We start from the raw sequence: 144,179 nt of genomic DNA on the forward strand, positions 1-144,179 counted from the left end.
ATGGTACTGTACTCATATGATGTGAGCACAGTCAAATAGAGCCAAAATCAGCCACATCAATATGATGCCATTAGTTCGGGTCAGGGGAACCATGGTCGGTGCAGGAAATTCAACCAAAACACAGACCATGTTTCCCAGAGCGAGCGTGGGCACGTGACTCAGCCCTTAGGGTGCCTTCACATGTGGCAGAATGCATTTGTGGAAATATCTGCCTATTACATGGCTCTCCATGTATTCCTATGGAGTTACATTTGTGCATCTGTGTTCTGCTGCAGAAAACATAATGGCTTGTGTTTTTTTTTTTTTCAAAACCAAGTTTCTCTACAGATTTCAATGTGAAATCATAATCAGCATGCACCTAAAAATATACACATGTGGATTTTAGTGTGTATTCTTCTGCCAAGTGTGTAGGCATGGTTAGGGTACATACACATTTTCATACAGAAAATCCACAGTGTAATACAGTACCAGCTAAGTATAGGAAATTTTCAAAATCAGGGCAGATTGGAAGCCACCATCAAACCTACACTAGATTTAATCATAGGAAAACTAAAAAGGGCTATAACGCCTCATGCAAATGTATTTTCGGTCTGTACCTGATCCACAAAATGTTTTTGGGTGGATCAAATACAGACCCATTCAATTTTATGGGGCAGTGAAAAATGCAAACTGCACACAGATGCACTGCACCGCAAATGATAGAGCATGTCCTAGTCTTCTCTGTTTTGTGGACAAGAATAGGCAATTCTACAATGGGGCAAGCAAAAAGTGCAGGATGCACACGGACCACATCTGTATTTTGCGGATCCGCAATTGCAGACTGCAAAACAGATCTAGTCGTGTGCAGGAGACCTAAGGCTGCTGCCACACTACATTCTTTTTCATGGCTTTTTCTGCCTGGTAAAAAACACAATGACATTTATTTATATATTTTACCAGTGTTGTTTTGGGTGCCATTTTTACGTCTATGGGAAAAGGTCTGAAAAAACACCACACCAAGAGCACCTTGCGATATATAAAAAATAAAAAAAAGGCACGGTCTTAAAATTCCACTACAAAAAAGCATTGTTTGTTGGGCCCTTTATGTTTAAACAAATTTTATTGAACTTTTTCATAAGTCATAAAAGAATAAATGTACATACAACAGATCTATGCAAGCATGTTGATTATGTAAACACAAATAGTCTTAACAAAGCATGTTAATAAAGTTAGCTGAGTGAGACACCCTGTCACTTTATCTGACGAGTATGTCATCTTGATAACGCAGATCTGTAAGTCACCGGCAGAGAGGAAAAGAGAATTAACCGGTGAATAAGAGTAGATAAGAAGAGGGTAGAGGGGGAGGGAAAAAGGAGAAGGGGCTCAAAAAATAAATAAATTAATAAATAATACAATTATAATTTTATACCCCTTGAAGTTGAATACTTGGTCTAATAGAGACTATCTGATCAAGCAGACAATAGAGAAAAACTCTGGGGAGTCCTGCGAATCTCTCCAGCACGCCCAGGTTTTTAGGTATTTTGATGTCTGCAGAGATTTCTTCCATTCTCGCTATACATTGCATTTCCTGAAACCATTCCCTCATAGTAGGGTGTTGGGCCCTTTATAATGTACTCCTGGCCAACTTGTAACATCAGACCACAATGGTTATTGGCTAAAAAAAAAAAAAAAAAAAAAGATAAACACAAAGAATCCGTGGTGTGAAACCACCCTAAGGCTAGAAACATGGCTATTCAATGCGAGGCACTCTCTGCGTGTCAGTGTGAGGTCCTGTTTTGACCTCTGCTCCTCTGACAGGATCGCACAGCATTAGGGCTCATGCACATGACTAAATGTATTTTGCAGTACGCAAAAACTGACCTGCAAAAAACACAGATGACATCAGTGTGCATTCCGTTTTTTGCGGAACGAAACAGTCTGGCCCTTAATAGAACAGTACTATCCTTCTCCATAATCTGGACAATAATAGGACATGTTCTATTCTTTTTGCGGAACGGACCTACGGAAACAGACTGCACATGTAACTTCCACCAAAAAGCGGAACGGACACAGAAAGAAAATACATTTGTGTGCATGAGCCCATATAATGATAGATAAGGCTGTGAGACCCAGAGAGTCCAGGAATCTACTGAATTGTTCTGACAAAAAGATACGTTTGTGTGCTTCAGCAGATTCCAGGACTCTCCTTATAAGGAAGGGCTCATGCACACGAATGTATTTTCTTTCAGTGTCCATTCCGTTTTTTGTGGACCGTATGCAGAACCATTCATTATAACGGCTCTGCAAAGAAAATACAGAAGTTACTCCGTGTGCATTCCGTTTCCGTATGTCCGTTCTGCAAAAAAAAAAAAATTCGAACATGTCCTATTATTGTCCGAATTACAGACAAGTATAGGACTGCTCTATCAGGGTCCAGCTGTTCGGTTTAAAATACGGAATGCATGCGGACGTCATCCGTATTTTGTCCGGATCCTTTCTTTGCAGACCGCAAAACACATACAGACGTGTGCATGAGCCCTAATGCTGTGCAATCCTGTCAGAGAGGCAGAGGTCAGAATGGGACCACACACTGAACTCGCTCGCCTGTGTCTGGCCTAAAGAGGTTGTCCTGGATTAGAAAAACATGGCTGCTTTCTTCCATCAATGGTGCCACATCTGTCCATGGGTTGTGTCTGGTCCTGCAGGCCAGCTGTAGACAGATGTTTTTTCTTTTACCTTACCTCGATTTACCAATATTGGACAATGCCTTCAGGGTGGATTAACACAGTTTTATTAGTTTTTCTCAGCACTGCATTTTTCGTGCAATTTTCTCCACATGCAGTTTTTTCCCCACAATAACTCCAGATTCAGATTTTAGGGGAAAAAACTTTGAGAAATATGAAATTGCAGGACAATCAAAAAAATTTGGTTTTGCTACAGTTTTTTTGTGTGACTTTTTTCCTTTTTTATTTCGAATGCAGCATGTTGAAGTAATGGGCATTCATGTGTTAATACAAAAACATGCTTTTTACATTTTTTTTGCAGTTAGAACAAATTTGTGTGTGAAAGATTCCTTAAAAGGGGTATTCAATTTTTGTCATATTGATAACATACCCTCAGATCAGCTGCCGTAATTACAGTTTCTTCTCCTATTCACGTGAATGGGACACACAGCAGTAATTTTACTGTATCCCCCGCCACAATGTAGAGAACATGCAGGTTATCAGCTGATCAGCATGGTGGCCGAGAGCTGGATCTCCACCAGTCTGAAATTGATGACCTATCCAGTTTTATAAAACCTTTAAGGGGGTTTCACATAAATTACTTATATGGCTTGGCAAAGAGACATTTAACGGGAGTCTGGCAGCTAGGACTCTCATCAGACGGGACCATATTGCACATGTGTGGCCACCAGGGACCAGGGTCCACTTGGGAAACTGTATCCTTGTCCCTGGTGGATCCCATCTGCTAATGTAATGGTCATTACTTGTGGACTAAACACTGACGACATAGCAAAGTACAGCGGCCATTCTTAGTACTGCAGCCCAGGCCCATTCACTTGCATGTGGCTGAGCTGCACACACACCATGTGACCGATGAATGTGATGTCGCTGGCACAATGGTGACCCAATACAGTATCTTCTAGATACTTTATATAGAGCCCTGGCAGAAGCCATTTAGGAGAGGTGTAATGCTGCAACAAAGGACGATGTATATCCCCCTATGAAATGCAGAAAGCATTCCACCCGATTAGATCCTCGTCTGATATTTCCCATACGATAAAGTACCTGTAGCAATCATGTTATTGTATAGTCCGACAGTAAAATGCAATCAGATATTATAGGACGCTTTCGTGCACCTCCAGGTTTTTTTTTTTTATTGTACAGCTGAAAAGTCAAGAAAACTAAAAAGGTCAACATGGAAATGACTGGACATAATCTTGCAATTTTTATACACAGGATCACATTCGCTCTTGCATCTGTACAAGTTTACCTCAATTTGTACATTCACATCTCACCGTGCGCGGGCACCGCTAGGTTGAAAATACCATTCATGAAGTCTAGGCTCTAGGTGAACTGATAGAATGATCATGTGCCAATGCAGGCAGGTGGCAGGTCCGCTATGCCTGCGATACTCATACAGGACTAAACGGCAATAATGCATTTTGTTTCATGTCTATCCTGGACGCTCTTTGTTCAAACCTATAGATTTCTACGTAGGGCGAAGCAAATGGCCAGCATAATGAAAAGGAACCCGTCCTCAGTTTCATGCTGCTGCACCATGGGCAGCATGACATCCCGACAGGCTCCCTCATGACTGGGGCTACATAGCAATCTTAGCTGCAACACCTGTGAAGCGTCCAAAGATCGCTGTGTAGCAGTGTAGCCAGAGAACTGAATGGGGCAACTGCACGACTCGCAGGTTGCTCCGATGGCGACCCCAGAATCGCAAAACATAAATAAAATCCAACCCTGCTGATTTCAATTGGAATAATAAAAAAAATGCTGCTGTGTCTAGATATTGCTGCAACATACTTGTAAGGAGCACCTCAGAGCGTCCACCAGTGGTCACACATGCTCATCAGATCAGGACCCCTTCCTGGATCCTGATATTGTACACACCGGCCGATAAGATGAGCACCAGAGGAGAGTCACCAGCACCGGACACATTATCGGGACTTTGAGAGGAAATCAAAAGAACACTAGGTGGCGCTATAACAAATGTGCAACAGCAATACTTAGCCAGAAATCGAATTATTAAAGATTTTTGGGGGATTGTAATATTAATGACCTATCTTTAGAATAGATCATCAATATCAGATCGGCAGGGATCAGACTTCGGCACCCCCTGTTTGAATGGGCTGCTGCATATCGGGCTCTGTATACTGGGTAGTGGCCGTGCCTGGAACTGCAGTGCTACTCTGATACACTAAAACGGGAGCGGCGCCATTCACGGACACTACCCAGTGTATGTCGCTGTGCATTTCCCAGCGCAGTAACCTGCTCAAACAGCCCCCCACTAATCTGTTATTAAAGACCTATATCAGCATCTGATCATCAGGGGTCTGACTGCTGGTCCCACGCTGAATGGGGGGGGGCCTGTGTTGCCCAGTTTGGATGGAGCGGTGGACACACATGCATGGTTCTGCTCAGCTATCTCTGGCAGACCCACAGGGGTGAATGGTGGGCATGCGTGTATGCTGCTCCCATCAAACAGGGGAACACAGGCTGCAGTTCTTGTTATTGGAAGGGGGGCCAAGCAGCTGGACCACCACTGATCAGGCATTTACCCCCTATACTACTGGACAGGGGGATAAGCCCTTGTAATGGGGCTAGCCCTTTACTCTGACCAGTGTCCTTGTCCAGCATGGATATCTACAAGTTTGAACAAGCAGTGTATTAGTGCCTATAGACTGGGGACTATGTAACGCTGCCATGTACAGTCCATGTGGTGCACAATGTCCTGTACAATCACCTCCATTTTTCATCAAACATAAATACATACTTACTGCCTGCGTGAAGCTAAAGGGCCTGACAGGTTAATGGATAAAAAATGGCTTTCATTTCTGGAATAACTATGCAGAAGAGACATTTAAAACTATATAAAAATATCAGGTGCAAATTCTTATTCAATTTATTTCGATATACATCCTAGAGCGGATTGTGTTGGCTGTGTGAAAATCATGATTATGTACAAACACGCACACACATGTATTATATATACACACACATACATATGTACAATATATATACAGGCACATGCATATATATACACACATATGTGTGAGTATATGGGAAAATTAATACACAAAATATATATCTAGATACAGAAGAATATATCAAGACATACGTATATACAAATGCATACATATACAATACAGTCTTTTTGATGACAGTCTGCTGTAGGAGGCCTTCAGCATAAGAACAGGAAATTATCCTATAAAATTGGGGAAAGTGCCACTGCGCTTATTTTTTGCTCTTCTTTTTAATTACTGGTCAGCATGCAAGTCGTGTGTTAAAGGACATCTGTCAGCAGTTTTGTACCTATGACACTGGCTGACCTGTTACATGTGCGCTTGACAGCTGAAGGCATCGGTGTTGGTCCCATGTTCATATGTGTCCGCATTGCTGAGAAAAATGATGTTTTAATATATGCAAATGAACCTCTAGGAGCAACAAGGGCGTTGCCATTACACCTAGAGGCTCAGCTTTCTTTGAAACTGCAGCGCCCTCTGCGCTTTAACTGACAGGGACAGGTGTGATCATGATTTCACTGCCTGGCCCGTCAATCAAAGTGGAGAGGGCGCAGCAGTTGCAGAGAGAGCAGAGCCTCTAAGTGTAAAGGCAACGCCCCAGTTGCTCCTAGAGGTTCATTTGCATATATTAAAACATATTTTTCTTAGCAATGCGGGCACATATGAACATGGGACCAACACAGATGTCTTCAGCTGCCAAATGCACATCTAACAGGTCAGCCAGTGTCACAGGTACAAAACTGCTGACAGATGCCCTTTAATATTCTGTTTTCACTGGTAAGTCCAAGGCTGGCCATACACATTAGCTATTTGTCAGCCAAATGCTCCCTTGGCCGACATGTACTCCTCCCTACCTCTTCACAGAGCATGTGTATGCTCAGTTATCCGTCGTTGAGGAATAGTCATAACTGCCCCATTCACATTAGATTGTCGTGCAGCTCTGCCAAAAGCTGCAGCTACAGCTGCCGTCCATTTGTTGTGTATGGCCACTTTAAATCTACCTTTGGCAGGAGCAGAAGGACCGAATGCTGGAAGAGTGATCATTGCACTAGCCAGCTTGTGCCTTTACCACGTACCCCTTGCATTGATCACACCTTTAAAATCTACATTTCAAAAGCACATTTTCAGGGGGCCTTCACACGTGGCCGATTTTGTTGGCGAAAATTTGTGCGACTGAAAAGGAGCTCTATTCACCTGAAGGGGGCTTGCAGAAATCCACGTACTTCTTGCCAAAACAACCCATTGAGATGAACGGAACTATGGTAATTTTCAGTTGCGGAAATTTTCTGCAACAAAATCGGCCATGTGTGAAAGCACCCTTAGGCTACATGCACACGACCGTATGTGTTTTGCTGTCTGCGAATTGTGGATCCGCAAAAAAAATAATGATATCCATTTGCTATCCGTTTTTTTGGGGGCGGACCCATTGTAATAATGCCTAAAACGGACAAGAATAGGACATGTTTTTTTTTTTGTGGGGCTACGTTCTGACATACTGATGCGGATAGCACACTGTGACGTCCACATTTTTTGCGGACCCATTAAAATTAAATCGGCCCGCATCCTATCCAAAAAAACAAAAAACAAAAACGGAACGGACACGGAAACAAAATACGTTCGTGTCCATGTAGCCTTAAAGTGGATCCATCAGTTCTCCTGACAAGTTTGTTTTTTACTTGCAATCACCATGAAATAATTCTGAAGCATCTTTTCTTATCTAACTCTGCGTTGTGCAGATCTTCTGTTATCCCTCCTGGAAACATATGGCTAAAATGGCAACGGGGTGTTCCCGTTCCTCTCGTCCATGTGGCATATCCGTACGCAATCTGACACTGTCAGCATTGATTGGACAGTGTCAGACGAAGTAGGGAACGGTATCAGAGTTATCAATTAATAGATATACTTCCAGGAGGAATAACAGAGGAACAGCAGAGTGCAGGCTTCCAAGGAAAGACACTCTAGATTTGTTGTTTCATGGGGAATACAATAATTAATTAATAATTAACACAGACATGTCAGGGGAGCGGACAGACCCTGGTTACCAGTTCCTCTAATTTATATTAACTTCTTCAAAATTATTAATATGCCTAAAAAAAGTCACCAAAAACGTTGTGTAGGAGGGGATGACAGCAATTAAATTAATGCATTAAATTCATTTTTCGGGTGAAAGTGCTATTTTTGGGGTGAGGATTTTTTTTCTTCCTTTCTTAAAGTCTAACAGTAACAGCAATTAATCAGTGCATGAAATGCGATAATCCAATCCCCGGGTGGGGAGAAAAATGAGGGGGGAATAAAAATAAACACTAAAGTTTTATGTTTGAAAAAAAAACAACAAAAATCTCTACTTTACAAGCTCACAAGTTCTTCCAAAACGATTTTCCATTAAAACAGCATGCCGGTAAAAGCGATGTGAAAGATGCTGTCATGCTGGCAGAGTGACATTGGCAAAATATTCTTGTCCTTTAGTAAGGTAAGGCAGGGGGACTGTAATATTTATGCGATATAGTCTGCAGCCGAGTCTGCTTTCAGCATAAATATTCGAGTTGGCCTGCTCCAGCACTCACGTCATCCAGATATGATACGCAGGCTTCACAGATTATGCCATGTATAGGAAGGTGTTGATATCAGACTCGTCTCTTCGGATGTATTTGTGTTCTATAAGCCACTCAATTTGTTCTTTTATCATTTTTTTCTGTGGCAAAAACATATTTTTTAAAATTTCTACAAGTTCTGTCTGGAGCTGGGCGTTTGTAATTTTCTTCCTCATCTTCATGATTTGAATAATCGCCTCCTGGAAAAATAAGTGCGGTTTAGGAATCACATGAAACTAAACTCACAGTACTACCCTCCTCATACTTAGTGATGGCTAGTCGCAGAGGGATGCCCTCGCTATCCGATTGGTGGGGGTCCTCAAACTCTGGGAACAGCAACACAGGCCAATGACGTATTGCCTAGGCCATGTGAATGTGACACATGGCCTAGGCCTGTGATGGCTAACTTCCGGCACTCCAGCTGTGGTAAAACTACAACTCCAAAAGATGCACACTTGCTTGGCTGTTCTCAGAACTACATAGAAATGAAAGGAGCATGCTGGGAGTCGTAGTTTCACCACAGCTGGAGTGCCGGAGGTTAGCCATCACTGCCCTAGGCTAAGCTGGGAGAAGGCTGTGGTGCTACTGCGAGCATCGATGCCTCCTCAAACAGCTGATAAGTGGGGTTCCTGGGGGTCCGACCTCTACTATTCAGATACTGATGACCTATCCAGAGAATAGGTCATCAGTTAAAAAAATCTTGGAAAGCCCCTTTAAGAATAGGAGAGATAGTGTCTACCCTTCGAGGACTGCCAACATCTGCAAAATGTTATTGGCAGTGATGAGGCTTTATTGGTTAGACCAGGGATCAGCAAACTCCGACACTCAAGTTGTTCAGAAACTACAACTCCCAGAATGCTTCATTTACTTCTATGGAAGTTAGAAGAAAAAACAAGCATGCTGGGAGTTGTAGTTTCCCAATAGCTGAGTGCTGATGGTTGCTGATCCCTAGACTAACCATCAATGAGAAAAAAAACCTCTTAGCAACAGGCAGAGCAGTAATGACGATGTACCAGCACGTACCTGTGTCCTCAGTATTCGCAGTTGCACAATGCCTTCATTTTCTTCCTCCCTCATCCTTTCGGTGGTCAGCTGTAAGCGGCCAATCAAATTAATCTTTCCTCGTTTCTGAACTTTTCCATTTTTTCTACGAGAAAACAAAGCCAAAATGGAAAACCAAATGTTTAGTTTAGAAAAAAAGGAATCCTAAAATAAAGATCCTGAACCATCTATTCTTGTCCACCTTGTATCTAAGGCATATCTGATGGGCCTTATTCCCGGACAGCTTGGGTGGGGGTGGGGGGGAACCTTGTTAAAACGTAGGCTGTCAGTATGAAACAGCACTGGCAACTGCAATGTAGGTGTGTGATGGGCAAATAACCAACGGAGCCCCCTCCCCGCCAATGTCATCAGCATAGAGGTTGATCCTGGAGCCTCTCTCCAAAAGGAGCATCACTGCCAACGATGGTCCACTGCTCCATTCACTCCATGGGACAGTGGTTTTAGGTCTATTGTATTTATTGTACAGTTCATGAAAAATTATTAATGGTTACCATTCACAGACATAGAAAATGATTAATTAGAGATATTATATTTACTTACATGGTATAGAACCACCTAGTATTCAAAGTTTATAGCAATGTGCAGTCCCGGTTAGCTGAGTGCTGGTGGACACACATGCTCAGAGCCAGAGGCTGTGCAATAGCACAGCAATATACAGCAGAGTAGAGAGGACTGCTTCCAAGGACTAGTTTTTCAGCAAGCAATACTATGTATTTTTTTTTTTTTTACTTTTTTATTGACATATATAAATCAACAACAAATACATACACTTCTGGTACATTTCAAGATATCAATAATAAACAATTCTCCTCGCTATTAATTCCTTCAATCAGTTAATTGCCCACTGCACTGCTGAAAATCTCCCTTTATGCTAGCTGAGGTGGTGTTATACAATACATTAGGTGACCCCACTACATAGATGGATCCATGGTTCCACGGGCCGTTGATGAGGCTTGCCGTAGTCTTGAAACGGAGTATAGAGTATGAGGTGAATTACACCAAACACCCCAGACCTTTTCAAATTTTTGAGGTTTATTACGATGTTTATATACTAACACCGTACACAGTATCTGGTTTATCTGCGTTTTCCACACGGATAGATTTGGTGTAATGGCGCTGTACCATCTCAGAGCGATACACTCACGTGCCATAAACAGCACTTTCCTTAAGAATGTTGACATGTAATGATCCCAACTATCCTCGCTTAATATTCCCAACAGGCAAATCTCAGGAATGCAAGCCACCTGAACCGGTAATAGATCAGATAAGAAAGGTCACCTCCTTCCAGAATGTGGCTATTGGGCTGCATCTCCACATCATGTGCCAAAAGTCCACCTGCAGTTCCCAGCACCGTGGACAGGTTATAGATGATGCCCTTCCCATTTTATATAGTCTAGTTGGGGTAAGATATGTCTGATGTATGATATACAGTTGAATTATTTTATTATTAATTGCTGGTGATACTTGTAAGTGTGATTCCAATAAAATCGTATCCGATTCTTCTGTAAGTGTGGGTATCAATCTTTTCCATTTGTCTAATACTGGGAGGGGATTGGCACTGACCTTTGCTTGAACAAAATGTGAGTAATTACCGATATTAGTCCTCTGGGTCCCTGGATTTTTTGACTACTCCTATGAGGGGGTACTTAGAGATTGTAGAGTTAATATTTGGGAATGTACTCTGTATAGCCGATCTGAGCTGTAAGTATGAGAAGAAATGAGTTCAGGGAATGTTGTATTTCTGTGAGATTGCCTCGAACGACATCAGAACCCCCCGATCATACATATGTCCAAGGGTTCTGACCCCTTCCGCTTGCCACCTCTCTGCCCCCATAACCCCCTGCACCTGCGGTAGCTATTGGTTGGCCCATAAAGGGATGTCCGAGATAATGTCTTTAAAATGTGACAGTGTCTTCGCCTCTTTCCATACCCTTTGAGCAGCGGTAGTAATTGTGTCTGGAACTTTGGGGGTAACTCCATAACTGACCAAAGAGTGTAGCATCCCAGGTAACACTAAGTATTCTGAAGTGGGTAGTTCCTCTGCTATATACCAGGATTTTAGCTGGCCTGCCAGGTAATATAAATAATAGTCCGGCAGGGCCATACCGCCCTCTGTTTTAAAGTGTCTAAGCTATGTTTGGCTCGGGATCTATCCCGAATAAAAGCCCTTGACTAGGAGTCGATTTCTTTAAACACCGATTTAGGTATATGTACCTCTGAATGTTGAAAAGCATAAAAGGGCCTTGGGAAGTATAATCATTTTAATTAAGTTGATACGTCCTGCCACCAAAATAATTCTTCCAGCTTTGAAACTTGTTCCCTATATAAATTGTTAGGGGTGAGATATTAAGTGACATGGCCCGAGTATGTATTTTAGTAATATTTACTCCCAGGTACTTAAATGTGTCTACCACTTTTAGCAGTTCTAAATGGGAAGGACCCGTCCAATCTGCCCTACCCAGAGGCATGTATACTGAATTCTCCCAGTTTATTCTTAGGCATGAGAACTCCCCAAACTCATCCATCAAAGCCATCGCGTTGCGAATAAGATGTGTCAGACGAGGACATATATAGAACCATATCGTCAGCATATAATCCTATACGGGCCTCTCTCTCTCTCCCAAGATCACCCCTGCTATGTTGTTACTGCTCCTCACCCTGATTGCCAGTGTCTCAACTGCCAAAGCTAATGGCGACAATGGGCAGCCCTGTCTTGTGCCTCTATGAAGGGTGAAGATGTCAGATAATTCCCCATTTATCAGTAGTCTTCTTACCGGTCTACTATATAACATGTTGATCCATCTGAGGAACTGTAGACCGAACCCAAACACCCGCAAGCAGCCATTTAGATAGGCTCATTCGATGGAATCGAATGCCTTGGCGGCATCTAGTGAGGCTAAGGCCTAATCTGCATTCAGGGAATAGCCCACTTGTGAAACCACTTGAAACCGTCTAATATTCTCTGTAGTGGACTTCCCGGGCATAAAACCTGTCTGGTCCTGGTGGATCAGAGATAGGTTTACCTAATTAAGACGAGTGGCCAAGATTCTGGTTAGGATTTTGTAGTCCACATTTAACAGGGCAACAGGCCTATAGTAGCTACAATGTAGGGGTTCTTTATCGGGTTTGAATAAAAGTATTATAGTAGCTTCCATAAATGAGTCTGGCAGATCCCCCTTCTCCAAGGCATCTCTGCATATTTGGCATATACTTCTTAGGGGAGCCCATCATGGCCAGTATACTTCCCATTATTAAGGTCTAATATGGCCTGTGTTATTTCCTCCAGGGAGATTGGCTTGGTTGATCTAACTGGGCACTTTGTAGTGTGGTAAGTTTAGTGAAAGTTATAGCATCTAGATATGTGGCTCTCTCAGTTTGAGAAACTGTTATGCTGGATCTATATACACTGCCTGTGCAAAAAAAAAAGAAAAGAAGAAGGTCACACGCCTTTAGCTTTGATTACGGCACGCATTCGCTGTGGCATTGTTTCGATAAGCTTCTGCAATGTGACAAGATTTATTTCCATCCAGTGTTGCATTCATTTTTCACCAAGATCTTGCATTGATGATGGTAGAGTCTGACTGGTGCGCAAAGCCTTCTCCAGCACATCCCAAAGATTCTCAATGGGGTTAAGATCTGGACTCTGTGGTGGCCAATCCATGTGTGAAAATGATCTCATGCTCCCTGAACCACTCTTTCACAATTTGAGCCTGATGAATCCTGGTATTGTCGTCTTGGAATATGCCCGTGCCATCAGGGAAGAAAAATCCATTGATGGAATAACCTGGTCATTCAGTATGTTCAGGTAGTCAGCTGACCTCATTCTTGGAGCACATACTGTTGCTGAACCTGGACCTGACCAACTGCAGCAACCCCAGATCATAGCACTGCCCCCACAGGCTTGTACAGTAGGCACTAGGCATGATGGGTGCATCACTTCATCTGCCTCTCTTCTTACCCTGAAGCGCCCATCACTCTGGAACAGGGTAAATCTGGACTCCTCAGACCACATGACCTTCTTCCATTGCTCCAGAGTCCAATCATTATGCTCCCTAGAAAATTAAAGCCTTTTTTCTGGTTTGCCTGACTGATTAGCGGTTTTCTTACGGCTACACAGCTGTTCAGTCCCAATCCCTTAAATTTCCTTCGCATTGTGCATGTGGAAATGCTCTTACTTTTCACTATTAAACATAGCCCTGAGTTCTACTGTTTCTCTTCAATTTGATTTCACCAAACGTTTAAGTGATTGCCGATCACGATCATTAGGGATTTTTTCCCGCCACATTTTTTCCTCGAATACGATGGGTCCCCACTATCCTTCCAGTTTTTAATAATGCGTTGGACAGTTCCTAACCCAATTTTAGTCGTTTCTGCAATCTCCTTAGAGGTTTTCTCTGCTTGATGCATGCCAACGATTTGACTCTTCTGAAAAAGACTAACATCTTTTCCACGACCACGAGATGTGTCTTTCGCCCCAGGCAGTAATTATCCAATAGGAGGCTCATAACTATTTGCTTAGTTAAATCCAGGCAGTGTAGATCTTGATAGAAATGTGCAAAAGTGCTAATGATGGATTCCTGTGTGCGAAGTTCCTGCCCTGCAGAGTTTCTAATTGCTAAAATTGCTGAAAAATTTGTTGAGCCAGTAGTTTGGCTAACTGGTTTCCTAACTCAAACACTGTCTGTTTCATAAATAACAGTTTCCTATCCACTTTATCTTTGAGGATAGCTAGGTAATGTCTACCCGCCTGGAGCCAAGCAATCCTGTTGGATTCAGTCGGGTGTCGGACATATTGCTGCTCCAGAAAGGTACACTGCAATTCAAGCTCCAGCTCCGAGCGTTTGGTATCTTTTTTTAATATAGGAGATGCTGGAATGTAGGGACCCGCAGAGGAACGCCTTCAAGGTGTCCCACGCTAGAGTCAGGTTAGATTCCTCCCTATGTATTTTCAGAAACTCAGTTAATTGATAGGGAGTCCTATTCACCGAGCCCAGAAGATTCAGCCAGAACGGGTGTATATTCATTCTATACATTACTGAGGGGGGCGCTACAAACCAAAGTGCCTAGTAACGGTGAGTGATCAGATATTCCCCTAGGAAAATATGCTATGGATCGCAGGTTTAACGTCACTAACCCACTGCCCAATAAGTAGTCAATCCGGGCTAGAGAATTGTGGCTACTACTATGGCAGGAGTACTCCCTGTCTCTGGGATGATTGATTCTCCAGGAGGTCAGCCCATCTAAATTCCGCCAGAAATTTACTAAGTCGTGAGGGGTCCCCAACACTCCTCTGGTCAGCTGCATCTGAAAATTGGTCCCAAAAAGGATCTAGCATCATATTTAAGTCTCCCATGCAAAGTACCCTAGCATATGGATACGTAGCTGCGAAGGTGGCTGTCAGGTGTAAGACCTGCATAGAGCTAGGGGGAGGATTATAAATGCCTAATAATGTGTATTGTACGTTGTCAATAAGAGAGTACAAAGATGTATCTGCCTTCTGAATCAATGACCAGGTTTTTTACCTCCCAGCGTAGTTGTTTGTGTACCAATAGGGACACTCCTCTAGAAGAAGAGGTGTGATGGGAATGTGCAGCCCATTGAACCAGGGCTTTTTTAGGACCTTAGAAGTGTTGGCTATAAGATGCGTTTCTTGGAGGCACAAAATTTGCGGACTATGATTCCTAATCAAAGCTAGTACAATGGATCTTTTTTGTGGAGTACCCAATCCCCTTCCATTCCATGATACATTTTTTTGTTCAGCCATGGAATCCAGGGCGGAAATGTAGAATCAGGAGTGAAGCCTAATGCAGTGGTTGTAGAAGTGTACAGTAACACAACAGAAAAAACTGTAACAGTTAATACAGGTATTTTCAAACTTGAAAATTTACAGAAGTTTCTTAACTTTGCGTTTTGGCAAATGTGAAAGTAAGTCTGAACCAGTGTCTTAATCCAGTCTGAAGGCCAGTTGAACCAGGATGCCTCTATCTTTGGTGATGGTTGGCAGAAGCATGCAGGCCGCAACTACAGTTGTGATGTAGACATTTTAGTACATACATACCATTATTAAAGCCCTATACCAACATCTGAATTGAATCTATGTATTATCAAGAAGCTGCTATTGAATGTTTCTAACATACAAACCGGATTCCAAAAAAGTTGGGCACACTGTACAAATCGTGAATAAAAACTGAATGCAATGATGTGGAGGTGCCAACTTCTAATATTTTATTCAGAATAGAACATAATCACGGAACAAAAGTTTAAACTGAGAAAATGTACCATTTTAAGGGAAAAATATGTTGAATCAGAATTTCATGGTGTCAACAAATCCCCAAAAAGTTGGGACAAGGCCATTTTCACCACTGTGTGGCATCTCCCCTTCTTCTTACAACACTCAACAGATGTCGAGGAGACCAGTTTCTCAAGTTTAGAAATAGGAATGCTCTCCCATTCTTGTCTAATACAGGCCTCTAACTGTTCAATCGTCTTGGGCCTTCTTTGTTGCACCTTCCTCTTTATGATGCGCCAAATGTTGTCTATAGGTGAAAGATCTGGACTGCAGACTGGCCATTTCAGTACCCGGATCCTTCTCCTACGCAGCCATGATGTTGTGATTGATGCAGAATGTGGTCTGTCATTATCTTGTTGAAAAATGCAGGGTCTTCCCTGAAAGAGATGACGTCTGGATGGGAGCATATGTTGTTCTGGAACCTGAATATATTTTTCTGCATTGATGGTGCCTTTCCAGACATGCAAGCTGCCCATGCCACACGCACTCATGCAACCCCATACCATCAGAGATGCAGGTATCTGAACTGAGCGTTGATAACCACTTGGGTTGTCCTTGTCCTCTTTGGTCCGGATGACATGGCGTCCCAGATTTCCAAAAAGAACTTTGAATCGTGACTCGTCTGACCACAGAACAGTCTTCCATTTTGCCACACTCCATTTTAAATGATCCCTGGCCCAGTGAAAACGCCTGAGCTTGTGGATCTTGCTTAGAAATGGCTTCTTCTTTGCACTGTAGAGTTTCAGCTGGCAACGGCGGATGGCACGGTGGATTGTGTTCACTGACAATGGTTTCTGGAAGTATTCCTGAGCCCATTCTGTGATTTCCTTTACAGTAGCATTCCTGTTTGTGGTGCAGTGTCGTTTAAGGGCCCGGAGATCACGGGCATCCAGTATGGTTTTACGGCCTTGACCCTTACGCACAGAGATTGTTCCAGATTCTCTGAATCTTCGGATGATGTTATGCACAGTTGATGATGATAGATGCAAAGTCTGCAATTTTCGGGGTAACACCTTTCTGATATTGCTCCACTATCTTTCTGCGCAACATTGTGGGAATTGGTGATCCTCTACCCATCTTGGCTTCTGAGAGACACTGCCACTCTGAGAAGCTCTTTTTATACCCAATCATGTTGCCAATTGATCTAATTAGTGTTAATTGGTCTTCCAGCTCTTAGTTATGCTCAAATTTACTTTTTCCAGCCTCTTATTGCTACTTGTCCCAACTTTTGGGGTATTTGTTGACACCGTGAAAATTTGAATCAACGTATTTTTCCTTTAAAATGATACATTTACTCGGATTAAACGTTTGATCTGTCATCTACGTTCTATTACAAATAAAATATTGACATTTGCCATCTCCACATCATTGCATTCAGTTTTTATTCACAATTTGTTTAGTGTCCCAACTTTTTTGGAATCCGGTTTGTATTTCAACTAAGCCAAACCAGACTGATAACGCTGTCAGATGAGCAGTCCCTGGAAGTTGTCAATGCTCTTAGCGTCTTGGAGATCTGCGTCGCAGGGCCAGCCATTTAGAGACTTCTCCAGGTGAGGTAAAGAAGACCGCTCTGTCGCCGTCCACCACTCTAAGGCCGTTCTCCTGCTCCGTTATAGGAGCAGGAGAACGGAAATGACGGATTGGGCACATAACTGAGGCGAGCGGAGCCTACGGACCCCATAGACTATAATGGGGTCCGTTAGGTTTATGCTCAGAAAATGATTTTGGAGCGGAGACAAAAGTCCTGCAGGGTAGCCCATGGAATAAGGGATGTTAGCCTCTTTCAGTCGTCTATTGACTTCCATAAAAGTGGTGCGTTGTTTCTGTAGTTTCATGGAGAAATCTGGAAATATGGAGACTCTAGTATTGTCTAATTTGATTTCTTGCCATCTTCTAGCTAGGGCAAATATCTTGTCCCTGTCTTTGCAGTTGAGAAATCTTGCCAGCATGGGCTGAGGTGGGACCCCAGGTGGGGGAGGTTTTTCTGGAACCCTGTGAGCCCTTTCCACCGCATATGCCTGAGAGAAATTTGCAACTGGGAAAAGTGCTTTCATCCATTTTAATAAAAATTCGTCCGGTGAGCGTCCCTCTGCTCTTTCAGGCAAGCCAATAATTCTGATGTTGCTCCTACGGAGTCTGTTTTCTAGGTCATCGGCTTTCTGCCTCCAGGTCTCCGCTTTGGCATTAAGATCTGAAATAGATCTAGGGACAGTGGCCGTAGTGTCCTCTATGCGTGATATACATTCCTCAGTGTGTTGAACTCGCTCTCGCAGATTATGCAGGTCTTGGCGCAGTGGTCCCAGACCAATCTTGACCTCATCTAATTTCCCTGTGAGGAAGGTCTTGCATGCGGTGATGGCTTCTAGGACTTGGGTGGATACTTGTTTAAGAGTGAGCACTTCATTGATTTCCTCAGAGGGTATTATAGAGGCTATTACATCTGATGCAGTGCTTGCTCTAGTATGAATGTTACGCTGCGGCAAAGGTGACCGCGTACCTTCCTGTGGGTACCTGGCAAACTCTGTCAATTTTTCTGCAGGCACTTTGTGTTTTTTGCGGCCCCACTGTTATATCAGGATATCAATCGGTATGCAGTATGTAGAGTTGAACCCAAGGCTCTGGGACACACAATATGATGTCTCTTATAGTGATACTGCTGCTAATGTGCTAGTATACAGTTCCATGTGTGTCTTGGTCATCCATATATGCCCCAACAGCCTGTATATATGTTAGGACAGTGTGCAATTGTAACTTCGGTGGCTTAATCCAGGACCTTATAGCTGTGTTGTGTGAGGTAGGGAGGTTTAGATAGTGGTGCAGACACAGGCACCATATGCTAGCGGAGCTCCCTCCTCCTCTCACTGCAGAGGAGCATCTAAAATGGCCGACTGGCAAGAAACTGCAGGGGCCAATGAGTGTGTTTGGACTGTTCTCTTCCCACAGGGTCTCTCACCCTTCACTACCAGTTTTTTCCCCTGTGCCTCACCAGATGTAATGCTAGTGGGTGTGCTGTCTTGGCTGCTGTTCGCACTTTTCTTGTTGCGCACGCGGTCCTCTCCCGTCCCGGCTCCCAGCGCGGCTCTCTCAGGGCTCCCTGTGACTTGCGATCGTTGAGTGCAGGCTTCTCATGTGCAGCCGGGCTGAACCAGGGATCTTTTAGGCGTCCAGTGGCTGTGTGAGGTCAGGATTTATCCTGTACTGTAGGGCTTGCTGCGGAGCTCCTTCAAAGTTGTCCAGCCATTACGGCTGCTGGCCACGCTCCCCCAATACTATGTATTTTTACTGCTCCAGAATCCATGGTACAATTATTATCCAATTAATACTAGGGATAAGATATTTATGGCTGCCAGAGGGTGAAGGAGACTAAGAACTTACTGTGGGACTATATTTACAGGTATCAGAGGGGAAAGTACACTGACTGACGGTTATGTGGGTTGTATGAAAGTGGGTACTGAAAGAAATATAGATTGCCTTAGGACTCATTCACACAGCTGTTTCACCTCCGTTGCCATATTGCGGCTCCGCAGTACACAGGGCACCGGCCGTGTGCATTCCGCATCATGGATGCGGACCCATTCACTTGAATGGGTCCGCAAATCCGGAGATGCGGTGTGGAACAGAACGGAATCCCCTGCGAAGTTCCTCCGCACAGCAAAAAGATAGAGCAAGTTCTATCTTTTTGCGCTCCGCATGTGTCTGGCACACGGTTGGTGCCTGTGCATTGCGGACAGCAAATTGCGGTTCTCAGCATGGGCACGGTGGGAAAACGGCCGTGTGAATGAGCCCTTAATCAGTTTTAGTATTTAGAGACCAAAAAAATTATAATAGGTCATATGACACTGCCAGCCCCCATAATAGCACAGCTTAGCAGTGGTGCTGAAAGGGAGACAGAGAAGGAAAAGGAGAAAATGTATATATTTTTGGCAAAAACTGTGCAAAATAGCAGATAAGAGTCGTCTACGGTTCTGTATGTGAACTTGGTTTTAGGGATAATCCCTTAAAGGGAATGTGTCCCCTATATATATATATTTTTTTGCTGTGAGTAAAATCTAGATAGTGTAAAATATCTTTTTTTTTCATATAAATGTGTACTGTAAAGCGGTTTACACATCTGCCCCTATGTACTGTAAAGCGGTTTACACATCTGCCCCTATGTACTGTAAAGCGGCTTACACATCTGCCCCTATGTACTGTAAAGCGGCTTACACATCTGCCCCTATGTACTGTAAAGCGGTTTACACATCTGCCCCTATGTACTGTAAAGCGGTTTACACATCTGCCCCTATGTACTGTAAAGCGGTTTACACATCTGCCCCCATGTACTGTAAAGCGGTTTACACATCTGCCCCTATGTACTGTAAAGCTGGCGCTGCGGGATTCGCGGGAGAAGGAAGGGAACTCTGAGGAGCGTGGGCACATAGTTCGCTGAGGTAGTTGTTTTGGGTTAAGTGGTAGCCTAGGCAGCTTTACGTCTCAGCCGTGTCTGGTCTGAAAGAAATTGAAAGACTGTGCTGGGCTGGCGGCGCTGCTGTGGGCTGTGGCAGGGTCGGGGTGAAAAGGGGAGAAAAATAAGTTATAAAAAAAGTCTGATAAATACCAGTGTGAATGAAGGACTGTTGAAAGGGGTCAATAACTACTGAAGGCCCTTCACAGTAGTTATTAACCCGTTTCAGCAGTCCCTCATTCACAGTATTAATTAACCCCTTTCACTAGTCCCCTCTTCAGTGAAGGGGGGACTGCTGAAGGGGTTAATAAATACTGTGAATGGGGGACTGCTAAAGTGGTTAATAAATACTGTGAATAGGGGACTGCTGAAAGGGGTAATAACTATTGAAGGCCCTTCACAGTAATTATTAACCCTTTTCAAATGTCCCCTGTTCACAGTATTTATTAACCCCTTCAGCAGTCCCCTCTTCACTGAAGAGGGGACTAGTGAAAGGGGTTAATAACTACTGTGAATGGGGGACTCAGGACTGCTGAACTGGGTTAATAATACAGCGCTTTTCCATCCCGCAGAGTCCATGTAAAGCAAAAGCGCTATAGTGACGTATTTTTTTTCTTTTGCCGGGCACTTACTGGGAGAGGGGCGTGGTTCATCTGGTTGAGGGTGTGGCCTAGAATGTCCTTTTTGGGGTGAAGCAAGTGGCCACCCTAGGCACAAATCGTAATACTTACCTGTATAGGATAGGAGGGGCCTGGTCCTGTGCACGTGGGTGGGGCTTGCGGCAGAACATGGGTGGGGCCTGTAAGTGGGCCCTTGATTTATTTTGCCCGGGGGGCCTGAGGCTTCTCAGTCCGCCCCTGCATCTGCCCCTATGTACTGTAAAGCGGTTTACACATTTGCCCCTATGTACTGTAAAGCGGTTTCTGCATATAGAGTGTTGCTAAAGGGACAAAGACACAGGTTTTTTAAACCCTTTAATGACCAGGCCTGAAAAGGCCTTAACGACCAGATACTTTTTTGATTTATTATATATTTTTAAATATATTTTCGCCACATAATATGTCCCTCAAGGGGGACAAAGTATCCTCAGCTACAGGGAAAAACAGCCCTTCACTGCATAGCGCTTATTGAACGCAATGTACAGAAGAAAGGAGAGGTAACAAAGTGGTAATAAACCAATTCTGTGCTCTCCTTGAGGTCCCCGACTATCACTGACTGCTGGGGACCTGAAACCTGCTTCTGCTAGAGTGAAGAAGTTTTAGTCCTGCGCAGTACATGTACGTCACTTCGGTTTAAACCTAGCACCAACAGCTGTACATGTGGTCATGATCAGGTTAATAAAAAGGTAACCACCGCTGGGACCCGCACCTATATCGGGAACGGAGCCCCGCAAGGTGGTAGCTGGAGGACTCCGGTCCGGCCACCACCAAGCCGGCTCCCCATAGAATTGATTGGGAGCGTACCGCGTATGACCGTCCATCACTCCCATTCACTTCTATGGGCTCGACGGAAATAGCCGAGACAGCTTTCGGGTCTCCGTTCTCTATATAGGTGCAGGACCCACACCTATAAGACAATGGGAGCATATCCTAGCGATATGCCCCCATTGTCTATGATGAGACAACCCCTTAAAAAGAAATTGAAAATCATAAAATACATCATTTTGAAGATACCAGCTCCCACTCAGACATCAAAGAGTAGGACTAACAATCTCAGTGTTTTCCTCCTGAAATACTAACAGCAGAACACAGAATCACATTTAACGATCAAACCTTTTATTAAAGTACTTACATTAAGCTGAAGTCCTGGTTCACAGAAAACAGAGTACCTTCAGTGAAGTCTTTTGGGGAGTTAACTTGCGGTTCATATGATAAAACTTGCCTTTTCAATTTAGGAAAAGCTACTAGAGACTAAATAAAGAGGAAAACAGAAACTTGAACGTTGCCAGGTAGCGCACAATGTACAGTATAAAGCGATTTCAGGAGACAGAAAGAAAGTAGAAAAAGAAAGGAGGGCGAATAAAAGACAAAGAGAAACAAGAACGTACCCACAGCGTCCTCCTTAGTTCTGCATCGGGTAATTCTGTGGCTAATTTAAGATTCTCAAAACTTATTTTTTCTTTAGGTCTTTGATTCCAGGCAAATAAAACCGCAAGCTGAAATGTGGTCACCTCCAGGTCGTACTGACCCACCTCGTTTTTAAATGTTATCTGCAAAGTTTAAAAACAGTTTTTATTGGTATCCCAACAAATCTTTAAAAGGGAACCCATCACCTTGAAAATGCAGTGTAAAGGCCTCATGCACACGACCGTTGTTCTGGTCCGCATCCGAGCCGCAGTTTTTGCGGCTCGGGTGCGGACCCATTCACTTCAATGGGGCCTCAAAAGATGCAGACAGGACTCCTGTGTGCTGTCCACATCCGTTGCTCCTATAACATGTCCTATTCTTGTCCATTTTTAGGCATTTCTACAATAGGCCGCCGGTTCCGTTCCGCAAATTGCGGAAGGCACACAGGCGGCTTCCGTGTTTGGCAGATCCGCAATTTGCGGATTGCAAAAAAACAGAACGGTCGTGTGCATGAGGCCTAAATCTACCAGCAGCATGATAGAGAGCAGGAGGAGAAGAGAAGACTGATCCATGGTTCTCTGGGAAAAGATTCAAGATTCAGTAAAACTTCTATTTCATTCATTTACATTCCTGCTTATTCTGGGCTTTGACGTCCAGGAGGCGGTCCTTTCAGTGATTGACAGCCTTCCCTCAATAGCTGTGTATACGAGAGAGCTGTCAATCACTGATAGGACCGCCCTACTGGACTTCACAGCCCAGAATGAGCAGGAATATAATGAATAAATTACAACTTATAGTCAATCTTTTCCCTCCAAACTATATATCAATCTGCTCAGCTCCTCCTGCTCTATATCAGGCTGTCTGCAGCTCAGACATCGTGTCCAACCTGACAGATTTCCTTTCATTACTTTGTAATAATTGTCAGATATGATGGGGGTTTGAATGTTAAAAGGGTTGTCTAAGGAGGAACCTATATTAAAAAAAAAATAAAATAAAATAAAATAAAACACACACACACAATGGTACATTAGAAGACTTGTGCCCCATCATTAAAACTCTCCTGCCACCCTGGACTCAGTGATGTGACCTCATCCAATTGCTTCAGGCCTCAGAATGCTAAAAATACTCAACTCCATCCACTGTATACTGCAGCTCTAATTCCATTACCATTCACCATTTTTTTTTAGCACAGGCGTCTTTGAAAGCCACAACTTTTTTCCTCCTATTGGTTATGTGAATACTTTTTGCACCTTTTTCGGTGATATCTAGGGCTTTATTTTTATTTTTATTTTATAACAAGGATAATGTAAAAAAAGGGTGACGTTTATTTCTTTTGTTAATAGCACAATTAGGTCAACTTACATTAACAGGATGCTTGGGTTATGTTATCTTGGGTGGAGCTAGCAACTGTGGTATGTTTTTTTTCTACTTTTTTGGTCTTTTTTCTCTCCACTTTGTGTCCCCATAAGGTCATACAAGACCTTTGGGGGGCATTTTACATTCCAATTATTTGATTGCTGATTTCTCCTGGAGCTGGGGCTGTCACAGCGGCCCCACAGAGGTTGTAAAGCGCTGTACAGCCTCTCTGCAGAGCTGACCTCGGTCTGCTAAGACCTAGCAGGTCATGCAGAGTCCCCGCCCTCAGCAATTACATGGTGACTGGGGCTGGAGCAGGAAGCCGCACCTCTATACACAGCGATGGGGGAAGGTGGGGACAGTGAAAAACTGTCCCTGCCTCCTCTAAGGGGAACATGGCCACCACTGACAGCCGGCTCCCCACTCCAGCAGCTGCACAATTAGCATGCAGCTTCGATTTTTGAAAAGACATTTAAAAAAGTCCTTTCAGAGATATATGTCGACCTCCTGGGCATATATAGTCAACGGGCAGTCAGCAACTGGTTAAAGGGGCTGGTAATTTTATACCTTTCAATCCGATTGTTCATTATATGGCATTTACTCAGATCTGCATTATGACATATAGGTTTGTTCCTAGATTACCAATTTCACACTCACAACCACCCCCGATTCCCTGTTCAGCCAGCCTACTATTCCATTTGGATAGCCCTCCTATAAATGGACGGGTATATGACTAAACACGTCATCAACAGAGGTCCAGCGCATGCGCAGATGGCAGGTTCACTGCGTTTCAATGGAGGAGGCATGATAAGTGCTCGGGCACATGTCCCTTCATCTGCAGTCACTTTTTAGACAATGAGGAAAACGACAACAACCTAGAAATGGGCCTAGATTTTTAAAAGGGTTGTGCAAGATTTTAATACTAATGACCTATACTCTGGATCAGCCATCAGTATTCGATCAGTGGGAGTCAACCTGGGGGGGGGTGGACACCCTGGACGCCCCGGTGATCAGCTGTTTGAGAAAAGCATCATCGGCGCTCCTCCGAGTGCCGTGGCCTTCTCTGTGCTTACCAAGGACAGCGCCGTACATTGTATAGTGGCTGTACTTGGTATTGCACTCACCCCAATTCACTTCTATGGGGCTGAGCTGCTCCTAGGCCACGTGACTGATGAACGTGTCATCACTGGCTGAGGAAAATCTGAGAGAAGGCCGCAGATGCTCAAAGAAGCATTGGTGCCTTCGCAAATAGCTGATCGAAGGGGGTCCTGGGTATCGGACTTCCACCGATCAGATACTGATGACCTATCCAGTGGATAGGTCATCGGTAAAAAAAAAATCCCACAAAAAACCTTTAAATAAAAGATGCAAGTGCCATTTAATTGGCACTTGGATTCAAAGGTAAAAAGTGAAAATTAAGTGGTCAACCCCTCTAAGTAAATTACACAGGGAGTTCCACACCAGACGACAGGTGCAGTCTTCTACCTCTACATACTTACAATGCCATTAGACATCAGATGGTGCCAGTGTAGTTTTCTACCACTGTGGTTTTTCTTGTAGAATTCCTCCACTTCAGGAATAAGGTCTTCAAGTTCAGTGGGTAAGGATACAAATACTTTTTCAGAGCTTCTTGACCAAGCACCAGCGTTTAAAATTTTTATATTCACAGAATCAGCTGCAACAACGAAGGACTGCATTAATTAAGATAACAAAACTGTGTCCAGTCGGTGAAATATACTGCCAAATATTGTAATGAGCGGGTCATTGGAAATACACAAGCAGCAAATAGGCTGCACCTAAATTACAGACAGTGCAGTCTTAGGCTACTTTCACACTGGCGTTTTGGCTTTCCGTTTAGGAGATCCGTTCAGGGATCTCACAAGCGGTCCAAAACGGATCAGTTTTGCCATAATGCATTCTGAATGGACAAGGATCCGCTCAGAATGCATCAGTTTGGCTCTATTCCGCTTTGGAGGCGGACACTACAACACTGCTTGCAGCGTTTTGCTGTCTGTCTGATGAAACTGAGCCAAATGTCCTGACACACAATGTAAGTCAATGAAGACGGATCCGTTTTGGCACAATAGAAAACGGATCCGTCCCCCATTGACTTTCAATGGTGTTCAAGACGGATCCGTTTTGGCTATGTTAAAGATAATACAAAAGGATCCGTTCTGAACGGATGCAGATGGGTGTATTATCTGAACAGATGTGTTTGTGCAGATCCATGACGGATCCGCACCAAACGCGAGTGTGAAAGTAGCCTAATCTTGTAAATGGTCTATATTGGATGTGAAGAAGGATCAGAAGGTCAATGGGATACAGTACCGAATAAGGACACCGGCATCTCTTCTAACAGGTATTACTTCAGCCTTTGTATAATCGCTCATTTGCTATTTATATACATCACACAGCCCCCATATTTACCTACAGAACTTAGCTCTAAGTATGGGTATAGGTACCAATGTCAGCAATCATAGGCCAGACTTATCTCATACATTTCCTACCTGGAAGTGCTAATTTATTGTTTTTATGCATTTCCTTAAAAGCCTGATTTAAATCTTCAGAAACTTTAATGTCTTGGAACATGCGGGCCAGCTTGTTGACATAATCGGCAGGCATACCCACTTCCTGCAGAGAAAACCAGAAAGAGCAATCATGGAGCAATGCCATCTTCACGTGTGACAGTACATTTACTATAGAATAATCTAATCTTCCATGGAGATGACATAGAGAATGCTTCCCCATCCCTCCATTTAGAAGCAGCAGTGTGTTCAAATGTCTATTTCTCACGCAGGTATGGTTTAGGCTACTTTCACACCTGAGCTTTCCCTTTCTGCTATTGGCATCCATCATAGAATCTCAATAGTGGGGAAAACGCTTCAGTTTTGTCCCCATTTATTGCCAATGGGGACAAAATTGAACTCAAGGGAACGGAGTCACCAGAATGCATTCTGTTCCATTTTACTGCGTTCCCATCGCGGACAGTATAACGCTGCAAGCAGCATTTTTGCGTGTGCCCTGGGATGCGGAGCAAGATGGATCCGTCATGACTCACAATGTAAGTCAATAGTGACGGATCAGTTTTCTCTGAGACACAATGGTTTTAGAGATGGATCCGTCATGGCTATTTTAGACATAATACTTCCGGATCCGTTCATAACGGATGCCGACGTTTGTATTATCAAGACGGAAGCGTTTTTGCTGATCCGTGACGGATCCAGCAAAAACTAAGATGTGAAAGTAGCCTTAGAAGCTATCAACATGTGAACTGCTTCTATAGTAATTTGCGTCTTTGTCTTTTTCCTTTGTTTAGGTGTGGGGCCATAGAGACACCAGGCATATGTCATGGTGTGGTGAAACCTTAGAAAACATAGTAAGTCGAGTCTGGACACAGTTTAAAGCAAATATGTGACATTTTATGCCGGAATGTAAGTTATATTTTATCTTACCCTGAGCCATTCAACCATATTCTCTTCAATTTCACTGTCCGCAGATATGTCCAGGATGAGGCGTCTGGTGAGGTGAGCTTTGTGGTATCTCATGAAGACATCTTTATTCTGAACATATTTCAGCACCAGCAGCTGTGAAAAGCAGAAACATGATTACACAACTCACATTTTTTGTGTGTGTATATACACCGGATTTTTCACTTTATAAGACACACTTTTTTACCCCCCCAAAAGCTTTTTGGGGGGGGGGGGGGGGAATAGCTGTGCGTCTTATAAAGCGAATACTAGTGAGCGCTTCCATTATGGTGTGCATTAGGAACTGTAATTACACCTGCTTGACACTGCAATGTCGACGGGGAGCAGGTAAACAATGAGAACAATGCACTTGTACAAGCACGGCCTTCCCTGGGGGGGGGGGGGGGGGGGGGGGGGGTGGTCACCAGCAGTCGGATCACTGCTAATTTTAGGATAGGTCATCTATATATATATATCTCTGGAAACCCCTTTAAACATTTTTAAACAGGTTATCTGGGATTTTCATATTGACATCAACATGAGATCGGCGGGGGCCCAACTCCCAGGACCGCTCTGCCAATCAGATGTTTAACCCCTTAAGGACACTGCCATTTTTCACCTTAAAAACCAGGCCATTTTTTGCAAGTCTGACATGTGTCACTTTACATGGTAATACCTTTAAAACTACATTCTGAGATTGTTTTCTCGTCACATATTGTACTTCATGACTGGTAAAATTGTGTAAAAAATTTCATTTTTATTAATAAAATACCAATTTACCCAAAATTTGGAAAAATTAGCCAATTTAAATTTCTCAACTTTTATAATAGATAGTAATAACTCCAAAAATAGTTATTACTTTACATTCCCCATATGTCTACTTATTGTTTGGATCATTTTGTAAATGCCATTTTATTTTTTGGGGACGTTACAAGGCTTAGAAGTTTAGAAGCAAATCTTGAAATTTTTCAGAAAATTTCCAAAACCCACTTTTTAAAAGGACCAGTTCAGGTCTGAAATCACTTTGTAAAGCTTACATAATAGAAACTACAACCCTCAAGGTATTCAAAACTGATTTTACAAACTTTGGAGATGAAGTTTCAGAATTTCACTTTTTGGGCAGATTTTCCATTTTTTTCCACTTCTTAACAGAAGAAAATAGTTACATAGACTTATTGTATTACGATGTATATTGGAATGTACATCGTAATACAATAAGGTTTAACAAATCGTACACTTGTCAAAGAACTTCAATAATTCACTAAATTTCCATCAACTCAAACTCAACCACCCATTGCACCGTTGCCGTCACCTTATTCCGTTGAGTATTCTTACATCATATATGTCTTTCAGGTATTCCCATTAAACCGATTGAACCATGGATCCTCGAGCTGTTGATATAGCTTGTTGCAGTCTCGAGGACGAGTACTATATATGTGGGATTCACACCACCGACCCCATACCTTATCAAATGTTTGTGGTTTATTGCTGTGTTTAAATACCAGTACTATATACGGTAAAATCTGATTTAGGCTACTTTAACACTCGCGTTTCGTGCGGATCCGTCATGGATCTGCACAGACGGATCCGTTTGTATTATCTTTAACATAGCCAAGACGGATCAGTCTTGAACACCATTGTAAGTCAATGAAGGACGGATCCGTTTTCTATTGTGCCAGATTGTGTCATAGAAAACGTCCCCATTGACTTACATTGTGTGTCAGAACAGATCTGTTTGGCTCCGTTTCGTCAGACGGAAACCAAAATGCTGCAAGCAGCCTCCAGAGCGCAATGGAGACAGAATGCATTAGGGCAAAACGGATCCGTTTTGGACTGCTTGTGTATTGGCAACAGCGGTTTCTAAAATCTAGGGGGCATTTCCAGAACTGACCAGTGTTTTACAGTTTAGGTACTGTTTTAAGAAGTATTCCGACGTGGGCAGTTCTTCGGAAGAATACCAAGTGCTGATGAGCCTCAACTGGCCTGCCAAGTAATATATGTGGTGATCTGGTAGTGCCATGCCGCCTTCTGTTTTAGGGCGTTTTAGTGTATCCAAACTTAATTTAGCTTGGGATCTGCCCCAGACAAAAACCCTAGTCAAATAGTCTATTTCCCTAAATACTAATTTTGGTACATGAACCTCCGAATTAGGGTTGTTGCGGGTATCGAAATTTCGATACCCAGTCGATACTTTTTTATTTAAATTTTTTCGATACTGGGCTGCGCAGTCTAGTATCTCTAAACATGAGCGCGCTGCTGTCGGCGCGCTCATGTTCTCTTAGCAGCACAGGGGAGAAGGAAGCTGTCCTCCCTCCCCCTGTGCTGCTGCCACCAATAAGAAGAGAGGGGCGGACGCACTGCGCCACCAATGATACGACTTCCTACACAGAGCGGCGCCCAGCGATTTGGGGGCTAGAATTCCAAATAAAGGCCAGTACCATAGATCTCTTTTGTGGTGTACCTAATCCTCTGACATTCCATGATAAGATTTTTAGCTCGGCCATGGATTCAATGGCAGACATGGGTTGTCAGATGTGAAGCTCGGCACAACGGGTGTAATTGTAGACACCATTACTACAAAAATAACTGCATCTAACCAATAAAACATTGTTGTTTTAAAAAAAAACTTAACAGTAACGGTATGCTAACTTCATTTAATGATCGCTCTGGAGTGACGTCTCACTCCAGAATACAGGCCAGTGAGACCGGGCTGCCTACGGTGACTATTGGCAGAAGCATGCGGGCTGTGGCTACAATAGTGGTATAACCATTTTAACGCCCTATAGCTCTGTCTAACATGGAACTAGATATAATCATATAACCATCTAGGACATAAGTAAACCAAACTAGCTCGTTGCGATCAGTTGGTGACTAGTCCCTAGGAATTGCGGGAGTCTCACCGTTTGGGGGATCTTCTCCTTAAGGCCATCCATTCCGTGACTTCTCCAGAAGATGCAAAGACGACAGCTCTGTCACCGTCCACCACTCTGAGCCTTGCTGGATAACCCATGGAATATGGGATGCTCCCTTCCATCAGGCACCTGTTTACATCCATAAATGTGGCACGTTGTGTCTGCAGTTCCATGGAAAAGTCTGGGAAAATAAATACTCTGGCACAGTCATACTTGATTTCTTGCCGTCTTCTAGCCAGAGCAAGTATCTTGTCCCTGTCTTTGCAATTGAGAAAACTGGCAAGCATGGGACGGGTGGGGCCCCGGGGGTTTCGCCGGTACTCTGTGTGCCTGTTGCACTGTGAAGGCTGAGGAGAACTCTGCATCCGGAAAGAGCTCTTTTATCAATTTTTCTATGAATTGGTCAGGTGTATGACCCTCAGCTCTTCCTGGCAATCCAATTATTCTGATGTTATTTCTGCAGAATCTGTTTTCTAGGTTGTCTGCTTTTGGTTTCCAAGTCTCTGCTTTGGTATTTAGATATGGACCGTGGCGGTAACATCTTCTATGCATGATATACGCTCTTCGGCGTGCTGAACTCTCTTCCGCAGGTTATGCAAGTCTTGGCATAGTAGCCCCAGGTCAATTTTGACTTCATCTAGTTTCCCTGTGAGAGATGTCTTACACACTGTTATGGCCTCCAAAACTTGGGCGTTACTTGTTTGAGCGTGGGTTCTTCTTGGTCCTCCTCAGTGGACGCTGCAGGCGTTGTTGAATCCGATGCTGTTCTTGCCCTAGTGCCCTAGCAATGGTGATCGCGATCCTTTCGTCAGGTTGTCTGGCAAATTCACGCAATTTCTCAGCAGCGCTCTGATTTTTGCGGCCCCATTGTTACATCAGAGTATCTGCGGACTTGCAATAGGAGATGCAGGATCGGGGAAGCACTGTATTACTTTGTACAGTCATTCTATTAACCAGTGGAAATATATTTGTCCCTTTGGATTAGTTTTGGCTTTCAGTATGCAGTACAGTGAGCTGTGTCAGTAATATGGCAGTCTGCAATGCTATTGAAAAGTGTCCACAGTTGTATGGAAGAGGGTTTATGTACCCTGTGCTGATATAAATGCCTGCAGTACAGTGATCTCCAGCCTCCACAGCGTGCTGCTGGCGCCGCCAAGATAGCTGACTGGCGGGAAAACGGAGGTGCCTGTAGTGGTGGCTGGCTCTTATTCCTTCGCCGACTTTGCTTCACCCACTGCCTCCCTACACTCATCCTCGCTTCTCACCAGCTCCTGATAGCTCCTGTGTTCCGCTGTGCAGGTGGATCGCGCTTGTCCTTCTCCAGGACTCCCGATGCGGCACAGCTTCAGTGTGCGCTCTGTCGGGTGGACTTCACCGACTCCCGGTATCAAGTTCTGCTAATGGGGCTTGTTTAGGAGACTGGGACCTGTTTAATGGTGTTGAGATCTGCAGGATTTGTCCTGAAATGTAGCTTTGGCCACTGAGCTCCCTTTAGCTGCGTCCAGCCATCTTGGTTGCTGGCCACACCCCCCCCCCCATTTTCCTTTTTTGGAAGATTTTCCATTTTAATTTAAAAAAAAATCCACTATCAAAGCAAGGGTTAACAGCCAAACAAAACTCAATAGTTATTGCCCTGATTCTGTATTTTTACAACGCCCCATATGTGGTCGTAAACTACTGTACAGCCATACGGCAGGGCGCAGAAGGAAAGGAACGCCATATGGTTTTTGGAAGGAAGATTTCACTGGGATAATTTTAAGCTGCCATGTCACATATAAAGCCCCCCTGATGCACCCTTAGAGTAGAAACTCCAAAAAAAGACCCCATTTTGGAAACTACGCGATTAGGTGGCAGTTTTGTTGGTAGTATTTTAGGGTACATATGATTTTTGGTTGCTCTATATTACACTTCTTGTGAGGCAAGGTAACAAAAAATAGCTGTTTTGGCACTGCTTTTATTTTTTTTTGTTATTTACAGTTCATCTGACAGGTTAGATCATGTGGTATTTTTATAAAGCAGGTTGTTACGGACGCAACAATACCAAATGCAAAAAAGTTTCACACATGTGGTATCGCCATACTCATGAGAGTATGTGTTTTGGGGTGTATTTTTACATATACCCATGCTGGGTGAGAGAAATATCTCTGTAAAATGACAACTTTGTATGAAAAAAAATGGGAAATGTTGTCTTTTACATAGATATTTATCTCACACAGTATGGGTATACGTAAAAATACACCCCAAAACACATTGCCCTACTTCTCCTGAGTACAGCAATACCACGTGTGACACTTTTCTGCAGCCTAGGTGGGCAAAGGGGCCCAAATTCCAATGAGTATCTTTACGATTTCACAGGGCATTTTTTACGCATTTGGATTCCAAACTACTTCTCACACTTTAGGGCCCCTAAAATACCAGGGCAGTATAAATACCCCACAAGTGACCCCATTTTGGAAAGAAGACACCACAAGGTATTCCGTGAGGGGTATGGTGAGTTCATGTAAAAAAAAAAAAAAAATTGTCACAAGTTAGTGGAATATGAGACTTTGTTAGAGAGAAAAAACAAAACAAAACATTTTCCGCTAACTTGTGACAAAAAATAAAAAGGTCTATGAACTCACTATGCCCATCAGCGAATACCTTAGGGTGTCTACTTTCCGAAATGGGGTCATTTGTGGGGTGTTTCTACTGTCTGGGCATTGTAGAACCTCAGGAAACATGACAGGTGCTCAGAAAGTCAGAGCTGCTTCAAAATGCGGAAATTCTCATTTTTGTACCATAGTTTGTAAACGCTATAACTTTTACCCAAACCAATAAATATACACTTATTGCATTTTTTTTTATCAAAGACATGTAGAACAATACATTTAGAGAAAAATGTATATAGAAATGTAGTTTTATTTGAAAAAATTTAAAACAGAAAGTGAAAAATTTCATTTTTTTGCATACATTTTTGTAAATTTCGATTAATACCAAAAAAAGTAAAAATGTCAGCAGCACTGAAATACCACCAAATGAAAGCTCTATTAGTGAGAAGAAAAGGAGGCAAAATTCATTTGGGTGGTAAGTTGTATGACCGAGCAATAAACGGTGAAAGTAGTGTAGTGCAGAAGTGTAAAAAGTGGTCTGGTCATTAAGGGGGTTTAAGCTAGGGGAGCTGAGGTGGTTAAAGGGGTTGTGTCACTTCAGAAAATAGCATTTATCATGTTGAGAAAGTTAACACCTGGCACTTACTAATGTATTGTGATTGTCCATATTGCTTCCTTTGCTGGCTGGATTCATTTTTCCATCACATTATACCAGGCATTCTCAAACTGCGGCCCTCCAGCTGTTGTGAAAACTACAACTCCCACAATGCCCTGCTGTAGGGTGATACCTGTAGGCTGTTTGGGCATGCTGGGAGTTGTAGTTTTTCAACAGCTGGAGGGCCGCAGTTTGAGGGTGCCTCTATTATATATACACTGCTCGTTTCCATGATTACGACCAGCCTGCAATCCATCAGCGCTGCTGTGCTTGCACAATATAAAAAAGCAGCAGCCTATGTGCACTCTCACGGTCCCGCTCACCATAGAGGCTGGCAATTTTTCCTATAGTGTGCAAACACGAGCACCACTGATGGATTGCGGAGTGGTCGTAACCATGGAAACAGCAAAGGAGACAATATGAACAGTCACAATACATTAGAAAGTGCCTAGTATTAACTTTCTCCACATGATAAATGCCATTTGCTGACGTGAGACGACCCTTTTAAAACCTCCCACTAACTTCCCAACCCCCACCCTAATCCTAGGCGAGTTGGTTACCTGCCGGTTTAGCACAATCACTTGTTTTAGGATTGGTTTGTTTTGTGGTTGTTACCTATGTGAAAGAGTTAGGCCTCTTTCACACGGGCGTCATGTTTTTTGCCCAGAGAAGAGCCGGGTGCATTGCGGGAAAATGCGCAATTTTCCCGCGCGAGTGCAAAACATTGTCATGCGTTTTGCACTCGCGTGAGAAAAATCGCACATGTTTGGTACCCAAACCCGAACTTCTTCACAGAAGTTCGGGCTTGGGATTGATGTTCTGAAGATTGTATTATTTTCCCTTATAACATGGTTATAAGGGAAAATAATAGCATTCTGACTACAGAATGCATAGTATAATAGTGCTGGAAGGGTTAAAAAAAATAAAAAAGTTAACTCACCTTATCCTCTTGTTCGCGTAGTTCGTTCCCGGTCTGCTAGCTGTGTGCTTGGGCTGAATGACCTGTGGTGACGTCAGATCACATGCTCCAATCACATGGTCCATCACCATGGTGAATGAGCATGTGATCTGACGTCATCAAAGGTCCTTTAGCCCAAGCACACAGCTAGCAGAACGGGAACGAACTACGCGAACAAGAGGATAAGGTGAGTTAACTTTTTTATTTTTTTAACCCTTCCAGCACTATTATACTAAGCATTCTGTATTCAGAATGCTATTATTTTCCCTTATAACCATGTTATAAGGGAAAATAATACAGTGAATAGACTGTCACCTAGAACCCATGCGTGAAAATCGCACCGCATTCGCACTTGCTTGCGGATGCTTGCGATTTTCACGCAACCCCATTCACTTCTATGGGGCCTGCGTTGCGTGGATTATCGCACCGCAACGCACAAAGAGGAGCATGCTGCGATTTTCACGCAACGCATAAGTGATGCGTGAAAATCACCGCTCATGTGAACAGCCCCATAGAAATGAATGGGTCAGGATTCAGTGCGGGTGCAATGCGTTCAACTCACGCATCGCACCCGCGCGGAATACTCGCCCGTGTGAAAGGGGCCTTAACTGCAAAGAAATTATTATTATTATTTTTTGACAAGAAGAAAAATTGAAAATTTGATGCTTACTACTTCCTTAAGCTTTGCTTCAATTTCTTCAGAAGTCAGTTTCTTACTCAGAGGTGTTTTTCGTAACAACATATCACAATAATTAGCAAGTAATTCGGGACATTTTGATTCCGGCTGTGTTTTCAATCCCACCCTAAAATGTAAGAGAAAAAATTAATTTGATAAAATGAATTATTAATTTTAGAAAAAAAAGTTGAATGTTTCTGTAGCTTGCATCGTGACTGTGCACAATGATTACCTCAATGCTGAGAGCAAAAGCTTTTCATTTCTAGTAAGAGATGACATGTCATGGAAGTCTAAAACCTATTAAGCTCTTTTAGGCCTCATGCACACGGCCGTTGTTTCGGTCCGCATCCGAGCCGCAGTTTCACTTTAATGGGGCCGCAAAAGATGCGGACAGCAAAACACACAACGGTCGTGTGCATGTAGCCTTATACTGTAATGTATGATTTAATGTACCGCCTACTAGTATTCTTAGGTGTGTGTGGCTGTTTTTTTTTTAATACCTGAGCCAGACACCTCTCTGACATTCACGAGTTACCAAACTGACCCTCATAAGAAACAATAGTATCAGTTTTGTCATGCCTTTTCCTATGGTGGTTTTATACTATGCTGGATGGTTGACCATATGTATAGAAAGCCTTAAAGGGGTTCTCCGAGCCTGGAAATTCCCCCCAATATGCCTGGGCTGCTCACATTGATTCTACTTACTTAGCTCCCTGCGCGGCTCCTGGTCCCCGCACTGCCGCTGCTGCTTCTCCCCGTGTGCGGATTGAAAACATCCGGTGTCGGGGGGGCGAGCCAATGGCAGGCAGTGATGGGACGAGCCTCACCTGAGCTTCGTCATCTGTCACTGTGAGGGGCCCGGGCATATGGGAGGGCATTTCCAGGCTTGAATAACTCCTTTAATAAAGCAACAAAGTCTTTCTGAAGCATCTTGCAGGCGGTTGTATCTTATTTTAAGTCTGCAAAAAACGAATCTTCGAAAAATAGACGGCTTCTGTGTGTATTCCATTTTTTTTTCTTACTCCCATCAATAAAAATGGTTACTCTGACCCACAAAATAGACAAGAATAGTAGTGTTGAGCAAACTTGTGTTTTAAGTTCGGCGTCTAAAGTTCGGGTTATCGAAGTATCCCGTTATGGATTCCGCTACCGTGGACCCTAACGGGATACCTCGATAACCTGAACTCGAACTTTAGACGCCGAACTTAAAGGGAACCTGTCACCAGGATTTTGTGTATCGAGCTGAGGACATGGGTTGCTAGATGGCCGCTAGCACATCCGCAATACCCAGTCCCCATAGCTCTGTGTGCTTTTATTGTGTAAAAAGACCGCAATTAGACTTACCGGTAAATCAGTTTCCTTGAATCCACCATGACGGCCCACATTGAGATTGACCCTTGACCTCTGTAGGGGCAGGAACACATAGAGAGTTTAAGAATATATATATATATATATATATATATATTTATATTAGGGCTGCACGATATGGGAATTTTGTGCGATTGCGATTAGGGCCCTAAAAATTGCGATAACGATATGCGATGCGATATTTTAAAGGAATTGTGCTAGAGATCTATTTGCTTGGATTTTCCCATATGAGCCGCTGACGCGGCTGGGTATGACATAGTTATGGGGGATCAGTGGAGGGCGCTGTTATATGGGGGATCAGTGGAGGACGCTGTTATATGGGGGATCAGTGGAGGACGCTGTTATATGGGGGATCAGTGGAGGACGCTGTTATATGGGGGATCAGTGGAGGACGCTGTTATATGGGGGATCAGTGGAGGACGCTGTTATATGGGGGATCAGTGGAGGACGCTGTTATATGGGGGATCAGTGGAGGACGCTGTTATATGGGGGATCAGTGGAGGACGCTGTTATATGGGGGATCAGTGGAGGACGCTGTTATATGGGGGATCAGTGGAGGACGCTGTTATATGGGGGATCAGTGGAGGACGCTGTTATATGGGGGATCAGTGGAGGACGCTGTTATATGGGGGATCAGTGGAGGACGCTGTTATATGGGGGATCAGTGGAGGACGCTGTTATATGGGGGATCAGTGGAGGACACATAGGGCCATGAGGGGGGCCAGCTTAAGACATAGCATCTTATGCTGGTCCCCTTCATGTGTCCTAAACTGGGCACATAACTGCCTTTTGCGTGTAAAGTGTTTTACTAGTGTGTGTGTGTGTGTGTGGGTGAAACAATCTCTCTCCTAACAGGTCCGGCCTCTGTACTCACTATGAATGCAATGCACTGCAGCGAGCTGGCCGGCCGGCGCGTGACCCGACGTCACTTAGTAACGCTCCTGCTTCCTGAAGTGGGAGGAGCGTTACTAAGTGACGTCAGTCACGCGCCGGCCGGCCACCTCGCTGCGGCTTGCTGCAGAGCATTGCATTCATAGTGAGTACAGAGGCCGGACCTGTTAGGAGAGAGATTGTTTCACCCACACACACACTAGTAAAACACTTTACACGCAAAAGGCAGTTATGTGCGCGGGGCCCCTTTTATATATAATCGCGGCATTTTCCGGTCGGCCAAATCGCCATATCGCATTTCGATAATTTTTTCGATTTATCGTGCAGCCCATATATATATAATTTTTTTTTTTTATTAATATATATATATATATATATATATTTTTTTTTTTTTTTTTTTTTTTTGGGGGAAGGGGAATAGTATGGGCCGTCATGGTGGATTCAAGGAAACGGAATTAACGGTAAGTCTAATTGCGTTCTTTCCATTTCATCCACCATGACGGTCCACATTGAGATATATCAGATAACTAAGAGGGTGGGGATATCGCCTGTAAAACCCTCCGGCCGAAAAGAGCTTCATTCGAATCCGGAAGATTAAGACGATAATGTTTTACAAAGGTATTAGCGCTTGACCAGGTTGCGGCTTTACAGATCTGGTCCAGCGAGACTACTCCTTTCTCAGCCCAAGAGGAGGCAGTGGCCCTAGTAGAGTGGGCCTTAACATTATCAGGACTGGGCTTGTTCTGAATCCTGTAACAGCATTCAATGGTGGATTTGATCCATCTGGCTATGGAAGACCTAGCAATTTCTTTCCCTTATTTTTCCCTGAAAACTGAATAAGGAGATTGTTATCGATCCTAAAATCTTTGGTAGAATCCAGGTAATGGATAACTGTATCCCTGACATCTAAGAGATGTAAATTATCACGAGACCCTGAATACTCGGATTTAGGGATAGAGGGTAGGAAGATCTCCTGTTCTCGATGAAAAGAGGAGACTACCTGGATCGAGAGTTAGACGGATGTGATCTTTGCTGATCTGGAGGTAGGGTTCTCTACAAGAAAGGGCCTGGATCTCTCCAATACATCTGGCTGAGGTGATTGCAATTAGAAAGGCAGTCTTCAGGGAAAGGTGTTTTAAAGAGATTTCTGACAATGGTACAAAGGGAGGTTTTGTTAGGCCCTCTAGGACGATGTTAAGGTCCCAAGTAGGAGCTCTGGATCTCAGAGAGGGTCTCAATCTTGAAACTGCTCTAAAGAACCTCCTGATCCATCTGTGATTAGCTAGGCTGCAGTCGTAGAAAGAGCTGAGAGCAGAAACCTGGACTTTCAGAGTACTAGGTCTTAGGCCTAATTCCAAGCCGCACTGTAGAAAGTCCAAGATCCTATTGATGGGAGGAGAGGAGGTGTCTGGGCGCTCAACTCCTAACCAAGAACAGTATCTCTTCCAGATCTTTAGGTAGATGGAGGAAGTCACCTTTTTCCTACTAGCCCTTAGGGTAAGTATCACCTTTTCCGAAAGACCCCTGCTTCTCAACGTCTCGCTCTCAGGATCCAGGCTGACAGCTTGAATATCCCAGGGTCTGGATGAAGAAGAGGGCCCTGGACTAGAATGTCCCTCTGGAAAGGGATCTCCCACGGATCTTCCAGCGATAGCTGTTTTAGAGTGGAGAACCAACTCCTCTTTGGCCATAGAGGGGCTATTAGCATAAGAGTAGTTGGTTCCCCTAGGAGCTTCTGGATAACCCGGGGTAAAAGAGGTATTGGGGGAAAGGCGTAGGCCAGTTTCCAATTCCAATGTATTGCCAGGGCATCGATTGCCCAGGGTCTGTCCTCTAGGTTTAGGGAGCAGAAGCATTCCACCTGCGTATTTTTTCTGGAGGCGAATAAGTCTACCTCCGGACGGCCCCATCTTTCTGAGATCTTCTGGAAGATATTCCTGTTCAGAGACCATTCTCCTGGATCTATTGTCTCTCTGCTCAGGAAGTCTGCTATCGTGTTCTCGCAGCCCCTTAGGTGGATGGCGGAGAGAGATAAAGCGTTCTCTTCTGCCCAGAAGATTCTTCTTGCTATTGCACCCAGAGGCCGTGACCTTGTCCCTCCTTGGTGTCGCAGATAAGCCACCGTTGTGGTATTGTCGGACATTATTCTTAGGTGTCGCCCTTTTAAAAGACACTCTCCCCTTAATAACGCCTCCAGGACCGCGTACAGCTCTCTGTAGTTTGAGGATCTGACTCTTATCTCGGCTGGCCAGGTACCCTGCAGAAGATGATCTGCTATCTTTGCTCCCCAGCCTCCGAGGCTTGCGTCTGTGATTATCTGAACGGCCGGATGGTTCTGCCACTGTAGGCCTCCGAGCAGTCGTCTTTTTTCTTTCCACCAATCTAGATCTGTTTTTACGGCCTGCGGAATCCGGAAAGTCCTGTCTAGACTTACTTGCTTCCCGTCCCAAATACTTAAGATCCAACTCTGGATCACCCTTGTGTGGCTTTGGCACCATGCAACCGAGGGAATGCAGGCGGTTAGGCTTCCCAGGAGACTCATGGCCTTTCGGATGGAGCAACTGCGAGTCCTCGGATCTTTTCTGTCAGCGCAGTAGCCTTGTCCTGAGGGAGGAAAGTTTTCAACAGGGATGAGTCCAGTTCCACACCCAGGAACCTTATTCTCCTGGATGGGATTAGGGTGGATTTTTTTAGATTTATGATCCAGCCGAGATTTTTTAAGAATTCCGAGAATCTTTGGGTTGCCAGAAGGTTTTCGGATTCTGTCTTGCCCAGAATTAAGAAGTCGTCGAGATATGGGATGATTGTAACTCCTTCCTGACGAAGGTAGGCCACCATCTCTACTACGACTTTTGTGAAGACCCTGGGAGCCGAGGAGATACCGAAGGGAAGGGCCACATATTGAAAGTGATGGATCGATCTGTCCGGACCCCTTAGAGCGAATCTTAGATATTTCTGGGAGAGATGATGAATAGCGACATGGTAGTAAGCGTCCTTTAGAATCGATTGACGACATGAACGCCCCTTTCTGGATCAGGGGGGATTGTGGATGGGATGGTTTCCATCCTGAACCTCCTGTATAGAATAGACTTGTTTAGGGGTTTTAGGTTTATTATAGTGCGAAAGCATTGGTCTGTTTTTTTTTACTAAAAAGAGGCAGGAATAAAACCCTCTACTTTCCTCTGGGATAGGGACCTTTTGAATCACCCCTAGATCTAAGAGGTCCTGGACGCCCTGCCAAATTTTCGGAAGTTCTGATTTGCGCTGGGGTGAGATGCAGAATCTTCTTGGGGGGACTGATGTGAATTCTATCTTGTAGCCCTGAGAGATTACATTTAGAACCCAGGGATTTGAGGTTACCTGTTTCCAGGAAGATAGAAAACCCATCAGTCGCCCCCCTACTCTGGCGTCACTGCTGTTTATTTTGTCTATTCTGAGGATTGAGGATGAAGCCTCTTCCTCTCCCCCCTTTTGGATAGCTCCATCGGCCGGTTTTCCCTTTCCCCCTGTAGGATCTCTGCTGAGGCTGGAATTGACGAAAGGGCTTCTTTTTTGATTCTTTGTCCTCTGGGAACCCCTTCTTCTTGTCTGCTGCCCCTTCTAGGATCTTATCCAGAGTGGGACCGAAGACAAATTCCCCCGAAAAGGGGATGGAACAAAGTTTGGCCTTGGATGCCTTGTCCCCAGACCAGGCCTTCATCCATAACGCCCGTCGGGCTGCGTTAGAAAGAGCAGCATCTTTGGCTGAGAAACGAATGGACTCTGCTGAAGCATCGGCCAAAAATGCTGTGGCGGAGCGGAGAAGAGGGAGCGAATCCCTGATCTCCTCTCTTGGAGTCTTATTTTTTAGATGTTCGTCCAACTCTCCTAGCCATATATACATCGCTCTGGCAACGGAGGTAGCAGCAATGTTAGTTTGGACCCCGAACATAGCCGATTCCCAGGATTTTTTTAGGAGCCCATCTGCCTTTCTATCCATAGGATCGCCCAACTGTGAGGAGTCTTCAAAGGGTAGGGCGGTCTTCTTTACTACCTTGGCCACCTGTAAATCGACTTTAGGGGTCTGATTGTATAGTTTGCTTTCAGCCGGGTCAAAGCAGAGTCTGTTTCTGAACTCTTTTGGAACGCCTAATCTTTTCTCCGGGTCTGACCACTCTTCCATTATCATCTCTTTTATATTCTCATTGATGGGAAAAACTATAGAAGATTTAGATATAAGACCCCCAAACATTTCATCCTGTACCGTACGGGGTTTAAGGGTATCCTCGATTCCCATTGTGGATCTGACTGCTCTCAGCAGCTCCTCCATTTCGTCAGCGGAGAAAAAAATATTTTTTATCCTCGTCCAGAATTTCCCCGTCAGACAAGGGTTCCTCATTAGGAAATTGTCTGGATGAGGCAGAGGCCACTTCAACGTCTTCACCATCAGAAGAGGAGATAGCGGACAATTTGCGTTTCTTAGAGGGGTTGGGGTTACTAGCGGGGGCAGACAGGGTGGCTAAAGAATACTTAATTTCGTCCGCAATAAAGGACTTCATCTCAGAGAGTATATCTGGTTGTTCTTCCTTCCATATTTCCGTTGTGCAAGATTTGCACAACCTTTTTTTGTAGTTCTCAGGGAGACGCTTGGAACAAGCGCAGCATTTTAAGAGCTTAGTTTTTGACTTCGACTCCTTACTGCCCTGGAGTGAGGAAGCAACCAGATATGCCACAATTAGTATTTCAAGACAAGAATCTGAAATATACACCCCCCAGAAGGGGACTCACGGTACTGGCGGCAGTAGGATCAGGGCCTTCCTGGCGGGGAGCAGGTGTCTCAGACATCGCGGTGCAGCAGGCGAGGGGCCGGAGGGAACCGCGGTCTTTTAATTTTTTAAAGATCCCGGCGTCTGACGTCATCTAACTGCGCCCTGGTGACGGCAAGAGCCGGCGCCGCACCAGCCTATTAGAGGATACGTGCGACGCCCGGCCTGCCTCCTGAAGAGCTCCATGCGCAGCACCCGCTCCCCCTGCCGGTCACAAGCGCTCGGCCCGCCTCCAGAAGGAAGGGACGCCGAGCGCAGTGCGCTCCAGTGAAGCCGGCACCCCCGACTGCTTCCCCAAGGAGGGAAGGAAGTACAAGAGGTATGGGGAGGACCGCAGGCCTCGGCATAGGCCAAGACGAGGGTCCTTGATGCTCCAAGCTGGCCAGCCTTAGCCCATGCCGCGGGAGGCCAGCTGGAGAAACCTGCAAAGAAATAAAGATGTGATCCTCCTTAAGGAGGATCCTCTCCACGTGTTGGCCCCTGTAGGGGCAGGAAAGCACTGAGGAGGTGGAGGGGTTCTGAAACTCTCTATGTGTTCCTGCCCCTACAGAGGTCAAGGGTCAATCTCAATGTGGGCAGTCATGGTGGATGAAATGGAAAAACCCGATTTGCTACATATGCAAATTAACCTGTGATTAGTCCTGTCCCTGACTCATCTCACATACAGGACTCATCTCAGGTTAATTTGCATATGTATCAAATCGTTTTTTTTACACAATAAAAGCACACAGAGCTATGAGAACTGGGTATTGCGGATCTGCTAGCGGCCATCTAGCAACCCATGTCCTCAGCTCTATTCCCAAAATACCGGTGACAGGTTCCCTTTAAAACACAAGTTCGCTCAACACTAAAGAATAGCACCTGCAATGAGTTTTGTGAATCACGCATACATTTCTGGGAATAAAAACGGATGTCTGCATGGCCCCCTTGACTTGTATGGGTCAGTGTGCCATCTGTTTCAAAAAAATGCATAGCACACTGATGAAAACCGTGTGTAGGGAATAAGCAGATGTGGTGGAATAACCCCTTTAATAAGGATTTACCACATTGAACATGGTGTCTGACCTGCACACAGCACGCTATAGAGCAGGAGGATCTGAGGAGATTGATATATAGTTTATGGGAAAAGATTTAGTATAGGTTGTAAATCATCTATTTTATCTGTGCTCATTCCGGACTGTGAAGTCCAGGAGGCGGTCCTATCAGTGATTGACAGGTCTCCCTCTGACTGTGTATACAGAGAGCTGTCAATCACTGATAGGACCGCCTCCTGGACTTCACAGCCAAAATGAGCACAGATAAAATAAATGATTTACAACCTATACTAAATCTTTTACCATAAATCTGTATATCCATCTGCTCAGCTCCTTCTGCTCTATAACAAGCAACATTGCATTTTCATGGTCACAGAACCATTAAGAAAATAACATACTTTGCTCAGAACGACGTTTTCTTTAAAAAAAAAAAATTGGCTGCAAATGTAACAAATTAACTTTAAAACGTTACCCTTTCTGCTTTAGCGGCAGCTCCAGCTTAAAGATGGTAGCATCATTGACAACAGCCTTATATGCCTGAAATGAATGAAGTAAAATCAAATCAATAAAACAAGAGAAACTAAGATGGGTTCATTTTGTTAAGCGAATTGAACCGATTGTTATGTAGTGAGTTTTGTCCAGTGCCACTAGAGGGTGCCGTTTGTAGATTGCGGATCCGCAAAACACTTACGGACGTTTGAATGGAACCTTACAGGTATGTGCTTGGTCACATTCATACTTGTTGGTTTTATGCCAAAATGTTTCCATTTTGATCACCATTAAAAATCAGATAAACAGTTTTTGTCCCGTTTCAACATAGAATATATATACATTTAGAACACATTAATATTTTAATGCATTTTTCTTGACATCGTATGTGTAAAAAAAAAAATACATAAATCTGAATTGACACCTGGAAATGGTGCTACCAGATTGCAAGCAGTTATGCTCAATCGATTACCGCTGCAGGTTATTAGCTTTATTATGTACAGAGTGCTTAACCCCCCATTATACTTTCATACTATACTATTGATGGCCCATCCTCAGGATAGGCCATCAGCATCTGATTGCGGGGGTCCGACTTCCTGCACTCCGGCTGTCAAGCTGTAATGAAGTAGCTCTGGCAACTATTCAGCTCCATCCATTGCACAGTGGACAGATCTGGTTACTGCAGCGCTGCTCTTATTCATAGAATACCCCTTTAACTACAGAATAGTATCTCATCTATAAATAATATAAAAAAGGACAGGGATAAAAAAAACTTGCCTTGTCCCGAGCCGTAAGAAACCTTGGATCATCTTGAAAAGCTTCTTTAACCAACTTGCTAAATCTATTAAACAAGGTCAGTAACTGTTCTACATATTTCTCTGAATCCTTGTACAGAAAAGACAAAAAAGAAAACAAATTGTATTAACCAAAACCATGGCAAGCAATGCTGCGTTAAGCGGTCAATCATTTATGGTGCTCAGCAACTATATAATCAAACTACAAACACAGAAACATGGCTTAGACTAGTTTCCGATCTGCAGCACATCATTCCAGCAGAGAATAGCCTCTGCCGGGGTCCTCCAAGTCCAGCACTGCCGGATGCTACCAGAATGCCAGCCGGCTCCATTAACTATAATGGGGTTCAGCGGAGATGTCTGGTCAATTCCAGGCATTCCAAGCTGGAACAGCCTGCACATGTGTAGCCTTACTCTATCTCCACATTGATTATAGCCCTGACATTACAGGAACTGGCACAGTGTAAATGAAGGCTACTTACAGTAGTAATAGTTTCTGCAGCTGCCACCATATCAGCGAGTCCAGCACTCACAATGTGTTCTTCCAAGTCTTTTAACATTGGCTCAATCCCATTAGGAACTTTATCCATCAGGGAAAACATTAAATGCAATTCTAAGAAAAACAAACAGAGAAACCTCAGCATTAAATTGCCAGAGCCTTTTGAGTTCACAGCGACATTGAACGTGATGAAAGAACGTGATGAAAAAAAATTAACTAAAAGGAGACTTTACAGATTGGAGAAATCCCTTTTAGGATGTAGCTGCTTGGAAATTGCTGGGTGACCAAGTCCGAGTGCCGAGACCCCCAGTGATCAGTCTCGGGGGAAGGTACAGGCAACCACACATTTCCCCTGCAGAAACTAAACATTGTATGCGCCTATTGGAATGAACAGATGACCGTACAATAGATGGCTGCTCAAAGTCCGCCAGTACTGCGGCTCTAAGCTCCGGTTAAAGTGGATCTGTCAGCTTAATGAGCTGCCCTATAGAAGCAGCGCTGAAAGAACACAATGGACTCATAGTTGAGAGTCTAGTGGACTCATGAGGAGAGTGCTTCCGACAACTCCCCAACCCCTCTAAGTGGTGATAAACTAGCTGCTGTGCATATATGCATGAACAGAGGATGGAGCGCTCTCCTCATGGATACATTGGACTCACAACTACGAGCCAGCTTTATTATTTCAGTGCTCCTGTCAGGCCGATGGCACTGTGTGGACCTGCAGCTGGAATATGTTGCCCTTACATAAGGCAGCATATTAAGCTGACAGATCTGTTTTAATGGAGTAACCGAGCAGGAAACTCATCCTTTAATGTCCCTGGACAAGCTTTTAAAGTCCCTTTTGTTAAAAGAGTTTGACTGGCAAAGACAATTCCTGTGCATGCACGCTATTAGAGTACAAGGATGCCATGGCGGGTGTCACCCACTCTATAAGCCAAAACAGAGGGTCCCTCTGGACAAAAGGCTGTGGTGCAATTTTACTTTTGCCCTTCAACTGACCATGGCTGATTTTCAAAGGGTTGCTGGGATCAAAGAGTCGTTTGCTTTATTTATATTGGTGACCTATCATCAGGATAGGTCATCAATATCAGATCGCTGGGAGTCCAACTCCCCGCACCCCCACCGGTCAGCTTTTTGAAGTGAAAGCAGTGGTTGTACGAGCGCTGCCTTTTCTTTCACTGTTTACAGCTATAGTGGTCCCCATTCACTTCAATGAGATAGCGCCTTCCTATTCGATTGTATCGGAAGGACCCATCCCATTGAAGTGAATGGGATTGCTTAGTTGTAATTGCACTGCTCACCAATGCGGATGGAACAGCGAGCAGGTAAACAGGATCACTGCGTTCTCTTCAAACAGCTGATTGGTGGAGGTGCTGGGAGTCAGACCCCCACTGATCTGATATTGATGACCTATTCTGAGGATAGGTCATTAAATGTAGGAAACCAGACAAGCCCTTTAAGTGTGTAATTATGGTTTTAACTGTATAATGTTCTGGTGGCAGATATCCATCTCTGCCTAGATGACTCCCTCTCCTGCGACATGGAAAGAGGCCGCCATGACACCAGACACACATGGAAAGCTCCACTTACTTTCTGTTTCATTGCGCTTGATCATTCCTTGGCACTCCGCTAAAATGGTCTCTTTGAAGGACGTTACGAGGGCGTTCACACAACACTCCATCAGCTGTAAAGCCAAACATACAAGTCATTATGCTGGAAGTATACATTAATACGATATATTGTACTACAGTAATAAAGGTAATAATGTCATTTCATAAAAATAATACATTGACATTTAACCCAGTTCGGGCAAGTGCTGGACGGTCATCCTCACCACGTTACATATCACATCTAAAGTTGGCTACGGATCTTTTCTGCACGACATGATAAGCTTATGAGCTTTCTAGTTGTTTTTTTTTTGTAAATGGAACACTCGTTGGAAATGGGGGGAGAAAAGGAAATGTTTCCTGCACTATTAACGTTTTCCCAACTGTGTGTGTTCTGGAAAATACAGTGAAATTGCTTCATACATTCCAAGACCTTCATTAAGTAAATGCTGAGGACACAACAAAACAACTGCCAAACCTATTGAAGCATGAACGATAAGTGTACTGGATGATGAAGCAATCATTTTATTAAAGGGGTTATTTGAGTTTAGTAAAAATCCGGGCAGCCCCAAGGACAGCGTCGTACAAAGTATAGTCGCAGTGCTTGGGGCTGAGCTGCCAACTAGGCCATGTTACAGATGTACGGTGATGTCACATGGCCTAAGAAGCAGTTGTGGCGCTCAAAACCTCTTCTAACAGCTAATTGTTGGGGGCCCCGGGTGTCGTACCCCCGCAGATCTGATATTGATGACCTATCCTGAGGATAAGTCATAAATATCTTTTCCTGGAAATCCCCTTTAGGCCTCATGCACACGACCCTTGTTTTGGTCCGCATCCGAGCCGCAGTATTTGCAGCTTGGTTGCGGACCTATTCACGTGGTCCGCAAAAAAAATAAAAAATATAACCTGTCCTATTCTTGTCTGTTTTGCGGACAAGAATAGGCAGTTATATTAATGGCTGTCCGGAACGCAAAACCCATACAACGGTCGTATGCATGAGGCCTTAACCTGCAATAAAGCGGCTGCTAATGTGATTCACTGCAGTAACTTGCCCCTCGTGAAGTTTAAAAAAAAAGGGGACCTCCATTAAAAAAAATATAGTAAAAAATGAAATCCTGGAATGCTTCTTGAAGTCACTGAATGTTAACTGTCAGCCGTTATACCAATACCCTGCAAGTGAAGGACTGAATAGTTTTTGAAATGTACATTTATTTCACAACTCACGATGAGGAACACTTCACCTGCACCTTGAAACAATAAGTTGACTATAATTTCTATAAAACGTAGTTACGGTATAACTTTTTGTCAATACCTCCCATGCTTTTCATGAAAGCAGAATTTATTAGAGATCTACAGTATGCCTATACTCACCGCCTGCACAGAGTTGCACTCTCGCCTGGTCTCCAAGTAGCGCACTGCTCTTTTTTCTTCTTCCTTTAGTTTAGCATCTGCCTGTTCAGGGTGAAACAACCATTAGAAACTAGAGAATCTGCTGGTTCATACACACATGGATTTGTAACCACTGCCATCTTACATATTTCATGTAGTTCTGTACACCGTTTTGCTGCAGGTAGGAGGGGGCTTGGGTCCGGTAAAACCTCTCTGTCGAATCTAAGTAGGCCTTTTCAAAATTATCTCGATAGATCTGGAGTTTGTCTTCTGGATTTGAGCAGAGGTTAACTGCAAAAACAAATAAGGTAAAGTACAAAGTGAGATGTAAAGGGGATGAAACAAAGTCAGTCAATGGTATTCAACACTGTTTCCATATTCACTTCAAGCACAAGAGAATGAATGGGCCCCATGCTCTCGGGAGTCAGTGGGGGTCCGACTGCTGGGACGCCCTCTGATGAGTGAGTCAGCCCCCTATCCAGTGGATAACTTGGAGCAACCAGAATACAATGTAAATATGCAGCAGCTAGCAGTGTGTCGGCCTGCAGATATGCCTCATATTTACGGCCCCACTTGCTCAATGGTCACAGCATTACTTCTGCATTGAGTGTCCACATCTGGTTATAGAAGTCTCTGGTCCAGGTACCTCCATGAATATGTAAGTTACCGTCTGACCTGCATATTCCTGGAACATGGCAATTGCCATTTTGCGTCCCAAAGGTTATTTGTGCAGCAATCTGTGACTTCTTCCGCTCACGGCAGGTCTAAAAAAGTGAGCTTGGGAAGGCCGGTCTAATTTATCATATTCTACACCTGTTTTCACCGTAGAAAATGTTCTAAATATACGCCAGCAAGGGATCTGGCGTAGATTTAGACAAGTGTAAAGTCCGCCTAAGTTATGCAGAGGCTGGCGCCTCTACATAATTTAGGCTGATGAACCGCCAGTGCAGGAGGGCCGAGGACCGCCATCTAAATCGCCGGTCTTCATTAATGTCCCCCTTATTCTGTGAACAGGTTAGAAGTTCTTCAACAGCTGTAAATATCCTGCATAACACGAAAGTGTTTTGCATGGGTGTCATGTAGGTGCTTCTGGGGCAGAGGTGACTATAGCTTAAAAAACCTGTAACCAAGACGAATTTGGATAAAGTTTTGAGACTTACCATAGGATTCTCGAACGCCAATGACTAGCTGGGAATCAAATGCTTCCCCTAATCGCTCAGCATGGACCAGCTTCATGGCACTATCCTGAAGCCGATTTTTAATATTTGAAAATATAGATTCATTCCAGGTATCCAGCATTAACTGAAAAAGGAAGTAAAGGCACACGCAGATTAACAGGCAACCTACACTAAAAAGCAGAATCACATTCAAGCAAAAGCTAAACTCTCAGTCACTTTAGACCTTCTGAATCCGGCACCACACAGACAGGTAACACGCAGCTGGGCCTACCTTCCTAACAATACTGTCTTCTACATTGGATTTCTTGTTGCTTCCTTGTTTACCCATTAAAGTAATTTCTAGTTGACAAAAAGGCTTGGGTAAGATGTCGCACTGGGTGAAGAACTTGCGCCATTCTACAATGTAAGCTTTAAGTAAAGCGGTGTCATCCTGATGACTCAATACTCTCTTCAAAGACAGAAAAAAAAAATGTAAAATTAATATTATTCACAAAACTCAGCAGAACCTTATCCTACGATTAACCAGTATATGTGCGAAGCTGCAGGTAAATCTCCATCATGTTTACTAAGACTGACAGAACAGAAAAATTAAAATCAGAGATTATATTTCCACCTACATCAGCACGAATTATGTCAACCAAGAGTCATGGGGGCATTTTTTCTTAAAAGAGCTCTGAACCCGGAAATACCCCCATCTTCACCCAGGAAGCCCCTCTGACATGAGTATCGGAGCATTTCATACTCCAATGCTCTCCCTTGCCCTGCACTGTCTCACGCAGGGAAGGTGCTTTTTTGTTTACAAACTTACACTGCTAGGCGGAAGCAGTGTCCCCAGTGACGTCACCGACACTAATGGGTGGGCTTTACTGGCTGAAGAAGTGGAGATGTCCAATTCTGGCTAAATAGAGGGGGACGCTCATCTTTTTGGGGACTCAACTATTAGCCAGAAAAGAGAAAGGCTACAAAAAGTACATTCACACAACCGTATGTGTTTTGCAGTCCGCAAATTGGGTATCCGCAAAACACGGATACTGGCTGTTTGCATTATGCATTTTGCGAAACGGAAGGGCTGGCCCCTAAGAGAACAGTCCTGTCCTTGTCCGTAATGCGGACAATAATAGGACATGCTCTATATTTTGGCGGAACGGCCATACAGACACGGAATGCACACGGAGTCAGTTCCGTTTCTTTTGCAGCCCCATTTGAAGTGAATAGTTCTGCATACGGGCCTAAAAAAACAAACAAAAAAAACAAAACAAAAAAAAAAAAAAAAAAAACACTAACGGAACGCACATGGGGAAAAAAATAAGTTGGAGGGCATGAGCCCCTTAGTCTAGAGCAGTGTTTCCCAACCAGTGTGCCTCCAGCTGTTGCAAAACTACAACTCCCAGCATGCCCGCACAGCCAAAGGCTGTCCAGGCATGCTGGGAGTTGTAGTTTTGCAACAGCTGGAGGCACACTGGTTGGGAAACACTGGTCTAGAGGACTCAATATGTCTATGTAATGCCAAATTGTGCAATGCTTCATTCCCACTTAAGGGGGCGCAGCGCAGAGATTAAACACCTGCTGACGAGTTCCCCAGATTACAGCTGATCACTTGTTGGTGTAGCACAGCAATGGAAGCAGGTTTGCTAGAAGCGATCAGCTGTACTTAAAGGGCTTGTCTTATCACAGACAATGGGGGCATATCTCTAGGATATGCTCCAAGCCTCCCATTGTTTTTTTAGGTGCGGGTCCCACCGCTGGGATCCGCACCTGTATCGGGAACGGAGCCCTGCAAGGTGGTGGCTGGAGGACTTTGATCCGGCCACCAACAAGTGAGCTCCCCATAGAAGTGAATAAAAGCGCACCACGCATGACCGGCCGCCGCTCCCATTAACTTCTATGGGCCCGACCGAAATAGACGAGCCAGCGCTCAGCTATTTTAGGCGGCTCCATAGAAAATGAATGGAAGGCGGCTGCGTATGCGCAGTGCGCCCTCCAACACTTTTGTGGCTCAGATCTCAATATAGGTGCGGTCTAACCTGCTCCCATCAGACAATAGGGGCATATCCTAGCAATATGTCCCCATTGTCTGTGATGAGACAACCCCTTTAAGGTTTTTTTCTGGGAGTTTTAACACTGATGACCTAGCCTGCACTGGAACATAATTCTGGCTCGTCTTTTCTGGGACAAATTGCAGATTTTATTCTCATGATTTTGGGAAACATATGACTTATTGTTTCACTTCAATTCCCTTTTTGGGATGGTGGGAGATCAAGTCATGTACATTTACAGCGTATGGCGCTAATTGCACCGTACATCGTGTTATTCCAGTTCTATTTAAAATGAACGCTAGAACTTTAATTTACTACACTTCTCTTGAGTAATCCTAGAATTCAATTTCAAAAGGACAATAAGTGAGAAAAATAAATTAAAGCACTCACCGCCTGAGCTTGCTTGATAAAATCTAGAATATCTTCCTTTAGAGCCTGATGAATTTTTGCTGGACCTTTATCATCCCATAGGCATACGGCATGCACATCCCTGCAAGACAAAAAATAGTCAACGTTCCCTAAAACAGATTGAGATTAGAGAAATAGCCAAGCGAGCTGTGCCATCCCAGAAAAGGCTTTCCACCAATATAGTAAGAAGACCGAGCACAACTTCTAGAGATTAGAACATTCCTTCAGAATCAAGATTATCCTGCTGAAGAAAGTGGCCCCTTAGTTAAATCCTTATTAAGCGTGGACGCCAGGACCTAGAGGTAAATATAATTTGTATTAAAATAAAAATAATACACTTATGGCCACTGTTCAGCTTCATGTCAGTCCCAGTACACAGGTCGTGGCTGCTGCTCGTAACAGAAGTCACCAAGTATCACTGGATCCATACAGCAGGGCCCGGCAAACCCCCACTGACAGAGGCTGTGTTCACACCTGAGTTGGAGTGTCCACTGACGGTGAAAACTGAGCCTTCTGCACTCAATGACAAACTGCCAACAGACCTACATTAACTATTTACTGCCAAGGACGTAATATGCAATGAAATGAAAGGGGTTGTCCGGGTTCAGGGCTGAACATGAATATAAGCTATTCTTTATTATTTTACTACATGTGAGTGGAGCATCAGAACATTTCCTGGCTCTGAGGCTTCCCCTTGCCTTGCGACTATGCACAGTACCCGCCACCGGCAGCGCTATAGACCGCCCGTCTGCGATATCACCGGGCTCACTGCTAGGCGGAAGCCTCTGCCTAGCATAGTAAAGAGAAGCCCGATACCTCACCGGCAGTAAACAAACAAATCTTGCCGTGTGCGATGCAAGGAAATGTTCCGATGCTCCAATCAGACATGGCAAATGGGTAAAAAAAGAGGTTATATCCAGGTTCAGCGCTGAACCCAGACAACCCCTTTAAAAGGTGTGCCGTGGTTCGGATGTATGGGTAGAGCTTGGTATCAAATTAAAGGGGTTGTCTGAGTTCAACAAAAACTCGGGCTGTGCCTGTAGATCTTATAAATAATGATACGGCCCCCTTCTCCCTCTGCTGCTTCCACAGCTGTGCTCTGGTCATCATTCTCCTGGCAGCAGCAGTGATGTTCTATGCACACAGGTCATCGAGCAGCCAATCACTGGCCTCAGTGGTGACGTTCCGTACACTGCTGTGACCTGTGTGCACAGAACATCACTGCTGCAGCCAGGAAGATGACATCTTTGGCAGGGAGGAACGTAAAACCATGCTAGGGGGGGGGGGAGAAGGGTAAGATATAGCTTTTTTTAATTTATTTTAGCACACATGCAGGGCCTACCCGAGTTTTTATAGAAGGCTACTTTCACACTCGCGTTTGGTGCAGATCCGTCATGGATCTGCACAGACGGATCAGTTCAGATAATACAACCGCCTGCATCCGTTCAGAACGGATCCATTGGTATTATCTTTAACATAGCCAAGACTGATCCGTCTTGAACACCACTGAAAGTCAACGGGGGACGGATCCATTTTCTATTGTGCCAGATTGTGTCAGTGAAAATGGATCCATCCCCATTGACTTACATTGTGTCCCAGGACGGATCCATTTGGCTCAGTTTCATCAGACGGACACCAAAACGCTGCAGGCAGCCTCCAAAGCGGAATAGAGACAGAACGGAGCCAAACTGATGCATTCTGAGCGGATCCTTTTCCATTCAGAATCCATTAGGGCAAAACTGATCCGTTTTGGACCGCTTGTGAGAGGCCTGAACGGATCTCACAAACGGAAAGCCAAAAACGCTAGTGTGAAAGTAGCCTTACTCGAACGACTCCTTTACAGCCCTACATTTTTGCTTTAGGCTCCATTCAGACATCCATAAGTGTTTTGCGGATGCGCAAAAAACTGACACCGGCCATGTGTACGTGGCCGGCACTATAATAGAAAATGCCTATTCTTGTCCGCTATTGCAGACAAGAATAGGATATGTTCTATTTTTTTGTGGAGCCGCGGACCGGAAGTTCGGGGCTTCGGAACGGAAGTGCGGATGCGGACAGCACACTGTGTGCTGCCCGCATCGTTTCTGGCCTCATTGAAAATTAATGGGTCCGCACCCGTTACGCATAATTGCGGAACAGATCCGGACCATTCATACGGAATTTTCCAGGAGTTTGCAATTGGTAGCTTATCCTCAGGACATAATGTCAATACCTGATCTGTGGGGGTCCGACTTCTGCCACCCCTTGCCAATCAACTGCTTGAAGAGGCCACGGTGCTCCGGTGAATGCTGTGGCCTCCTCACCGCTTAACAAGCACAGCGCTGTACATTGTATAGTAGGGTTGTTTCGATACCAAATCGATACTTTTAGCCCAGTATAGATATGATACAGGGATTTGTCTTTTAATCGATACTAGGATGTGCGCCATGTTCCCTCAGCAGCACAGGGAGGAAGGAAGCAGTCTCTCCCTCCCCCCGGGCTGCTGCCATCGCCTCCTCCAATGAGAGCACAGAGGGGCGGAGGAAGGGAGGGGCTGTGGACACTGCGCCACGAATGATAACTAACGTTTAATATACAAATGCAGGCGGCGGCAGAAACACATTGCGGCATCTTAGGGGTTAATTGCCGCGCAGCGCCATGTCAGAGGCAGGGTGCCAGCAATGCGTTTCTGCCGCCTGCATTTGTATATTAAACGTTAATTATCATTGGTGGTTACCATGGCAGCCATGACGCTATTGAAGCCCTGGCTGCCATGGTAACCTCCCTGCTGCTGTGTGTACTATGCACAGGGCAGCAGGGAGAGTGTGAAGTCCTATTCACCTGAGAAAAACTGTGCGATTCGCCATTTCTATTTTTTTAGTCACCTTGTCTCCACAAAAAAATAGGATAGGACTGTTCGATTATAGGCCAAACGTTCCATAAAATGCAGAATGCACAAGGCTTTTTTTGGCATTTTATTTTATACTTTTTTATGGTATCGAAACTGAATCTAAATTTTGGTATCGAAACAACCCTATTGTATAGTGCAGGGATGGCCAACCTATGGCTCTCCAGCTATTGCAAAACTTCACCTCCCAGCATGCAAAGACTGCAGCTATCAGCCTACAGCAGGGCATGGTGGGAGTTGTAGTTTTACAACAGCTGAAGAGCTGCAGGTTGGCCATCCCTGGTATAGTGCTTGTACATGGTATTGCAGGCCTATTCACTGGAACGAGACGGAGCTGAAAATAGGCCACGTGACTGATGAATGTGACGTTTTTGGCCTAGAAAGGTGAGCACTGTGGCCTCTTCAGACAGCTTGTTGGTAGGGGTGCCAGGAGTCAGACCGCCATCAATCTGATATCGAGATCTCGAGGATAGGCCATTAACATTGAACTTCCAGAAAACAGCTTTAAAGGGAGTCTGTCACCACATTTTAGCATGTTAGACCGTTAAAATAGGGTTATGTGATCCAGCCAGAACATAAAAACGGTACCTTTGTGGTAGAAAACGGACTTTTCAATTTGCAGAAAACGAACTTATAAGATTATCTTCTGAGCCCTCTCAAGTGCCCAGGGCGGTCTCTCAATCCTCGGAGCCCCAGGCAGGCACCTCCTAAACGGCTGATAACTCCGCCCTCCGTGCGCATCTGCCCGCCCGTTTACTCCCCTCCCCTGTCCCTTTCCACTGCGGCTGTGCGGTCCAAATCGTAGCGGGCGCATGCGCAATGCGATGCCCGCTCCTGGCAGGGCATCGCAATACCTATTGCGCATGCGCCCGCTACGATTTGGACCGCACAGCCGCAGTGGAAAGGGACAGGGGAGGGGAGTAAACGGGCGGGCAGAGGCGCACTGAGGGCGGAGTTATCAGCCGTTTAGGAGGTGCCTGCCTGGGGCTCCGAGGATTGAGAGACCGCCCTGGGCACTTGAGAGGGCTCAGAAGATAATCTTATAAGTTCGTTTTCTGCAAATTGAAAAGTCCGTTTTCTACCACAAAGGTACCGTGTTTATGTTCTGGCTGGATCACATAACCCTATTTTAACGGTCTAACATGCTAAAATGTGGTGACAGACTCCCTTTAAGTTCTATATTCTAGGTGCAATACTTGGACGCAACACAAATTATTATTATTATTTTAAACCTTCATTAACCCCAGGGAACGGTACATATAAAACAGGGTATATATGTATAATAAAACAAAAAAAAGAAGATAAGCAAGGACTAACTTTAACCACCTCAGCTCCCCTAGCTTAAACCCCCTTAATGACCAGACCACTTTTTACACTTCTGCACTACACTACTTTCACCGTTTATTGCTCGGTCATACAACTTACCACCCAAATGAATTTTACCTCCTTTTCTTCTCACTAATAGAGCTTTCATTTGGTGGTATTTCATTGCTGCTGACATTTTTACTTTTTTTTGTTATTAATCGAAACTGACCGAAATTTTTGCTAAAAAAATGAAATTTTTCACTTTCTATTGTAACATTTTTCAAATAAAACTACATTTCTATATAAAATTTTCTCTAAATTTATTGTTCTACATGTCTTTGATAAAAAAAAAAATGCAATAAGTGTATATTTATTGGTTTGCCTTTGCGCAAAAGTTATAGCGTTTACAAACTATGGTATGTGAATTTCCGCATTTTGAAGCAGCTCTGACTTTCTGAGCACCTGTCATGTTTCCTGAGGTTCTACAATGCCCAGACAGTAGAAACACCCCACTTCAGAAAGTAGACACAAGGTATTCGCTGATGGGCATAGTGAGTTCATCAAAGTTTTTATTTTTTTGTCACAAGTTAGCGGAAAATTATTATTTTTATTTTTTTCTTACAAAGTCTCATATTCCACTAACTTGGGACAAAAAATACAATTTTACATGAACTCGCCATACCCCTCACTAAATACCTTGGGGTGTCTTCTTTCCAAAATGGGGTCACTTGTGGGGTATTTATACTGCCCTGGCATTTTAGGGGCCCATATGCGTGAGAAGTAGTCTGGAATATAAAGATCTAAAAAAATTTATGCATTTGGATTCCGTGAGGGGTATGGTGAGTTCATGTGAGATTTTATTTTTTGTCACAAGTTAGTGGAATATGAGACTTTGTAAGAAAAAAAAAAGAAAAAAAATCAATTTCCGCTAACTTGTGCCCAAAAAAATAAAAATCTATGAACTCGCCATGCCCCTCAAAAGTGATCTTTATAGCGCTGCAGCGATTTTACAGTGTTTTTGCAGTCATCAGAAGAAAAAAAAATTCTGTCACTGCGGTGGGGCGGACTGAACGCAAGTGTGCGCACAAGATCAGGCCTGATCGGGCGAACACTGTGTTTTTTGTAGAGCCTATAGAACATGTCCTATTCTTGTCAGCAATTGCGGACAAGAAAAGGCATTTTCTATATAGTTCTGGCAATGTGCGGCTCCACAAAATGCGGAAAGCACATTGCCGGTGTACGTGTTTTGCAGATCTGCGGTGTCCGTGTTTTGCAGATCCGCGGATCCACAAAATACATATGGACGTCTGAATGGAGCCTTACAGGGGGGTGATCATGGGTTAATAAGTGACGGGGGGGTCGGGGGGGGGGGGGAATAGTGTGGTGCTACTTACAGAGCTGCCTTTGTCCTCTGGTGGTCGATCCAAGCAAAAGGGACCACCAGCCAGAGGACCAGGTATATCAGACGCTGTTAACAAAACAGCGTCTGATATACCTTTCAAGGGTTTAAAAAAATATATAAAAAAATCGCATCTACAGCCTGCCAGCAAATGATCGCCGCTGGCAGGCTGTAGATCCACTCGTTTACCTTCCAATCATGTGAACTGTTGTGCCTTTTCATACGTAAATGCATTGATATCCAATTATTTTAGTCAAGATGAATGTTCATTCCCTTTAAGAGCCATGCTCGACTATAGTTACAATTTTGTATGTCTTGAGAAGGCCACCATAAAGGTCACACGAAGGTTTCTACTTTTTAGTGTTATTCTTCTCATGAATGTACCAGTCTGAGAAGAGGCCTCTTTGTCTACTTATAAATTTATGATGGAAGATAAAGATAAGCTCTATGCAGCTGGTGATAATTACCTATACAATTAGGCATTTATCAATGAAGCAAATATATAATATTCATGTATTCATTTAATGAGCCTTAGTCCTTAGCATAAGACAATCAGTAGGACATATATATACTTTATATTATACTGTTATATGTCATGAAGACATGTATCCAGTATATTATATATATTTCTCATTAGGAGAATCTTTGTCTCTAAAAGAGTGTCTGTGAAGATGTATGTTTTGTAACAATTATTCACCTCTTTGGTATGAGAGGAGGTACTGATATCTCTGAGAAAACAAAGCCATTGAAGTTATTTACGATGTACAAATAGAGGTCTGTCTCTAATTGCTACAAGTGTCAAAATTAATCCCTATAGCTTTGAATTAAAGCTTTTAAGGTCAAAATGTATATTATACCTTTATTCAGACTTACAGAAGTTAACCCTTTATACTATGATGCAAATAGCTTACACAGCAGTGCCACCTAGGTATGAGTAGGTGACATTACAACAGTAGCAAAAGTGCATTCTGGGTAAGGTTATGATGTCATTTCTTATCAATAGTCACGCCCATCCGACTATGATTGGAAACTTCCAAATTAGGAAGGTGTGTCTAACTGATAAGTTTGTGATCATAAACCATACACAGGGGGGAGAACACACACACAAGAAAGAGAGGAAAGAGAAGTTAAGCTCTTTAGAGGGGTCTATCAAGATGAAAACCATGGTGAGATGCGCTATGATTAGTGATGAGCGAACTTCTGTTTTAAGTTCGGCGTCTAAAGTTCGGCTTCCGGTTAGCGGAGAATCCCGATATGGATCCGGATATGGATTCCGACTTCCGTTGTGGTCCGTGGTAGCGGAATCAATAATGGCCGATTATTGATTCCGCTACCACGGACCACAACGGAAGTCGGAATCCATATCCGGATCCATATCGGGATTCTCCGCTAACCGGAAGCCGAACTTTAGACGCCGAACTTAAAACAGAAGTTCGCTCATCACTAGCTATGATGGACCACCCAGCTTTCCTAAGAGGAGAAGTGAGATTTCTACTAGGACTTGGTAAGAGACACAGAAAATGATATTTCATTTTATTAAGACTAATTTGATAGTGTGGGTGAAATTATACCATCTAGATTGGCGAATAAATAAATAATTAATTTAATTGATCATCTCCATATTGAGATGTAGTTTTATATATATATATATATGATAGAACATTCTTCGCCAAGCTAAGTGATGGATTCCCACAGGAAAGACTTATTTCAAGTCCTTCCCATTTAAGATATGATCTAGCAAAGATCCTATATCCCTTTTATTGGTCTTAATAGTCTTACCAAAGTTATATGTGTGAAAATAGTCCAGGTTGGGGCGGAAGGATACAGTTATCTCTTCTAAGCTATATCCTTGAATGGATTTGCCCATGCCTGAAGTCATGTGATGTGTAGTTGGTTAGAGGTGGGCGGAATGTATTTAGCATTCCATATTGATGTCTAGGATTAGACATGCCCGTCCTGATATCATGAGGTTTTCTCTGAACAGAAGTAATGTATATAAATGATGTTCCTATTTGATATCCTAACCTGATAATAGCTTGGTTATAATGTGACAAGTTATTTCCACTCAAATGTATTGTTAAGCTTGTAATGCTATATATATTCATTTGCATGTATCATTGTGTTTATTTACTTATATATGTTTATAATCTTGTAACCAATAAATCTGCATATTTTTATAATATCTTTGTATTATTGTGTAATGTAGAACTACATGTTTTATCATTAACGTCGTCTCACGTCAAAAAGAACTTATTTATCTGAGGAAATAGTCGGACTCAGATGTGAATTGTATCAATTAGGTTGTCTACAATTCACCAGGTCATGATTTTAAGAATTTATGAGCAATTATATAAAAAACATTTTTTTATGGTTAATTATTTTTATGACCATAATTAATAATTCTTAATTGAATTATTACCACCCGACAGAACGCGCGCTCCTGTGTGCGCGCGTTCACAGGAAATCTTGCCTCTCGCGAGAGGACGCCTGCAGGACGCATTCCTGCGTTAGGCGGTCGGGAGGTGGTTAAGACAGACTAACAATCGTAAAGACTTACAATCTACGAGGGAAGCAGCATGAGAAGATTTACTTCCTGGTAAATGTATGTGTAATTTGGGGTTGGGGTTTGGAGGGTTAACGGACATCCCTCCCCTTGTACAGCCTCCAGTGATCCCACAGGGAAGAAGACAGGGACTTTTCTTCATGTTATCACCCCCTTTACCTACCAGGGAGCATATATGCCATTATTTCTACTAAGCAGTTACCATATAAGCAATTCACCCCCTGCACATTAACAGAACTTTTGTGATGTGACTATGTCATTTGGGTTGCAGCGATTTTTGGTCTATTCAAAGGGAATGTGTCACCAAAGATTTTATCTGCCAATTAAAGCCAGATAGCGTATCTTTTTTTTCTCATCTGATTTTATTTTCTGATTGTAGATTTATTTATTCTATTTCCTGAACATGACATGGGGCGGCCATCTTGCCCGAGCTGTTCTTAACAGCATTTAGAAAGCATTAAGAAAACTGGTTTACGGCAGCCCCATGGTCCAGATACACAATAATCAGGAGGGGACCTCACTGACTTCTATGGTAGAGTTTTCTGGGCATGCTCTGTGCCCTGTGCAGAGGTCAGGAGGGAGCTGATAAGCTGTGATATATCACCTGCTGTGAATCCTGGATCCTGTGTTATCTATACACAGAGGTGTATAATGAGGTCGCAATGATAAGGAGAGAACAGTAAAGTGAACTGTATATGGAAAATTTAAAATATCAAAAATTATTTAAAAATGTGTTTTAAACAATAGGTCATTTTCTGATGACAAATCCCCTTTAATGATTCTAGATAAATGTAGACGTAGATATAAGAGGGAGGCAGAGGTCGCATTAAATTTTTTTCCGATTTTGAGGCGTTGTTTCAGCCGAACAGGCGTATCATAGTTGAAGTAATCAATATATATATAATACATAGGCCTAAATAATGTTAAGAGGTTGCTATTTATGCAGAAAACTGTTACCAGTCTACTCTAGAATTGTCTTTTTGGCAAATTTTACATTTCTGACTTTTGTGCAATTTAAAAACTTGGGTTTTCTCCATCATATTTAAAATATAACGCAGCCAAAATGTCAAGTTATCAGTGCTCTGCATCTCCAGTATTTCATTGGCCCATCAGCACCATGATTATGCCCACAATGTTCTGTTGTGTAGATCCAGTGCCCACACATGTGATGACCGAGCAGCGCAGAAATATCATTGCTGGGATAATGCCGATGGAGCAAAAAATAAAAAATACAGGCTACACAGAGCACTGCATAAACATGATATAGACTGATAGGAGGCAAGCACACTGATCACTGCTCCAGCAGGCCCTTGCAATCAGCCAGATCATGCTGATGCAGTGATCAGGTAATCCACAGGCGCTTGCTGAGCACCTGAGCTGGAGTCTGCTGGTGCAGTGATCAGCGAGTCCTCTGACTCAGGTGCTCAGCCTCTGGACTTACTGATCACTGCACCAGCAGGCTCTGGAACACAGTCAGAGAGTTTACTGGTGCAGTGATCAGCGAGTTCGCTTGCTCTGGCACCTAACAGAGGAGAGTTTAGCATCGTACTTCACATTCTGGTGTCAAGACTCAGAGAGGTATGATGACCTCTTGTCACCTCTGATGTCAGCAGCTGGCTCCGCAGTCAGAAGAATGCAGGCACCATACACTCTCAGTGATCCCATTACCCTGGTACAGAGCACAAATCAGTGCTCTGCTGTCCGTCCACAGCTCCTTATCAGCTTGTCCCCAGAGATCAGCTGGCCTCCTCACCGGCTGCTCTCCAGTCTTCATGGATCTTTCCTCGGCCAGCCACCAGTAAGCCTACACAGTCAGGGATTCTGCAGCAGCATGGAGAAGCAGCGTGCCGAAATTGGCCAATGAGCAGCCTCCCTCCCTAATAACAAGCTCCTTACTCGCTGCCTACCCTACACCTGCAAGCAAGGAGCTTTGCTATTGGACGTTTTGGGCAACAGCAGTATTACTTCATTCTCAGCGTGCAGTGCGCTGGATAACTGCATGAAAAGCCTTAAAGTATAACTGTCATATTTTTTTTGGAGTATTGGATTGTGGTGATTAATATCTCCTTGGTGGCCTTATTTCAACTTTTCACTGTGTATTCAATTACCCCTTAATTCCACAGTTTTGTTCCCTGTACTGCCTACTTACTTACCTGTGCTTAAAATAGGGTTGCTAGGCAGGGTCCGTCTATGTGTTGCTAGGCAGGGTCCGTCTATGTGTTGCTAGGCAGGGTCCGTCTATGTGTTGCTAGGCAGGGTCCGTCTATGTGTTGAAGGACGGAGGACGCAGAAGCACGCAGCGTGCAAGGTCAGATTACAGACAGCCAGGGACTGTAAGTAAATGATTAGAGCCAGGTCCTCCCCAGCAGCTGATAACAGTGCCTGGGCTGTGTGCACTTCTCCCTGTCCCTGCGCTTGGCAGACGCTCCCTCACTCAGCAGACTGGGACAATGCAGAGCTGAAGCAGCGCAGACCAGGGAAGGAAGATCTGCCGTCTGCTCAGTGTATAAATGAAAGCAACATGTGGTAAGAGGACCCCTTTGTGCTGCAGGAGATTAACCCTTTAGGGGGAGGGCTCTGGTTACTGACACTTTTGGGGGGGCTATTGTTACTGGCTAGTGAGGGCAGGCGGGATTAGCCTCAGGGGGAGGGCAGTGGCGGCCATCTTAACTGAATAGTGAAAATTGCAGTTTTATGCAGACTGGTTGCTAAGGGCTGAATCTTATTAAATATGGGGTAAGTCAGTCTAATAGTAACTGATTCTGGAATATCATGTTATTAGTAACTACATATATGAAAATTGAAATTAGGGTCTAAGTGTTATCCTTTAATGCTTAATTAGGAAACTTGATACCTTTATTAATAAGTGGGTATGAGCAAGAGTGATCGATACACTCAGATGCTCTGATATAAAAATGCAAACAAAAAAACCTCCTATTATAGATAGGTGGTACAATAATAAATCACTATAGTAACGGGGATAATAATGGGTAAGTCTGTGGGAAAATTCTCTCCCTAGACGACCCTACGGAACTATGTCCTGCAGCACAGGGATGTCCCCTAGTGGTGGAGACACCCTGCCCCCGTACCTAAGCCTAGATGTGGCCCTAGTGATGCCCTACTTAGCAAAGCTGGATCGGGAAATATTAATCCAGTGAAACAAAACAAAAAGAATAAGTCTAATGTAAAGACTTATACAGATAATGTACAGACTTATCCAGCCTCCCAGCATACCAGCTGTGCTTTCTACAGGGCCCCCCTCTGTCCGAAGTCATCATACACACGGACAAGAGATACATATCTGTATACACAGCACCATCAAGTATGCCAAGGAGCTAAGTACCATCTTATTCTTCTAAGCACAACAATTTTTTATAAAAATTATTTTTTTGCTTACTTTATTCCCTACGTTGACTACACTGTCATCACCTCCTGATGAGCTGCTGTATGCAGCCGAAACGCGTTGGGGTTGTGTCTTTTTATCATTTACATTAGACTTATTCTTTTTGTTTTGTTTCACTGGATTAATATTTCCCGATCCAGCTTTGCTAAGTAGGGCATCACTAGGGCCACATCTAGGCTTAGGTACGGGGGCAGGGTGTCTCCACCACTAGGGGACATCCCTGTGCTGCAGGACATAGTTCCGTAGGGTCGTCTAGGGAGAGAATTTTCCCACAGACTTACCCATTATTATCCCCGTTACTATAGTGATTTATTATTGTACCACCTATCTATAATAGGAGTTTTTTTGTTTGCATTTTTATATCAGAGCATCGGAGTGTATCGATCACTCTTGCTCATACCCACTTATTAATAAAGGTATCAAGTTTCCTAATTAAGCACGTCAATTCTCAATTTTCTTCTGACTCATTTCCTACGTGTAACCTATCAATAGATATCTTGTTAAGTGTCTTTAAATTATCCTTTAATGCGTATTCATACGCATTAGCCTTTTTTCAAAGCGTAAAATTGCCTGAACAGTTGCACAGGTGTTATTGCGACCTCTGGTGGCAGGTACGAACTTTGCGCACCTTGGACCTTTATTTTCAGGATGATCTGAGGCAAAATAAGGGGCATAAAAGTGGCCAAGACTGAAGTGCCGGAAGTGGTCAATTGTCAGAAAGTGTGAAAATTGATCTTGCAGTTGAAGAATTAAAAAGGGTCTGACGGGTGCTGCTGTTATTCGTCATGGCACACATCCAGCACTGAGCGCAGTTGGTTGATAATCACAAGGGATCACGCAGGCACAGGATAAATGTGTATAGGGAATTACTCCCCATCCTTGAAATATATTTCCTTCAAGGAGTGCCGATGGGTTAAAGTTTTTGTTTTGGGGAGTTTGCATATTGATCACCAATCCCCCACCTTGGATTAAGGCCTCTTCATACAATACCAAGCATGGCCTCATACACTATGTTTGCAACTTTAGCTCAGTCCTGTCCACTTGAATGGGACTAAGCTGCTCATGGGGCCATGTGACCAATGTACATGACATCACAGGCTGAAAGTGACATCACAGTGCTGTAGCCCCTTCCACTACCTTATAAAGGGGTGTCGAGAGTCAGATACCCCCCCCTCCTCCTCAAACCGTTAAGATCTATCCTGAAGAAAGTTACTTCAGATTCGTGAGTGTTCACTATGCACTGAACTTTGGGACTCGGGATGAGAGGAGGAAGAGCGAGGTAACCTTCCACCCACCATGGGGACAATGAGACCACCTTTCTTTATACATAAATTAGAGGATTTATTGCAGCGTCACCCCTTTTTGCCTTCTTATTTTTTTTCCTTGCTACCATAGAAAAACGTAAACTGCATTGCAATACTTACGAGAACAGATCAAACCACTGCTGCTTTGTGACAGACTCCTGACGTAAAAGCTTCAGAACTATAGGTCTCATGAAATCCCATTTGTCCTCAAACTGAAGGGAACCTTTATTCTGGAAAAAAAAAAAAAAAAAGTGTATAAATAAAATGTGTTCATATTGCCAGGTCTTTAAATGGATTTTAATATTGATGAGCCATCCTCAGGATTGGTCATCAATATCAGACGGCGGGGGTCTGACACCCAGCACCCCCCGATCAGCTGCACGAGTAGACAGCTGCCCGCAGTGCCCAAGTGCTGTCTCCCTTCCTGCTCACCGCTGTATGTCTATAGCAAAGCAGCGGTTAACAGGAAGAGAGACGGAAGGTGCGCACGCCGTCTCCTTGTACAGCTGAGGATAAGTAATCAATATTAAAAGTCCGGACAACCCCTTTAAGGGTCTATTCACACTGTAATTGCAGTGTGTGGTGCCAGATGTACACCTGACCTATACCTCTAGGAATTCCCCATAGGCCATCATGTAAAAAAAAACAAACAAAATCATTGGATACGGTTTCTTTACGTGCCGGAGGCTTTTGGTAAATGAACACGGCATACCTACAATAAATTGAGACCAGCAAATGTATTTTTGAAAAGCATATTTTTAAATAATTTTTTCTTCCACTAAGAAGGAAACTGATAAAACGGCTGGACAGAATTGTTTTAAATGCTCAAAAATGTTCCCACCATTACAGAGGACCTGACAGCTCTCTGTCTATATATTAAAGGGGTATTCACAGCAGCGACATTGATGGCATATTGCTAGGATGCCATCAATGTCAGATAGGAATGGGTCCCAAAAGGTGGGACCCACTCCTATCTAGAGAACGGGGCCCCTGAAGTGAAGGTCAGTAGCTGCGCATGCACAACTTGCTCTACATGCACCGCAATGCGGCTTCTGAAAATGGCTGAACGAGCGCACTCTGCCATTTTTTGTTAGTCCCACAGCATTAAATGGAGAGCAAGTGCGGCCACCTCTCCATTCACCACTATGGGACTGCCAGAAATAGCCGAGCCAGTGGAGGGTGCGTGGCTGCGCTCCCTTCTGGAGATGGGAGCAGGTTCTGCCACTGCCGCGCCCTCTGCACTTTGACTGATAGGGCCAAGCATTGTCATATATCTTCCATATGAAAGAATCTTCATATAAAAGAGAGGATAAAAAAAAATATAAAAATTATATTATCCTCAAGGCGGACATAAAAACGCCTCTAAGTTCTTTTTATCAAGTATCTTAATTTGATTTGTGCAAGCAGTGAAACAAAGGGACAATTGTATGTGCAAAAATATATAATCGTTTATTATAAAAACCAAGAATATAAAACAATACAACTGCAAAACAAATGATGAAGTTACAAAGCAACACCCAAAATGTACCACACGGTCGTGTTGACACACCCCTATCTGGTCAGCACAGTATGATTTAATGATTTATGACAACCAGTGTCATACTTGTAACAAACGGACTCATACCAAGAGAAACTTAGGATATTCTGTTATCAAACAGGCTATAACAATAAAACACGGATTTACAGGAAAATACCGTAACTGTTATCCCTTGACTCTGTTTTCCTATGACCAATCAAAAATATATGATATTAATATGATAAAATATTCAGCTCGGCAATCAGACTAAGGAAAAATAACTTTCCAAGGGTTTAGTCCTCTTTTCAAATAATGCCAGATCTTCCATTAACAATATGCATCTTTGCTAAGAGAATAATCAGCATTATGGAGGCGCCTAAGACTATATATTCCCACAGTATGGGAACTATTGGCTATATACCGAGAGAAATATCCTATTAATATCACGAGTAGTAAACAAAATATACGTTACCGGGTCAAAGGTAGACAGAGTTCAGATGGGACCAGTTCTGAAGAACTTTCCTAGTAATCCAAAAAGAATAATCCAAGTTTCTTCTGATAAAGTTTTTCTTTTTGATTGAATGAATGGATCCACGGATATATGGATCTTTTTCCTCTTTCTCTAGTTTTCCCTTGCTACCCCGCACACGAGTAATTATTCCCCCCCCTTATCTAAGAATCATCCCCTTTAGATTAGGGATTCCCAATCAGGTAAGGTGGGTGTACTTGCATGCTAATAATACCATGATGTCATATTAGGGCTGCAGCTAACGATTATTTGAATAATCGATTAGTTGCCGATTAATTTCTACGATTAATCGATTAATCGGGAAAAACGACAAAATTACAAAACAGAGGTTTATATGATCTTACTTGAAAAATTATGTTCAAAGGCCATATTAAAACAAATTGTGGACGACACTTATGGGGGATCTGTGGACGACACTTATGGGGGATCTGTGGACGACACTTATGGGGGATCTGTGGACGACACTTATGGGGGATCTGTGGACGACACTTATGGGGGATCTGTGGACGACACTTATGGGGGATCTGTGGACGACACTTATGGGGGATCTGTGGACGACACTTATGGGGGGATCTGTGGACGACACTTATGGGGGGATCTGTGGACGACACTTATGGGGGATCTGTGGACGACACTATTATGGGGGATCTGTGGACGACACTTATGGGGGATCTGTGGACGACACTTATGGGGGATCTGTGGACGACATTTATGGGGGGATCTGTGGACGACACTTATGGGGGGATCTGTGGACGACACTTATGGGGGGGGATCTGTGGACGACACTTATGGGGGGATCTGTGGACGACACTTATGGGGGGATCTGTGGACGACACTTATGGGGGGATCTGTGGACGACACTTATGGGGGGATCTGTGGACGACACTTATGGGGGATCTGTGGACGACACTTATGGGGGATCTGTGGACGACACTTATGGGGGATCTGTGGACGACACTTATGGGGGGATCTGTGGACGACACTTATGGGGGGATCTGTGGACGACACTTATGGGGGGATCTGTGGACGGCGTTTATGGGGGATCTGTGGACGACACTATTATGGGGGATCTGTGGACGGCGTTTATGGGGGATCTGTGGACGGCGTTTATGGGGGATCTGTGGACGGCGTTTATGGGGGATCTGTGGACGGCGTTTATGGGGGATCTGTGGACGGCGTTTATGGGGGATCTGTGGACGGCGTTTATGGGGGATCTGTGGACGACACTTATGGGGGATCTGTGGACGACACTATTATGGGGGATCTGTGGACGGCGTAGTTATGGAGAGGGGGATATGTGCACTGTTATGGGCATAACAGTGCACAGATCCCTTTCCTCATAACAGTGCACAGACCCCCCTTCCCATAGCAGTGCCATACACAGACCCCCCCTCCTCCCCATAGCAGTGCTATACACAGATCCTCCCCCCTCCCCATAGCAGTGCTATACACAGACCCCCCTTCCCCCTAACAGCCCCGGCGCTTGCATCTTTATTTTACCTTTTTACAATGACGCTCCCGCTCCTGTAACAGCCAGGCAGAGCGGACGGCGGCGTAACGTCACTCAATCACGTGACGCGCCTGCTCCGCCCACTTCATGAATGAAGGAGGCGGAGCAGGCGCGTCACGTGATTGAGTGACGTTACGCCGCCGTCCGCTCTGCCTGGCTGTTACAGGAGCGGGAGCGTCATTGTAAAAAGGTAAAATAAAGATGCAGCGCCCGCCCGCCCGCCCGCCCGCCCGAATAGCAACGAATCGGCGATTATTCGATAACTGGATTCGTCGACAACGAATCCAGTTATCGAATATAATCGATTACATCGATTAATCGTTGCAGCCCTATGTCATATCAACTCCTAATATGGTCAAGAACAAATAATGAAATAATATAATATTGTCCATCTGCCTCCAGATGGCACTGCGGTATTGCAGATGAACATCACAACTTTTAAGCATTTAAAATTAAATATCTAATATGTTTTCAGGACCTTGTTGACCTTTCTTAATAAATCATTGAGGAAGGTCTTTCCCTGACACTTTTAATTACCTATATCCTGGACATCTCTCGATACATTGTTACACATAGATAATACATTATATGAATTATTGATTAACATATGTTGTAAACTAAATATACCATGCAGAGATATCTATAATATAATTATGAATATATAAATTGAACTTCATATAGCAGGTGTGCCTCAAGGACATGAAACCTTATCAAGTAACCTTGTTCCCTCCAGACATATATGTCCTAGGGAGTTGACTTACTCCTTACAGATGGTCCCATATCTTTAGCAATAACTTTTAAACACAATGTCCGTAGGGGTGCACCGAAATTCCGGCGGCCGAAAATGGGCCTAATCCATTTCGGCCGATATTGGTACATATCGGCAGAAAATAGCGGGGAGGGACTGGGAGGAGGAGCTGGGGGCCGGTGCGTTCACTGTGCTCCGGCCCCCAGCTCCAGTAGTTATAAAATGTGTACAATTAAGGATTCTATTCATGAGGCCCCCTCTGCAGTAGAACATTCAATATAGCCACATCCTACTCACAGGGCTGTTATCTTAATGCTGGCCGGCCGGGCAGACGAGCGGCAGCGTCACAACTGACGTCATGTGCCCGGCCTACTTTCTGAATGAAGGAGGCGGCGCAGGCATGTGACGTCAGTCGTGACGCTGCCGCTCGTCTGCCCGGCCGGCCAGCATTAAGATAACAGCCCTGTGAGTAGGATGTGGCTATATTGAATGTTCTACTGCAGAGGGGGCCTCATGAATAGAATCCTTATTAATTGTACACATTTTATAACTAGTCTGTACTATAGCGGCAATGGGGGGGGGGGGGGTCTGTGAATGGCACTGTTATGGGGTGGGTGGGGGTCTGTGGATGGCACTGTTATGGGGTGGGTGGGTCTGTGGATGGCACTGTTATGAGGTGGGGGGGTCTGTGGATGGCACTGTTATGGGGTGGGGGGGGGTCTGTGGATGGCACTGTTATGGGGTGGGGGGGTCTGTGGATGGCACTGTTATGGGGTGGGGGGGTCTGTGGATGGCACTGTTATGGGGTGGGGGGTCTGTGGATGGCACTGTTATGGGGTGGGGGGTCTGTGGATGGCACTGTTATGAGGTGGGTGGGGGTCTGTGGATGGCACTGTTATGAGGTGGGGGGGGGGTCTGTGGATGGCACTGTTATGGGGTGGGGGGGTCTGTGGATGGCACTGTTATGGGGTGGGGGGGTCTGTGGATGGCACTGTTATGGGGTGGGGGGGTCTGTGGATGGCACTGTTATGGGGTGGGGGGGTCTGTGGATGGCACTGTTATGGGGTGGGTGGCGGGCTGTGGATGGCACTGTTATGAGGTGGGGGGGTCTGTGGATGGCACGGTTATGGGGTGGGGGGGTCTGTGGATGGCACGGTTATGGGGTGGGGGGGTCTGTGGATGGCACTGTTATGGGGTGGGGGGTCTGTGGATGGCACTGTTATGGGGTGGGGGGTCTGTGGATGGCACTGTTATGAGGTGGGTGGGGGTCTGTGGATGGCACTGTTATGAGGTGGGTGGGGGTCTGTGGATGGCACTGTTATGAGGTGGGTGGGGGTCTGTGGATGGCACTGTTATGAGGTGGGTGGGGGTCTGTGGATGGCACTGTTATGAGGTGGGGGGGGTCTGTGGATGGCACTGTTATAAATATCATTAAAAAAAAAAGTATTTTAAAAGTATTTGGGCAAAAAGGCAGTTTCGGTTTTCGGTCAAGGGCATCCTGAATTTTCGGTTTCGGTCCAGAATTTTCATTTCGGTGCACCCCTAAATGTCCGTTTACGTTCATAATGAATTTTTTTATAAATTGAACTTGCCATGAACTCATCTTGGCTTCCTCAGCCACATAATAGAACTTTGGTTCAGGCTAATTTTATTCTTAAAGGCAATGAGATGAGCATACATTTTGATCATAATGTCATTAGATAATATTGTATACGTATGAAAATGCACAACAGCATGCGTGATCACACCTGGCCCTGTCCATGAAAGCGCAGAGGGCACGGCAGTTGCAGAGAGAGCAGAGCCTCTAGGTGTAACGGTAACGCCCCCGTTGCTCCTAGAGGCTCATTTGCATATATTAAATCATCATTTTTCTCAGCAATGTGGGCACATATGAACATGGGACAACACAGATGTCTTCAGCTGCCAAGCACACATGTAACAGGTCAGCCAATGTCATAGGGACAAAACTGCTGACAGATGGGCTTTAACAAGAAAAACAAAACTAAAAACACACATCATCAATAACTTGTCCCGTTAGGAAAATATTCAAAACTGTCAAACGGCTGTGACATGAAATGCCTGAAACAGAAACCAGACAGCAATGCAGACAGCTCAGCAATGCGCCCCTGTGCTCCTCTATAAATAAATATGCCAGGTGCTCGCCATGGGGGGGGGTAACTCACTTATGTGACCCACCAGACGTTTGGTTTATCTGATCTTTGGGGATATCAAGAACAAAACCCATGAAACCCTAGCAAATGACTGGCATAAATGAACATAATAATAATAGTAGTGTTATATATGTGCCAGGGAGGGTGCTGCCACACATTCAGGTTTTTTTATGTAGTTTTTGAAGCCAAAACAGGAGTGGATTACAAAAAGTGGTGAAATCTATCTGCCCATAATATTTTCTCTCCAGTTATGATCCACTCCTTATGATTTTCATGTGGCAGCACCCTTAGGCCCCTTTCACACGGGCGAGTTTTCCGTGCGGGTGCGATCCGTGCGGCGAACGTATGGCACCCGCACTAAATCCTGACCCATTCATTTCTATGGGGCTGTGCACATGAGCGATGTTTTTAACGCATCACTTGTGCGTTCAGTTGAAATCGCAGCATGCTCTATATTGTCCGATTCTGACGTGACGCAGGCCCCATAGAAGTGAATGGGGTGTGTGAAAATCGGATGGCATCCGCAAGCAAGTACGGATGCCGTGCGATTTGCACGCACGGTTGCTAGGAGACGATCGGGATGGAGACCCGATCATTATTATTTTCCCTTATAACATGGTTATAAGGGAAAATAATAGCATTCTGAATACAGAATGCATAGTAAACCAGCGCTAGAGGGGTTAAAAAAAATAAAAATAATTTAACTCACCTTAGTCCACTTGCTCGCGAAGCCCGGCATCTCCTTCTGTATCCTCTGCGCTGAAGTTGAACAGGACCTGGGGTGAGCTGCTGCATTAAATATCGGTTAAGGACCTTCGATGACGTCACTCCGGTCATCACATGGTCTTTTACCATGGTGAATCACCATGGTAAAAGATCATGTGACGTACCATGTGATGACCGGAGTGACGTCATCGAAGGTCCTTAACCGATATTTAATGGAGCAGCTCACCCCAGGTCCTGTTCAACTTCAGCGCAGAGGATACACAAGGAGATGCCGGGCTTCGCAAGCAAGTGGACTAAGGTGAGTTAAATTATTATTATTATTTTTTAACCCCTCTAGCGCTGGTTTACTATGCATTCTGTATTCAGAATGCTATTATTTTCCCTTATAACCATGTTATAAGGGAAAATAATACAATCTTCAGAACATCAATCCCAAGCCCGAACTTCTGTGAAGAAGTTCGGGTACCAAACATGCGCGATTTTTCTCACGCGAGTGCAACGCATGACAATGTTTTGCACTTGCGCAGAAAAAAATTGCGCATTTTCCCGCAACGCACCCGGCTCTTATCCGGGCAAAAAAACTGACGCCCGTGTGAAAGAGGCCTTAGGGTACTTTCACACTTGCGTTTTTCTTTTCTGGCATAGAGTTCCGTCACAGGGGCTCTATACCGGAAAAGAACTGATCAGTTATATCCCCATGCATTCTGAATGGAGAGTAAGGCCCCTTTCACACTTGCGTTGTCCGGATCTGGCGTGTACTCCACTGGTCGGAATTACACGCCGGATCCGGAAAAACGCAAGTGAACTGAAAGCAGTTGAAGACGGATCTGTCTTCAAAATGCGTTCAGTGTTACTATGGCAGCCAGGACGCTATTAAAGTCCTGGTTGCCATAGTAGTAGTGGGGAGCGGTATACTTACCATCCGTGCGGCTCCCGGGGTGCTCCAGAGTGACGTCAGAGCGCCCCATGCGCATGGATGATGTGCCATGCGATCACGTGATCCATGCGCGTGGGGCGCCCTGACGTCACTCTGGAGCGCCCCGGAAGCCGCACGGACGGTAAGTATACTGCTCCCCCGCTCCCCACTACACTTTACCCTGGCTCCCAGGACTTTAGCGTCCCTGCAGCAATGGCAACCATTCAGAAAAAGCTAAACGTCGGATCCGGCAATGCGCCGAAACGACGTTTAGCTTAAGGCCGGATCCGGATCAATGTCTTTCAATGGGCATTAATTCCGGATCCGGCCTTGCGGCAAGTGTTCAGGATTTTTGGCCGGAGCAAAAAGCGCAGCATGCTGCGGTATTTTCTCCGGCCAAAAAACGTTCCGGTCCTGAACTGAAGACATCCTGAACAGATTTCTCTCCATTCAGAATGCATTAGGATAAAACTGATCAGGATTCTTCCGGCATAGAGCCCCGACGACGGAACTCTATGCCGGAAGAAAAGAACGCAGGTGTGAAAGAGCCCTAATCCGTTCAGGATGTCTTCAGTTCAGTCGTTTTGACTGATCAGGCAAAAGAGAAAACCGCAGCATGCTACGGTTTTATCTCCGGAGAAGAAAACTGAAGACTTGCCTTTTTTCCCATAGGAATGTATTAGTGCCGTATCCGGCATTCAGAATACCGGAATGCCGGACCAGTCCTTCTGTTCTGCGCATGCGCAGACAAAAAAAAAGGTGAAAAAAATAAATGCTGAATTCGTTTTTCCGGATGACACCGGAAAGACGGATCCGGCATTTCAATGCATTTTTTCGACTGATCAGGATCTTGATCAGTCTTACTAATGCCATCAGTTAGCATACATTTTGCTGGATCCAGCAGGCAGTTCCGGCGACAGAACTGCTTGCCGGATCTTTCTGCCGCAAGTGTGAAAGTAGCCTTACGGTGCTATTAAACGGCCACCAGTGGCAGTGGGTAACGTCTCAATGCTGTCAGACAACAATATGCAACCTCATGGCAAGAGCAGCCTGAGCTGCAAGTGCTACCTGCCGTCGATAACGTGCCCGAGTAATAGCATCCAATTCCCATTATCCCTCTGCTGACCACATGGCTGGAATTGATCCCGCGGTACTACCTTCATATTTGTATGTTGCTGGGGGGTGAGGTTGCAGTTACTGCATTGTAGTCTCCCTGTGGAAATCCTGCCTTAGGCCTCATGCACACGGCCATTGTTTTGGTCCGCATTCGAGCCGCCGTTTTAGTGGCTCGGATGCGGACCCATTCACTTCAATGGGGCCGCAAAAGATGCGGACAGCAACTCCGTGTGCTGTCCGCATCCGTTGCTCCGTTGTTCCAGTGTCCCAGCTAAAAAAAAAAAAAAATGACGTCTTATTCTTGTCCGCGCTTTGTGGACAAGAATAGCCATTTATATTGAAAGCTGTCCGTGCAGTTCCGAAAAATTGCAGAACGCACACGGACGCCATCCGTGTTTTGCGGATCCGAGATTTGCATACCGCAAAACGTACCACGGTCGTGTGCATGCGGCCTTAGAATAAGGGCTCATGTAGAAGAAGAAGAAAATCCCTTTATTGTCCCTCAGTTGGGAAATTTTGGCATAACAGCAGCAATCACATTCACAACAGGAGCAAAATAAGAGAAATTAGAAATTAAAGAGTAAAGTACAAGAAAAACATAACACAGAATTTACTTAAAAATTTCACTACTGGGTTTCTGGGAACAGTGGTGGTTATAAATCCTAACCGCTGCTGGGAGGAAGGACCTCCGATAACGTTCCTTCGTGCACCTAGGATGCAGCAGTCTGTCACTGAAGGGGCTCCAGCTACACAACAGCTTCGTGCATGGGGTGGGAGACATTGTCCAACAATGATGGTAATTTTGCTAGAAGTTCTTCTGTCACCCACCTCCTGCACTGGATCAAGGGGACAACCTAGGACAGAGCTGGCCTGCTTAATGAGCTTATCTAATCTCTGTCTCTCAGCCACAGATAAGCTGCTCCCCCAACAAACCACACCATAGAATATGGCTGATGCCACCACTGAATCAAAGAAGGTCTTTAGGAGTGTCCCCTGCACTCCAAAGGACCTCAGTCTCCTCAACAGGTAGAGTCTGCTCTGACCCTTTTTGAAAAGGAGCATCAGTGTTATGGCTCCAGTCCAGTTTGATGTTCAGGTAAACACCCAGGTACTTATAAGAGTCCACCACCTCAATGTCCTCAATGTCCGTTCCCTGTATGTTCACCGGAACCAAAGCAGAAGGCCTGTGTCTGCGGAAATCCACCACCAGCTCCTTGGTTTTGCCCGTGTTGATCTGGAGCTGGTTCCGCTGACACCATTCCACAAAATCCTGTGTCCCCTGTCTGTACTCTCAGTCGTCCTCACCTGTGAAAAGGTTGACTATGGCAGAGTCATCAGAGAACTTCTGTAGGGGGCAGCCTGGGGAGTTGATGGAGAAGTCTGCAGCGTAGAGGGTGAAGAGGAACGGTGCCAGTACAGTTCCCTGTGGTGCTGCCGTACTGCAGATCAGCAGTTGGGCTGCCACAAGGAGACGTTACACTGTACGGGGGCAGCCACAAGGAGACGTTATACTGTATGGGGGCAGCCACAAGGAGACGTTACACTGTACGGGGGGCAGCCACAAGGAGACGTTATACTGTACGGGGGCAGCCACAAGGAGACGTTATACTGTACGGGGGCAGCCACAAGGAGACGTTATACTGTACGGGGGCAGCCACAAGGAGACGTTACACTGTACGGGGGCAGCCACAAGGAGACGTTATACTGTACGGGGGCAGCCACAAGGAGACGTTATACTGTACGGGGGCAGCCACAAGGAGACGTTACACTGTACGGGGGCAGCAAGTGTGAAAGTAGCCTAAACAATAGGTTCTATATCTATAGAAGAGTTTTACCTCTGCGCTGACAGCTACAGAAAGACACTGGGGAAGATTTAGAACTGGCTTAGTTGCCCATAGCAACCAATTAGATTCCACCTTTCTTTTTTCAGAGCTCCTTTGGTAAATGAAAGGTGGAATCTGATTAGATGCACATGGCAACCAAACCAGTTCTACTTTACACCAGTTTGATAAATCTCCCCCACTATCTTGTATTTCATTGGCCTAGCACTGCCGAAATGAAAGAAAAAAAAAGAAAAGAAAAAGTGAATATGACAAGGGTTCTAGCCCTAAAGGGGGCTAATAGTTATTAAATAAAAAGTAAAAAAAAAAAAAAGTTTAACCCCCCCCCCCCAAATATAGAAAACAATGTATTGCGATATATATCGCATATCGCACATGCTTAAAATTATATTGCAATATAGATTTTAGGCCATATCGCCCACCCCTATGTCAATGTAAACAGATCCGTCCCCATTGACTTACATTTTAAGTCAGAACGGATCCGTTTGGCTCCGCATCGCCAGGCAGACACCAAAACGCTGCAAGCAGGCTCCAGAGCGGAACGGAGGCAAACTGATGCATTCTGAACGGATCCTTATCCATTCAGAATGCATTGGGGCTGAAATTATCAGTTTGGGGCCGCTTGTGATAGCCCTGAAACGGATCTCACAGGCGGACCCAGAAACGCCAGTGTTAAAGGAGCCCAAGTCACTTTCTGATTACACTTTCCCCTTAAGGCTACATGCACACGAACGTTGTTTGTTTCTGTGTCCGTTCCGTTTTTTTTTGCGGATAGTATGCGGACTCATTCATTTTAATGGGTCCGCAAAAAAAATGTGGACAGCACACAGTGTGCTGCCCGCATCAGTATGTCCGTTCTGTAGCCCTGCCAAAAATAAATAAATAGAACATGTCCTATTCTTGTCCGTTTTAGGCATTGTTACAATGGATCCGCAATTTGTGGACCACAAAACACATGCGGTCGCGTGCATGTAGCCTAAAACTCTGAATAATGGAGGTGGTGCGCAATGATTCTGAGTTTTCAGTACAGTTCTGCTGTCCGTCACTTGGTTACCTTCAGAATGCATCAATTTGGCTGCGTTTGGTCTCCGTTGCGTTTTTTAGACTGTCACTAAAACGCAGCATGCAGCGTTTTGGTGACCGTCTGACTATGCAGATACAGGCGTTTGCATTATTGGTGAAGATCCGTCTGAGCCTTACTCGCTCATGTGAAAGGGGCCTTAGGCTACTTTCACACTAGCGTTTTTACTGGATCTGGCAGGGTTCAGCAAAAACACTTCCGTTACTGATAATACAACCGCCTGCATCCGTTATGAACGGATCCGGTAATATTATCTTTAACATAGTCAAGACGGATCAGTCATGATTTCCTTCTTTTGTGGCAGACTGTCAGAGAAAACGTACCCATTGACTTGCATTGGGGGTCATGACGGATCAGCCTTGCTCCGCATCCCAGGACGGAAAGCAAAATACATGTTGCGGTTTGCTCTCCGGTCTGGGAACACAACTAAACGGAACAGAATGCATTTTGGAGCGCTCCGTTCTGTCCCCATTGACAATAAATGGGGACAAAACTGAAGCGTTTTTTTTCCTGTATTGAGCCCCTATGACGGATCTCAATACCGGAAAACTAAAACGCTAGTGTGAAAGTAGCCTTAGATGCCGTTCTCAAATGTGACAGCATGCTCCTGCGCTGTTAATAGCTTCCCCTGGCTGAGACTGCGGAAGCTGTTACCTTGTAGATAGACTAGAGCAGGGCTGGCCAACCTGCGGCTCTCCAGCTGTTGCAAAACTACAACTCCCAGCATGCCCAGACAGCCTACAGCTATCAGCCTACAGCAGGGCATGGTGGGAATTGTAGTTTTACAACAGCTGGAGAGCCACAGGTTGGCCAGCCCTGGACTAGAGCCTTGTAGGTGGCAGCACTGCATTGGAATATACTGAACTGTGAATTTGGTAACTGGTAAAAATCCATTAAAAAATACAAACGGGAATCTAATGATTGCTTGTTATAGTCACCTAGGGCGACAAAATATAGTAAAGAAATTTTTAAAAAGTATAATAAAAAAAAAATATTTCGGTAAAAGTTCAAAACGTACCCTTGCCCCAAAATTTAAAATAAATAAAAAAAACATAGGAATCGCTTTGTATGAAAACCTGTCCTAGAAAAATATATTTATCCTGTACTGCAAATGGCGTAACGGAAGGAGGGGGGAACAAAATGACTAACTCAACCCCCCCCCCAAAAAAAAACGGAATAAAAAGGAATGAAAAAGTCATACATACCCCAAATGATATCACTGAAAAGTAAAGATTGCTCCACCACAAGGCCATAAAAACAAAACCCATAAAATTGTGGTGGGTTTGCAGTTTTTTCCAACTTCCCACTACATTGTATGCAGTATTAAATAGTGGCATTATAGAAAGTACAAAAAAAGCCCTCAAACAGCTATTTTAATGGAAAAATGAAGAGAAAAAAAAAAGTTTGGGCCCTGGGAAGGCAGGGAGAGTAAAAAATGAAAATGCAAAAATGGAAAATCCCAGGGTCTTGAGAGGGTTAAAGAAATTAACTAAGTGACCCAGAATTTTGCTAAGGGGGCTCTGTCACTAACGTACGCTGCTCTTACTTAGGGCCTCAATATGGACAACAATGGGACAATGTTCTATAATTTGCGGAATGGACACCTAGGGACGACATCTGTGTGCTGTCCATTATTATTTATTTTTTTGTGGGCCCATAGAAATCAATGGGTCCACGTCCTATCTGCAAAAAATGCGGATCAGACACGGATACAAAATACGGTCGTGTGCATGAGGCCTAAAGGAGAGACCCTGTCCATGTGGTGACTGGTGGGTGATTGAGAAATAACATGTGAATGCTGTCACTATGACTGGTGATATGCTCATACTCTTCCGAAGGAATGCATTAGGTAGGCGTCCGTGTCCATCTGACCCCGGCACTTTCCCAGTCAGCACTGGTGCTGGATTTGTCATACGTACTCCTGCTCCTCGATCCGTGCCAATATGGGAAAACACAGATAAAAAGCAACATAGATTAGAGACTACAGCATTTCACGGATCCTGTGACTCCATCATGACCGCTATTACAAGGGGGTTTCCAGTGAAAATGTTATACTCCAAAAATCCTGTTCCAAGGAATGTCGAGCCCCCTGCCTGTGACCACGGGGCAGAGCATCAGTCACTGTGTCCTGTGCGAGGACGCCATCAGTGCATCCAGAACTAGAGAACAGGCAGGGAGCAGAGCATCTCTGAGGCGAGCACACCTTTTGGCCCAAGAGTTTCTTTGTTCCTGCTGAGATGTCTGCGCTTTTTCTTCCTCACTGGAAAGCTCCTCTCAAAGACTATAGACACCTCCAAGGGCAAATTTTATTAAAAAAAATTTACTATTGGATTTTGCTTATTTTGGGCTAAAAATATATATTTTTTTAACCGGTCTTCATTAAACATTTTCAACAGTTGTCTTCCACAGCCGTCCACTGCAGGCTGTTCCTTCTCAGTGAATGAGGGCTTGTTTTTTGCCATTGGCAAAACTTATGGGCCGTGGTAGCTGAATCCAAGACGGAATTCTTAGATAACGAGAACCCGAACCTTGAACTGTACGCCGAACTTGAAAACAGAAGTTTGCTCAACACTAATTGTAAGCTGTGGCACTCCAGCGAGTCGTGCACTCCTGATTAGCCTATCTGCCCCATAGGTTGATTTTAATTAGTTTCAGTATAAGGCCTCATGCACACGACCGTTGTGTGCACCCGTGGCCGTTGTTCCGTTTTCCGTGATTTTCTGCGGATCCATTGACTTTCAATGGGTCAGTTGAAAACTCGGAAAATGCACCGTTTGTCATCCGCCTCCATGATCCGTGTATCCTGTCCGTCAAAAAAATATGACCTGTCCTATTTTTTTGACGGACAACGGTTCACGGACCCATTCAAGTCAATGGGTCTGTGAAAAAACACGGATGCACACAAGATTGGCATCCGTAGGTTACTTTCATACAGACGGATCCGAAGATCCGTCTGCATAAAAGCTTTTTCAGAGCAGAGTTCTCACTTCGTGAAAACTCATATCCGACAGTATATTCTAACAGAGGCGTTCCCATAGTGATGGGGACGCTTCTAGTTAGAATATACTACGAACTGTGTACATGACTGCCCCCTGCTGCCTGGCAGCACCCGATCTCTTACAGGGGGCTGTGATCCGCACAATTAACCCCTCAGGTGCCACACCTGAAGGTGTTAATTGTGCATATTATAGCCCCCTGTAAGAGATCCGAGGCTGCCAGGCAGCAGACCCCCCTCCCTCCCCAGTTTCAATTTCATTGGTGGCCAGTGCGGCCCCCCCCTCCCTCCCCCTATTGTATTAATATCACTGGTGGCCCAGTGTGCGCCCCCCCTTCCTCCCTCTATTGTGTTTATATCATTGGTGGCAAGTGTGCGGCCTCCCCTCTTCCCCCCCCCCCCCCGATCATTGGTGGCAGCGGAGAGTTCTGATCGGAGTCCCAGTTTAATCGCTGGGGCTCCGATCAGTAACCATGGCAACCAGGACACTACTGCATTCCTGGTTGCCATCGTTACTTAGCAATATTAGAAGCATCATACTTACCTGCTGCGCTGTCTGTGACCGGCCGGGAGCTCCTCCTACTGGTAAGTGACAGATCATTAAGCAATGCGCCGCACAGAGCTGTCACCAGTAGGAGGAGCTCCCGGCCGGTCACAGACAGCGCAGCAGCCAGCAGGTAAGTATGATGCTTCTAATATTGCTAAGTAACCATGGCAACCAGGACTGCAGTAGCGTCCTGGTTGCCATGGTTACCGATCAGAGCCCCAGCGATTAAACTGGGACTCTGATCGGAACTCTCCGCTGCCACCAATGATCGGGGGGGACGGGGGGGGGGGGGGCGCCACTGTGCCACCAATGATATAAATACAATAGAGGGAGGGGGGCCGCACACTGTGCCACCAGTGATATAAGTACAATAGAAGAAGGGGGGGGCCGCACACTGTGCCACTAATGATATAAATACAATAGCGGGAGGGGGGGGGGGGGGGCGGGCGCACACTGTGCCACCAGTGATATAAGTACAATAGAGGAAGGGGGGGGCGCACACTGTGCCACCAATGATATAAATACAATAGAGGGGGGGGGGGGGGCGCACACTGTGCCACCAGTTATATAAATACAATAGAGGGAGGGGGGGCCGCACACTGTGCCACCAATGATAATACTATAGGGGGGGGGGGACCGCACTGGCCACCAATGATATTCAAACTGGGGAGGGAGGGGGGGGGGGTCTGCCCCTGATCTCTTACAGGGGGATATGATACGCACAATTAACCCCTTCAGGTGCGGCACCTGAGGGGTTAATTGTACGGATCACAGCCCCCTGTAAGAGATCGGGTGCTGCCAGGGGGCAGTCATGTACACAGTTCGTAGTATATTCTAACTAGAAGCGTCCCCATCACCATGGGAACGCCTCTGTGTTAGAATATACTGTCGGATATGAGTTTTCACGAGGTAACTCAAATCCGATGGTATATTCTAACAGAGGCATTCCCATGGTGATGGGGACGCTTCAAGTTAAAATATACCATCGGATTGGAGAAAACTCTGATCTGATGGTATAAAAAGGACTCCTGACTTTACATTAAAAGTCAATGGGGACGGATCAGTTTGCAATTGCACCATATTGTGTCAACGTCAAACGGATCCGTCCCCATTGACTTGCATTGTAATTCAGGACGGATCCGTTTGGCTCCGCACGGCCAGGCGGACACCAAAACAACTTTTTTTTCATGTCCGTGGATCCTCCAAAAATCAAGGAAGACCCACGGACAAAAAAAACGGTCAAGGATCACGGACCCCGTTTTTGCGGACTTAAAAAAAAACAAAAAAAAAACGGTCGTGTGCATGAGGCCTAAAGCTGTTGCCTGCTCTCACTACATTCATTGGAAACTGTCTGGCACAAGGAAAGGTATGGAGTGGGCTCGGCATGCATGTTGGTACCTGCATCCCTTGTAAATGGAGGCCGTTATGGCACCAAAAATGGTAAAAGGCAGAGTGGACCCTGCATGCATGTAGATCCAACACTCCCTGAACTTTATGGCGGCCATTATGGCGCATAACAGGTAGTATTTAGTGTTAGGACCCGTCTAACAGAGATCGCCTTGACGTTCGGCAGACGGGCTCAGATGGTTTTGTACAAAATGCATTGACCAAGCATCTCACTTTATAAATAAGCGTAGCATTATTTAGCACTATAATTTTTGGCATTATTGTACTTTATCTGATTTGCAGGGTGCTGCTGCATTGTCTCTTTTTCCTCTAGAGATGAGGGCTACAGATCAGGCCTTCAGAGCAGCACCCTGACGGCTTCACCGAGAAGGAACAGTCTGCAGAGACAGTGAAACTGAAAGATGTAGAGGAAAAACTGTTGAAAATTTTTATTAAACACCAATTGAAAATAAAAAGTAGATTTTTTTTTGCACAAAATAGGTAGAAATAAAAATAAAAAAAATGCTCCCAAGGTGTCCATAGCCTTTTAAGGGGTTTTCTGGGGGTTTGACATTAATGTCGTATCCTCAGGATAGGTCATCAATAGCAGCTTGGTGAGGGTCTGTCGTCTGACAGCCAGCACCTCAGCCAATGAGCTGTTGGAAGAAGATGTGCTCTGGCGAGACCCGTCATAGGAGCTCAATAACGGAGGAAAACGCTTCCGTTCTGTCCCCTTTTATTGTCAATGGGGACAAAACTGAACGAAACAGAATGCACGCCGTTCCGTTTGGTTGCGCTCCCATCGCGGACAGAATATTGCTGCAAGGAGCGTTTTTCTGTCCGCTATGTGGTGCGGAGCAAGACCGATCCGTCCTGACACGCAATGTAAGTCAACAGGGACGGATACGTTTTCTCTGACAATAGAAAAACGGATCCATCCCCCATTGACTTTCAATGGTGTTCAAGAAGGATCCGTCATGGCTATAGAAGACATAACAGAACCGGATCAGTTCATGACGGATCCGCAAAAAACGCTAATGTGAAAGTAGCCTTACCAAGAACAGCACCATCCATTCAATAGTGACTGTACTTGGTATTGCACCTCAACCCCATTCACCTGACTGCGACCAAGCTGCGTCTGGGCCACGTGACGTCACTGGTCCATGAAGAAGCCGCGGTGCTCACCAGAGTGCCTTGGCCTCTTCAAACCGCTGATCTCATATTGATGACCTATCCTGAAGACAGGCCACCAACATTAAAGAGGACCTTTCACCGGTCCTGACATTACAAGTACCTGGCACTGTAGCGCATGTTGACGAGATGTCCTCACGCTTATTTTTTTTTCCTCGATGGGCAGCTCCATTCCCCCGCTGTGCCCCTCCGTTCTTTTTTTCCCGCCCTGTATGCTTCATTCCTACCACAGGGAGGAGGAGACGGCCTTGTTTCTCAGGATCCTCGGTTATTAGACAGCTCACAGCCAGGGAGAAGGACACATCCCCTGAGAAACATGGTGGTCTCCTCCTCACTGTACATACAGAGGTCAGGCCTGACGCCATCATAATGTGATGTCCTATCCTAGCAATATGCCATATCCCCTTCACACAGGGCACGGGCACTTATCCTACACAAACAACCAATGTGGCCACCATTAAAATTACCTGGACTACACGGTCTTGACCGCTACACCTGCCTAGTTACGACGCCATTCATACCCGCTGCACATGACAAGATGGATTCTGCATTTATCTGGGAAACCTCTCTGACAACCACTGTTAGCGGCCATAATGGTTGTCACCCAATGATGAACCAAAGAGAAAAATTCCAGAAATCCATAACTAGTACTGTAACTATGACACGCAGTCACATGACTACGTCAACCAATGGCGGCACCGAATTCAAGCACAGAGCGATGATGTCACTCAACCGTGTTGTCTAATTGATATATTACCTCACAGGATTGACCTATACAACACAAAACTAAACAGATTCCAATTTATATTTTCTGCAGTTCTCAGTGAGAAATCTGGACAAGCCCTTTAAATGTCCTCCTCACTGTGATTACTATAGAGAAGCCGGCAGCCATCACTATGGACAGCGACAGGCAGGAGGACATGGCCTTCCCTGGTCACACACACAGGGGCAGCTCCAGTGACAGGCACCAGTGCGGACCCCTCAGGCCGGTGCTCCTGTCAGTGACAGCAACGGGAGACTGACGTGACAGCGCAGCTCTGCACCGCCTGGGCCTCGTCACTAGAGCCCGCGCTCCACACCGGAGACCACGTCCACACTTCAGCCGCAGGAGAGCGGCAAAGCAAGGCAAGGGGGAGGGCTCCTTACCTTTAACAGATGAGACGTCGCCATGTTCCCTGAACTTGTCCTCCCGCCGGATCCCGCGAGATCTCCCACCGCTGACGCCACATCCCGCGGGATCTGCGGGAGGTTTCGAAGTTTGTTGATCACATGACTTCCGCATAAGGGAACGGGAAGGCTGAGAACTGTCAATCAGGTTAGGTCGCCTCGCCATTGGTCAGGGGTTGGCTTCGGGGCGGGGACAGAGCATATAAGTATGTCAGACTGTCATTTCTTGGCGGCATTTTGCAGGGTAGAGGGGTGGAATGTTGTTCGCTGTTAGCGCGGAGCGGGGTTTATGACGGACTTCTAGTTATCGAGGTTTATGAAGATAAATAATTTATCTATAGTTAGGGTAGCTGCTATGGTGTTTTATATGAACGTGCGGCCCCCTACCGCATTTCTAATCTGTATGTGAAAACTCCATGCAAGCCCTCAACTAGATAACACGGGCTGACAAGGTGGAGGCTTCTCTGCTAGGTGTGGGTGCTAAAGACAAGCTCCCTGGCCATGAGGTGTACAGAGGTGTGGGCCTGACAGGAAGGGGCAGCCATTTTAACAAATTCTGTGCGTTAGTTTCTGTGCTCTAGATGCCTCTGACGTTACTCGGGGTAACGTCAAAAATTGTGAAATAAAAATTTCCAGAATTATCTAAAATTGATTACAAAATTCCAGTGGCGGCTGCATGCTGCGTTGCTCCTATTGTGAGGCAGCGCTGCGGTAAATCGTCTGGCGCTTAAAGGGTAAACGCCCACGTTCAGGATTTATGTGTGGAGAATTCACACCGAAATTTACTGCAAAATCCGTGCAGACCGTCCGAATCAGTTTGTGTGGATTTAACTCTTCCTATTAAAGTGAATGGAGAAAATTCGGTCAGAAAAATACAATAAGATAGTGCAGATTTCAAAATCCGCACTGTAGGTCAAAATCTTGCACTGAAAAAAAAAATCTGCATGATGTACATGAGAATTTCAATTTCTCAAATATAATATACATGACCTACAGTGCAGATTATCCACATGCCAATCCGTACGCACTACGCAGTCCTGATAGTGTGCATTTAGCCTCAAGCTGAGAAGAGACGTGCCCACATCAAATCCGCTTGGCGCTAAGCTGTGAGCAACCGCGGTGGTTTGTGCCACAGACTATGCCATGTGAATTGGCCCTTGAAAAAAGTGGAGAATATTTAAAAACTACCATTAACCTCATTTATTAATATGCAAACCTACTGAAATTACCAGACCACATGCAGTTACAATAGTTCATATACTTCATTGGTTCATAAGATAAAAACAGTTAAAAAGGTTTGAAAAATGGGACCTCATTGGAGGAAAAGGGACACGACAGGAAGGGGAATATTAGCTATTTGTATATATGTAAAAAGATTTGACTATGCGGATAAAAGCCTAATAAAGTGCAAATAAAACCACAAGCCTAATACAATGATCTTCAAATATAGTTAAAAAGAGCCATTACCCTGACACAAGTTTTGGCGCTCCTTCATCCGTGGCAGTTTTTCTTTTATGTAGCAATCACATTTACTAATATGGTTCCCCTTAGAATTAAATATGAAAAGCAGCCGAATTTGTAGATTTTGGTTTTAGACATATTTATGAATTAAACGCACCTAAATTAAAATTATCCAGCGAGCTTAGCTCATAAAAATAAGCGTTAATTTGCGAAGAAGGGATTGTAGCTTAAAATGCAGCTATGAGGTAAAATGTTGCCGCAAAGTCAGCCAAGCGCAAGTCGCTTTACAGTTACCACATGATCCAAATTTATCATCCAGTGTGAGCAACTGTGATAAATTTGACCTGTCTTAGTTTACACCATCTGCATTTTACATTTTTTTTCGGGTAGAGAAATGGATCTGTACCTTGGTTTCCCTTCACAACCAAGTTATAATGGATAGGTTTTTGACTAGATTTTTACAAATCACAGATCCATTTGGCTTATAAAGTCCTTCAGGGTTCCTGTCAATCAAATATGCTAAAATCCCAGAGTGTAAAGAGTAATGGTAGAATGGACAGCGTCTAAGCCTTGTATACGTGGTGGTGTGGTTACTTATAAATGTGCTCCATTTTTTTTTTTGTATCCATGATTCCTCACTAATTTATCAAATGTTTACATTTTTTAATAAAACTAGTACACTTGAATGCTCAACATTTGCTTCATTGTACAAGCCAAAAACATTAGGTAAACAGGTGGGGAAATAGATCATGCCCTGCGCTCCAGAATTCAGGCTTCAAAAAGTCACAAAATAAGGCTTTGTGCCATTTTGGTTTCATTTGTGTTGTGTTGCTTTATACACCTCTCATTCCAACCTTGAGCATGGTTGGCCTGTTTAGTTTAATTAAGCCAGATTTGTCAACTGCAACTTTTCAAGAAATCACAAAAAATGTTTGCGTCTTACTCCAGTAAAGGGGTGGTGTGGAAGTGGAGTCACATCTCATCACAGACGTGATAGACTTTAGCAACATTTAATAAATTTGGCCCAAATTACTGCAACACAGACTCCTGCAAAACTGTCTTTATAACCTCCTCTTAAAACGAATACCCACTCTCCCCCCAAATAGTACTGTAATGCAATATATATACACACATGCAATTGCAAGTGACAAAATACAGACATACCTTCTCCTCCCCTTCCAGTGTAACCAGCGATCTCCCTGAAGAGAACAATAAATAGAAAAAAGCCATTTAATATATGAAACATTAATTTAACATCTCATTATAAGAATGTTTTTTTTTTTAAATATATATATACATAAAACTAAATAAAGACAATACAGCCTACTGTAAGTTTCAGTTTTTACCACTGTGAGGGAGGATTTTCACTTCAGTTTTAATAGCTTTTTTGGGGGGCACCTGTGGTTTTCAGTGTTTTTTTGTGGTAAAAATGCCAGCTCCAGATGAGTCTATAAAAAATATGAAACGCAGGACACACAATCATTTTATTATTATTTTTTGCTACTGGTGGTTTAGTTCATAGTTTTTTTTTAGTTTTTCTTTTGGGGGGGGGGGGGGGGGGAAGTCTATGAAGACACCCAAATTGTGACCCCATTCCGGAAACTACATCCCTCAAGGAATATTTCAAGGTGTGTAGTGAGCACTTTATCCCATCAGGCGTTTCACAGAATTGGGAAACACTTGGCAGTGAAAATGAAAAATTGCTTTTTTTTTTTCATAAAAAAGTTGCTTTACACCCACATTTTTCACTTTCTCAAAGGGTAACAAGACAAAATGCACCCCACATTTTGTTCCCCATTTCCCCCCGAATAAGGCACCATCCCATATGTGCTTAAAAAATGATGTATAGGTGCACAACAGGGCTCTAGAGTCAAACAGCAAAATATTGATTTTGCTGACCTGAATTGGCAGACATTGATTTTAGGGGCCATGTTGCATTTAAAAGATTCGTGAAGTCCCCAGAAATAAAAAAAACCTCAAGAGTGGAAAGAGCATCCCCGTATGAACATTTTAAGTGGTAGAAAGGGTATTTTTCAGCAAACAGGTGTCTCACAGAAGGCAGAAACACTTGTTAAAGGATTTTAAAGCACACATTTCTGAAAATAAAAAATTTCTAGCAGACCCCAATTTATTACTTTCACAAAGGGTTAAAAGTGAAAATGCACCCCAGTATATGTTCCCCATTTTCTCCCCATTCAGGAAACACTCCATTTGTGCTTGTAGCCTGCTGTATGGGCACACAGCAGGGCTCTAGAGGCAAAGTGCAAAATATGGTTTTTGTAGGCCTTAATTGGCAGACATGGATTTTAGGTGCCATATCGCCTAAAAAAAAAAAATTCTGAGGTCCCCAGAAATTGAAAACCCCAAGAAGTGACCCCATTTTGGAAAGAGCACCCCTGTCCGAACATTTTAAGTGGTAGAAAGGGTACTTTTCAGCAAACAGGTGTCTCAAAGAAGGCAGAAAGACTTGTTAAAGGATTTCAAAGCACACATTTGTGAAAAAATAATTAGTAATAGACCCCAATTTTTTTTTCCAAAAGGGGTTAAAGGAGAAAATGCACCCCAGTATGTGTTCCCCATGTTCTCCTTATTCAGGAAACACCCCATATGTGCTTGTAGCCTGCTGTATGGGCGCACAGCAGGCAAACAGCAAAAATATGGATTTAGCTGACAGGCCTGAATTGGCAGACATGGATTTTAGGTGCCATGTCGCATTTAAAAGATTCCTGAGGTCCCCAGAAATTAAAAACCCCAATAAGTGACCCCATTTTGGAAAGAGCACCCCCGTACGAACATTTTAAGGAGTGGAAACGGCACTTTTGACCTAACAGTTGTCTCACAGAAAATAATATGTAGTAGTTGTTGGAAGGTGGATATGCAAGCGAGGTGGACTAAATCAGAGATGTAAAGTGGAAATATTGCAGGGAGCATAAAGGATGAAATTAAATGAATACTTTATGGATGAGTGGTAGATTTTAAAACACTCCTGCATGCACAGCCCTGTTTTTTCAGGGCAGGTTTCGCAGTGGTAAATGGTGTCTTTCCTTTTCCCCCTTTTGGAACACACCCTGCATCTTTTTTGGGTCCTTCCCTTCCTTGCTGTCTGGGTGACTTGACCTGAAAAATGTTGCCCTGGTACGACACGGGCACCATGGCTTCCAGAAGTACTGGGAACCTCCCTGGCCTGGGTTTGAAAAATTAGGGCCTTGATAACCACCTCTTGGAACAAGGAAAGTTTCTGTGAGGCCTGCAGACTGAAATAGTACTTACGTATTGCACATTGCCATCTGCACAATGTGTACGGCCAGCTTTTTGTACCACACTTTCTTTTTTGTGTGGCACTGTAGGGCTTCAGAAGTTGATCTGAAAGATCCACCCCTCCCATGTGCCTGTTGTAGTCCTGGATAAAAACTAGTTTGGCGGTAGTGGTTGTGGTACCACATTCAAAAGCAGGGGAGCTGGTAGTGGTCAGTACAAGGACATCCCTCTTGTACTTAACCACCAGTATGTTCTCACGGAGGAGAGCCCTACTTTTACCCTTTCATAGTGGTTGCCCTTCCAGGGATCTAGGGAGGCCTCTCTGATTTTTGTGCACTGTGCCGCAAGCCACATAGGGGTATGCTGGTATAATAGTTATCCACATAGAGGTGGTAACCCTTATCCAGCAGTGGGTGCAGTAAGTCCCACACAATCTTCCTACTAACTCCTAGGTTGGGGGTTCTATCCGGGATTCTTTCTCTTCGTGAATGCGGAACATGTGGGTGTACCCGGAGTTACTCTCACAAAGTTTGTATAACTTTATGCCATACCTTGCCCGTTTGCTAGGCAGGTACTGGCAGAATCTAATCCTCCCTTTGAAGAGTTATAGGGACTCATCTACACAGACATTTTTATCGGGGTTGTACACCTCAGCAAACTTGGTGTTAAATTGGTCAATGACAGGCCTAACTTTGAAGAGACGGTCAAATGTCGGGTCGTTTTGGGGGTGGGCACTGTGAATTGTCGTTGTAGTGTAGGAATTTCCTAATTGACTCAAATCGCTTCCGGGTCATGGTGTTAATGTAAATTGGAGTCTGGTAGAAAATGTCAGAACTCCAATATGGTCTAACATTAGTTGTTTTTTTTTACAATGCCCATATGCAGCACGAGTCCCCAAAACGTCATCATCTCTGCTGCACTTACTGTGGTCCAACCTAGGGGTCTAGCTTATGGCGATGTAAGGTTCGGATCAATGAATTGTTAAGCGTATAAATTGCTTTGGGCCACCATTAAATTTACAAAATCTACAGAGAAAAAGATTTAGAAAAAATCTGGTTCAGTGAAGCCCACACAGTCTTTCTGTATTCCGACGCTGTCCACATAATCTGGAATTTGGGGCTGATAATCGTCAGTAGGTGGGGTCCATAAGAGTTCACTCTGCGGGGCCGCCTCCGCTGCTACCCTGGGGCGCATTGTAGAGGGTCCCTCATCAGCGAATGATTATGATGGGGGTAGAGGAGTAGAGGAAAGTGGCATCCTCTTCTCCCCCACTGGCAGACTCAGTATCGGAGGCAAGGATGGCGTATGCCTCTTCAGCTGAGTATACTCGTTGAATGAATTTTAATTTTATTATGGTGTGACGTGTGAAATGTGTAAACCTTTATTTAGTGTGAGGGGTGTGTATGTTGTGTTTTCACACGTGAAGGGGCTTGTAATAAATTTGAAATTAAATTTAGAAGAAAAAAATGTGAAAAAAAAAGTATTTGCTGCACAAAAACAAAACATACAGTGCAAACTGAGCAGACGCGATCAGTAATGGACAGTACTGATCGGTGCTTATTGGGTGAAAAATGCACGTACGCAGATAGTGCATTCGTGCAAAATTCTAAACTGACACTAACTGAAATATATATATATTTATATATATATATATAAAAAACTACCCCTAACTGCAGTTTTTTTTCTCACCCAAAAAACAAATGTGCAGATGTCAACTAGCACACTACTGATCGGTGGTCTGCAGCACACACGCCCACACACAGATCGTGTGTGCGTGCAAAAACTGCAGTATAAAAATTCACTAGTGTTAAAAAAGTGAACACTTGCTAAAAATTAACTGATATCTTTATATATATATATATATATACAGTCATGTGAAAAAATTAGGACACCCTTTGAAAGCATGTGGTTTTTTGTAACATTTTTAATAAAAGGTTATTTCATCTCTGTTTCAACAATACAGAGAGATTAAAGTAATCCAACTAAACAAAGAAAACTGAAGAAAAGTCTTTTCAAGATCTTCTGTAAATGTCATTCTACAAAAATGCCTATTCTAACTGAGGAAAAAGATAGGACACCCTTGCCCCTAATAGCGAGTGTTACCTCCTTTGGCTGAAATAACTGCAGTGAGACGGTTCTTGTAGCCATCTACCAGTCTTCGACATCGGTCTGAGGAAATTTTACCCCACTCCTCAATGCAGAACTTTTTCAGCTGTGAGATGTTTGAGGGGTTTCTTGCACGTACAGCCCTTTTCAAGTCACCCCACAGCATCTCAATGGGATTCAAATCTGGACTTTGACTTGGCCATTCCAGGACTCTCCATTTCTTCTTTTTCAGCCAATCTTTGGTTGATTTACTAGTATGTTTTGGGTCATTGTCATGTTGCATGGTCCAGTTCCGCTTCAGCTTTAATTTTCTAACTGATGGTCTCACATGTTCTTCAAGCACCTTCTGATACACAGTAGAATTCATCGTGGATTCTATGATGGTGAGCTGACCAGGTCCTGCTGCAGCAAAGCAGCCCCAAACCATGACACTTCCACCTCCATGCTTCACAGTTGGTATGAGGTTCTTTTCTTGGAATGCTGTGTTTGGTTTACGCCAAACATGTCCTCTGCTGTTGTGTCCAAATAATTCAATTTTGGACTCATCTGTCCAAAGAACATTATTCCAGAAGTCCTGGTCTTTGTCAACTTTATCTCTGGCAAATGTCAGTCTGGCCTCGATGTTTCTCTTGGAAAGCAAAGGTTTCCTCCTTGCACACCTCCCATGCAAGTTAAACTTGTACAGTCTCTTTCTGATTGTAGAGGCATGTACTTCTACATCAACAGTAGCCAGAGCCTGCTGTAGTTCTCGAGATGACACTTTAGGGTTTTTGGAGACCTCTTTTAGCATCTTGCGGTCTGCTCTTGGGGTGAACTTGCTGGGGCGACCAGTCCTGGGCATGTTGGCAGTTGTTTTGAAAGCCCTCCACTTGTAGACTATCTTCCGGACAGTGGAATGGCTGATTTCAAAATCTTTTGAGATCTTTTTAAATCCCTTCCCAGACTCATAGGCTGCTACAATCTTTTTTCTGAAGTCCTCTGACAGCTCTTTTGCTCTCACCATGGTGCTCACTCTCACTTCAACAGTCAGGAGCACACCAAACTAAATGTCTGAGGTTTAAATAGGGCAAGCCTCATTCAACATGCAGAGTAACGATCTACTAATTATGTGCACCTGGTGTGATATACCTGTGTGAGATCTGAGCCAATTTAAGAGGGAATACATGTGAGGGTGTCCTATCTTTTTCCTCAGTTAGAATAGGCATTTTTGTAGAATGACATTTACAGAAGATCTTGAAAAGACTTTTCTTCAGTTTTCTTTGTTTAGTTGGATTACTTTAATCTCTCTGTATTGTTGAAACGGAGATGAAATAACCTTTTATTAAAAATGTTACAAAAAACCACATGCTTTCAAAGGGTGTCCTAATTTTTTCACATGACTGTATATATATATATAAGGGCTCATGCACACGAACATATTTTCTTTCCGTGTCCCTTCTGTTTTTTTGCGGACCGTATACGGAACCATTCATTTCAATGGGTCAGCAAAAAAAACCGGAAGGTACTCCCTGTGCATTTTGTTTCCGTATGTCCGTATTTCCGTTCCGCAAAAAAATAGAACATGTCCTATTATTGTCCACAGTACGGACAAGGATAGTACTGTTCTATGAAGAGCCAGCTATTCCGTTCCGCAAAATACGGAATGCGAACAGAGGTCATCCGTATTTTTACGGACCACAAAATACATACGGTCGTGTGCATGAGGCCTAACTTTATTTATATAAGGCCCTAACTACATTTTCTTCTTCTTGGAGCTTCAGGGAGGCGGTTCAGCACCATTGTGCCCTTACCTGGCATGGCTGCCTCCTGGTAAGAGCAGCCATGGTGCCCTGATTCTGCCCCGATCGTTCCCCAGAGCCCCGCGGACCTTGCACCGTACAGGTACGGCGCGGGTCCTTAAGGGGTTGAATCTCCCTTTCCCAATTTTAAATTTTTTTTTTTTTTAAATATATAAACAAAAAAAAGCATGTTAGAAGTATTAAAATATTTTTAAAAAAATTCCTGTTCAGTGAACGCTGTAACGGATAAAAATGAAAAATAGTATTCCCCATTTTTTAGTCATCTTGTCCCCCCAAAAAATTGAATAACAGTGATCAAAAAGTCGTACATGCCGCAAAAATTGTACCAATAAAAACTACAGTTCATTATGCAAAAAACAAGCCATCATAAAGCTCTGTAAACTGAAATATAAAAAAGTTATGGCGATGCAAAGATATGTCATAATATGGCGATGCAAAGATAATTTTGATTTATTTTTTAAAGGTTTTTATTTTTTTAAAGTAATTAAAATTAAAACTAGAATTTGGTATTGCCAATATTAGTTTTAATTTCTTAAAAGTAATTAAAATTAAAACAAGTTTGATATCGCCTCAATCGTATTGAGCCACAGATCAAGGACGTCATGTCATTTTTAGCGCACAGTGAATGCCGTGATAGTATTAAAAATGCATCTTGATCCGCAAAAAATAAGCCCTCATATGGCTATGTGAACAGAAAAATAAAAAAGTCTAAACTATTTGAACGTGGGGAGGAAAAACCAACAATGAAAATAGGCCCAGTCTTTAAGGGGTTAACTAAAAGGTTTGTCATCTCAAAATATATCCAATACTAGAGCAAAAGGATTTTTTTTCTTAAATTAACCTTAATGTTTTTATAATAAGTTGCCAATATCTCTGCACGTTTAGACATATCCATAATAAATATATCATCGTGTCAGTGTGCCTGGAGAGAAATGAAATCTAGAGTTCATAAATCAACAGTGCAGGGTATAATGAGACTTCTTAAAGTGGTTCTGCAGTTTGTTTAAACTAAGACGTTCTTCAGATACATAAATGAAAAAAGGAAACTAAAACAAGGAATTACCAAATTAAAAACTAAAGAAGGAAGGTATATGGAAGAAGATAAAGAACTAGCTGACTGCCTCAATGAATACTTCTGTTCAGTTTTTACAAAGGAAAATGAAGGAGAAGGACCTCAGTTAGGAAAGAAGACTAATGAATCTTTTGATGCATGTGTCTTTACAGAGGAAGAGGTTCTAAGTCAGCTGTCTAAAATTAATACAAATAAGTCACAGGGGCCTGATGGGATACACCCAAAGCTATTAAAAGAGCTCAGCGGTGAACTAGCAAAACCATTAACAGATTTATTTAACCAATCACTGGCAACAGGAGTCGCCCCAGAAGATTGGAAATTAGCAAATGCTGTGCCCATTCACAAGAAAGGTAGTAGGGAGGAATCGGGCAACTATAGACCAGTAAGCCTGACATTAATGGAAATCATACTTAGGCCCCATGCACACGGCCGTGTGCGGGCCGTGGAACCGCGGCCTGGATCCCTCCTGAGAGCAGGAGCGCACGGCGTCACTGGTTGCTATGACGCCGTGCGCTCCCTTCTGCCGACACAGTACAGTAATACACTGGTATAGATCATACCAGTGTATTACTGTATTGCGGCGGCAGCAGGGAGCGCACGGCGTCATAGCAACCAGTGACGCCGTGCGCTCCTGCTCTCAGGAGGGATCCAGGCCGCGGTTCCACGGCCCGCACACGGCCGTGAACAACGGCCGTGTGCATGGGGCCTTAAGGAGAGGATTGTGGACCATCTAAAATCCTATGGATTGAAAGATGAAAAACAGCATGGGTTTACTTCAGGGAGATCATGTCAAACTAATCTTATTGATTTTTTTGATTGGGTGACTAAAATAATAGATGGCAGAGGTGCAGTAGACATCGCTTATCTAGACTTTAGTAAGGCTTTTGATATTGTCCCACATAGAAGGCTTATCAATAAAGTGCAGTCTTTGGGCGTGGACTCCCATATTGTTGAACGGATTAGGCAGTGGCTGAGGGACAGACAACAGAGGGTTGTAGTCAATGGAGTATATTCAGACCATGGTCTTGTTACAAGTGGGGTACCTCAGGGATCTGTTCTGGGACCCATATTGTTTAATATCTTTATCAGTGAAATTGCAGAAGGCCTCGATGGTAAGGTGTGTCTTTTTGCTGAGGACACAAAGATTTGTAACAGGGTTGATGTTCCTGGAGGGATACACCAAATGGAAAAGGATTTAGGAAAACTAGAGGAATGGTCAAAAATCTGGCAACTAAAATTTAATGTTGATAAGTGCAAGATAATGCACCTGGGACGTAAAAACCCAAGAGCAGAATATAAAATCAGTGATACAGTCATAACCTCAGTATCTGAGGAAAGGGATTTAGGAGTCATTATTTCAGAAGACTTAAAGGTAGGCAGACAATGTCATAGAGCAGCAGGAAATGCTAGCAGAATGCTTGGGTGTATAGGGAGAGGCATTACCAGTAGAAAGAGGGAGGTGCTCATGCCGCTCTACAGAGCACTAGTGAGACCTCATTTGGAGTATTGTGCGCAGTACTGGAGACCATATCTCCAGAAGGATATTGATACTTTGGAGAGAGTTCAGAGAAGAGCTACTAAACTAGTACATGGATTGCAGGATAAAGTAAGGTTTACAAGTAATATCAGGAAGTATTACTTTACTGAGAGAGTAGTGGATGCATGGAATAGCCTTCCTGCAGAAGTGGTAGCTGCAAATACAGTGGAGGAGTTTAAGCATGCATGGGATAGGCATAAGGCCATCCTTCATATAAAATAGGGCCAGCGGCTATCCATAGTATTCAGTATATTGGGCAGACTAGATGGGCCAAATGGTTCTTATCTGCCGACACATTCTATGTTTTCTATGATGATCTATCCTCTGGAGCATCTGAGAGATAGGGAAGCTTCAGATTTCTGACTTTCTTATCTTTCAGACTCAGAAGCACCTGGGAGTGGCTACAATGTTCAATCTGTTTGTGCCCTGCTGTGTCCAGGGGTATATAAGATGTGTGTTTTTTAATGAAAAAAAGAGAGCATTCTGCCTGATTCAAAGAACAAAGCAAGTTGTGTGCACTTATTTGAATCATTACAGCAGGGATCCAAACTGGCTCATCCTAAGAGAGCTAACCAAGGAAGAAGGAATACAGAGAGCCATCCAGGTTGGAGGAGAATTTTTAAAGGCACAGTGCGAGCACTGTACCCAGACAAGTGAACCCGTTACAGATATGATTTTTAGAAGGGCTAGGGAATGGTCTCCTATTCTATATAATGGAAGTAAAGTGTCCTTTTTTCCCAATTTTTTAAAGAGATTCAATAAAAGAGATGCAGTTTTACTGCGGTTAAAAAGCGTCTGCAAAAAAGGGACATTAGGTACTCATTTGTTTACCCAGCTAAATTTCTGATAATTTTCAATGGGGAAACTATTTTTTTTGATACCCCTGGTCTCATGACAGACTGGCTTGACCGGAACAATATATAGGCATTTGTTTCCTAAATGTTTTTTTTTTCTTTCTTTTATGGTAGTGGTGGGGGTGGAGGAGAGGGGGAGTAGTGGTCTTGGTTAAGAGATCTGGTGCAGTAATCTGGCGGATCAAGAGGTTTGGGTGGGTGTATGAGATAAACTGTGGTGCGTCTCTTTAGAGAAGGGGATGGGAGGTGGGGAAGTTGAAGAGTTTCTTTTTCTGGGAAGCTATTGATTGATTTGATGTTTACTAAAATTCTAACCTGGAACGTTCGGGGTCTGGGGGATAAGTTAAAAAGACAGGCGGTTCTGGATTTGGTACAGAGACACCTACCAGTGATTGTTACTGGAGACTCACCTCATGAGGAGATAGCCAGGCGAATCGGTAGGGGATTGGCCAGGCAGACTTATCACTCCTCTTTTTCTAGTTATTCTAGAGGAGTAAGGCCCCTTTCACACGGGCGAGTTTTCCGTGCGGGTGCGATCCGTGCGGCGAACGTATGGCACCCGCACTAAATCCTGACCCATTCATTTCTATGGGGCTGTGCACATGAGCGATGTTTTTAACGCATCACTTGTGCGTTCAGTTGAAATCGCAGCATGCTCTATATTTTCCGATTTTGACGTGACGCAAGCCCCATAGAAGTGAATGGGGTGTGTGAAAATCGGATGGCATCCGCAAGCAAGTACGGATGCCGTGCGATTTGCACGCATGGTTGCTAGGAGACCCGATCATTATTATTTTCCCTTATAACATGGTTATAAGGGAAAATAATAGCATTCTGAATACAGAATGCATAGTAAACCAGCGCTAGAGGGGTTAAAAAAAATAAAAATAAAAATTTAACTCACCTTAGTCCACTTGCTCGCGAAGCTGGCATCTCCTTGTGTCTCCGCTGCTGATGAACAGGACCTGGGGTGAGCTGCTCCATTAAATAGAGCTTAAGGACCTTCGATGACGTCACTCCGGTCATCACATGGTCTTTTACCATGGTAAAAGATCATGTGACGTACCATGTGATGACCAGAGTGACGTCATCGAAGGTCCTTAACCTGTATTTAATGGAGCAGCTCACCCCAGGTCCTGTTCATCAGCAGCGGAGACACAAGGAGATGCCGGGCTTCGCGAGCAAGTGGACTAAGGTGAGTTAAATTTTTTTTAATTTTTTTTTAACCCCTCTAGCGCTGGTTTACTATGCATTCTGTATTCAGAATGCTATTATTTTCCCTTATAACCATGTTATAAGGGAAAATAATACAGTCTTCAGAACATCAATCCCAAGCCCGAACTTCTATGAAGAAGTTCGGGTTTGGGTACCAAACATGCGCGATTTTTCTCACGCGAGTGCAACGCATGACAATGTTTTGCACCTGCGCAGAAAAAATCGCGCATTTTCCCGCAACGCACCCGGCTCTTATCCGGGCAAAAAAACTCACGCCCGTGTGAAAGAGGCCTAACTGTTAGTTCATAAGCGGATTGATCTTGTCTGCCAGGCATCCTCTACTGAAAAGCAAGGAAGATTTGTGTTTCTTTACGGAAAGCTCGCTGGAACACTATATATTCATCCCTTCACCCTTTTCATTCCATGTACTTAATTGTTTAACATTCATGGATCAATGGCCTGAATGTCCCTCGATTGTCAATGGGGACTTTAATTGTGTCATTAATCCAGGAACTGATAGGATTTCATGGGCGGAGACACCTATACTCATGCACAAGGTTCCCCTCTGGCACGACTTTGTTTGGAATCATATGGAAAATTTCAGCCCGCACAACCCCTAGCAGGTGCAGATTGCTATGGCGAAATAAAGATATAAATGTAAAAACACAAAATGCAATCGCACACTGCAACCAGCACTCTGCCTTGCCTTTATGCTGGATGTTGAATAAGGCATTGGTGTACATTTTGGCCAAAGCGTAATAAGCCACTCACCGCGTCAAGGTTGCCTTTATGAGTGGTCCCTAACACTAGTTCCTACCTTTTATGGGCCATGACAGCCACATAAAGTCCAGGGAGCGCGGGTACAGCATGCATGCCAAGCACACTCTGCTTTTAACCCCGTCCGGTGCCATTACAGCTTTCATCGGATCCAGGGATGCAAGTACTCACATGCATGCTGAGCCCACTTTATACTTCTCCTGGAACCTAATGGTTACTGGTAGGTGCTGTATAAGCAGACTCAGTTTTATACTGACTTTAAAACCAGCCTCCAGGGGGTAGATTAACTGGACAGGTGTGCTTGACTGCTTGGAGATCGCCACGCCTCCAATACGTACTACAAAGAGAAAAATATGGAAAATTTCAGCCCGCACAACCCCTAGCAGGTGCAGATTGCTATGGCGAAATAAAGATATAAATGTAAAAACACAAAATGCAATCGCACACTGCAACCAGCACTCTGAAAGAGGCCTAACTGTTAGTTCATAAGCGGATTGATCTTGTCTGCCAGGCATCCTCTACTGAAAAGCAAGGAAGATTTGTGTTTCTTTACGGAAAGCTCGCTGGAACACTATGTATTCATCCCTTCACCCTTTTCATTCCATGTACTTAATTGTTTAACATTCATGGATCAATGGCCTGAATGTCCCTCGATTGTCAATGGGGACTTTAATTGTGTCATTAATCCAGGAACTGATAGGATTTCATGGGCGGAGACACCTATACTCATGCACAAGGTTCCCCTCTGGCACGACTTTGTTTGGAATCAGGCTTTGTTGTTGTATGGGGTTATTTAAGGAAGGGGAAAAGAGCGTATTCTTGTATAAGTATATTCGGAAACTCCATGTCTAGGATAGACCTGGCTTTGATAAATAAAAACTATCTTAGATATATAAAGCGGATGAAATATGAGGCCAGTGCTTTATCGGACCATGTACCATTTGCTCTTGATTTAACCATGGTGGATAATAAATATCGGGTAGGACCCCCATTTTGATTAAATCCCCATTGGATCTCCATAATGGATAATCACAACATGATGGAACAGGAGATTGTCCGTTTTTGGGATGCCAATTACAATTCAGCAAAAGCTCAATTGGTATGGGATGCCTTTAAGGCCTTTATGAGGGGCCTATTCGTTAGTATTATTTCCAATTTAAGAAAGGGGTACGGTATGAAAGAGAGGGGTTTAAAAGAACCTAGTGGTAGGTGCTATGAAGGAATTCTCCAGGAATTAAACAGAAGAAAATAGGGAAATTATGGAGAACGCAAGCCAGGCATATTACGATTTTCTTCTGGATAAGGCACAGCAAAGGCTTTTCTTTAAGGGACAAAAAATATTTTGCAATATTCGTTCACCTGAAGGATTAATTATACACTACGTGCAGAATTATTAGGCAAATGAGTATTTTGACCACATCATCCTCTTTATGCATGTTGTCTTACTCCAAGCTGTATAGGCTCGAAAGCCTACTACCAATTAAGCATATTAGGTGATGTGCATCTCTGTAATGAGAAGGGGTGTGGTCTAATGACATCAACACCCTATATCAGGTGTGCAGAATTATTAGGCAACTTCCTTTCCTTTGGCAAAATGGGTCAAAAGAAGGACTTGACAGGCTCAGAAAAGTCAAAAATATTGAGATATCTTGCAGAGGGATGCAGCACTCTTAAAATTGCAAAGCTTCTGAAGCGTGATCATCGAACAATCAAGCGTTTCATTCAAAATAGTCAACAGGGTCGCAAGAAGCGTGTGGAAAAACCAAGGCGCAAAATAACTGCCCATGAACTGAGAAAAGTCAAGCGTGCAGCTGCCAAGATGCCACTTGCCACCAGTTTGGCCATATTTCAGAGCTGCAACATCACTGGAGTGCCCAAAAGCACAAGGTGTGCAATACTCAGAGACATGGCCAAGGTAAGAAAGGCTGAAAGACGACCACCACTGAACAAGACACACAAGCTGAAAAGTCAATACTGGGCCAAGAAATATCTCAAGACTGATTTTTCTAAGGTTTTATGGACTGATGAAATGAGAGTGAGTCTTGATGGGCCAGATGGCTGGATTGGTAAAGGGCAGAGAGCTCCAGTCCGACTCAGACGCCAGCAAGGTGGAGGTGGTGTACTGGTTTGGGCTGGTATCATCAAAGATGAGCTTGTGGGGCCTTTTTGGGTTGAGGATGGAGTCAAGCTCAACTCCCAGTCCTACTGCCAGTTTCTGGAAGACACCTTCTTCAAGCAGTGGTACAGGAAGAAGTCTGCAAGGTAAGAAAAACATGATTTTCATGCAGGACAATGCTCCATCACACGCGTCCAAGTACTCCACAGCGTGGCTGGCAAGAAAGGGTATAAAAGAAGAAAATCTAATGACATGGCCTCCTTGTTCACCTGATCTGAACCCCATTGAGAACCTGTGGTCCATCATCAAATGTGTGATTTACAAGGAGGGAAAACAGTACACCTCTCTGAACAGTGTCTGGGAGGCTGTGGTTGCTGCTGCACGCAATATTGATGGTGAACAGATCAAAACACTGACAGAATCCATGGATGGCAGGCTTTTGAGTGTCCTTGCAAAGAAAGGTGGCTATATTGGTCACTGATTTGTTTTTGTTTTGTTTTTGAATGTCAGAAATGTATATTTGTGAATGTTGAGATGTTATTTTGGTTTCACTGGTAAAAATAAATAATTGAAATGGGTATATATTTGTTTTTTGTTAAGTTGCCTAATAATTATGTACAGTAATAGTCACCTGCACACACAGATATCCCCCTAAAATAGCTAAAACTAAAAACAAACTAAAAACTACTTCCAAAAATATTCAGCTTTGATATTAATGAGTTTTTTGGGTTCATTGAGAACATGGTTGTTGTTCAATAATAAAATTAATCCTCAAAAATACAACTTGCCTAATAATTCTGCACTCCCTGTAGAAGATCAAGAATCTATTAAAGGAATCTGATCTGTATATATAAACTGATCTGATTTATATAAACCAGATAAGAATATTCCAGATGAAATGATGGATGCATACCTGGATTCCATCTCATTGCCAGTTCTAACTGACACTCAAAGAGAATTTCTCGATCAAGGATTCTCATGCAGAAGTTAGAGGCTGCAATAAAAGCTTGCTCGGGAAACTCCTCCCCTGGTATTCTACTGTAAATATAGGGAGGTTATTCTCCCTTGTTTATTGAAGATATTCACAATCATTGGAGGATGGTACCCTTCCAGAATCAATGACAGAAGCTGTAATAATATTAATATAAAAAAAAGGGCAAGGAACCTTTAGATATGGAGGCATATAGGCAGATTTCATTATTGCACACTGATGTAAAGCTTCTTTCAAGGGTTCTTGCTACAAGACTTGCTAAGTTTATTACATTAACTATACATTCTGAGCAGAATGGTTTCATTCCCAATAGGGGTACGCATTATAATCTGCATTGCTTGTTTGCGAATATACAACCTTCTGGGGGTCTTCTTCGCTCCATCCTGTCTCTTGATGCCTCCAAGGCCTTTGATAGGGTGTAGTGGAGATTCCTCTGAAAGGTTTTGGAAAAAATTGGATTTGGAGTCAGGTTCATAAACATGGTTAAGCTTTTGTATAAGGATACCCTCTTTCCCCATTACTATTTGATATATATATATCTAGCCTCTTGCAGTTAGGGTAAGGCAAGAATCTGGGATTGAAGGGGTTGGGATACTGCCAAGAAGGGAGAATCGCATTTCTTTATATGCAGATAACGTATTATTTTTTATACATAATACCATAGAAACATAGAAACATAGAATGTGTCGGCAGATAAGAACCATTTGGCCCATCTAGTCTGCCCAATATATCTGAATCCTATGAATAGCCCCGGCCCTATCTTATATGAAGGATGGCCTTATGCCTATCCCATGCATGCTTAAACTCCTTCACTGTATTTGCAGCTACCACTTCTGCAGGAAGGCTATTCCATGCATCCACTACCCTCTCAGTAAAGTAATACTTCCTTATATTACTTTTAAACCTTTGCCCCTCTAATTTAAAACTGTGTCCTCTTGTGGTAGTTTTTCTTCTTTTAAATATGCTCTCCTCCTTTACCGAGTTGATTCCCTTTATGTATTTAAAAGTTTCTATCATATCCCCTCGGTCTCTTCTTTCTTCCAAGCTATACATATTAAGGTCTTTTAACCTTTCCTGGTAAGTTTTATCCTGCAATCCATGTACTAGTTTAGTAGCTCTTCTCTGAACTCTCTCTAGAGTATCTATATCCTTCTGGAGATATGGCCTCCAGTACTGCGCACAATACTCCAAGTGAGGTCTCACTAGTGATCTGTACAGCGGCATAAGCACTTCACTCTTTCTACTGCTTATACCTCTCCCTATACATCCAAGCATTCTGCTTGCATTTCGTGCTGCTTTATTACATTGTCTTCCCACCTTTAAGTCTTCTGAAATAATTACTCCTAAATCCCTTTCCTCAGATACTGTGGTCAGGACTGTGTCGAATATTCTATATTCTGCCCTTGGGTTTTTACGCCCCAGGTGCATTATCTTGCACTTATCCACATTAAATTTCAGTTGCCAGAGTTCTGACCATTCTTCTAGTTTTCCTAAGTCCTTTTCCATTTGGCGTTTCCCTCCAGGAACATCAACCCTGTTACATATCTTTGTGTCATCAGCAAAAAGACAAACCTTACCATCGAGGCCTTTTGCAATGTCACTTATGAAGATATTAAACAAAATTGGTCCCAGTACAGATCCCTGTGGAATCCCACTGGTAACATGACCTTGTTTTGAATGTTCTCCATTGACTACAACCCTCTGTTGTCTGTCACTCAGCCACTGCCTAATCCACTCAACAATATGGGAGTCCATGCTCAATGACTGCAGTTTATTGATAAGTCTTCTATGTGGGACAGTGTCAAAAGCCTTACTAAAATCTAGATATGCGATGTCTACTGCACCTCCACCGTCTATTATTTTAGTCACCCAGTCAAAAAAATCTATAAGATTTGTTTGACATGATCTCCCTGAAGTAAACCCATGCTGTTTTTCATCTTGCAATCCATGGGATTTTAGATGTTCCACAATCCTATCCTTTAATAGGGTTTCCATTAATTTGCCTACTATTGATGTCAGACTCACTGGTCTATAGTTGCTCGATTCCTCCCTACTACCTTTCTTGTGAATGGGCACGACATTTGCCAATTTCCAATCTTCCGGGACGACTCCTGTTACTAATGATTGGTTAAATAAATCTGTTAACGGTTTTGCCAGCTCACCACTAAGCTCTTTTAATAATTTTGGGTGTATCTCATCAGGCCCCTGTGACTTATTTGTCTTCACTTTAGACAGCAAACTTAGAACATCTTCCTCTGTAAAGACACATGCATCAAACGATTTAATAGTCATCCTTTCTAGTGGAGGTCCTTCTCCTTCTTTTTCTTTTGTAAAAACTGAACAGAAGTATTCATTAAGGCAGTCGGCTAGCCCTTTATTCTCTTCTACATACCTTCCGTCCTTTATTTTTAATTTAGTTATTCCTTGTTTTAATTTCCTTTTTTCATTTATATATCTGAAGAATGTCTTATCCCCTTTTTTCATAGACTGAGCTAGTTTTTCTTCTGCCTGCGCTTTAGAAGTTCTTATAACTTGCTTGGCCTCTTTCTGCCTAATCTTGTAGATTTCCTTATCTTCATTGCTCTGGGTTTTTTTATAATTACAAAATGCTAGCTTTTTATTTTTAACGATTTGGGCCACTTCTGCCGAGTACCACAGTGGTCTCTTCCTTTTTTTGCTTTTACTGACAAGTCTAATGCAATTTTCTGTTGCCTTCAATAATGCACCTTTTAAGTAGTCCCATTTCTCCTGGACTTTGTTTCAGGTCTTGATATTAATTGGTCAAAAACCACTCTTATGCCTGTAGACAGACCAGCTTTCCAATGAGGGGCCCCTGAATATTTTGAAGGTTTCCTTTGACTATTTGGATATGATTATATCTCCTAAGGTTAAAGATTATTTGCACCTTAATCTGATTCCATTGATAAGTAAAATGAGAGCTAAAATCTAAGGCACTTTTTAGTAGTTAATGATTGTATATAATTAGTTAGATTATAATCAAATATCCACATGACAGGTTCCCTTTAAACTGGAACATCTTTGTAAGCTGATAGAAAAGGTAGGTTTAACCTTCCATACTTTAAGGGCTGCACATTTGTGGCTATACTGTGAATGGAAGAAAAGTCCATTATGTAGGACCCTGTTTAGTAGATCTTCCTATGATAGCATGTTTACCCAATTGGAATCTGGGCAATTATCGAATATACAACAAGATTACAGAGAGGTTGGGAAATCGTTTAGTAAGTCCTGGTGTACTATTAGAGGTTGGTTGGGAATAAAGTGATCTTTAGATTGTACGCCCCTTTGGCACAATTTTTATTTACAGCTTCTAGATGAATTGGTAGGGGCTCAGTATTGGCAAAACAACAATATCTTTTATGTTGCATAGTTAGTGAGGAATGGCGAAATTTTTGGAGTTAGCACAAAGAATATAATTAATTTATCGTGGTTTAGGTATTTTCAGTTACGTTAGGCACTGCACAGTGTTAAAAAAAGTCTTTGTTAGATGTAGACAATTCTACACCTTTAAATGATTTAATGGGGAATGTAGGTCACAAGGTTAAGCTTGCTCAACTTTATAAATTATTAGTTGGCCCCTTAAGGACCCATGACGTTCATGTACTTCATGAGGTCTGCGGGGATCTGGGGAACAATCGGGGTGGAATTGCGGCACCATGGGTGCTCTTACCTGCAGGCAGCCATGCCAGGTAAGCACAGCATGGTGCCGATCTACCACCCCTGCAGCTCCAAGTGCTGTGATTGGCCGACTTGCACATCGCAGCGCAGGAAGTTGTCGGAAGCTGCGGGTCGGTAGGAGGTCAGGGGACGGTGGCCGGTGCTGAAAGATCAATGAGACTGGCACATCGCAGCGCAGTAAGTTGACAGAAGCTGTGGGGAGGGAGGAGGTCAGGGCCCGGTGACATCCGGTCACCTCCAAGGTGAGGCAGGGGACACCATTGTTTTGGGTCCCCTGCCAGCGCTGTGATTGGCTGGAACAATGCTACAGCCAATGGCAGCGCTATAGCTGCACAGGAAGAGGCGGAACTTTCCTGCATGCAGCCATTCTAGCTCATTAGTGGCAGTTTAGATTTTTGCACGAACGCACCATCAGTGTACGTGCATTTTGCAACCACGGAGCACCGATCAGTAGTGTCCATTGCTGATCGCGTCTGCTCAGTTTGCACTGCAAGTTTTATTTTATTTTTTGCAAAAAATAAATTTTTTGTGCAGAAAATAAAATTTTTTTATGTGCTGAAGACTTTTTTTACTAGAAACTTTTTTTTATTACAACTTTTCTTCTAAATTAAATTTTAAATTTTCTAAAAGCCCCTTCACGTGTGAAAACACTACATACACACCCCACACTAAAGGTTTACACATTTCACACGCCAATAAAATAAAAATGGCCCGTCCATCCCAACGACTATACTCAGCTGAAGAGGCCTATGCCATGCTTGCCTCCGATACTGAGTCTGCCAGTGAGGGAGAAGAGGATGCCACTATACTCTAATCCCTCATCATCATCATCCACTGATGAGGGACCCTCTAGAAGGCGCCCCAGGGTAACAGAGGAGGCAGCCCCCCAGAGTGACCCCAAATGGACCCCACCCACTGACGATTATCAGACCCAAATTCCTGAGTTTGTAGGCAGCTCAGGAATTCTGATAAATTGTGCGGACTTCACTGAGCTAGATTTTTTCTAAATCTTCTTCTCTGAAGATTTTGTAAATCTAATGGTGGCCCAAACCAATTTGTACGCCCAACAATTCATTGCTCAGAACCCTAGTTTGCCATACGTTGGACCCCAGTAAGTGCAGCAGAGATGATGAGGTTTTGGTGACTTGTGCTGCATATGGGCGTAGTAAAGAAGCCAAACGTTAGACAATATTGGAGTTCTGACATTTTCTACCAGACTCCAATTTACAGTCAGACCATGATCCGGAAGCGATTTGAATCAATCTGAAAATTCCTACACTACAATGACAAGTCACAGTGCCAACCCCAAATCGACCCAACATTTGACCGACTGTTCAAGGTTAGGCCTGTCATTGACCACTTCAGCAACAAGTTTGCTGAGGTGTACAACCCAGAGAAAAATGTCAGTGTAGATGAGTCCCTATTATTTTTCAAAGGGAGGATTAGATTCCGCCAATACCTGCCTAGCAAACGGGCAGGGTATGGCATAAAAATATACAAACTCTGTGAGAGTAGCTCCGGGTACACCCAAGTTCCACATTTACAAAGGTAAAGATTCCAGGATAGAACCCCCAGAATGCCCCTCATCCTAGGAGTTAGTGGGAAGATTGTGTGGAACTTACGGCACCTACTGCTGGATAAGGGTTACCACCTTTATGTGGATAATTATTATACCACTATTCAGGTCCCTAACTGCCAGAGTTACTGTGGCTTGCGGCACAGTACGCAAAAATCAGAGAGGCCTCAATAGATCCCTGGTAGTGAAACCACTCACAATGAGCGATAGTAGGGCTCTCCGCAATGAGAATATGCTGGTGGGTTAAGTACAAGGACAAGAGCTCCCCTGCCACTGTACGAGGTACCACTACCACTGTCAGCAAGCCAGACTGCATCCTTGAGTACAACAGGCACATGGGAGGGGTGGATCTTGCAGATCAACTTATGAAGCCTTACAGTGTCACTCAAAGCTGGCCGTACACATTGTACAGATGGCAATGTGCAATGCGTACATCCTATTTTAATTTTTGGGCCACAGAGGAACTTTCCTTCAGTTCCAAGAGATGGTTATCAAGGCCCTAATTTATCAAACCTAGGCCGGGGAGGTTGTCAGTACTTCAGGAAGTCATGGTGCCTGTGTCGTACCAGGGCAACATTTTCCAGATCAAGTCCGACAGACAGCAAGGAGGGGACGGACCCAAAAAAGATGCAGGGTGTGTCACAATAGAGGGTTAAGGAAAGCAGGGCTGGTGCAAGGATTTTTGCCACTCTAGGCAAAAGCTAATTTTGCCGCCATTGACTCCGCCCATTGACCACGCCCCTTTAACCGCCCCCTTTTTAGGCCACCTATTGCATGCACCATTATACTTGACCAGCTAATTTTAGATATTCTACAGAATTCCCATTACAATCCCCCCTCCCCCAATTAGCCTTTTGAGCAAATAATAAAAATAGAACATTTAATTAAAACATTTTAAATTGTGAACATTTTCTCATGTAAAACATAAAATAGCAGCATTGCACATATATCAAGTACCAACAAGATTTCCAAACATAACATAAAAATTACAATATAAATATTAAAACAGTATAGAATGGTAAAATAAATAACCCAAAAATGAAAAACACTTTGAGACAGGAGAGATATTAAAGACTAATATTCCAAACACCTCAAATACAGTACAAAACATATAAATGTTAATAAACTGTACAAAAGTGCAAACTAACATAACAGTGCATAACAGTACAAACCTAAATACAATCAATAATGGGGATCTTGGATTGGTTCATCTTGTCCCTCGTAGGAAAAAAGTCTCTTTTTATTTTCTGTGCCTATGCGATGTAGAAGGAAACACAGGATCAATTTCCATTTCTGATGCCATCGTTTTTGCTTTTGTAAGTAACTCCTCAGAACGATGTCAGAACGATAATTGTCTAAGTAGCTCTTGCTGGCTTCTAAAAGCTCCACCACATCTGTAAATAGTTTGACTTTGAAGAAGTTTGCTTACTCTGTTTATGCGATTTAATATGCTATACCACATTACTGTCAAACACACAAATGTAAAGTTGTTTATCTCTTGTGCCAATGATGCAGCCTCATTTCTTGCAAGAGAAGAAAATGCTGCACCTTCCTCAATTTCCATCAGTGTGTCATATATTTCTGACATTTGAAATCTAAAAGGACGAATGGCATCAATTCTGCTAGACCATCTTGTGTCACAGTCAGCCTACTGATGTGCTTCTTTAGAATGTCCCAACGATTTGTCGGGCCAGACAAAAACTCATATTTTCTGCAAAGTACCAAAATATGAACTGGCTTGCCTACAACTCATAGCAGCGTCATTGACAACAAGGTTTAACGAATGAGCACTGCAAGGAACATAGAATGCACGTGAATTCAAATCTTTGATTGCTTGCCTTTCATGTTAGACCTGTTGTCATAACCTTGACCTCTCATATCCTTTAATGGTATGTTAAGTTTCTCAAGCTCTGCCATAATTGATTCAGTCAAACTTTCTCCAGTTTAACTATATACTGGGATGAATCCAAGAAACATTTCTTCAATTTTCACTCCAGGGCTTGCAGTTATTGAGTGTGTGAACGACACAAATCTAACAATGATGGTCATCTGTTCAACAAGAGCAACGTCTGGGGTGCAGTCAAGGATGATAGAATAGTATTTGGCATTTGTTAAAAGTAACGTCTTGTTATTTCTTTGGAAATAATGCCAATCAATTCATTTTGAATATCCTTTCCCAGGTAATGGCAATGAATTTCTTAATTAGTTATTTTTGTAAGGTGGTTCTGCATCACTGTATCAAAGGTAGCCAGCATCTCCACAAGTTGCAAGTAATTGCCGTTGTTTTCACTGTAAAGTGTATCATTGCTTCCTCTGAAAGCCAAGCATTGCTTACCAAGATATTGGACGATGGCTACAAGGCGCTGGAGAACATTTTGCCAGTGCTGAGTTTCTGCTGTTAACAATCTCTGGTAGGACTGGTCAATAGTTCTTTCTGATCCAAGCCTCATCAATAACTCATTCCACCTTCCCACAGAAGCAAGATGAGATGCAGACTGTTCGCGTGCGTTCAAAATATGAGATATATTTCTCCAGTCATCGACACCTCCAGCAGTCAGACTTATTTGTTGCTTTGCATACAGTTTGCAACAAAAACAAAACTGTTTAGCGTGGTAGAGTAAATTAGCCAATGTCTGTTCTGCACGTCTCCATTTCCAAGGTGGCGTTTGTAATGGACTGCTGTAAAACGTCTCTTAAATGCATCTCTTGGAAATGCAAAGTCTTGGCTTGGCTTTGCTGGGCCTTTCATTACGATGGTATCCCGAAATGAGGTAGTAATGACATCTGGCCAGTTCGCTGGATCAGAGATATCCAGTGGTAATGCAGTGATCTCCTTTTCTAGTTCTATTAGTTCTGGTGATTTTAGAGAGGTCACTTCTTCAGTATCTGTGTAACTTTTCTCTATAACAGATTGCTCACTAACAGTTGCTGATGTTGAAGCAACCATTGTCATGCTTGTTGAAGGTCCTTCATCTGTGTCCATATGCACTGGATCGTCTTCAGCTACACAATATGATTCCTCATCAGCTTGCTTTTGACCAACACTGAAGAATTTGCTTAACGATCCAGCCATTTTTTGGGCTGCTTCTTGAAGTTTTCTTTTCCTTTTGAAACCTGCACCCGACAACTTCTTACATGGTGGTCCAGACATTGCTCAGCATAAATCAATCTACTGCAAAGGTTGGCGTCGGCCCTAACCTAACCACAGGATAAAGGATAACAAGTTAATTGTTGGGGGTCGGACTGCAGGATCCTTCACTAATCACGAAAATTGTCTCCCACGGAGTGCCCAATTATGAGCTCATCTATGTTTGGAGCCCCCATAAAGAATGAACTGATTGCTGTCTGCGCATGTGCACTGCCGCTGCATTCCTTCAGGAACAATTGTCTTCCATTCTAAGCATCTAAGGGGATCCCAGTGGTTATACCTGTATTAAAAATTTTTTTTTAAAAAAAAATCTTTAATAGTTTTTGCTTTCCGTAAGCGAAACGGACATCGGGCCGTTCCTCCAGCCAGGTTTGTCATCTGTCATTTTTTATGCTTGTCACCGCTGTTAATGTGTTTGTACCAGGATTTATAGCGATACTTTACTTCTATGCTGGCTGTTCTCTCTACTCTGTATAGGCTCTATTTTGTATATGCCTTTGGGCACATCTATGTATTTGCAAATAAGACCTACACCCAGCACATTAATTTTTTAACCTTTTTTCAAAAGTTGGTTATCCCTTGGTGTATCACACATGCAGCGCTGACTTTATGCAATCATCACTATTGTTATATTTACTGGTTTGGAGGCCTTTTTATCCACACTCCTCTGTATTCCCTTATTGAGTTTTATTATATTATGTTTGATAGCATATTTGTTCAATAAAGATTTACATGGTCATCATCCGCGGGTTTGTTTTTGCTTTTTATAGAAGGTTTACGGTTGTTCACCGTTTGGTGTATATTTGCTGGGTTCAGCTATTGTTGGAATATTGCTGTTGAGTAAGTAGCCCGAGCTGCAGAGCATGTAGTCACGCTTCCTCCGCTCTCTTCTTAGCCTCTCCTGCTTGATTGACACTCTGAAGCACAAACACACACACCGCACGTGTATGTATGTATGTATATATATGATATACACATATACACGTATACACAAATACACTCTGCATACATACATACAGGTCTGCACTCATAATTATCAATGTATAACTTATACCAGCTGTACATATATAGTTATATATAGGAGATGCCCATGTTATATCAGTATGGTCCATATCACTATATACAAGAGGATGATATACAGTATAACATCTTCTATATATTGATATAGTGGTCCATGCTGATATAACCTGGGTATCTCTGTATATTATTATATGTATAGCTGGTATAAGTCATACATCTTAATATACTAGAAGATGTATAACTTATACCAGGCCAGCTCACATATAATAATATACATAACATACCAAGGCTAGATAGTAACTCTTACCTGAGCTTGCTCTGGCTGAAAGCTGCTGAACCGACCTGCTTAAAGTCTGAATGCTGGAGGCTGGCTGGGCTCAGTGTGGGCTCTGGCTGCCTGAATAAGTGCTGCTCCTGGGCCTGGCTAAGGTAGGCATAAATGTCTGGCAGAGAGAGAGAACGAGGCGAGGTGGGGTGAGTGACTGTAGTATAGAGTCAGTCTACTGGGCAAGTGGGCAGTGGCAGACTAGCAATGGCTCCTGCGCTCCTCTATTCCCAACTTCCTGCCGGACCTGCAGCGCTGATAACTTTGTGACGTCACGTAAGCGCGCAGTGTAATCCGGATATGCTGCCAGGCCTGCCCCCTGCCTTTGGTACTTTAATTGACCATGCCTGAGCCGGACCATCATCCACAAAAAAGGGGGACTTCTTGCCGTCCATCCTTGCGCCGAACGAAGGACCAGGCATCTAAAAACCGGGCTGTCCGGCCTAAAACCAGACGTCTGGCCACCCTAAGAGCAGAAGTGGCAGAGATACAGAGGCCAGCATCAGCCATTTTATTCAGATTAGAGACAAAGCTGCAGAGTGGCTGTAATCTGACTAAAATGGATGCTCCTGGCCTCAGTAAGTCTCTCTGCCACTGCAGAGAGACCTCATATCAGCCAACTCAGCCCCCCATCAAACCTCACATAAGCCCACTCAGCCCCCGATCAGACCTCAGATCAGCCCAGTCAGACCCCCACGCTGCCCTCCATTATGTATTTGCCCCCCAGTTGCCAACTAAGTAATACTGCCCCCACAGACAGTGCACAATGCCCTCCATTATGTAAATTGCCCCCCCCCCCCGGTGCCCCCACTAATTAATATTGCCCCCACAGACAGTGCACAATGCCCTCCATTATATAATTTGCCCCCACTAAGTAGTACTGCCCCCACAGACAGTGCACACTGCCCATTATGTTATCCCCCCCAGTGCCCCACTAAGTAATACTGCCCCCACAGACAGTGCACACTGCCCATTATGTTATCCCCCCCAGTGCCCCACTAAGTAATACTGCCCCCACAGACAGTGCACAATGCCCTCCATTATGTAATTTGCCCCCAGTGCCCCCACTAAGTAATATTGCCCACACAGACAGTGCACAATGCCCTCCATTATGTAATACTGCCCCCACAGTGCCCCACTAAGTAATACTGCCCCCACAGACAATGCACAGTCACACTCCAGCCAGGCTCCATTATGTATTTGAAATTGCCGTCAAAACCCCCCCACCCCGTACGTACTTGTGTCGCTCGCTGACGCTGATGATCCTGTAGTCTGTACTTGCCGCGGGTGTCTAGTGATATTTCCCTTCCCCCTAATATTTCAATACCCTGAGTCGTCACGTCACTTCCTGTTGTGACGTCCCCCGGATATGACGTTGGATAAGATCATGTGTATCGGCGCGAGATCTCGTGCAGAAGTGACTGAACAAACTCATGCCCGCGCAGGCTCGCAGCACATCCATGATCCGGCCGGCAAGTACAGGAGAAGGAGTCAAGAAGCCGCAGGAGATATATGATGTCAGATGGATCACAAGTAGGGGGCGTGGCGCGGGCGGTGGCTAGTCGGTAATCAGGAGATGTTAGATGGATCATAAGTAGGGGGCGTGGCGCAGGCGGTGGCTAGTCGGGATTCGGACTCCAGAGCGCTGGCGCCCCCAGGCAGAGTGCGCTGTACGCGGTGGCCTACTCTGCTTATGGGTGGCACCGGCCCTGAAGGAAAGACACTCTTTACTAATGTGAAACCTGGCCTGTGCATGCAGGACTGCTTCAGAATCTACCATTCTTCCATCCTTTATGCTCCCTGTAAGATTTCCACTTTATATCTGATTTAGTCCACCTCGCTTGCATATCCACTTTCCAACAACCACTACAAATTCTTTCCTGTGAGACACCTGTTTGCTGAAAAGTACCCTTTCCACCACGTAAAATGTTTGTATGGGGGTGCTGTTTTTTTTTTTTTAATGCGACATGGCACCGAAAATTCAGGTCAGCAAAATCCATATTTACCTGTTTGTATCTAGAGCCCTGCCATGCGCCCATACATCATTTTTTCAGCACATATGGGGTGTTAGTGTATTTGGGGGGAAATGGGGAACATATACTGGGGTGCATTTTTTCCTTTTACCCCTTGTGAAAGTGAAAAATGTGGGTGTAAAGCAACTTTTTCTGGAAAAAATTGTCATTTTTTATTTTCACTACGAAACGCCTGATGGGTCAAAGTGCTCACTACACACCTTGAAATATTCCTTGAGGGGTGTAATTTCCGGAATGGGGTGACTTTTTGGGGGTTTCCACTGTAGGGCCATCTCAGGGTGTGTTCGATTGCAAGATGGTGTCTGTTAATTATTCAGGAGAAATCTGCCTTCCAGAAACCATTTGGTGCTCCTTTCCTTCTGACCCCTGTGTATATTGCTGTAATCAGGAGAAAATGGGCAATAAATTAAGGGGTGCATTTTCTCTAATTCCCCCTTGTGAAAGCGAAAAACTTGGGCCTAAAGTAAATTTTTCTGGAAAAAAATTGTAATTTTTCATTTTCACAGCAAATTCCATGAATCGCCATTGAGGACAAAGTTCTCACTACACATCTTGAAATGTTCCTTGAATGGGGTCACTTTTGGGGGGTTTCCACTCTAGGGCCACCTCAGGGTGTCTTCATATGCGACATAGCTCCCAAAAGCCAATCCTACAAAATCTGTCCTCTAAAAGCCCTATGATGCTACTTCCCTTTTGAACCCTGCCATGCATCCATACATCATTTTTTGAGCACATATGAGGTGTTGGCGTATTCGGGGGGAAATAGGGAACAAAATGTGTGGTGTATTTTGTCCTGTTTTCCCTTGTGAAAGTGTAAAATGTGGGTGTAAAGCAACTTTTTCATTTTCACAGCCAAGCATTTCCTAATTCTGTGAAACGCCTGATCGGTCAAAGTGCTCACTAGACATCTTGAAATATTCCTTGAAGGGTGTTGTTTCCAGAATGGGGTCACTTTTTGGGGGTTTCCACTCTAGGGCCACCTCAGGGTGTCTTCATATGCCGACATAGCTCCTAATTTCCATTCCAGCTAAATCCGCTCTTTAAAAGCCATATGGTGCTCCTTTCACTCTGAAGCCTGCTGTGCGGCCATACATCAGTTTTTGAGCACATATAGGGTGTTTCTGTAAACTCCAGATTTAGGGTAATAGATTTTGAGCTTTGTTTGTCTGTTAACCCTTGATGTGTTGCAGAATAAATTTTGAAATTTCATTCCCATTTTCATTTAATTCTTGTGGGGCACCTAAAGGGTTAACAAAGTTTGTGAAATCCGTTTTGATAAGCTTGAGGGGTGTAGTTTCTAAAATGGGTTTGGTTTCTAATATGTAAGCCCCAGAAAGTGACTTCATAACTGAACTGGTCCTGAAAAAAATTGGGATTTGGAAATGTTTTTAAAAATTTTAAGATTTGCTTTTAAACTTCTAAGCCTTCTAATGTCCCCAAAAAATAAAATGTAATTTTCAAAATGATCCAAACATGATGTAGACATATGGGGAATGTAAAGTAATAACTATTGGAGGTATTACTATCTATTATAAAAGTAGAGAAATAGAAATTTGCTAATTTGGTATTTAAAAAAAAAGAAAATAATTTTTTTGACTCCATTTTACCACTGTCTTGAAGTACAATATGTGACGAGAAAACAATCTCAGAATTGCCTGGATATGTAAAAGCATTTTATAGTTATTTTCAAGGGAAATGTCGCACCAAAATGAGAAGGGGATCCAAGCAGAGGTGCACCCACTAACAGACAGCACCCAATCTGATAGAGATAAATAGATAAAAAATGGAAGTGGGGCACTCACTTGAAAGTATAGGGATCTAGTTTTTATTAAGGTGATAAAAATAGTGACAAGAGTGTCACCATAACACAGTAAAATAGCATATAATATGTTACATCAAATATCAAAAATGTTCATAGAAGTGGAGCAGAATAAAATTATGGCACTATCGATAATAACCAGTACATATAACTCAGTACAATAATAAAACCGTTAAAATTGCTAAAGATACTAAGATGTATAGTTAAATATATAATTAAATATGGATCCCAATAAATACAATTATAAGTTCATATATCAGGCGTAGGGGCATTCGCTAACTGGATCCTGAGGGATAATTCCGTATAGGGCAATTCGTTTCAGTAACCAGTCTTTCAAGGTGGTCTCAGAGGAATATGACAAAGTCCCCAGCGTATGCAGCTGATGAGATATTACTGTAAATCAGTTTGGCTGCTACTACGCACAGCGGCGTCCCGCTGTAATTGCGATCGCTTATGAGTGGAATATAAGTCCTTACCCGAGGCTCCTGGATAGCCGTTCCTCGACACGGTGCGTTGATGTCCTGCTCCGGTCTCAAGGATGGATGTCCTGTTTTGAAATTCGCGCCGATGGAAATGTTTGTTGCACGAGGTGTATATGACCTGCGTGCTGTAGCACCGATGAATGCGGTGATGGCTTTGGCGCACAGGCGATAGCTTTCAGGTTTCTCGGGCTAGTGGACCCACTCGTCCTGGAGAGGGGGGGATACCAAACGCGTTTCGGGGATTTACAAGGCAGACCCCTTCTTCAGTGGTTGACGACCCCCTGTTCCTGTTTCATTTTTATAGGGCATGAGAGGAAAGAAAGATCTGGTTCGGGATCCGGATTTTTTTAGGAGTCATTTGGAAATGGTTGTTTCCTTATAATCGGCTTGTCTATGTCCGGTTGTTACTTTATTTTCAACTTGTCATCCGATATATCATTCCCATAGTCGGGTAAATAGTGTTAATATCTCGTATAAGTAAGGATTGTTAAGATAAAGTAATAATATAATAATATAAATATAGACCCATATAGACATATATTCAATTAAAGGATCCTCATCTGTGAACACTTAAATGTCTTATTAAAATGTCTGCTATGACAGTTTATTTAAAACACAATAAATAAAATCAAATCAAATCAAAAACAGTGTCATTCTTGCAAATAAATTTATGCGGTTCTATTGCGTTTTACTCTGCTACAGGTGTTCAATAGGGAGATGAAATAATCTATTCAATATGTATTATTTATTTGGATACATTCAATACTGATTTAGTTGGGGGAGAAAGCTATACCTAAATATGACAGTTTCAAATTACAGAGGTTACAATATATTTAGGTCTTATTTTTATGATGGTAAGATTCTAATCAGAGACACATGTAGTCATCTGGGGGCCATGTGGAATATATATAAAAAGACAGCAAAATGATTATAAACAGGCGCACCAATCATTGTAGATATTTCTATGCGTCTATGGTGCGTTTTTTAATATGGCCTATTTTATTTTTATTTTTATTTTTATTTTAGTTTATTGTGAGGAATTTTTATATATAAAGGATTTTTTTGTATATATCAAGTTTCTCAGAAACGGTCTCTTATTTCTCACTAATATACCGACTGTGTTCGGGCTGTCTTCAGAGCAGTTTAGGATGATGTAATGGATGGGGACCAACTGTAGAGGAAAAACAGCACGACTACAAATATCGTGCTGTTGTTCATCGACAGATGGCACCCATCCTATAGGAAACCAAACAATTCGAAATCAGCATTTAAGCCTGACGGTTGTAGTGTGTTTAGTTCAAAAATTCGTTTGGTTTCTAAACGTGACATTTTTTCCACGTGATTGCCTCCTCTCCAATCTCTATGTACCTTGTCAATCGCTGAAAAAGTCATGCAGGAGGGATCTTGATTATGTGTGATTTTGAAATGATATGACAAGGAGTGGGTTTCAAAACCCTTCTTTATGTTGCCAATATGTTCCGCAATACGTTTTTTTAAGGTTCTTTTAGTTCTTCCTACGTATTGGAGCTTACAGGGACATTCTATTACGTAAATTACATCCTCTGTGCTACATGTGAGAAATTCATTTATTTTGTGGCAATGTTTGTTTGTCATTGATCTAATTTCTGTTGTTTTTTTAGGAAAGGAAGTTACTTTACAATTGCCACATTTGCCGCAGCGGTAAAAGCCTTGGATACCCGCCCAAGATTGAATACTTGAGGTACGATTTTTCTTGTTTTGAATCGTTGGTGCAATTTTAATACTCAAATTAGGGGCCTTGGTAAACACAATTTTGGGTTTTGCTGGTATCACGGTGTTTAATGTCTTGTCATTTTTCAGTAAGTGCCAGTGTTTCTTAACGATATTTTGGATTTTCCTAAACTCCCCATTAAAAGGTAAAATCAGACGTAGGTTAAAATCAGTGTTATCGACCTTTTTGTTTATGACTTTCTTATCTATAAAGAATTCTTCCCTGTTCATTTCTTTAACTTTATTAAGTGCCTCATTCAGAATCTCCATCGGATAATCCTTAGCTAAAAATTGATCTGTCATAATTTTTGCTTCTTTTTCAAAATCAGTATTCAGTGTGCAATTCCGTTTGGCTCTTCGCAGCTGTCCCTGCGGAATGTTGATCAGCCAGTTAGGAAGATGACAGCTGTTAAAAAGAATGTAGCTATTACACGCTGTAGGCTTTGTAAAAGTTGTGCACTGTAGTTTACCCTCTTGATTTAAAATTCGTAAATCTAAAAATTCCAATGAGGTTTGGCTGGTGTTTCCCGTAAAAGTTAAATTCCACTCGTTCGTATTAATATCATCTAAAAATTGTTGTAATGATTGTCTATCTCCCTGCCAAATAAAAAATATATCGTCGATATATCTTTGCCAGAGCACCAGACTCGTCCCCAGCTTGGGTTGAATGTTTTCATATTCCCACTGTGCCATAAAAAGATTAGCATAGCTGGGGGCGAATCTGGTGCCCATGGCCGTACCTTGTGTTTGAATATAAAAATCCCCATCAAAGTTAAAATAATTATGAGTTAAAATGAAATGGATAGCTTCAACCACATAATCGATCTGAACCTGCTTCAGAGTATCCTCCATTTGTAATTGTGATATAACTGATTTTTTCCCTTGTTCATGTTCGATTATGGTGTAAAGGGACTGAACGTCAAGAGTACCCATGATCCAGTTTTCATTAAATTCCAATGCTTCCAGAGTTTTTATGATCTGTGTAGTGTCCTTAACATAGGAGGGCACTTTTTTTACTCTGGATTGTAGGATAATATCCACATATTTTGATAAATTGGAGGTTAATGAGCCGATCCCAGATATAATGGGGCGGCCGGGTGGGTTAGTAATGTTTTTATGCACCTTTGGCAGGCAATAAAAGACAGGGATGCGTGGAGATCCATTCATTAAAAAGGTTTTTTCATCGTCAGTTAAAATGCCTATGTTTCCTCCCTTATTGCATAGAGTATTTAATTCTTCTAAAAAAGACTCTGTTGGGTCATTAGGTAATTTCCTGTATGTATTACTGTCGGAAAGTTGGCGCAGGCATTCAGAGTTGTAATGATCTAGATCCTGCACCACTATTGCTCCTCCTTTATCCGCAGGGCGGATCACAATATTTTCTTCCTTTTGTAATTCTTTCAAAGCCTTCACCTCAACATTAGTTAAGTTGTTGCGTTTATATCTGATCTTTTCTTTCAATTTACGGATATCATATTCAACGTTTTTTTTAAAGCTCACCATTTCTTGACTAGTCTCATTTCTAGGGTATTTTTTTGACGTTTTTTTAAGGTCAGTGTGGACAAATAAGTTGTCGTTTGGGATTTCTCGGTTCATGGGATTTTTCAAAAATATTTTTTTAAGCAGAGGCGTCTTATAAATTTTTCGATACCTATAAAGGTATCGAATTTATTTAATTTGTTAGTGGGGGCAAATTTGAGACCTTTGTTTAATAAAGTGATCTGTGCATTAGTCAAATTTTTAGTGCTTAAGTTAATGATAGAGTCATTGGTGATCACACTATTGTCTATCTGTGTCTTTTTCCTTTTCTTTCTCCCTCCTCTACGTATCTTTCTCTCTCTCCGTGATTTCTTGTCCTCATCCGACCCTCCTGGTTGTTGTAATATTCCTGTGATTGTGTTTTCTCTGTTCTGTAGTGTTGTGATCTGTGTGATTCGTGTGGGGTTTGGGGTCTGTGTCTGAGGTTGTATTGGTGATCTATTTGTGACTCTTTGTTCCGTGTGTATATTCGTGAGGGTTCGTGTCTCGTTCGTGTCCTGTGATGTGGGGGTGTTCTGTCTAAAAAATGTTCTCTTTCTTCCAGGATTTCAAACCTGTTTTGTATCGGTATAGTGAAATCATTAGTGAGATTCTCCCTATTAGGAATATCATTCATGTGTGTAAAGTTAGGTGTACTTGGTCTCATTACAGTTTCTCGTTGTGTTTCCTCAGTATCATAGTTCCTTCTGTTTGTTTTACTATCAAAATGTATTTTTTTAGTTTTTTTATTTATAATTTCCTGTTCTATCCTATCCAGACTAATACACAATCTGGATTGGAGGGCCAGGAACTCCGAATTTTGTGGTAATTTGTCCACCACCGGACGCAACTCGTTAATTTTGTTTGATGTCTCTGTCAAGATCTCCATTCTTCTTTTAACAATCAGTTTCACAAGGGAAAGGGAATACTGATGTAGTGCGTCATCCCATTCCCTTATGAAGGATTGACTACATAAATCTTGAGCCGGATTCTTGGTCAAGGTTAAACCTTTCGGGATATTATTGTTCTCTATGTATCTAGTCAGTGTTTTTACTTCCCATCTTTGTTTTAATTGTCTGACTAGTAAGGTTTCTAATTCTTTAAAGGTGTCTTTCATAGATATCGTGTCGTGATTACATACTGTCTCATTTGTTGAAAAAGTGAAATTATCAACTTTTTGTTTTTTTGTTTCAACATGGTCCCATATACTTTTGGTTGCCTCCTCATTTTGTGCCGACATAATGGGTGATAGAAAATAGTTATATTCAAGGGAAATGTCGCACCAAAATGAGAAGGGGATCCAAGCAGAGGTGCACCCACTAACAGACAGCACCCAATCTGATAGAGATAAATAGATAAAAAATGGAAGTGGGGCACTCACTTGAAAGTATAGGGATCTAGTTTTTATTAAGGTGATAAAAATAGTGACAAGAGTGTCACCATAACACAGTAAAATAGCATATAATATGTTACATCAAATATCAAAAATGTTCATAGAAGTGGAGCAGAATAAAATTATGGCACTATCGATAATAACCAGTACATATAACTCAGTACAATAATAAAACCGTTAAAATTGCTAAAGATACTAAGATGTATAGTTAAATATATAATTAAATATGGATCCCAATAAATACAATTATAAGTTCATATATCAGGCGTAGGGGCATTCGCTAACTGGATCCTGAGGGATAATTCCGTATAGGGCAATTCGTTTCAGTAACCAGTCTTTCAAGGTGGTCTCAGAGGAATATGACAAAGTCCCCAGCGTATGCAGCTGATGAGATATTACTGTAAATCAGTTTGGCTGCTACTACGCACAGCGGCGTCCCGCTGTAATTGCGATCGCTTATGAGTGGAATATAAGTCCTTACCCGAGGCTCCTGGATAGCCGTTCCTCGACACGGTGCGTTGATGTCCTGCTCCGGTCTCAAGGATGGATGTCCTGTTTTGAAATTCGCGCCGATGGAAATGTTTGTTGCACGAGGTGTATATGACCTGCGTGCTGTAGCACCGATGAATGCGGTGATGGCTTTGGCGCACAGGCGATAGCTTTCAGGTTTCTCGGGCTAGTGGACCCACTCGTCCTGGAGAGGGGGGGATACCAAACGCGTTTCGGGGATTTACAAGGCAGACCCCTTCTTCAGTGGTTGACGACCCCCTGTTCCTGTTTCATTTTTATAGGGCATGAGAGGAAAGAAAGATCTGGTTCGGGATCCGGATTTTTTTAGGAGTCATTTGGAAATGGTTGTTTCCTTATAATCGGCTTGTCTATGTCCGGTTGTTACTTTATTTTCAACTTGTCATCCGATATATCATTCCCATAGTCGGGTAAATAGTGTTAATATCTCATTTCAAAATCACACATAATCAAGATCCCTCCTGCATGACTTTTTCAGCGATTGACAAGGTACATAGAGATTGGAGAGGAGGCAATCACGTGGAAAAAATGTCACGTTTAGAAACCAAACGAATTTTTGAACTAAACACACTACAACCGTCAGGCTTAAATGCTGATTTCGAATTGTTTGGTTTCCTATAGGATGGGTGCCATCTGTCGATGAACAACAGCACGATATTTGTAGTCGTGCTGTTTTTCCTCTACAGTTGGTCCCCATCCATTACATCATCCTAAACTGCTCTGAAGACAGCCCGAACACAGTCGGTATATTAGTGAGAAATAAGAGACCGTTTCTGAGAAACTTGATATATACAAAAAAATCCTTTATATATAAAAATTCCTCACAATAAACTAAAATAAAAATAAAAATAAAAATAAAATAGGCCATATTAAAAAACGCACCATAGACGCACCATCATACAATGATTGGTGCGCCTGTTTATAATCATTTTGCTGTCTTTTTATATATATTCCACATGGCCCCCGGATGACTACATGTGTCTCTGATTAGAATCTTACCATCATAAAAATAAGACCTAAATATATTGTAACCTCTGTAATTTGAAACTGTCATATTTAGGTATAGCTTTCTCCCCCAACTAAATCAGTATTGAATGTATCCAAATAAATAATACATATTGAATAGATTATTTCATCTCCCTATTGAACACCTGTAGCAGAGTAAAACGCAATAGAACCGCATAAATTTATTTGCAAGAATGACACTGTTTTTGATTTGATTTGATTTTATTTATTGTGTTTTAAATAAACTGTCATAGCAGACATTTTAATAAGACATTTAAGTGTTCACAGATGAGGATCCTTTAATTGAATATATGTCTATATGGGTCTATATTTATATTATTATATTATTACTTTATCTTAACAATCCTTACTTATACGAGATATTAACACTATTTACCCGACTATGGGAATGATATATCGGATGACAAGTTGAAAATAAAGTAACAACCGGACATAGACAAGCCGATTATAAGGAAACAACCATTTCCAAATGACTCCTAAAAAAATCCGGATCCCGAACCAGATCTTTCTTTCCTCTCATGCCCTATAAAAATGAAACAGGAACAGGGGGTCGTCAACCACTGAAGAAGGGGTCTGCCTTGTAAATCCCCGAAACGCGTTTGGTATCCCCCCCTCTCCAGGACGAGTGGGTCCACTAGCCCGAGAAACCTGAAAGCTATCGCCTGTGCGCCAAAGCCATCACCGCATTCATCGGTGCTACAGCACGCAGGTCATATACACCTCGTGCAACAAACATTTCCATCGGCGCGAATTTCAAAACAGGACATCCATCCTTGAGACCGGAGCAGGACATCAACGCACCGTGTCGAGGAACGGCTATCCAGGAGCCTCGGGTAAGGACTTATATTCCACTCATAAGCGATCGCAATTACAGCGGGACGCCGCTGTGCGTAGTAGCAGCCAAACTGATTTACAGTAATATCTCATCAGCTGCATACGCTGGGGACTTTGTCATATTCCTCTGAGACCACCTTGAAAGACTGGTTACTGAAACGAATTGCCCTATACGGAATTATCCCTCAGGATCCAGTTAGCGAATGCCCCTACGCCTGATATATGAACTTATAATTGTATTTATTGGGATCCATATTTAATTATATATTTAACTATACATCTTAGTATCTTTAGCAATTTTAACGGTTTTATTATTGTACTGAGTTATATGTACTGGTTATTATCGATAGTGCCATAATTTTATTCTGCTCCACTTCTATGAACATTTTTGATATTTGATGTAACATATTATATGCTATTTTACTGTGTTATGGTGACACTCTTGTCACTATTTTTATCACCTTAATAAAAACTAGATCCCTATACTTTCAAGTGAGTGCCCCACTTCCATTTTTTATCTATTTATCTCTATCAGATTGGGTGCTGTCTGTTAGTGGGTGCACCTCTGCTTGGATCCCCTTCTCATTTTGGTGCGACATTTCCCTTGAATATAACTATTTTCTATCACCCATTATGTCGGCACAAAATGAGGAGGCAACCAAAAGTATATGGGACCATGTTGAAACAAAAAAACAAAAAGTTGATAATTTCACTTTTTCAACAAATGAGACAGTATGTAATCACGACACGATATCTATGAAAGACACCTTTAAAGAATTAGAAACCTTACTAGTCAGACAATTAAAACAAAGATGGGAAGTAAAAACACTGACTAGATACATAGAGAACAATAATATCCCGAAAGGTTTAACCTTGACCAAGAATCCGGCTCAAGACTTATGTAGTCAATCCTTCATAAGGGAATGGGATGACGCACTACATCAGTATTCCCTTTCCCTTGTGAAACTGATTGTTAAAAGAAGAATGGAGATCTTGACAGAGACATCAAATAAAATTAACGAGTTGCGTCCGGTGGTGGACAAATTACCACAAAATTCGGAGTTCCTGGCCCTCCAATCCAGACTGTGTATTAGTCTGGATAGGACAGAACAGGAAATTATAAATAAAAAAACTAGAAAAAATACATTTTGATAGTAAAACAAACAGAAGGAACTATGATACTGAGGAAACACAACGAGAAACTGTAATGAGACCAAGTACACCTAACTTTACACACATGAATGATATTCCTAATAGGGAGAATCTCACTAATGATTTCACTATACCGATACAAAACAGGTTTGAAATCCTGGAAGAAAGAGAACATTTTTTAGACAGAACACCCCCACATCACAGGACACGAACGAGACACGAACCCTCACGAATATACACACGGAACAAAGAGTCACAAATAGATCACCAATACAACCTCAGACACAGACCCCAAACCCCACACGAATCACACAGATCACAACACTACAGAACAGAGAAAACACAATCACAGGAATATTACAACAACCAGGAGGGTCGGATGAGGACAAGAAATCACGGAGAGAGAGAAAGATACGTAGAGGAGGGAGAAAGAAAAGGAAAAAGACACAGATAGACAATAGTGTGATCACCAATGACTCTATCATTAACTTAAGCACTAAAAATTTGACTAATGCACAGATCACTTTATTAAACAAAGGTCTCAAATTTGCCCCCACTAACAAATTAAATAAATTCGATACCTTTATAGGTATCGAAAAATTTATAAGACGCCTCTGCTTAAAAAAATATTTTTTGAAAAATCCCATGAACCGAGAAATCCCAAACGACAACTTATTTGTCCACACTGACCTTAAAAAAACGTCAAAAAAATACCCTAGAAATGAGACTAGTCAAGAAATGGTGAGCTTTAAAAAAAACGTTGAATATGATATCCGTAAATTGAAAGAAAAGATCAGATATAAACGCAACAACTTAACTAATGTTGAGGTGAAGGCTTTGAAAGAATTACAAAAGGAAGAAAATATTGTGATCCGCCCTGCGGATAAAGGAGGAGCAATAGTGGTGCAGGATCTAGATCATTACAACTCTGAATGCCTGCGCCAACTTTCCGACAGTAATACATACAGGAAATTACCTAATGACCCAACAGAGTCTTTTTTAGAAGAATTAAATACTCTATGCAATAAGGGAGGAAACATAGGCATTTTAACTGACGATGAAAAAACCTTTTTAATGAATGGATCTCCACGCATCCCTGTCTTTTATTGCCTGCCAAAGGTGCATAAAAACATTACTAACCCACCCGGCCGCCCCATTATATCTGGGATCGGCTCATTAACCTCCAATTTATCAAAATATGTGGATATTATCCTACAATCCAGAGTAAAAAAAGTGCCCTCCTATGTTAAGGACACTACACAGATCATAAAAACTCTGGAAGCATTGGAATTTAATGAAAACTGGATCATGGGTACTCTTGACGTTCAGTCCCTTTACACCATAATCGAACATGAACAAGGGAAAAAATCAGTTATATCACAATTACAAATGGAGGATACTCTGAAGCAGGTTCAGATCGATTATGTGGTTGAAGCTATCCATTTCATTTTAACTCATAATTATTTTAACTTTGATGGGGATTTTTATATTCAAACACAAGGTACGGCCATGGGCACCAGATTCGCCCCCAGCTATGCTAATCTTTTTATGGCACAGTGGGAATATGAAAACATTCAACCCAAGCTGGGGACGAGTCTGGTGCTCTGGCAAAGATATATCGACGATATATTTTTTATTTGGCAGGGAGATAGACAATCATTACAACAATTTTTAGATGATATTAATACGAACGAGTGGAATTTAACTTTTACGGGAAACACCAGCCAAACCTCATTGGAATTTTTAGATTTACGAATTTTAAATCAAGAGGGTAAACTACAGTGCACAACTTTTACAAAGCCTACAGCGTGTAATAGCTACATTCTTTTTAACAGCTGTCATCTTCCTAACTGGCTGATCAACATTCCGCAGGGACAGCTGCGAAGAGCCAAACGGAATTGCACACTGAATACTGATTTTGAAAAAGAAGCAAAAATTATGACAGATCAATTTTTAGCTAAGGATTATCCGATGGAGATTCTGAATGAGGCACTTAATAAAGTTAAAGAAATGAACAGGGAAGAATTCTTTATAGATAAGAAAGTCATAAACAAAAAGGTCGATAACACTGATTTTAACCTACGTCTGATTTTACCTTTTAATGGGGAGTTTAGGAAAATCCAAAATATCGTTAAGAAACACTGGCACTTACTGAAAAATGACAAGACATTAAACACCGTGATACCAGCAAAACCCAAAATTGTGTTTACCAAGGCCCCTAATTTGAGTATTAAAATTGCACCAACGATTCAAAACAAGAAAAATCGTACCTCAAGTATTCAATCTTGGGCGGGTATCCAAGGCTTTTACCGCTGCGGCAAATGTGGCAATTGTAAAGTAACTTCCTTTCCTAAAAAAACAACAGAAATTAGATCAATGACAAACAAACATTGCCACAAAATAAATGAATTTCTCACATGTAGCACAGAGGATGTAATTTACGTAATAGAATGTCCCTGTAAGCTCCAATACGTAGGAAGAACTAAAAGAACCTTAAAAAAACGTATTGCGGAACATATTGGCAACATAAAGAAGGGTTTTGAAACCCACTCCTTGTCATATCATTTCAAAATCACACATAATCAAGATCCCTCCTGCATGACTTTTTCAGCGATTGACAAGGTACATAGAGATTGGAGAGGAGGCAATCACGTGGAAAAAATGTCACGTTTAGAAACCAAACGAATTTTTGAACTAAACACACTACAACCGTCAGGCTTAAATGCTGATTTCGAATTGTTTGGTTTCCTATAGGATGGGTGCCATCTGTCGATGAACAACAGCACGATATTTGTAGTCGTGCTGTTTTTCCTCTACAGTTGGTCCCCATCCATTACATCATCCTAAACTGCTCTGAAGACAGCCCGAACACAGTCGGTATATTAGTGAGAAATAAGAGACCGTTTCTGAGAAACTTGATATATACAAAAAAATCCTTTATATATAAAAATTCCTCACAATAAACTAAAATAAAAATAAAAATAAAAATAAAATAGGCCATATTAAAAAACGCACCATAGACGCATAGAAATATCTACAATGATTGGTGCGCCTGTTTATAATCATTTTGCTGTCTTTTTATATATATTCCACATGGCCCCCAGATGACTACATGTGTCTCTGATTAGAATCTTACCATCATAAAAATAAGACCTAAATATATTGTAACCTCTGTAATTTGAAACTGTCATATTTAGGTATAGCTTTCTCCCCCAACTAAATCAGTATTGAATGTATCCAAATAAATAATACATATTGAATAGATTATTTCATCTCCCTATTGAACACCTGTAGCAGAGTAAAACGCAATAGAACCGCATAAATTTATTTGCAAGAATGACACTGTTTTTGATTTGATTTGATTTTATTTATTGTGTTTTAAATAAACTGTCATAGCAGACATTTTAATAAGACATTTAAGTGTTCACAGATGAGGATCCTTTAATTGAATATATGTCTATATGGGTCTATATTTATATTATTATATTATTACTTTATCTTAACAATCCTTACTTATACGAGATATTAACACTATTTACCCGACTATGGGAATGATATATCGGATGACAAGTTGAAAATAAAGTAACAACCGGACATAGACAAGCCGATTATAAGGAAACAACCATTTCCAAATGACTCCTAAAAAAATCCGGATCCCGAACCAGATCTTTCTTTCCTCTCATGCCCTATAAAAATGAAACAGGAACAGGGGGTCGTCAACCACTGAAGAAGGGGTCTGCCTTGTAAATCCCCGAAACGCGTTTGGTATCCCCCCCTCTCCAGGACGAGTGGGTCCACTAGCCCGAGAAACCTGAAAGCTATCGCCTGTGCGCCAAAGCCATCACCGCATTCATCGGTGCTACAGCACGCAGGTCATATACACCTCGTGCAACAAACATTTCCATCGGCGCGAATTTCAAAACAGGACATCCATCCTTGAGACCGGAGCAGGACATCAACGCACCGTGTCGAGGAACGGCTATCCAGGAGCCTCGGGTAAGGACTTATATTCCACTCATAAGCGATCGCAATTACAGCGGGACGCCGCTGTGCGTAGTAGCAGCCAAACTGATTTACAGTAATATCTCATCAGCTGCATACGCTGGGGACTTTGTCATATTCCTCTGAGACCACCTTGAAAGACTGGTTACTGAAACGAATTGCCCTATACGGAATTATCCCTCAGGATCCAGTTAGCGAATGCCCCTACGCCTGATATATGAACTTATAATTGTATTTATTGGGATCCATATTTAATTATATATTTAACTATACATCTTAGTATCTTTAGCAATTTTAACGGTTTTATTATTGTACTGAGTTATATGTACTGGTTATTATCGATAGTGCCATAATTTTATTCTGCTCCACTTCTATGAACATTTTTGATATTTGATGTAACATATTATATGCTATTTTACTGTGTTATGGTGACACTCTTGTCACTATTTTTATCACCTTAATAAAAACTAGATCCCTATACTTTCAAGTGAGTGCCCCACTTCCATTTTTTATCTATTTTATAGTTATTACCACATAAAGTGACACATGTCAGATTTGCTAAAAATGGCCTGGTCCTTAAGGTGAAAAAATGGCAGGTCCTTAATACAGTAGGTTAAAGCACTATTTAATAATACATACTCTCCTGGACAAAGTGCTTGGGGAGCTGAATGTTCAATTATACAATTAAATCACCTATGGTCTCAATGTAAACGGTCTCAATGTACACTCCTGCAACTTACAAAATGACACAACAAATAAGGAGTGCATGATACACCAATGTAGAAAAATGCAAATCAATTTTATTAATGTATCAATAAAAATGTACATGATGCATAATACATATAAGTAAATGGGCAGGGACAACCACAGTCCTACATCACCCTACTATCAGCCCAGTCACATGGATCGTGATGATGATACCTCAATAGAACAATACAGAGAATGTAAAAAATATCCAAATGGATGTGATGCAGCAGAGAACATGAGATATATTAGAGCTATGTACGTACCCCAAAATACTGAACGGCAATACTACCTAGGTCCAGAACAAACATGTCTAACTACCAGGCGGTGCACAAAGTAATGAGGCTACATACCAACAAAGCTGGGACTGACACAAGGGTAATGGCGCTCCTCGACGCGCGTTTCGCGTGTTGTTCGCTTCCTCAGGAGGAGTTAATGGCCAGGGGAAAAGGGACGAACTAAAAGAGTGCCGCCTACCAATCAGATGTCCAATTCTATGTCATGTGATAAATCACAGGACTCCACGTCATCAGAGCGGCGCATGACCAGTCTGCGCCCGCCACGTCAGACTACTTCCGCCCTTCCCCTGAGGCCAGCGGAGGAGAGGGCGGTCACACATCATGTGATGCTGATCGCCGTCGCCACCACCACCCTAAACGTAAGAGAAAGGGCGGAAGCGGACGCACGAGCCTAGCAGTCATGCACACAAGTGACACAAATAAATCAAATGGATTTACTATCGCGGTTAACCAATGCCACCAGGTTATATCTCAGTACGTCTCATATATATTATTTGAACACTATACAAATATGCTGTGGGAGCCCCATACATTGCAAATAATTAAAGTCAACATTGATAATAGATGGCATATCCATTATTGACAAAGTGCAATAAAGTGCAACGCCAGGTGCCATAAAAAGATAAACAATATATAAAATACTTAAACATGATTATACATGAAATTTATCAATAATGAGTACAGTGATTATTGAAACAGAAAAAAGAAACAATGAAATAGGTTCTCAAACCCAGTACTTGACATATATTCATGATTGAATCTATTACATACGACAATTAATAATACATGATATTTAAAGTGCAATAGTGCAGTAATACAATACTGTAGTTATAATAATAATACATAAGAATTTCCCTATTATTCGCATATTACCACCGAATACAATTATAGGGAGCCCCCACATATAATCAGACAAGCTAGTCCATTGAATGATAGATAAAATTCCTGATGACGGGAATTCAAGGAAAATGTCAGACACTCAAGGTAAGTCGGCAAACTAAAAAATAGAAAAAACATATTACCATACATGTGTATACATCGATTACAACCCAATACAAAAAAATGGGCTATGACCCCATTATACCCCTAAAATAATGCCACTGCTTAAAGAAAGGAGCCGAAACCAAAGCTTTCATTTAATCCTTTGGGGGTCAGGGTCTTGAGTCTAAATATCCATCTGGTCTCAATCTGGGCCAGAATTTTGCTATAATTGCCCCCCCTGATCCCCAAATGTACTTTGTCAATGCCTCTGAATCGTAATCCGCTTGGATTACTTTGATGATAGATTTTAAAGTGTTTTGGGAGAGTTTTTAAATCATTCAGATCCGAAATATCTTTGGCCTTCTCAATATCTCTCACATGTTCCCGTATCCTTTTACGGAACTCCCTTGTAGTTAAACCAATATAGATTTTGTAGCATGGGCAGACCGCATAATAGATGATCCCAGTTGTCATACAAGAGATATAATCTCTGATTTCATAGGATTGAGTTTTGTCAGAGTCGGTAAATTGTGTGGATCTATCAATGTTGGCACATGCTTTGCATGCACCACATGGATAGGATCCTTTCACACCTGTTTGATGGCCCAATTTGGCCCCGGGGACGTAATGGCTACGAACCAATAAATCTTTCCGATTTTTGAAACACCTCGCAGTCAATTGTGGTCTCTCTGAAATACATTTGCTTAATTTCAAATCAGTTTTGAGAATACTCCAGTGCTTGTTTAAGATCTCCTAAATTTTTCCACTGGTTGTTGCAATTTGTGATAAATCTGATGTCCTGGTTACTGGTGGATGCTATTTTCTCAACCTTGTTTCCCTCATTTGGTCATAGTAATTTTTCCCTTTTGCGTGTTTTCGCTATTTGGATACCCCTTTTTATCTGCCTGTTGCTGTACCCTCTTTCCTTAAATCGATTCTTTAATTTTTCTGATTCCTCGAGGAAGTTCATTTCATTAGAGCAAATTCTTTTGAGTCGTATGAACTGATCCTTTGGAGTCCCGTCAAGTGTAGATCTTGGATGTGCAGAACTAGCATGTAAAAAGGAATTTACAGCAGTTACTTTCCTATAGATTTCAGTTTGCAATTTTCCCTCCTCATTCGCTTTAATTTTTATATCCAAAAAGTCTATTTCGCGTCCTGCTTTAGAGGGGAGCTTGATGTTCAATGGATTATTGTTCAGTACATTCATAAATCTATTGAGATCTTCCATGGTGCCCTCCCATATGAACAGTATATCATCGATATACCTGATCCAATTGTGGACTCTATCGACACACTCAGGGAGGACACCATGGAAGATCTCTCTCTCCCAGGCGCCCAAGAACAGATTTGCGTACGATGGGGCACAAGTGGCCCCCATCGCCACACCTTGTGTCTGCAGATAGAATCTGTCCCTGAAAACAAAAAAGTTATGATGCAGAATGAAATCTAACAGTTGTAATAGCAATAGGTTCAAGGAGGGTTCCAAATTATTACTTTTTAAAAAATCTGATGTAGCACGCAAGCCATCCTCATGGCGTATGCTTGTGTAAAGCGATTCTACATCTGCCGTCACCAGGATCATTTCATCAGAAAGCTGTATTCCCTCCAGTTGATTTAATACCGCAGTGATGTCCTGTACAAAAGATGGTAGACAAATTACCAACTGTTGTAGATAAAAATCCACAAACCTGCAGATGTTTTCGCTTAGGCTTTCATTACCTGCTACAATAGGTCGCCCTGGCGGGTCTATACTGTTCTTATGAATTTTGGGAATTATGGAAAAAGTCGCAATTGTAGCATGCTGAACTATCAAGCCATCCTTGATCTTTTTAGAGATGACGTCCTTTTCCACAGCTGTATTTAAAATAGTCTCCAGTTTTTTCTGAAAGCAGACAAAGGGATTATCAGGTAAGGCCCTATAACAGGTCTTCTCCTTCAATAATTTAAATGCTTGACGTTCATACATTTCTAACGGCCAAACCACAATATTTCCCCCCTTATCAGTTGCTTAGATTGCGATCCCCTCGTTTTCTCTCAACTCTTTTAAGGCCTTAAATTCCATCCTACTCAGATTCTTGTCACCTTGTCCTTTTTTAAGCCTACAGAGATCTTCACAAACCATTTTAACAAAAATGTCTATGGCTGGACAAAGATGGAACGGAGGGAACGCCTGCGACTTTCTCACAATTCCCCTGGGCAATGAACTCACCTTCCTTGCTCTCATCTGCTTCATTTTGTTCCACTAGTTCTTCCAGGATTTTTAATGCTTCTTTCTCCTCTTCCGTTACCAACCAATCCTCACATCGTGTGTTGGAATGTAATTTTCTTAGTAAGCAATTTTCTAGCAAAGAGGTGTGTATCTTTTATTGCTGTGAAAACATCTACATCAGAAGTGGGACAAAACGTTAATCCCTTTTCTAAGACTGCAATTTGATCACCAGTTAGTACAATTTTTGAAAGGTTAATTACCTGCGGCGTATCCTCCTTTCCTTTTTTCAAAGCCTTGTTGTCTGCCTTATCATATTTCCGTTTCCCATGTTGACTGCGAGTTAGCCAATACAGGACAAAGTGCTTGGGGAGCTGAATGTTCAATTATACAAGTAGATGATTTGGAGAACATATTGTCTGAACTTAAGATTATTGTCCCACAACTTTAATCGTTTTACTTCAATTTAATATTTTACATAGAGTTTATGTTACGCCAGTATAGCTAAATAAATGTAGTTTAAGGAATGCATCTAATTGTCCACGCTGTGATTCACCAGGAGCTGACTTTATAAACATGTTCTGGCTTTGTACAGAACTAAAAGAATATTAGGCTGCGATTGACTTTATTACCCAAAAATTAAAGTAGTGATTCATTTTATGGTGGAATGCTGGATATTGGGTGATCTCTCCAAGATAAACTGTCATAAATATAAAAAGACTCTTGATTAAAAGGGTTCTGCACTTTCATTTAACTGATGATCTATCCTCTGGATAGATCATCAGCTTCTGATCTGCGGGGGTCCGACACCCGGGACCCCCGCCGATCAGCTGTTCCATTCAAGTGAACAGAACTTAGCCCCGCCCACACTAGTTGATACTAGTCGTGACGTCAGTGGGCCGGCGGTAAACAGTGAGAAGGCAGTGGCGCTGCTGCCTTCTCAAACAGCTGATCGGCGTGGGTCCCGGGTGTCGGACCCCCGCCGATCAGAAGCTGATGATCTATCTAGAGGACTTTGGCAAGACTTGATTACATCGGTCTAGTTTTCACTGGATATTCCAAATGTGATTATATGGCTTAACTTGGTTAATAAGATTAAAAGATATGAAAAGGCTCTCTATAAACAAAGAAATATAGAGGAAAAATGGATCAGGATATGGGGTGCTTGGAAATGTTACATTTCTTTGCCTTGACACCTCCTTTGTTTTTGTTTTTTTAGAGAGACACCGCAGTGGTGGGGAGGGTACTAAGGGGCTGGCTTGAAAAGGAATAAAAGTAATAATCATTTGGTTATGAATTTGTATGGGAAATACTGTTTGATTCTTAAATAAAATTAAATCAAATGAATAATTAGAGCTAGAAGAATAAGGGTCCTGCTCGCAAGAGCTTACAATCTATGAGGAGATGACATAAAAGGTAAAAGTGCTGGTTTTGTACGATGGTCCAGCCATCTTGGGAAAATAGGGGAGTAGATATAAAGATGCATGAGCCAGTCACCAGCCGATATCTGTAGCGCTTGTGTGTGCGGTGGAGGATCAGGTTCAGGAAATCATGAAAAATGGGCTGTATATTGAGAGGAGTTAGATCAGGGAATGTGATAGGCCACTGTTCTCTGTTTGTCCAGGAACTCTTGCCAGATGGTGGTTGAGGTGCCCTTGGTGGTGTGGGTGGCAGGGGCCCTTCGCACGATAAGGTGCATTGAGAGTTGGTATGGAATAAGGAGAGAGTCAAGATCTGAACCAACAAGAACTTTACTTGAAATATTTGCCTTGAGGTAAATAGCATCCACACAAATAATGCCTTGGTGCAGAAAATGGAAGTAAGCTGCAACTCCAGACAACAGGCACGGTGGGACAGTGGTTTGCAGGTTCCAACTCAATCTGTGAGAGAGGGTAAGGCCCCTTGCAGACGAGCGTTCTGGATTCAGTCCGGAACAGATTAGCATACGGTGGAGCACAAGAACTTACCATTGCTGCGCACCTGAGCTGGTGGTAAACACAAATTCCTAGTGAGAGTGAATTCTGAGATGCGGAGAACAAATAGGCTGTGGGTGCGGTACTGGCACCCCTGAGACTGTAGGAAATGATAAACTGCCTTGAGTCCCAATTTATGAGGGATTGATTAGTAAAGCACCTGCACATCAATGCTTGCTAGCAGGCACTCACTACCAACTTGAATCTTCTCTAGTTGCTTCAGTAGGTCTGTTTCATCATGTGTATAAGACAGTAATGCCATCAAATTGTGCCAGAATGTGGTCAATGTAAATGCCTACATTCTCGCATAAGTCCCCTACATTGGACACAATTGGTCTACTCTTAAGCAGCGATAGGCCTTTATGTACCTTCGACAAGCAGTAAAAAGTTAATTTTTGGGCAATTGAGGGAACAAAGTCATATTCTGCCTGACTGATGAGATGTGTTGCCTTGGCCTCAACCAGAATGGCTTTGAGTTCATTCCTATATACAGTATATTTCAGTGAGGTCTTTGGCCAGAACTTCATATGCTTCATGATCACCTAAAAGGGAATCACACATTTCTCTTTATTGCTTTGTATCCATGACCATCGTGTTTCCACCTTTACTCAAGGGTTTAATGACTGTTAGTGTCTATTTCTAGGTTACAAACAGCAGTGGTCATGTCTCCAATGCAGTTAGAAAAATGGCTAACTGATCTCAGACACCATGTTTAAAAAGTTGTCAATATATGAAAGTTCCACTTTGGAGGGGTGCATCATATTTCTCTTATTCTTGAGATCAGTAAAGGGGCCTTCGTTAGGTGTCTGATCTAAAAAATATATAATAGGTGGACTTTCTCCAGCATCTCAGAGGGTATGCCCAGTTCCATACACTTATGTTTGTCTATATGCTGAAAATGTTTGTACCATCTCAACTTGCGGATAAAAATATGCAAATATTTAATCATGGTAAAACAATCATGTTAACTTGTGCGCCTAAAAATAAACTTGTGGTAGTTGACAGCGACTGCCCAAGGGATAAAATAGTGCTTGGTTTGCTTGGCCTAAAAACCGTGTATCCCACCCTTGATAGTTTATTGCCCCTCTTGGCCGACCAAAACTCGCCCTACCTTTGTTGGGGTTTTTATTTTGTTTTGTTTTTATTTTTCTCAGATTCTGAAAATTCAGACTCTGTTGAAGATTGGTCAGTGTTAATTGGCCCATTATCCTTTTTTACCGTTAGAAATGTATATAATCTCCCTGAAGTCTGACAAATCCCTAATAAATTAACGGTGTGTCCTCTCAGATGATACAAAAACATTTCAAGATTATTTTGTAGTCGTTTTTCTTTATTTTGGAAGTCAGACTCTTGGGAGGAAGAATATGGCACTTAACTGTATATATGTTCAGCTAATTTTTTTATTCAGGCTCTCTAGACTGGATCTCTCCTTTTCTAACAGCAGGCACATCCGATGTAGGGAACTATTAGTTGCCTACTGTTCCCACTTGGACATACATTTTGGATTTCTTGTAAATTTTCTTTATTTTAAGTGATTGTAAAGACAATAATATTGGTAAAATGTTTCCATACAATAATGGTATCAGAATTTGTCATTGGTAGCGTACAAAGAAGTTATACAATCAAGCATTAACACAAAAAAAATTAATGCGGAGAAAAAAAAAAAACATAGGGTGGGGGGGGGGGGTAGGAAGGTAGGAAACAGGGAGAAGGGGGAGGAAGGGGAAAAATTAACATTTAAGGTATCAGTCAATTTGAGAAAGGCTTAAAAATGTAAAGAATCCTATACATGGGTATACATTAGTTATAGCTCTATGAATCAGAGAGTAACAATATAGCGTTGTGTACATACATCAAATTAAAACTGTCTCTACGACCTCAATCAACTTTTGACGTGTAATCTATCCATTTTCGCCATATAACATCATATCTATCAACATTATGTTGAACAGTCCATTTCCGCTTTTCAAATTTCTGTACTTTTTACACTTCTGCTTTCCATTCCACTATGTTGGGTGGATCCTCTTGAAGCCATTTTCTTGGTATAGTCGCTTTTGCTGCATTTAGGAAAATGTCCATAAGAGTCGACTTGAAAGGTATTTGAGATATGTCATAAATATTAAAGAGAACAAGTTTCTCAGAGAGAGTGATCTTTGTGTCTAATATATCGCCTATGATTTTGCAGATTGCCTTCCAAAATGGGGTTATTTTTGTACATGAGTACCAAATATGTGAGTAGGTGCCTAAAGCAGAGTGACATCTCCAACATTTATTACTTATTTCGTTGTTTATTCTGTGCATGACTAAGGTGGTCTTATACCATCTTGCATTAATTTTAAATTGTGATTCTTTCATGGCATACGAACATGAGGGTTGGTTTATATATCTAATCAGTTGAACAATTTGGTTGTCATTCAAGTGATGTTGTAATTCCTTATTCCACTTTTCAACATACCGAGGAGGAGTGTCGGTGTCATTTAATATTTTATACCATTTAGATAGTATATGTTGAGGTGTGTCATAGGTATGAAGCAGTACATTCATAGTATTGTTAGTACAATCCTTATAATTAGATCTCCACTGTGAAGCATTTTAAGCTAACATACTATATTGTCTGGGTGTCAGATTCTGGAAACCTTGGGAATTTCTGCTTTTCTGAAAGTGGTATTATGGTATCGTCCTTGTAAATATCTTTTAATTCTAGATGTTTATTTAATGTATTATCTTGCAATGCTGTAAGTATTTTTGTCCACGTATGCGGGATCAGGCTAATTACTGGAGTATTTAGATCACCGCTTGATATCAAATTTTGCGTTTTATTTATACCATGCCGATACCTAATATTAGTCTTGTGAATGTTTTAGATTTTTGGTTTTCTTCGTGTAATTGGACGTTTTCCACAGCAGAGCATATAAATTGGTGTCAGTGCAGTCACGTTCAATGTCGACCCATTTTTTCTCTGGTGTGGTCTTCCTCCACTCTATGACTCTGGATAGAATGGAAGCTTTATAATAATTTTCTAGGTCAGGTAGGCCAGTACCGCCATTTTTCCCTGACCTAGTAAGTGTCTTATAATGGATTCTGTTTTGCTTGTTCTGCCAGATAAATTTAAGAATGTTTTGTTTCAATTGTTTAAATAGGGTTGATGGCAATTCTATTAGTAACGTTTGGAAGAGGTAAAGAATTTTTGGAAGTATGATCATTTTGATTAGGTTTATTCTGCCAAAAATTGAGAGCCAAAGTGGTTTCCATTCCATCAGGAGGTTGTTGATCTCCTTGATTAGTGGGGTGAAATTAATATTATATAAGTCTTTTGGTTCACTACATATATTGATCCCAAGATATTTAAAAGATTTTTTTGCAACTTGGATTGTCTAATTTCTTCCCAGAGTAGTGAGTCCAGAGTCACATTATAAAGTTCAGATTTGCTGAGATTTATTTTGAAATTGGACACCTCTTGAAATTTTTCAAATTCAGTAATTAAGTTAGGCAGGGATTTTTTGGGATTAGTTATGGCGAACAGTGTATCGTCAGCGAAAGCTGCTATCTTATGTGTCTTGTTTTTTGTTTTGATACCTTCAATATTTGGATTGTTCCAAATTTTTGAATGAAAAGGTTCCAAGCATAGCACAAAAAGTAACGGTGACAGAGGGCACCCTTGTCGCGTACCATTGTAAATTATAAATGGGTTCGATAGAAGTCCATTTAGGGTCCATTCACACGTCCGTTGTTTCTTTCCTGATCTGTTCCGTTTTTTCAGGAACAGATCAGGACCAGATCTGGACCCATTCATTTTCAATGGGTCCTGGAAAAAATCGGACAGCACAATGTGTGCTGTCCGTTTCCGTTGTTCCGTTCCGCATGTCCGTTTAAATATAAAACATGTCCTATTCTTGTCCTGAAAAATCGGATCCTGGTACAATACAAAGTCAATGGATCCGCAAAAAACGGATGACATTCGGATGTCATTCCGTATGTCATCCGTTTTAAACGGAATCCGTTCCTGGAAATTAAATCCTGCCCACAGAAAACAAAGGGGAAGGGCTTGGCAGAGCTGGATCCAGATTTTTGGTAATCAGACTGGAGAAGTTGTCAAGATGCCACTGTACGATGTGGAACGTTTGATTACTTTGATTGAAGAGCGTCCCAATCTATGGGATACACGGCTGGAGTCATACCATGACCGAGTGCAGAAAGATAGGTCCTGGGAGGAGATTGCCAAGGAACTTGATGGGGCAGAATTTGCGAAAGCAGATGCCAATAAGCGTCAAATCATCAGTGAGTAATTTATATATGTTTATATGTCTGGTCATATTTCTTGTATGAAATGCATGTATTCAGGAAGGTGTAAACTATGGCTCTCCTAACTACTACTCCTCCTATGACGTGCTGTCTAGAGTAGTAGTTTTTCAGCATTTGGAGAGCAGCAGGCTGACCATGCATTCCATATAGAATAACTATCCAGTTTTTTTGGCTTGGCAAACTTTAAAAATCCTTACGTCAAAGATTTTTACTTTGCAAACCTGTGCATAGCAAGGCATTCATATACATCTGCATATGCATGCTTTTTGAGCTGGTTTGCAAACATTTGAACCCCCCAGTCCCAGATTTTTGCTTTGCAAACCTGTGCAGAGCAAGGCATTATTAATACAGCTGCATATGGCTACATTTTTTTTTTTGCCCTTGCAAACATGTTAACTCCTTATAGCATGGCTGCTCAAGCTGTGGCCATCCAGCTTTGGACAATCTACAACACCTAACATGCCATGCTATAGGCTGATAGCTGTAGCCTGTGCAGAAATGATGGGAGTTGTAGTTTGGAAACAGCATGAGGGCCTGAGGTACTGCATGCCAGCCTTTACAGCTAAAACTTTAAATTGAGTAGATTAGTGTTTGGATAGTGTGTAAATCTCAGATATGTTTTTTTTTTTAATGATTGCAAATTTAAAATATATGTCAGTTTATTCTTTTTTCTTTTTTTATCCTAGTCAGCAAAATAAAAAACCGCTGGTACTCTTGCCGTGACCAGTTCAAGCGGGAATTGAACCTGCGGCATAAAAGTGGCGATGGGTCCTTGGCCAAAAAGCCTTACCTATATACAGAAAATTTGCAATTTCTAAGGCCTATAATGGAAACTAGACCGTAAGTAATATTTGAATAATATTATATTTCAATGTCATCTTGATGAGTATAGTTTGGTTCTTTTCAGACTGGAGTTTTGCGGTCGACCTGTGAAATCAGTTTTCAGGCTCGCGCAAGCGGCCCAAAAATGACAAGATAAGGACCAATGCATTCTGATTGGATATGGATCCATTTAGAATGCATAAATTTGACCGGCATCATGCCTCTTTTACTAAACATGCTGCGCTTTTTGCACCGGCCAAAAAACCGGAACACTTGCCGCAAGGCCGGATCCGTAATTAATGCCCATTGAAAGGCATTGATCCGGATCCGGCCTTAAGCTAAACGTCGTTTCGGCGCATTGCCGCATCCGACATTTAGCTTTTTCAAAGTGGTTACCATGGCTGCCGGGACGCTAAAGTCCTGGCAGCCATGGTAAAGTGAGTACACGCCGGATCCGGACAACGCAAGTGTGAAAGAGGCCTAAATGATGTATGACGAATTTAGGTGTGCTCCAGGAGGTGGCGAACCAAAGGGATCCGTCCTGAGGTACAATGTAAGTAAATGTGAACGGATCCTTTTGCAGTTACACAATATGGTGCAATTGTAAACGGATCCATTTCCAATTGCCTTTCATTGTAAAGTCAGGAGTCCCTATTAATATACCATTGGATCAGATTTTTCTCCTATCCAATGGTATTTTTTATCTTGAAACGTCCACATCACCATGAGAAAGCCTCTATGTTATAAAATACCAGGCATGCTCAACCTGCGGCCCTCCCGCTGTTGCCAAACTACAACTACCAGCATGCCCGAACAGCATACAGCTATCAGCTTACAGCAGGCCAACGTGGGAGTTTTAGTTGGACAACACTCATTGAGTGAGGAATCCTGTGGGTTTAGTTGAACTAGATAGTCAATCTATCCAGACAGAATCAGTTATTCTCGTCAGCAGTGGGCCTATGGTTTTTTCATATCCAATAGCTTGGATAGTGACCCTGCGTCATGCATAAAACTGTTGGCAACTAGCAACTCCCACAATGGTCCTATTAAGAGGATTTCTGTATGCCGTTCGGAAATGATGGGAAATGTAGGTCGGAAACTGCTTGACGTTTCCCAGATCTGCATGTCTGTCAAATAATAATCATTTTAACTTTTTTGTTTTTCTTGAATAATTAACTTTTATTAATACTTATGAAAATATTTTACAGGACCGTTGATAACCTCTGCAATGCTCTGGAGGATGACCAAGCACCATCTGGGCCAGCTTCCCAAGAAAATCCATCGGCCCCTCCATCCACGGATGAAACTCCGCCATTAGAAACAGTCATGGAGGATGTCCCGGAAAATCGCACAGTGCCACAGCAGATAAGCACCCAGCCTCGTTCCTCGGGTAGACGTAGGGGTCCCCCTCCCCACGATTCTGGTTTAGATACTCGAGCCATTGTTGAAGCAAGGGTTATGGACTATTTAAACCAGAATCGTGGTGAGAGTGCGGACGAAACGATGGTTAAAAGTTTAGTGCCCTTACTTAAAAAAATACCCGAGGAACGAAAAGCTCGGTGTCTATCTGCTGTGGCACTGTTGATGGACCTATTTGCAGGTCCACAAGAACCATTAGAAACTGTGCACAATTTAGAGCGTGACCGAGATGCAATGCTGAATTGGAGGCCATATGCTCCAACGTTTTCACAGAATCCACCCCCATCTCGATTCCATCACGGAGACAGCTCATCCCTGGGGAGTTTTCAATTCGAGGCTGGACACCCCAGGTCTTCACAGGGAACTCGTCTCCCAAGTTCCAACCCTGGCCCTTTTACAAGGGATCTTTTTGAGCTTTAATTTTTTCATTTCCTAAAAAATTGTTTTCTAAAATAAATGGCATTTTTCATTTAAAAAAGTCTATTAATTTTTATTTAATGAATTAACGTTAATAACATATAGTTCTAAAAATTCACTGCAAACACAAATTTTTAAAATTTTTATTGGTTGAAAAAACAAAAAAAAATGGGGTTACAAAAACACAATTCAAAAAAACATTTCGATCATTTTTGGACTAATGTTATTTAGAGGTATTTGAAGGTATTTAATAGCAAAAAAAAAACACTAAAAATTAAAACACTATCACCGAATTTTGAGAGAATGATAGTCATTTATCAAATATTAAATACCTCAGCTCGCAAGCCCACGTCAAGGGTCCTCTTTATCTTGCGAGTCCCTAAACTAAACTAACAACTGGGGATCTAACTAAACTAATAAATTGAAAATTTGGAAAGTAATTTGGAAACCAGATTCAAGCTGAAATCAACGACTTCCACGGATGGCTTCCAATTGCCACGGTAATGCCCCCTCTGGACTGCTGAAAAAGTCGGCATAGAAATCCCGAACAGCTAGCCCAGCCGTTCCCGGTCTTCCAGTCCGACTGAGATCTAAATTGACTGAAGATGGCACATTTTGACCCAAATCAGCATCAGCGGAGGCATCATGTATCCTGGTGAAGTTGTGCAGCAGTACACAAGCCTGTATCACCAGGGTGGCATTGTCCGGATTCATTTGTATGGATGACATGAATACTCTCCACTTACTGGACAGTATTCCAAAAGCGCACTCCACATACCGACGGGCGCGAGTCAATCGATAATTGAAGATGCGCTTCCTGTCATCCAGATCGCGTCTAGGGAAGGGCCGCATCAGGTGATGTGACAATGCGAATCCTTCGTCTGCCACGATCACAAATGGAGCCGGCAGGCCTGCAGATCCGGGTAGTCTTCTTGGCTCTGGCAGGGCAAGCTGGTTTTCACGAAGCCGTTCACCCATTCTGGAAACACTAAAGATGCGGCTGTCTGAAGTGCTCCCGTAGGCCCCGATATCCACAATTACAAACTTGTAGTTACTGTCAACCAAGGCCATCAGCACTACAGAAAAATATTGTTTGTAATTGAAGAACCGGGACCCTGAGTGAGGCGGTTTCTTCACACGGATGTGCTTTCCGTCCAGTGCCCCAATGCAGTTTGGAAACTGCGCGGATTGGAAAAAACCCTCGGCGATACGAAGCCAATCTTCCGCCTTGGGGGTGGGCATCACCGCATCTCTGAGTCGCTGCCATATGACTTTACACGTATGGCAGACAATCCCAGAGATAGTTGAGATCCCTAGCAAAAATTCAAAGTGCAGCGATGCAAACGAATTTCCAGTTGCAAGGAATCTGTGGGAAAAAAAAAATATAGTTTAGTTCAATTAAAATACACAAAATATTCACATTACCGATAAAAACTTACCTCAACGTGACAATAAGCCTTTGTTCGGCAGAGATGCTGCGCCGCATGCTAGTGTCCATGAAGTTAAGGTCAGGGTGGAGAGACGACAAAAGGTGATCAAATGACTCCATGGACATACGGCAAAAATTGTGAAACTTGAAGGGGTCTTGACGCAGATCATTATAAAGTGTATGAAATTGTCCCTTCTGAATTCTCTGCGCAACAATGGGATGAATCCAGTGTCTCCTCCTCCTCCTCTCCGGTTCTTCTTCCAACATTGCTGGTTGTTGTCCAAATAAGCGAAATAGGACCCAATGGAACAGAACTCCACAAATATCCTTCGGCATGTTATCGCAGTAGAGTATGCACGGAAAAATGGCTATACAGCAAAATTTCCACACAGAGCTCTTTACCTCACGATGAACCAAAGAAAATGGCACCTGAGGTAATCATATCTTGTCTTTTTATTCACTTTTTTTCACTTTTTTTCAAAGAAATCCAAATAACTTTATTTGCTTCTAAATTTAGACATCTATCCGTTTTTTGCGGATCCGCAAAAAACGGATGACATACGGAAACATTTTCAGGAACAACGGATCCGCAAAAAACGGACAGAAAATCGGATTATAGAAAAATACTGACGTGTGAATGGACCCTTACTCTGATACAGGCTGAAGGCGTAGAGTATAGTGCCATGATCTTTTCTATGAATGTTAGGGGGAAGTTCAATTTCCTCAATACTGCTTTCAGAAATTGCCAGTTTAGTCTGTCGAACGCCTTTTCGGCGTCAGACGCCAACAGGACCAGCGGGATCTTTTAATTTTTGCGAGCTGGATTATATGCAGTACTTTAACTGTGTTGTCTTTTGCCTCCCGCCCAGGAACAAAGCCCACCTGGTCGCTATCAATTAATGTAGTCAGTAAACTTTGTAATCTGTTCGCAAGTACTTTTGCATAAATTTTGACATTGTTGTTTAGTAGCGAAATTGGTCTGTAACTGCTACATTCCAATTCGTCCTTACCTTCCTTGGGTATAACCGTGATATGTGCCAGTAAAGACTCGTTCCTGAGCGGGCAAGCTTCAGAAATTTTGTTAAAATACGTCACTAAATAGGGTGCGAGAATGTCCTGCAATTTTTTGTAATAGATAGCAGAGAAGCCATCCGGGCCTGGGCTTTTACCATTTTTAATGCCTTTTATTGCGGTTTTAATTTCTTCGATAGTAAAGGGGGATTTAAGTTTTTGCCTGGTTTCCTCACTAAGTTGCGGTGGGCTATATCCTTTTAGGTATTCGTTAATGGCTAGATTCGTATTGTTTTGGGAATGAGTGTTTTCCTTTAAATTATATAACTTTCCATAATATTCTTTGAAGGTATCCGCAATTCTGTTGGACTCAGAGGTTACTACTTTATTTGGCATCCTAATCTTGGATATAATTGTCTTGGCCCTGTCTTTTCTTACTAGATTAGCTAACATTTTGCCGCATTTGTTGGCATTTAAATAGTGTTTAAACCTGGATAAAACCAGAAATTTTTGGGTGTCTTGATCTAACAGTTCCTTTAAATCTTTCCTTAACCTTACCAATTTTTGTCCCAAGGCGTCATCAAGCGTGCTTTTATGTGTCACTTCCAATTTTCTTATTTCGCCCAATAAATTTTCCAGATCTTTAGTGCGTTTTTTCTTCTCTCTGGCACCCATTTGGATCAGGTATCCCCTTACTACTGCCTTGTGTGCTTCCCACACCAGAGGGTCGCAGTTTCCTTCGGGGATATTGTCCGTAAAAAAATGTTTTAAGTGGGCGTTGAGCATGGTTACGTTATCCTGTTTTGCTAGGAGGCTTTCGTTTAACCTCCATGTACCCCTACTTTATCCGTGGGAGATAATTGTATTCTGATATATAGTGGGGCGTGATCCGATAGAGTTATGGGTTCGTAGTCTGCTTTTTTAACTTCATCTAAATCCCTTTGGTTTATGAAAATAGTCGATTCTAGTGTAAACTTTATGTACTTTTGAATAGTAGGAGTACTCCCTAACTGGGGTGGAGAGCCCTCCATATATCAACCAATTGGAACTGTTGCAAGATTTTTTTAACTGCTTTGAGTTTTGGGGCTGATATAATTGATTTACCTTTTGAAGAGTCGCAACTCGGTTCTAGAGCAATGTTGAGATCTCCTCCCACAATCAAGGATCCCTCTAAGAAAGGGTCTAGCTTTGCAAACACGGATTTGAGAAAGTTAACCTGTTTTTCATTAGGTGTGTAGATATTAACTAATGTGTATAGTTTATTATATATATACCCTTTCACAAAGATATATCTTCCTTCGGGGTCTGTTATTGTATCTTTATGTTTAAATTGTAGGTGTTTGCTTAGAACTATTGATACACCTTTTCTCTTTTGTAGAGGGGTGCATGCGTTAAACCATTGGGTGTAATATTTATTTTTTGTAATTGGCGTATATGATTTTTTTAAATGCGTTTCCTGTAGAAAAAGCACTTCAGCATTAACTTTTTG

The 144,179-nt window shown here is 42.8% G+C and overlaps 1 protein-coding gene across 2 annotated transcripts; it reads right to left on the reverse strand.

The window, feature by feature from the left end:
• Positions 1–7,232: 7,232 nt before the first annotated feature.
• Positions 7,233–83,685, reverse strand: CUL5 (cullin 5). 2 transcript variants are annotated; one of them, XM_044285636.1, is made up of 20 exons: positions 83,577–83,685; positions 64,278–64,387; positions 51,279–51,378; positions 49,124–49,300; positions 48,835–48,976; positions 47,820–47,965; positions 47,657–47,737; positions 46,269–46,362; positions 44,662–44,792; positions 44,163–44,270; positions 43,369–43,433; positions 36,143–36,202; positions 34,793–34,925; positions 26,995–27,126; positions 26,050–26,173; positions 25,042–25,217; positions 22,168–22,329; positions 21,912–22,030; positions 9,349–9,472; positions 7,233–8,525 (listed from the first exon to the last, which is right to left on the reverse strand). In XM_044285636.1, the coding sequence occupies exons 1-20, from the start codon at positions 83,598–83,600 to the stop codon at positions 8,331–8,333; spliced, it is 2,403 nt and encodes an 800-aa protein (XP_044141571.1). In that variant the 5' UTR covers positions 83,601–83,685; the 3' UTR covers positions 7,233–8,330. The 2 variants fall into 2 exon arrangements, with proteins under 2 accessions (XP_044141571.1, XP_044141572.1); XM_044285637.1 differs by lacking the exon at positions 36,143–36,202.
• Positions 83,686–144,179: the final 60,494 nt, after the last annotated feature.

Source organism: Bufo gargarizans, chromosome 3, assembly GCF_014858855.1.
Source record: "Bufo gargarizans isolate SCDJY-AF-19 chromosome 3, ASM1485885v1, whole genome shotgun sequence".
Classification (NCBI taxonomy): domain Eukaryota; kingdom Metazoa; phylum Chordata; class Amphibia; order Anura; family Bufonidae; genus Bufo; species Bufo gargarizans.

What these genes read in the sequence shown, in the direction of transcription:
- CUL5 (XM_044285636.1), bottom strand. Translation starts at nt 83,600, where the DNA reads ATGGCGACGTCTCATCTGTTAAAG. An exon ending in CGACGTCTCATCTGTTAAAG is followed by an intron (nt 64,388 to 83,576) that starts GTAAGGAGCCCT and finishes TTTTTTTTCCAG; the next exon opens with AATAAAGGTTCCCTTCAGTT. An exon ending in TGGCGTTCGAGAATCCTATG is followed by an intron (nt 47,966 to 48,834) that starts GTAAGTCTCAAA and finishes TTGTTTTTGCAG; the next exon opens with TTAACCTCTGCTCAAATCCA.